This window comes from Ciconia boyciana, chromosome 7, assembly GCF_034638445.1.
Source record: "Ciconia boyciana chromosome 7, ASM3463844v1, whole genome shotgun sequence".
Taxonomy (NCBI): domain Eukaryota; kingdom Metazoa; phylum Chordata; class Aves; order Ciconiiformes; family Ciconiidae; genus Ciconia; species Ciconia boyciana.
Genome location: NC_132940.1, coordinates 30,433,471 through 30,539,256, shown reverse-complemented (window position 1 = coordinate 30,539,256; position 105,786 = coordinate 30,433,471). Strand labels below are relative to the sequence as shown.

Here is a 105,786-nt window from a genome sequence, read left to right as displayed (position 1 = left end):
CTTAGGTAGGCTTCTTTTGTGCTGTTAAGGGAGGGGGAGTGGGAGGCTCAGGCTTGTCCTTGAGCATCACAGTCATAACTGCTTCCTCGATAACAGGAAAAAACAAGCTCATTTCCACAGACGTATGGAGCTTGCTGAGTAACCACGGACAGGCGGGTACGCAGATGGGGAGAGTGAGAGGGACAGGACAGACGCCGTAATGCACAGCAATTCGTCAGCTCTGTCCTGCTGCCCAAGGACTTCTAATCCTCCTGGCGCTGCAGAGGCTGGCGTGGCGGCATCGCAGCAGCATGCTTTTCCTCAGCTGGTTTAAGCAGGGGATGCCAGTCCCCATCAGACTCAGGCTGTTTTGCAGCATCCCAGAGGCAGATGCAAAGCCTGGGAGAAGGGTTTGTGCTCCCCAGGGCAATGCAATGTGCTCCGCTTGCACTGCAGATAGAGCAGAAGGGTGTAATGTTTCCACAGCCCCCCAGATTACACTGCCAGTCCACAGCTAGAATAAATAAGGACCGATATCTGACCGCATGTGCTAGCAGAAGTCGCACTTCTTCATCACAAATTCTCTGCTCGGTCTATGTCGGGAGAAGAGAAGGGGAGGGGATGCGCATCAAAGAAAGCCTGAGCAAAGCGTGGGAAATAATCTGATAAAGGTGGATCTGAATGATAGCTGAAGATGGAAAGAAGAGACTAAAAGCAGGGGAGAGGTTGGAAACTGGAGGGGAAGGACTGAACCAGCAAAACAGAAGGATGAAGAGAAAGAGTTAAACCAGTGTCAGACACTGCACACCAGCGAACCCCAAGGTCTGGTGCAACACGCAGAGAGGTCCATGACAGCCAGCAGGTCCCCCATGCCAAGGTTGGGCTCATGCAGGGTCCTGGAGAGCCGCTCTCCCTGCAATTCCCCAGTCAGTGGCTCTGGATGGGAGCTCACCATGGTGGGGGGAGTGACCCTAAACCCCCCTGCCCACAGCCATCCCAGGGCAAAGGCAAGAGCTGCCATCGCCCCTCCTCATCCTCTTCCTTCCTCCCCACTTGGTCCCTGCTATTACCAGCTCTGCAGTTAGCACACATTTTTCCAGAGCTCAGATTGTCTCCTGCCCTTGCTGCCTGCATTAATCATACGCGGGAAATTGCTGGAGTGTCTTGCCTGTGGGAGATGAGCCTTTGGGGAGCAGAAACACGAGGATATCAGGACGGGACTTTCAGAGGAGCACCAGCCACCCGAGCTCCCTTTAACTGTAATAGGGACTCCTGTCTTTCTCCCACCACTTCAGAAAAGCCACCAAAGTGTCTTGCCCACAGCTGTCCAGAAAAGATGCATCAGGGCTAAAGACCAAACACATGTTTTTAGCTCCTGTCTCAGCTTTAATGACAAGAGCAGCCACTTTCCCAACAGCTCTGTTTTCTTTCACTTGAATAAACAAGTTTAAGGTTTCTTGGTTAGCAGATATTCAGCTACAGATAAATGTTTAGAGCTACAGAAAGCCCTTGTTCACGTCTTCCCTGTGCCTTAAAACCATTATTAGAGCTGTGATCCTTGCTGTGGATTTAAGGAAAGAAGGGGAAGAGTAAGGGAAGTGCTTGGCCACATCAGCCTGATGCTCCACCCCAGCTCACTGCCATGCTGGGAGCACTGGTGTCACAGCAGCAGTGCCATGCTGATGTGGGTATGGGCTCCTGGTACCCACAGGAGAGGCTCATACCTGGTGTTAAGCAGGACTTCATCTGTGTCCTTTTCCCCTTTAAAACTGTGCTCACACATTGCAGCCCATTCTCCCACCTACAAGTTTGCAGTCATAGGATGCTCTGGTGACCCTCCCCAATGTTTGAGGCATCCCCTGAGCAGGTTATGCCAAGAGGAAAACCTCGGATGCTCTGGTGACTCTCCCCGATGTTTGAGGCATCCCCTGAGCAGGTTATGCAAAGAGGAAAACCTCGGATGCTCTGGTGACTCTCCCCGATGTTTGAGGCATCCCCCGAGCAGGTTATGCCAAGAGGAAAACCTCCGTGAGGCTGGGCACAGACACACAGAGCTGGACGGATGACTTCTGGCAGCAAGTCCATGGTCTCTGAGACAGCTGCTGCCCTGGGAGCCACATGCTGCTTGAAACAGCGGGGAAATGTAACTGAATGGCAAAACCACAGCTGGGATGGCAGCAACACGTCCGGGATGGCAGCAACAGCCACAGCCCATGGGAAAGGGGCACAGGCGATGAGAGCCAGAGCAGAGAAACTCCGCACATCTCTGCCCTGGTGTGACAGCCTGCTGAAACCTCCACTTTGCTTCAGCCCCTGTCTCTGTACTGCTTTTCCCCATAGAAATAAAGTACATTGGGCAACTGCATGTGTGGTTTTAGCTTGTACCCTCTGTAGCAGCTTTTGAAGCACTTGGCTCAGGTGAGGCAAAGCTGATGACAAGGCAGAAGTGAGGAAACGCCTGTGGTGGGAACTTGGTCCCTGCAAGCCCCCACAGGAGGGAGAGATCCCTATAAAACCTCAGTGGGAGGGAAAGAGTCAATCAAAGGCTGTATCTTCTTGGGCACCACAGTCACTCAGCCAGAAGCTGCACAAAGCCATAGGAAATCCCACCTGAACCCCTGCCACACTCACGGCAGAGTCCCATGCTTGGGTGTTTGAAACCAGTGCCTGGCTCTGGGACACGGCACAATACCGTACATCCAGGTCTGAGCCCAGGTGCAGGAATGGGATCGGGCTGTTCCAGCAACGTCCTCCCTGCCAAGGCCAGGACAGACCCTCTGCCCACTCTGCTGCGGCTGTCAGCCCCCTGCACAAACCACCAGCCAGCACCTCAGCTCCCTTGGGGCAGCTTTTTTAACTCTCCCCTTCAATGGGGTGAGAGATGATGCCGTTCAAGGATAGGCAGCTCACCAGCGTGGGATGCGGTAGGTGCAATATTTTATAATGTAGAGCTCTTCCGTAGGGTTATGCAATAGCCTCTGAGCCCAGCGATGTATGTGTACTCAGATGTCTGTATGCCCCTCTATATCTAATTTAATTACGTGCTTCCTGTCTCATTTAGCTTAGCAGCCTCCCGCAGCTCCAGCTCGGTTGCCTGTATTATCAGTCCTTGTTTTGGAACACAAAAAACTCATCTGTGTCACAACGCCTGGGGCTGGGCTCCCTTCCCGTAACCGTGCTGCAGCCTTGCTGCCATGAAACCCACCTCCCATCCTTGGGGCTGGCCCTCTTGGGGTTTCATTTCCACCAGGGAGGTCCTGGCAACCCAGGCAGGGTGCGTTGTGCGTACCCTGCATGCTTGGGCTGGGAGATGGCTGGACTGGGGAGGCACCTGTGGTGGGAGAGCTGCATCTGGAGCTGCCCTTTGCCAGCGCAGCACCGGCGTTTGCATGGACACAGCTACCAGCTTCCCCATCAGAAACAAAACACAAAACCTCTCAGCCCCACATATTGCTGCTGTTGTTTCTGGGTTACTATTTGTGAAGTGCCAGCAACCTTGAAAAATAGGAAAATAAGGTTTTCAGCCCCAAAACTACACAAATGAGGTGGGTAACAAGGAAACAAGGAGGGACTGCTGACAGGGTGCAAAACATCCTTGCACACGTGCCCCAAAGCACAGCCAAGCTCTGAGGAGAGTTTCTGGTACCAGGTATTTTGGTACCAGGTATACGGTTTGAGTGGAATTAGAAGGGGAGGATATGGAAATGGATGGGAAGGGGAGCGCAGCATCACTCAGAAGCTGGCGATGGTGCCTGGGAGGAGCAGGGAAGCCACCAAGGCTGCAACAGCAGCGGGGCATTTGCAAAGGGTCCCCAAGGAGCCACATTGCAGCTGGGTCTTGGCCACGGTCACAGCTTATGAGACAGGGACAGTCAGGGGCTGCTGCAGGACGCCACGTCCGTGTGGTTGCAGGTGAGCCTTGCTCCTCTGTGCCCAAGGTAACCCGCACCCCATTGCGGGAGGGGCAGCTGCCCATGCAGGCAGCAGCGCTTGTCCCTTGGCAGCTCCTGTGCAACAACAGTCCCCCAGCGTAACCCATGGGGTGTTAAATTGATTCCCAACAAAAGCGCACTCTGCGTTCACATGAAGCACGAGAGGAAATAGCTGCTCTGGAAATTTGTAGCAGTGCGGAAAGAGATTATTGAAATAAAAAAATTAGAATTACAAATGAGCTTTTCAAGGGGCAGCTGTTATCCACTCTGCTCACGTGCTCACTTTGCACAGCGCCGGAGCACATCTGCGTAGGGAGAGGTATCTGACAGCAGGTATTTTTAATCTTCTCTTTCTGTTCCCAGCACCTGCTCTTTAAAGCCACTGAACAGAAAAAAAAAAAAAAAAAGGCTAAATATATCCTAACTAAGAAGAGAGACAGAGCAGCACTAATGGCAGATCCTTCCTTGGATGCATGTAAATTGTTTTGGCTCAGAGACAGGCTTAGAGGGAAGAAGCAGCAGATGAAAAGGAAAAAAAACAAAAAAGGGAAGGGAATTAGGGCAAAAAAAGGGGGGATAGAAAGAAGACAGAGGGACCGATAAATTCCACTGCACTGACTTCCAGAGAAAAACAAGCTCATTTAATTTTTGTTTTTAAATGCAGCCCTGTGCAGACCACATAGCGAACACTCACCTTTTGGCAGGGATGGTGGGCTGTGCACCAGGCGAGGAGCACCCTCAGTGCACCCAGGGCTGGGCCAGATCCAGGTCACTGCTCTCCCTCACTTGCCAGACCTGCTCAGGAGATGCTCTCCTTGGCATCAGCCCTTCCCCATTGAAGCCCTTTCTCCAGGCAAGCTGCAACCCCCATGAGGTTGCTTCAGCCCCACTCTTCGGCAGACCTTCCACCATGCAATTTTCTGCTAACACCCAAACAACCCCCCAGCTGCCCTTACTCTAGTCTCTGCCCCTGCTAACACCTTCCCTTCCCCCTTTAGTACCCAGGATTGCCCTCACCTGCTGCCCAACCCTTCCCCAGCAAGCCCAGGCTCCTCCAGACTCCCTAAACTGGCCCTTGGGACTTGCCAAGTCACTCTGACTTCTCCAGCTCTCACTACCTGGCTCTAGCTCACACACACCATGGTCCCCAGATGTGCTTTCCCTGCCTGCCGAGCCAACCCTTGCCTTTCCTGTTCCTTACTTGTTCATCCCCGTTCCCGCTGCCAGCCCTCATCCTGGGCTTTGCCAGTGACTCGCCAGCCTAGTCCTGCTCGCCTCTCCCCAGTTTATCCCCCAAGGATGGATCAAGCTGAGACCTCGATGTGAGCTGCCTGCTGGAGCCTGGGGCTGCTTTTTATAGATGAAGAAAGCATTTGTTTGTTCTTCGTGGCCTGATCATGCTTGATCCCTCCACATTGCTCCCTTTCCTGGGAGCACTTGCTCGTGCATCCCCCACTGCTGGTCCTGGTACGGGGAGCAGACCTGGCACTTGTTTTCACACTTGGCAATAAGGCAGCATGACCAAAACGCTGCCAGAGGGGCGGGTGGGAGCCGTGCCACCGGTGGTGTAGGGTCTGCGGGAAAGGCTGATGCCCCAGCTGTGCCACCTTCACCCCGGCCACTTCTGGCTGCATGTCAGTGGGTTTAATGGGCTGATAAAGAGTGTTTGCTGCCCAGCCACGGCTACTTCTCCCTGCAGGATGGCAGGATGTGCACGGAGGAGGTTGGGCTGGATAGAGCCAACCGTCTGGTTCAGCAGCCCCATGTCCCCCTGCCACGCTCCTGGCAGGGAGGGAAGTGCTTGGTTTTCCATTTTCCTGCTGGAGCATGGCTGAACCTGCTGCTGCAGCCCTGGCTTCCTGCTCCAGGAAGGTCCTGCAGATTTATGCATGGTTTTGGAACCCAGTTCAGGGGAGCGGGTAATTTGTCTGCGATGAAGGACTGCTCACACTAGCGGTCTGCACTGGCCACCACCGCTCTCCGTGCTGCCTGCCTCCCTGGGCTGAAGCCAGGGCTCTCGCTCCTGCTCAGCTCCGACCACAGCTACTCCCGGGGCAGACACCAGCAGCCCCTCACTGCAGGGAACATTTGCTGCAGCCTTCTCCAAGAACGGCTGCTCCTGATGCTTCTTGCGCTCAGGTCCTTGGTTTTGGGGTTTGGGGTGGGCAATCCATCACAGGCAGCAGCAGGGTGTACCCAGAAAAGGACAGCAATGCACTGGTGGAAAGCTCTTCAGATTTACCTTCCTTATGGTCTCCTAGACCTTCCTGACAATATTTCTGACTTACCTCCCCAAACTATACCTCCAGGGAGACTGGATCTAAATGGCTTCAACAGAGGAGACTGACTGCTTAGAGTTAACATATCCCTTCTTCGCTGCCCCATCTAGCATGTCTGTACCAGTGAAACCAGTACGCAGAAGGATGAGGGCAGGGTCCAAGAAGATGCAAGCTTCTTCCATCCTTTTTCTCCTCAGCAATTCTGCTAGGAGACACCCCTCCATCCCCAGCCTCACAGTTCCCACTTTCCTCTGCACACAGGAAAATGTGCTCGACTCGCACCTTTTCAGACACTCAGGCACAGAGCAAGTAGTCTCAGGCTGTTTATTACGTGCTTACGGTCTCTGTACAGTACAGGTGAGTAACACTTTACAATGCGGTGACACGACTCGGGGGATATCGTTGCCAGTCGGACATCTGGTTTGGCTGAGGAGCTTCTACAGCCTCGTTAGGGGAAGGTGAGCCTAGCAAATGAGCAGCTAATGCAGAGGGAAGGTCAAACTGAACCCAAGCCCATGCCTTCCCCTGAATGGGAAGGAATCAGACTGAACAGCCCGTGTGTCCTGCCCAAACAGCTACCACTGTTATCTACCAACATCAGCAGCACCCAGACACTGCAGAGGCAGTTACAGCATCAGGATCTAATTAGAACAAAAATATGGCATAGGGAAGGTCTTAAAAGAGCTGGTCTTTCTACCCAGGTACCTGGTGGCTCACTTCTGAACTCACTCGGTACAGTAATACCATCCTAAATCTCTTCTGACCCACTGCAATCGTGTTTCCCAAGGAACAAGGACATCTTAAACTGCACCTTGTTCGGGACTGGTGCTTGGGTTTGGGGTTGGGTCCTGAAGGCCCCTTCCTGCCAGTGGGACACTGCAATCCCACTGAAGATGGAAGTGCCAGAGAGCTTAAAGAAAAAATCTGAACTCTGCGTGTCTGATTTGGGTTGCTTGTAGAGGAGGGGGGAGAAAGGTTATAGGAGGATGAGATACTTCAAAAGTGGTTTTTAAGGAAGGGAATCTACCCCAGGGAGTACTTGCACCCTGCTCTCTTCATTATCAGTAATCCTGCAGAGGACTGCATAAGTAAACACAACACAAGATGCCTCCTTCCCCTCATTGCTTTTTAGCTGGTGACTGCGGGCACTGATAGAGCAACGTGAAGACATTTCTTGTAGGATAACGCCGTTATCTACGCTGTAAATGCAAAGCTGAGCAGCTCCTCATCTGTCATGTTTTAGATCCAGCCTGGGGCATGCAGCACATGATGCAAACTGGGAGTTGTGGGGCCACTGGAGACAAGCGATTCACACTGAGGCTGGTCCCCATACCTCGTGGTACGCCAGGTCCCTCCAGAAGCAGGCACTGCCTTTTCTTCTGTGCCTTTTTGCCAGAAATATTTGTTTTTTTTCCAGTAATAAGCTCATCCCCTTTTGTCACCTCCCTCCCATACCCTCGGTTCCCTGAACTCCAGTTGAGTTTACTGCAGTCTCAAATTAGAGATACAACCCTCCAGTAAAACCAAGAGGAGGCACAGAGCAGAACAACTGACTTTAGTACGCAAATACAACACACACACCTTTATTTACACTCTTTTTTTTTGTATCAGAAAGCCAAGAGGAAGCACAGCTGTGACCCTGCCGAAGCAGCGGCTGCCTCCGCGCAGCACGGCTGCCCTCTCACTTAGCCAGCCCCTGCCACAAGCGCAGCACGTGGAGCGTGGATGGAGGAAGAAGACACAATACTGGGGACAAGCCAAGTCTCTGCAAAGCCCAAGGGGTGCGTGGTAGAGAAAAGCATTCTGGTCTAGCAGCAAAATGTACTTGAATTCCAGTTCTGTGATATAATGCTTTGATGCCGGAGAAAACACAGTACCGAGGAAGAAGACAACTGCAGCAGCCCCAGGAATGAAAGATAATGCAGAAATTATGTGAAGTGTTTTCTTCTTATATAATGGGCAAGGAATAGCTACTAAGAACTTTATAGCGACAGTAGGAGGTACGTAGGAAAGAGATGGCAAGACCAGAGACAAGTGTCTGGGGAAGTAAAAGGCAAAAAAGAGAGGAGGGATAGATGGGGATGGAGGGTATGCAGACAGGAGGGCATGGGAGCAGGTTACGTGAGACCCAGGCTCAGATACACGGGGACAAGCAGTGCTGGTGGAGAGGAAGGTTGGCATTCAGGAGTGCTTCAGGGAGGTAACCGTAAGGAGGAGGAGGAGGGAAGTCCATGCGGACAGGACTGAGAAGGAGAGAAGGGTTTGGAGGGAGAAGCAAGAGGCCCCCAGGGAGGGGAGAGCTTGCACTGATGGGTGACAGGCACTCCAGGACTGGCATGAGGTATGCTTTGCTATTGCTCTGAATGCTGTAAACATTTTGGTTTTGTGTCTATCAGTGAACATTCAGTTCAGTTTGATACATGTGCTCTTAGGGGTAACTGGAAGCCTAGCAGAGTTTTACGTCTTTTATTACTAGTCAAACTTACGAGGCAAACACAACACTGGCTAAAAATCTCATTTTATGTCATTTATGCCTAATTCTCCTATTTTAACATGCACATCTATGTCTCAGAAAAGCTTCTCTAGTAGGAGACATTAAATTACATACACATGAATTCACATGCACTCTCACCCACCCACACCTGCAGACACACACACCTATTTCCCTCCCCTGCTTAGACTAGCAGGACTTTGCCCGTCACACCTTCCCAGTGTGGGGGGCAGGGACCCATAGGTACATTAACAAGTCCAGTATAAGTGACGGAAATCATCCCAAACCTGGATGATGGGCCAAAGCAGGAGAAAGAAACTCAAAGCAGAATTGGGTTCTGCATCTGCTTCTGGAGTTAACAACATCTGAAGCTCATAGAAAAGGCAATTTGTAAACTCTTCTTCCCTTTTGCTGTCAAAGGACTTGGGAGCTAACTAGGTACCTGCCAGCAAACACACAGAATAAAAAGAGGTGAGTGAAATGATTTATTTTCCCCTCTCTTCATGTGATGGCACACTGACATTACTTGAAACAGGAGGAAAATTTTGGAGGTGTGTGCTTGTGGAGAGGGGAAATGTGGTTTGTAATGAATATCCCTTTCACATCAGTAAAAGATGAATCAAAGATAGGATATTTGTCCTTGATGGGGATTAGTCATCACTCAGTGCTTTCTGAAGCTTTGGCTCAGTCATTATTTCCTTAATCAGCCCCTGGTTTAAGGGGAAGATCTATAAGCTGCCTATTTTAATTCACTTCAGACTGACATTTGGCATAAAAGAAGCAGCTGGTGCCAATTTCTTGTTTAAAAAAAAATTACTTTAAATAACGAGTCTGCTTTCCTGCAAGAGAGACAAACTGTAAGAGCAGCAATAAAAATAACCATGATAGACTCACATGCCTCAGACAATACTTTTGCTCCACTCTATGCTCTAGGATGTTTCCCGTGGAGGATATTAACTGGCACCAATTTAACGGGCAAAACAGTTCTCCTACATCAGCCTGCATGAATACAGTTGCTGCTGCAAGTCCAGCAATGGCATCTCTGAGCGTGCCTGCTCAAAGCAATTCCCCAGGTCGATGGAGGAGGGAGGGGAGCTTGGTTTTTACAGGGTGTGGGCTACTTTGAAGTTCTTCGATGAATTCTGACACAAACTGAAAGGATGCCAGAACTGACGCTGGAGGAGCTTGCTGAGAGATACTACCTCCTGGGCTTTCTGGAGTCACGCTCTGAACAGGACGAGCCTTTGTAGCCATCAGGGAAGCCTGGGAATTGTCCTGACTTCTGAGTTTCTGTTCCTCATTCCTCGACAACAACATCTTGGTTCTGCTGTTTCCTCATAGTCGGTTGTCTCTGGGACCCTCACCGCCATGGGTGGCTGCAGGGCACTTTGCTGAAAAGCCTTGTCTGGGATGCGTCAGCTGGCACTAGAGGTCAGCATCATCCAAGCCCACTCAGAATTGTATCCGTGGCTTTAAGAGAAATACCACAAGGCAGTTAACATGGCCTTCTGCCTTCTCTTTAAAAGCAATGACTACATAAGCCTGCTGGTGCTGTCTCTCACATCCAGGGCAGCACTGGGATGCTTTTTGCGTGTACAACAGTCAAGAGGAGACTGAAACAGAGGAAGGCAGGGCAAGACAAGGTGGCCTCCCTTCGTCCCTTGGAGCACAGCTTATTTGATGCCACAGCATTGGGAAGCTGAGCTGCCACGTTGCAGCGGTTGGATCACTGGTCGCTGTGCCGTTTTATGGCCGCAGTGACACTGGGTACAACTGACACAACAGGCCATCTCAGGGGGAACTATTTCAGTCAAAGCAACCCGTGCCCCTGAGAGATCCCAGTCCATCCTGTGTTATGCAGGTGGAGTAGACATAGTGTTTCTTGGAGAGGAGAGTTCTTCCAGCCCCTCCTCACAGTCAGTGGCTTTGCATCCTCCCTTGCAGGTCAAGCATTGAGAGTGTTTCATTGCAACGTGGGATGATTTGCCCTCCTCCTTCCCTTTCACCTATAGCAGGAGGGGGCTGTATAGGTGATGTGACCCTGTTCCACTTGGTATAGCCTGGATAGCACCAGGGACAGCCACTAGATGCATGACTCTATATCCTTTGCTTCTGTCTTTGACTCCTTCCAGAACATTGCAGAAGTTTCCCCAGAGACCTGTCCAACTAGACCTTCTTTGCCAGGTTCCTTGTTTACCATAAAGCTATGGGCCCATGAACAGCTAAACTCATGGCTGGTTGAGCCACTGCATGATGTAGACACCTTGGATGAATCTGGGGCACTTTCCAGTGCCCACCCTTTCACTGATCTTTTCCTACAAAACAACTGGAGAATTCCAGAGCTGACCAACCAGGTACTGAAAAGCAGGTTTCCCTATTGAACATAAATTTTGCACTTGCACTGCATTTAGACTTTAGTGTCTTAGAGACTACAGGAATACACCTCCAAAATAAAACAAACATGCTGACCATCCCTATCTTGATCCTAAACCTATTTGTCCTAATATTTTGCACAGCATCCTTGCAAAAAGCCTCAAAGCCTGCTTCCTACCTAATGCATGGACAGTAACTTTTAATATCCAAGCAGGCTTTTTGTATGTCATTCCAAAGAAGTTATGCTTAGCTTTAGAATTCAGTCTACCTTTAAACTTTACACCAACTTTACTCTACCTGTAAACTTTACACCACATTACACTAAACCTTTATCACCAGCTTTCTGATGTATCAAACCTACCCACCGCCCTCAACTAGAGCAGAGGTTTACAGCCTCTGACCTGTGGGTGGATTGAGAGAAGGGAAAGATCCATAGTGTCACTTTCCAGGCCTTCATAAAACTAAGAAAATAGACCTCTGGCCCGTAGGCTCAAATCCACGGACCGGCTGTCTGCTTCTCTGCTAGAAAATATTGCAAGAATCTGACAGCTGATAATCTGGAACAGCAATGCCATAGAAATGGGGCATTCAGACGGTAAGTATTATTGCACAGCACAGAGGAGGTGCTACACAACTGACATCTGCACAGAGTCTTCTCCTGCAGCTGGCTATCCAGGCTATGGGAATAGCGCCAAAGAACACTTCACACACCACTTCACACCCGGACGCTCGTCCTGCTCACTGCATGCTTCCCTGTGTCCTGTTTTTCAGCAAGCACCATGCAGCAGAGTCTGTGTCTTTAGTAGTTCTTTACATGGCATTGAACCCACAGTGGACAATCGGTAGGTAACAACAACAGTCAATAATCAAAAAATAACAAAAATATAATTGTGATTTTCACGTTACCTCTCCCTGCCATGCGCTAGTCAGGTACTACATGAAAAATGCTATCTGCCATAGCAGGCAGGTCTTGTGCTCTTCTTACATCTCAGCTTGGGGCAGATGGGACATTTCTTCTCTCGACTCTTTCCCGACAGCTGGCAGGTCGTTCCCGAGGAGCCACCAAGCCTGTTAATGTCTCTGGCGGCCAGGAGCCTCTTTGTGTTAGGTTTTGGTACGGTGCCTAGCACAATGAAGCCTGAACAACGGCTGGGATCCTGAGGCTGAACTACAGTACAAATAAATAATATTAATGAAAAACAATCATTCGCACTAGAAGACTTGCCTGACCACGTCTAGCAAGAGCTTTTGGGGTCACCTTCCTCATGAGAAAAACTCAGCTCCTTGACAGTCATATGGAAAATAACTCTTAGTCTCCATCCCTGGAAGATAAGGGGCTGTGACAGAGTAGCAGCTGGTGTCATAAGGTGTGCAGCTAAAATGGAAAGGTGAGCTGAATTCACTGATGGTTTCCACTCCAGGAAGCAGCACGAATCATGTGCCTTTGCTTTCTCTCTCCCTCCCTTCTCTCCCTCCTCACAGTCTCTGGATCCAGACCCCAGCAGCCAGTGTGGGAGACGATGCTTTGGACTAGACTTGGCTTCACAAGTTTCAGAACTGCCCTTTGGGCCCCTCCAAACACAGGGGACAGGTGAGAGCCAGGGAGATGCCTGGAAGGATGGAAAGGTGCAGTGGTGTTATTCACGCACAAACCAACGTAGTAATTTTAAAGGAAACCTGCCTTCCCAACAGATGACCCCATGACTAGAGAGGATTATGGTTTTGTGCTAGAGAGAGGCAACAACTGGAAGATGCTATCGCTAACCAAAAAAAGCACAGAAACTCAGAGAGTCCTAATACCATGTTCTGGATCACGTTCTGGAAGCTTCCTCTTCCCCTTCTCCCTCTTTTCTCATTCCCACTGCTTTTAACACCAATAAAGTTTCACATTTAGACATGGATTTTGGCTGTTGTGGGAAGCACATGGTTTCTGAGGGCCCCATCGCTGCTCTAGCTGAGCCTCCTCTGGGTTTGAGACAGCAGGTCTGTGTAAATTTTGGATCTCAGGAACCTGGGGTAAGAGTCTTTCTCCATCAGGCTGTGCACCTTCCCCTGAGCTTGGTCAAAGCAAGAGAGGGAGGGCTCCTGCATATTTCTTCTTGTCAGCTCCCGTGTCTGGAAGTCTATGTTCACCTGGGAAAAGTAGCAGAAGAGAGTTTGGTACTGAGTGACCAGTTTGCCTTCTTCAAATGGCACATTTTGTCTCAGCTGTGGCTGTAAAGCAGCAGCAGAACCAAGTTCCTACCCTTGTCCATGCCTAAACAGCCCCCCAAATTCTGCGGGGTTTAGCAATGCAGCGTCACAAATCCTGCCCCAAATTTGGAAAAGTTGAACTAGATTTATATTGATTTGAGCACTTCTGAAATCAACTTACTTTTATTCAGGCTCTTAAGCACGGGTTTATGTAGCACATCTTCTAAAAATGCTGACTCAACCTAACCTCTCTCCTGTAGACCAAGGTTCCTCTAGTCCCTTTATTCTTCACTGCATGCCCAATATAAGGGTGAATGAACTTTTAGCTGGGTTTAAACTATTAGTACATTCTTATTAAACGTTTTAAAACTCTGGTGTTATAAAATAAATTGTTTGATTTTTCCCATAACAGCTTCATGTTACAATATCTCGAGCAGGGATTTGACAAAATAAACCACCCTCATGTTATGACTGCCGTTTGTTTGCAAAGCCAACAACGTGAGTTTTCCTATTTTCTTTCCCTAGCAAAGCAGTCAGCGTTTGTTAGGGTTATTATTTAAAACCTGGCTGAAATGATGTTATTTGTTGTTATTAACCCAGTGTCCAAACTTAAAGGAGTCTGGAAAGTAAAGCTGTCTGCCTTAACTCAGATGACAGCAATATAGATTAGCTCTCTGTGTCACTTAAGGGTCATTTCACATTCTAGCATGCCAAAATTATGACAGCAGGACCAAATTTGAGGAAAGATCCCATCCAATCTGCGCTCATGTTTCTAATCCGGATTCAGCCCTGCAGTCCTGAAAATCTCACCCAGCTTCATGAATAACAGCAGGAAGATGCTCACTGAGGGCGATGGGGATTGAAGCGTGCCCCGAGATGCCCCCATCACTTGGTGTAAATCTGGGTGCTTCTCAGTGGCCTCGCAATAGACTTCCTAGTTCAAAGATGAAGTAAAGAGAGCCCTTTTAGGGGGATCCCCTCACAGGCACCTGTATGGTGACAAGCACCCGTGCAATCTCGCAGGAGGACGGCCATGGGAGAGCAGGTGCAGTAAGCACCCTCCTGGTTGCATTATGAATACAATAACACAACCCAACATCACGACGCAGGATCTGACAGTCGCATCAGCCTGTCAGTACTTGAAAGAGGACTTAACGATTCCAGGCTTTGGGTTGTGACTGCACTTTTTGTTCAGCTCTGAGTTATTGCTCGCATCTTTTAGGAGGTCTAATTGAGTTGGGAGTTAGTCAGCAGATAAACACTCCTCCCTGGAGAGTCAACAAGTTAGTCATTCGTGGGATGCTCTTATACAAAATGTCCTGTGAGAAACAAGCCCAATAGCCTGCTCGGGGATTGATAGTAAACGAGAGGAGCAAGGTAAAATACTCCTAGGAAGATCGTAGAAGTTAGGAAATGTAGGTTGCAGTTGCCAGTGAACTCACTGGCTATGACTAATTTGCAAAGTAGTTGCCCTCACCAGGCGATGAGTCACGGCGAGCAGAGGCAGCTGTAGCAGGCAGGATGGCCTTCCTATCCTCCTTATCCATTCCTCACCATCACCTCTGGGAGGGAAGGGAGGGCTCTCCAAGCTCCCGGCACCCCGCAGGTCCCAGCTGGGGAAGATGGACCTGCTCCCTGCACCGGAGGGATGCTCTGCCTGCCCGGGGCGCTACCGAGGCGTACCTACCTCTCGAGGAGCCTGCACATCGATGAACTCCTCGAAGATCCGCTGGGCCTTGGAGGCCAGCTTGGCTGCTGAGCGGGTTTTCTTGAAGTCCTCACAGGCGAGCCAGAACTCCAGGTTTTCCTCGCTGAACTCTGTCTTCAAGAAAGCGCGGAAAGCGGCCAGCCCATCTGCAAGAGAGACGCAGGGAGTTACAACGGGAGGAGAAAGAGGGCAGGGAGCTGTCTCTTTAATTGACATCCTTCCATCCACCCCTGCCTACCAAAGACCATTTGATTTTTCTCCCAAGGGCTGCCATCCCAGGATGTGTCCATAACTTACACCATTGCATCAGCTGGAGTCTTGTGAGCTGCCATGAAGCCAAACATCATTTTGTTGCTCTGAAAAAGCGTTTTGCCAGCTAACATGGCAAAAGGCTTTCTTCGAGATTGGGGCACCTAACCTTTGAAAAGTTCCTCTTGAAAATGTCAAGCTTCAATGATACAGTCTCTTCGTCACAGCATCTTGTGCGTGTTAATGCAGCACTTTCTAATGTCCTATCTGTCATTAAGAAAAACCTTTAATAAAACATAGCGCCTGTGGACTTGTCTCCTATGTTTTCTGTCACTTTGCTTTATTGCCTTGTGACATATTTTTAGTTCTTATTTAAACAGAGGAAGGATCTTGGAGAGTCTAACTGTTACAGCTACAATAAAGGGGAGAGGGAAAGGACGTGGCATAATTACTACTTGTCTAGTCGGTGGTAAAAGTGTTCTTACCACTTGTTAATGCTTAGCAATTGTGACATTTCAGTAATGTAATCTGAGTCAGCCGGGGCAGATTAGAAATATGGAAAGATTTATTAGACAATCTGTGTCCTCTTAAACCCCTGCCTGGGCGTATTTATGGACACAGCTATTGTTTTTTATTTCCTTTCCCTGAATGGCACCAGAAGACTTGAAGTAGCTGAAGGTTTCACACATGCCCTTTCTCCTTCCTTTAGCCCTGGGATAAATTTGGCTCCCAATTTTTTTTTCCAGTAACATGTTTCTAACTTTACCTGGCCTTTTTCTTTAGGGTCTGAATATTTGTAGTTCATGACTGGAAACCTCCTGAGTCAGCACTGGCTACTTCCAAGCAACTGTCTAAAAATATCGACGAATCGGGAATGCACTCGGCAAGGTCAGACTCCCCGAAAGAGTGAGTGAGCAAGTGCATGTTTGTGTGGCAGGGACAGACAAAGGCTGATGACAGTTTGTAGGACCTGAACTCCTGCAATGCTGTGGGCTGGGGGCTCCACCTGCCCCCGTTCTGCTGCGGGAGATCTCGGCAGTGCTGCCTTCCCTCCTTCCTCCCATGGCAGGGGGCGTGGGAGCTGGGATGGAGCCCAAGGGGCGATGCCTGATGCTTGGTGCAGGTCATTTTCACATGTCCACAGCAAGCCCAGGCCCTCGGGGGACAGAGGCTGGCTATGCCAGAGGATCCATCACAAACTCCCTTACAGCTTTGCCCTTGTTTTCTTGCCTGCACCAAGTATGCAAGGAGAAGCAGCAATGTAACACTGCCCTTTTTCTCCCTTGTGTGTCCTAATCTTATTCCTTGTGTGTCCTGATCTTATTCCTGCTTCTCTTGTTTCCTTAGGTAATAACTTAGGATATGGAGATATTTTTCAGTTCTAGGTCCTGAGCCTCAGCCCTAAGAAATGGCCCCAGGTGTTGAACAGCAACTAACAATCCTGTTTCTGGCTGTGCATAAGTCAGTGGAGATGTCTGACTTCTGACTGCCCAGATTCTCAAAGGGAAAGGCAGAAAAGAAATTAGGCCAGACAGGACCAAACTACAGGCTAAACATCTCCACTCTATGTTTCTCAAAGCTCCTTCATTAATGGGCTCTGCACTGCTATCTGCTCCATCAGCACACTGTGCAAAGAGCACAGCAATCGGCAACTAAAACAGGTACGTCCCATCTCAGCTATGCTTGCTTCTTCCTGTCAGCCTCAGGAGGGACAGAAATAGCTGTATCGGACCAACTCATCCTGCCACTTCTTAATTAATGCATTTGTAGGAGAAGATCAGTGTTTCAGACTGCTACTGTGGACAAAACCAGGGCTTTTGTCCATGAGCACTGCAGAGCAATTAACAGTGCAAATTGTGGGTTCAGGACAGGGGCAATAACGTGACATTAGCCCCGGAGAAGCCTGGAGAGCAGAGAGTGCCAAAGGCATCTCCAGGAGCAGGGTACCTGTCAGGATCATGCTGCTCATGGCTGCTTTGAGCCTCTCTGTGGGTAGATAAATATGGTGAACGAGAGAGATATTTTAGGGCTTCTCCCCTTCCTGAAATCTAGGAGACAGAACAATTTTTCAAAACCTGTGTCCCCCTTAATGCCTATAAAATTCACAGGTCCTGTGTGGGAGCAAGTGGAGGACTTGAGAATAGAGCAGGGAGTCTTTGCAGGAGGAAAAGGAGAGGACATAACAGTAGGCTGACAGGTTTCAGAAAGACGAAAGTACAAAAGGGAGAAAGCAGCAGTTCCGTGAGATGTATGTAATTTTATATATCATCAGCTCCTAAGACGTTTGACATTAAATATTCCAGCACCCAAGCACACTGTTATGACTATTCAGTCTCTGCTGAGTGTCCCTGCAGAGGTCTTGCTGCCCTTTCTCTGTCCTGGTCTTTCCCCCCCACCGCCTTCCCTCTACAATAGCCTCAGAGCCCCAGCAGTGACAGAGGATCACTTGCAGAAATAGCAGCTTTGCATGGCAAATAGACTCTCTGCAAAATGTACTATCTTCTAAAAGAAGGAGAATTCTTAATGATTGATGAGGTGAGAAAGGTGTTTGCTTCAGCCCTGCCCCAGAGAGCAGCCGCAGCAGGTCCCTCCTGGGACCAGGAGGTTTCCATATGCTCAGCCTCCTGCTCTCACATCAGTCAGCTCCTTTTTATCTTGAAGTAAGTTTAGATGCAGGATAGATAAATAATAGTGTCTGGCTGTTCTCCACTTCTTTAAATATTCCTGTCGTGCCTTTTTCACAGCCTTTGAGGCTGGAAATGATGAGGCCGGAAATGATGAGGCCGGCCCTGGGAGGACCTTGCAGAGGTGGCCTTGGGTGCAGGAGAGGTCATCCTTGACTCGAGGCTGCCTGGTTCTCCACAGATTTCATCTTTAGCCTTTGACTGCCTGCCAGCATTTACAGCTGTGCCTGGCAGCAGGAGTTCAGAGATGGAAGCCCAGATGACTGCGCAGTAGTAAATCGCTACCCACAACTTCATCATGGAACAATGACAAATCTAATTGAAAGGGCAGGAGGACAATTAGGTATGGGCAGTGTCACCACCTGAGCTAGAATTTGACCTGGATGTTGACTTGTATCTCCTCCTGCACATGAAGGCTATCAAGGAAGCATGAGTCATGAATGATTAGCATTTCAAAGCTTATCCCACCCAACTGGACAGCTTTTTTGCTGGGGCAACCAGCACTGGATTGCAGTGTGATATGTGCAGGAGAGCATCACCTCTCAGTCAGCTTCCTGAAATATCCTGGAACAAGGTTGGAGCACCTGAGAAGTGCGATTCCTGAGAAGTGCGATTCCAAAGGGATGCTTTACAGAAAAAGCACAGAAATGAAAAGCAGGATTAGAAGTCTTCAGATGCAGTGTCAGTCAGCACAAGATATCCATAAAATGTGTAGCCTAAAGGCATAGCCGTTCAAGAAGACAGAGATGTACTGGTATAGGTGCATGGCCCTTCAAGACAACTATTGGACACTTATTCAGGAATTGGACTCAACAGAGTGGTGAGCCTTGCTTGAAGCCAAAGGAGTAAATCAGTACTGATAGAGCAGGTAGGATGAAGACAAAGAAATGGAGCTCTTCTACTGAATGTCAAGAGTCTGAAAGAAGAGCAGAAGACGTTTGCTTTTTACTTTTGCAGTGTAAGCTTCAAAATGCCCTGCTTTCTGTTCAAATAGACCAAGGGAATGCACAAGAGGATTGTCAGGAAGGATTGTGCAAGTATTTGTACATTACCCCATCCCAAGATTTTGCAGTGTACTGTACCGCTATCACCCTGCAGGTCACCTGCGAATTAGACAATTACAAGAATTTGTGTTTTATATATGGGAACTGCCAGGCAGATCAATGACTATGTGAGGATAGGGACTCAGATGCTCCTGACATCCCATTCAAATGTGTCCTTCAGGCCATGGAGAGTGGATCCTTTCCAGCACGAAGGGCTGTGGAGGAAGGGACCGAACTGGCTAGCACAAAACACAACACACCTCTTAACTAAGACAAGCTTCAGCAACATGAGGAAGAGCCAAGATTAGTGGCTTACATCATTCAGGCAGACAACTTAATAACCAAGCATTAGCCACTGTCAGAGTAAGAAAGCGATCAACAGTCATATATTTAATGCATGCATTTCACACCAATGGGGCAATCAGCACTTCGTGTAGGAAATAAAGGTAGAGTCCTTATGGCTGGTAGGTGAATGGATTAGCTCTGTGGAGCATGTTGGGTCCAGGGCTGAAGAGACAAGGCTACAATGCTCTGTACAGCATATGTACATGCTCTCACTGCTGCTTAGCATTGCTTTGGTGAATGTTAGCTGCCTGTCACCAGCACAATGCTAATGCTAATGCTGTTCTCGCTTAGAAAGAACCAGGAGTAGGTTGCGATATTCCTGTGCTGTGTAGGAAGAGGAGCAATGTGTAGACAACAGAAGGAGGAGGAGGACAATAAAGTTTGTACAGAAGAGCAAAGAGATCACAAAACGGGGTGGGGGGGGGGGGAAGGGGGGGCGGAAATCACCCTTGAGATAAAAATGGAAATTCAGTGCAAAGGTTTTCTGTGTTGGATGCTTTGTTGAAAAGTGACTAAGGGTTGAGGACAGACTGTCCTGCTGGATTCTGGACAAATGACAAGCCATGTGTCCAGCCCCGCGAGGGATGCAGAATGAGACATGCCATTGCTTGTATTTCCCCCCAGCAGCCTGTCAAAAGAAATCTCCATCTGGCTGACCAGCCTGTACCTCCTGGACATGGGTACAGAGGGGGTACTCCTCTGTTACTCACATGCATGCACACACACTCTGCGGACCACGCTGAGCTCCACTTCCCTGGGAGCCATTGCTAATCTGCACTGGCACAAAATGGGAAAAGATGCCAAAATCTAGCATGTTAAAACCACTGCTTTTGCTCCCCGAGCATCCAAGGAAGCATGCTACATACGACCTATCTCTTGCTCTCTCAATTCCCTGCTGCAAAGTAGGATCAAACTCTTCTGTCCCGTTGCTTGCTGCGCTCAGAAGCCCTGACCGAAGGGAACACTACTACACTGTGCTTGCGTCTCTTGCAGTGAGCTCAGACAAGGCTCCTGCTGTAAAAAGGGGATCAACTGGCTGACCCTATGGTTTCAAGTTGATTTGCTTCACCCATTAGCAAAAACAAGTAGGATATCATTGCATTTTACCTATTCGTCTGGGGCTGTCAATGAAATGGAGCTGAGCTGCATCCTACCATTCAGCACTGGTTACTCTAAGAGGGCTAGGCTGAGAGATGCTGAAGTCCCAATGCCAGTGCAAAAGGAAGGTGGGGGTGTGACAGAGAGCGCCTTTCTGCCTTTCCTACTCACAGTCTCTTGCTAATGTCAACACAAATTATTCTTTAAATGACTGGGGAATTAATCCAAATCGGACCACTCTATACAGAGGGGCATTGCCCAGCCCTGGAATCTCTGGAGACATGCAACTGCTTCAAAACCCAGGGTTTTTCAATCCTCCCCTCAAGATGCTGCCATAAGTAGCATGTCAGGATCAAACATTACCTACGGAGGTCATTCATTAAAACAATCAGGGGAGAGGGAAGGGGGGTGGGGGGGGCACTCCACAGGGCCAGCACACTTCCAGGGATATTTGACAAAAATCAGCATAATGACACTCTCCATAGAGTCTGTATAATGCATAATACCTGTTCAGGTCACTTCCATCTAGAAACCTCTTGGAGACCCATTAAAATGGGAAGTGGAAGAGTACAAGTTTTTTTGCCTTTCCCATAAAGAGCACCGCAGCCCTGCAAGCCTCCTCCATGTACAAGGGCAGCCTGCTCACCTTGGCACTTCAGAGAGTCTTTTAGGGAGCTCTGATCCACTTTCTTGCTCCTTGGAGCTCTTTTTTTCATCTGCCCAACGCCTTGCAATATTACCCACAAAGACTGCCCCATTTTCAGCTGCTACATCCAGCTCCTGAGTCCTACTTGAGCGCTCTGGGTTTTTTCCCCCCCAAAGAACAGGTTGGCTGGAAGGGACCCAAAACCACTGTAACATCTGACCGCAGCAGAAAGCGCCACTCAACCCCCTGAAATCGGTATCACAATCTCCCTTCCAAAATAGATGAACTGTCCATCTAGCGACGAAAGAGTTTATGACAGATGCGTCAAGCAGAAGCGGTCTACCTGCTGATGCTGTAAGTCTCAGGGGAAATTCTCCCTGAGCCCAGCTGGTGCTTAGCCCATGCCCCCAAGCATGAATTCAAATTTTCCCTGGCTAATATTGTTCACCTGGGCAGTCACAGAGAAATTAGGCTGAGACAGTTCTGTCCTTCTCTTGGCACTAGAAACACAGTATTAGCTGGCAGCTTTACTACAGATAGATGCAGGCAGGCCAGGCACTGCTTTTCTTACTCTGAAATTTTCGTCAGATAAGGCACAAGACTCCCTTACCTAACATCAGCACGTGTTTCTAACAGCAAAAATGCGACTCTTTTTGTTCTGTTTTCATAGCAGATCTTTGGCAATTCTTCTGTGTCTTGGATACAAGTATACATAAGGGAAACCACAATAATTTTACAAGACAATTCCTTTTATGGATGTATGCTCTTCTCTCTTTAGAGCAGTGTAACTGAAATAACACTTCTGTTTCAACAGAGCTTTTTGTATTTGCATCGTTATAACCTTTGACTGCCAGGCTAGCAATTCCAGAAACTTCAGGTGCAGAGCAGTTGTAATATATTCCTCTAGAAAGTAGTTTATTAAACAACAAATTTTTTTGTCACTGATCACCAGGCAATGTCACCATGACTGCTGATAAAAAAAAAGATTAATTTAAATTTTAAACATCACCTTCTGTTGCTATTAGGAACTGAATATCTTTCATTAGGTGCCAGAGAGTTATCAGAATTACTTTCCGTTCTAGAGACAGGAAAAATTCTGATAATTCATTTATCACTCTATAAGGCTAATTTATTAATAAAAACAGACACTCTTGTGGAGGCTGTTGGATGAAATAATTGAACTAAGGTTTGATTTAGCATTCACAGCAGTCAACTGAAGAGGGAACAGTCTGTATAATGTCAGTACATAGATGCGTAAATTCACTGGGTTTTGTAACCAAAGCACTTTTGCTGCAGTCTGTATCTAATAAGGAAGATTTTGACTTTTGCACTGGTGAAGGAGGAACAGGGGCTCGAGTACAGAATTGTAACGCTGATGTGAATATCCTGTCCTTCCCCCTTCCAATCCCCCAGGCACCCTCTAGTCTCTTTGGTGCATTTTCCCCTTCTTGTTTTGAATTTTGACAAAAGAAATGTTCCCTCTTAGCCATACCCATCTACACCATTTTTTTTCCTACTGGCTGCAAGAGCAATGATCTTAACAAGTTACTGCTGCTAAAATTATATATTGCTTTTTCTGCCTTGGACAGCCATCCTGTTTAAAGTTGTCACTTAATTCCCTGCCAAAACTGTTGTCATCTCAGTAGAAATCCAGCAAAATTACACTTTATTTAAAATAATAATATAATTCTACACTTATATTTTAAAATGTAAGTGCAGAAAAACCCTGAATCTCTAAGAAAACCAGACGGTTCCTTATTGCAATAAAATAGTTCACCGCCCACATTAACTTCTCCCCAACCTTAACTCGCTCTTGTTTTATTCTCCTATAGAAACACATTAATGAACCTATACTGTGAACTTTGCTGTCTCGTTTATAATTTCTCAGCATGAAGACGTTGGTGAAGCAGAATGATATTTTCTGAACAAAACTGATACGACTGATCTATTGAATGGAGTGAGGTGTGCTGATTATATGTTTGCATAAGGTTTCCGGAAATTTTCAAGTTTGCATTGGTAACTGTAAATTAGATCTTGCTAAGGGCTACCATGCATGATTTCTCTGCTACAGAGCAAGTTGTTCAAGGTTACTGAACCACATACAATGTTGTGTCGTAGCACTCCCAGCAAAGGCTGCGCTTCAACACGGCGTAGCTGCACAGCAGCTCGGAAGAGCAGCTGGAGGCAGAGGGACACAAGCTGGTGCCGCAGATCCCAGGGGGCTTTAGCAAGCTGAGAACCTGCCGTTTGCTTGTGTGGAAAGACTGGACCCAGGAGCACTTGCCAAGGGACGGTACGCATGGCTACAGCCTTGGGGTCCTGCCCCAGTGCATCCCTAGGAGCTAGAGAAGGCTAGACCTTGGGTTGATGACTTTATCAGTTGTGAGCACCCAGTCAAGAACAAAGCCAGGAAGGGAACCCACAGAAACTCCCTCCCTCACCTTTTAACCAGAGGACAAGTCCTGCCTATAAATGACTGTGACGGTTGCCTAGGGGGTAGTAAGCAGGTACCCAAGGGACCGTTCCTGTGCTATGCAATGCAATGCATACTTTGTTTGCCCTAGCTACAACCAGTATTAAGGGTACGAGGGGGAAAAAAAGGTAGAATTTGATCTCTACTCACATTTATGGGACAAAAGGACATCAAAAGAATCTGCCCATCTTGTTGCTTCTTCTGTTGACAGTCTTCTGTAAAGAAAGGAAGAGGCAAGTTACAGACAACCCATGGCCACTGATCCCCTCTGGGGCTGTTCGACAATGACACTGAGGAAGGCTGGATTCTTCTCACCTAACTTTAGAGGTCTACAATGTAGAGGACTCCAGGTGAGCAAGTCATCCTGGGCTCCCTTTAGAGTCAGTGAGGACTCCACCAACGGACTTGCAGGGACTTGACTCTCTTCACCTTACATCCCCAGGTAGGCAGGTAAAATAGGCCAGATGAATCACACCCGAAAAGGGACAAATTTTTCCTCATTGACTCTAAGCAGAGGCTCAGTGAACAAGTTCAGATGTAGACATTTACATTGTAAATGCCAAAACTTAAGTGAAACGAAATCCACCCCTGCAGAAGTGTTTATTTCTCTCTCCTGACTTTAAGGGGAAGGTTAGACTCTCAGCCTAGATGTAAGCAGTGATTTGTGATCAGATGAATCCCTTCCCACTCATCTCAAATCAGGACTCTGGATTGTCTGAAGCATCTACCTGAAGCGTTACGCAAACTAATACAGGACTTTTTGGTACTGTTTAATAACAAGGCTTAGCTAAGGAGGACTGTGACCTGAAATTGCTGGTCACCTCTTATACTGAGTCAACTGCTCAGACTTTGATTTGTGATGACAGAGGGGTAAATCTCGTCCTCAAATATTTGCAGACATGTCCCACATACAGCAGTGGGAACCATGCGTGTGTCCCGTCTCACGGGAGAACTCATGTCAATGATCCAGGTATTTTCTGAGGCTGTTGCTGCTGTATCAGCGCTGTTTTGTTTTCCCCCTTCCTTGTGGCTAAAAGAACTACTCAAAGCTTATACAAAGTACAATAAAAGGAAGATAATACTAGAGGGGGTGGTGGGCAGGGAGGAGGAGGACAGAAATGGGGTTGGGGTGGGATGCTGCAGCTATACTCACTTCAAAGCCCGGTTGGGCTTGTCCGGAAGAATAGCTGTGAAATCATTATATGAGTCTGATTTGTGAGACAGGCAGCCCAGGCGAGTCCTCATCCCTCTGTTCCTGTGGTCGATGTGGGGGAGCAGGGGTGTGAGCAGGGGAAAACCAAAGAAGATGACAATTATAAGTCTAGCCAGAATGGCAAAAAAAGGAAAAAAAAACAAAACAAAACAAAAGACCTCAGTGGCTCTGTGCCTCATCAGACCTGTGTCCTTGGTTCCCTCATCTGTGGGAGGGACCCTGAAACATCTCCAGTAAGATGCCAAGCAGATGCTAAGGATGAACACAGCACGAGAACAGCTGAAGGCTTACCCACACCAGTCATTCAGCTGCTCTGACTGGCAAAAAGGCTTTTAAAGGCTGTGCTTTGGGATGGTTTTTTGGAAAGACCTGCTCTGGTCAGGTGTGGGAGGACAGCAAAGGGTGGCAATACCAGAAATCAGTCACCACGATCCAGCAGCACCAGAAACAGCACAAATACCAGGGTGTGAGGGCAGGAGGAAGAAGAGAGTGAGCAAGGCACCTGGAAGGTGAGCCTGTGCTGCAGAGCCATGAGAACCCGGCCAGGATCCCAAGCAGCTTCTTTAGACTTAGGGTTACATAAGCAGGCTAAAACTGCCTCTTTTCCTGACAGGCTTACCCAGGCAGAAAATACCTTTATTGCTTTTTTCCTCTAAATTTCAAACCAGCCCCAGAGCCTTTGCTCCTCCGCTGGCCCCTCACATCCTTGCCAGCCCCCTCCTGGGATAGCCGGCGTGTCCGCAGCATCCTTCATTACATAACCCCGGGACGGGGAGGAACACAAGGGAGAGGGAAACACAACACACACATGCACTAGACGGGACTGGCATCGTCTCCTCTCAAAAACATATAGGTGCCAGTTAATGGTTTTACATGGTCTCTAGAAGGGCAGAGCCTGTGATTTGCCTCTCCAGCCCAAGGGCGTCTCTTCTACTAGATTCCCCAGACATCAGACAAGGCCATTCTCTCCTCTGGACCGTGGGAGGAGAATTTAGCGACCCAGTCTCTACTTCTCAGCTGCTGGACCCACTTCTGAGCTGGAGAAAGCCCTTCTCCAAGCCCTGCTACCAAACAGATGCCAGATAGTTTCTGTGACTGCAGAGGGAAGCACAGTATTTTTCCCTTCCATATGTAATTCTTACAGAACACTTCAGCACCAGTGACTGAGCCAATCTGTAGCACGCCTGTTTCCCCCTTCTCCTCCCGCCCTTCGGAGAGTTTCTATTATTGCACATTTTAATGTAATCTTAAAGCAAATTAAATGTTAATTAAATGCAATGAGTGTCTCCCTGGTGCAGCACAGGCAGCTCACAGTGTTTAACAAGCACAAAAACCTGGAGATCTTCAGTTGCAGAAATTGTTGCACAGCCCCAAAAGATGGACCCATGACCAGTGGTCTTGGGATGCTATGCTACATAAACCTCAAACATCAATGCAAAAATACCGTTTGCAAAGTGTGATGTTCCTAGCTGAGCATGTAGGACCTGCTGTGCTCAAACGGACACTGAGTCCACTATAGGATCTTTCTGGTACCTTTCCTGATACCTCCTGCCCCCAACCTTTCTCTCCCCTGCACTGTTTGTTCTAGCAAGCTCACGAATTTCTCAGCAAGAAGTGTGACATGCATTACCGCAATGCTGCTCAGATTTCTCTCTGATGTCTGAGATCAAGGGACTGCAGCAGGGAATCAGAGCGTATGGAGGATAGAGATGCTGCGCCACGAGCAAGGAGCTTGTCTGTCATGGAACACTGATCTCTAGGTGAGGACTTCCAAGACAGGACACAGGCGAAAGAGAGGGAAAGAAACTGGGTCTGGGGGAGATGGAGAGGCAAGGGAAGGGCGGGAGGGAAGAGGGGACACTGCAGTGAGCTGAAAGGCTCGCTGGACGAGGTACACAGTGACAGGATGGGCAGGGGTGAGGGATGCATCATGTCTTTTCAGTTACCTCCGTGGGATCAGTAAGGCAGCCATTCAGGCATCCAGTTATAGTTAACTCTTTAACTGGCTGGCTTGGACAGCAGTCGGGTCTGTTTGCAGGAGGCAGGAATGCAGAAAGGAGGGATTTACTGTTTCATGTCCTGGCACTTAAAAACATATCAAAGAATCCTCTGCAAAAAAAGGAGGGCCAGTTGTTCTCAACCCATTTGATCCTTGCCTCCTAGCATGGAAGGTTGATTTTTCAATGGAAGACGTTCAGAGTTGAGGGATGATCACAGAGGAGAGATAGCATTTCCTTCTAAGACCAGGACCGCGGGTTAAGTCCAGCTTCAGGTCTAAAGGGATTTGAGTTTGGCGTCACAGCTCACCACGGAGCAGCAGGAGTTGGCATTATCGCACTCATCATTCAACACCTCTGAAGGTCTCTCCTCAACAGGCAGAGCTCCGGGCTGACCTCGCTAAGAAGACCAAACTACCTCTTGTCCCTGTCCCTCCAGGTCATGGCTGATGTTACTGGCCAGGCATCATGGAAAAGCCGGCACTGCAAATAAAATAAGAGGAGGACTTCACGCGTCTGCAGATGCTGGTCAAGCACCATCACAGGCTCAAGCACTCACACAAAAATAACTCAAAGCATCTCCTCTTTGGGACGGTGGGAGCCTGCGGGGAGCCACCGAGGAGATGCACAGTCTGCAAAGGGGAGGGAAGGAGGGAGGGAGGGACAGAGGGAATGGCAGGGTCCCTGTGAGTCTTGGCACACAGGCAGCTGGTTGAACAAATCTCACATCAGAGAGTGAAGGTGAGGTCCACCAGCCAGGAGACCGATGGGACAGAGAGCAGGACCGTATAGTGAGCAAAGGGCAAAGTTCTTTTATTTGCCAGGACAGGGCCAAGCTCCAGATAACCTCCGTGTCCTCTTGCCCAGAGGGAACGACTGAGGGGGAGACAAAGGAACTGATGAGAGCAGAGACTGTGTGCAAAGGAGCCAGGACCCTGCTCTGCTGGGGCCTGGGGAGATCCCAAAGCCTGGGCTGCCCAACGCAACATCCCCTTTAAAACCTGATTACATTAAAAACTCACAAAGCCTCTTCCCAACTAAATTAATGGAACTGGGATTGCGCTACATGCCAGTGAGTGCATTTCCTTAATCCCTACCCTGACCGGCTGCTTCGATGCGCTTTAACTGAAATCAATCCTTGTAATTCCTTAAGCCCCTTTAAATTTCCTCATTAACAGCCTCACCCGCATATGGGGCCACAGCACATGATTTCCTAGAGTCCAGCAGCCCCTACTCCTCTTTCCCACTGCTGCTCCAAAGCGACGGCTGGAAGCAGAGACGGGTGCCCTCTCCCTCACAGCCTCCTCTAGCAGCCTGCTTTTTGGGGTACTGTTATGAAACAGCTTTCTGCTCGCCCCCACTCGCCAGCCCCCGCAACAACCACCTGCACAGCTGAGCAGCACCGAACTTCCCTGTGATCCCAAAGTCTGTCTGACTTCATGAACGTCGAGATCTATATTCCCCATGAAGGCAATCCCACTGCTAGGCTGACAATACCCACGGATATTTCCTCTGATTACAAATAAAGCCAGTCAATTATGACTTTAGAAATATAATCTGTGGCATCTGGTAAAGGCATCCTGGCAGGGGTCCATGGTGAGGTTTTTTGCCTGCTGCTCCACCATTCATCCTACCTCCCCCTCCTATGGAAGGACCCTGGTGGTCAAGGAGAATTGCCAGTCTCATCATGGGTGTGTTTTGGGGGTTTCTCCTTGGGAGACAGAAAGGGAGGGGTGTGATTATGACATTCAGGTTATCAAACTACCCCAGGAGATCACCTGAGTAAAGATAAAGAAGCCATCCCAATAGAAAAAATTAGCAGCACAAAGGTTAAAAACAAAAAAAAAACCCACCCAAACCATGAGATCTCAGGGGCTTCAAGAGATTAAGACCATCCATTCACATGCAGAGAAAGCCAGAAAAAACTGAACACAGAGGCACTGCAGACAGACAGACACAGAGAAAAAGATACTCACTGCCTTTGACCTGTCCGCTCTGCCGGTGGGTCTGTGCTGACAGCGTGGTCAGAGAGGATCTGGGGAGAGAGCAGAGCGGTCTTCTTCAGAGACAACCCCCTGCACGGGGTGAAAGTCACACTTGGACACCCCTCCCCTCCCCTCCCCACCTCCCTCCAAGCAGCAGCAGCCCGGCTCAGAGATCGCTCTCGCATCCAGCAAAACCCCATAGCAGCCTCAAGCCAGCAGGCTGGGGCTCTGCTGCGCAGCCGGCTCCCGCCGCTCATCGGCAGCGCTGCCGAGGAGCCCACCCGATCCGCACGTTTCGCTGCATCCCCTCCTCACCCACCTGGCAGCAAAAGCCCAGCGTCTCCCTCCTCGGAGATGGGGGACCGCTCTGCACGGGCGGCGGATGCCAAAGGCTGGCAGGGAGCATCTAGGGGTGGGGGATGCCTGCGAAAGCGCTCACTGTTGTCACCCTCGGTATGTTGGAATAAAGCATCCGCCTGCATCGTTTTAATCGGCTGCTCTGAGGTTTAGGGAAGGTTGCTGCCCTCAGATCACAGATCATCAGGAGTTGCCACAGACAGAAGGGATGGGAGAGTTTAATTAAAGAGCCCAGGTGTCAGCAGGGCCAAATAAAATTGTTAACAGGCAAGGGAGCACCTTATTGCAGGGCATGGGATGACAGAAGAAAAAAATCCACCTGGCAAGTCAGTGATGTGACCCCTTTCATCCATCTCCCCTTCTCTCACCTGTGTGCAGTCCTGCTTGCTCCCCACCCTGCAGCAGGCTCCCTGCAACCTCCCTCAGTGTGCTCGCCTTACAGTATAGGCTCCAGCTCCCTTTTCTCTCCTGCATCCGCACCTCCATCCTCCAGAGGATGTATATGGGATGTCCAGTGCACCCCAGTTACTCTAACAACAACCTAACCCATGGCATCGACATGGTGGGGCTGCAGCTTGGCCCCCCAGCTCTGGGCTTAGCTCAGCCATCAGTAACAACACCTGGGTGTCGCACAGGCACTGATGTGGGTCACTGACTCACTGAGGGCTCAAGCCATGGGATCTCCATTGCTTTTTTGATCCTGACAAAGTTGATGGATTAAAAAAAAAAAAAAAAAAAAAAAGTCCTCTGCAGTTAAACAAGTAATTGCCTTTTTCCTGGAAACTAGTAGTCACCTGCCTCTTCTCTGCTAAAACACTGCTGGGCCTGACATCCTGGTGCTACTAGCAGGAAACATGTCTTGAGACAGCACATTATCACCAGGCAACATCTCTGGGGAAGGACAGAGTCCTGCAAAACTTACTACAAAAACACAGGGCTTAGCACTGCAGCAGTGATCCCAGCTCTCCATCATCTTCGATCCCCTCCTTCACAGCTCAACTTGGCAAGGAAATATTTGCCTTGTTCTCATCCTCCCATTGCAAAGCCCAGGTCATCCAGACTCAGATTAATCTTGTCTCCAGTTATCAGAAGACAAGCACTGAAAAAAATGCCGCAGCTGATAGAATCTCCTCTCAGCCAAGGTCAAAGGTTGAGGTTCATCTTATGCCTCTGGTACAACAGGCCGGTTTGTTCAAGTTAAATAACAGTCAGCTTCAGCCCTTGCCCCGAACCCAAGCCAAATTTCATACATCACCACCAAGGCTTTAACTTCCAACATGTCACTTTTGCTTTAATACATTTCCACACTTCCAGGTTCTCTCTGGGCAGCCGCAGGATGTTGCGAGTGACAACATTTTCATAATACTTCCAGGACATCCCTCAGATCTCATTTACACACAGAGACGTTGTGGGGTGGAGGAGGTCAACAAAATGGTCAATCAACAAAACTCTAGATAATTCTGGTCCATTATTCAGATACCTGATCTTTGCTTCAGTCTCAAACAGATCAAAAACTCTGATCCACTAACTCTGGACGGGACAGATCAGAGGACCACATGAGCACTCCTGCTCCTCCTCCTGCTTTTATGCCAGTTTTATATCTTGCCATTTCATAGCCATCACCAGTATGGATAGAGACCCCAGTCCCTATTTCTCCAGTACGTCAGTACACCCTTTTTGTGACCTCAGTGAGACCCTGGAGCAACCCACAAATGACTCTGAAGATCAACAGTTTTTTCTTCTTGTTTCCTGGGCCAGGTGTGAGTTAATAGAGAACAAAAATAAGTGAACTGTGTTGACACAGGCACTATGGGATATGTAATTAAATTGCAGATAAAGAGAATTATATTTTTACAGGGTAATATTTTAGAAAGCTTCTGTACAGTAGGAGAAGAGGTTTATAGCAAATTCCTTCTCAAATGGCCCTCCTGCTTCTGACTAGTCTGTAGCTTCTATTTAAAAGCTTTTAATAAAATAACTCATTTTGATATTAGGCTTGAATTCCATCCAAAATTTTAAATCTCTCCAAGAAATACTTTAAAGCAATTTCCTCATGACCTGCTAACAGCAAACACACAAGCGGTGAACGCGTGCAGCATTGGGAGTGTTGGCTGTCACTGGACAGCATGGAAGGGAATTTGCCAGCCTGTTCCCAGGACATTAATCTTCTCTCCACCATCTCCAGGGTCCTTTTCACCCTCCCTATTATTTTAGATACCTCCCTGCCTGTTCTGTGTGTTTTGTCCATTGATCATCGTTCAAGTGCTTTTTACCCAAAAACTTCTTCTGGACCCAACACCTCCACCAGTTTCACTTGGTCCCAGTTTCTGCCCACCCAACTGCTAGATAAAATTGCATGGGCTGAAGACATCTGTTCCTTCCAGTACGGTTGCCCTCACATATCCATCCGGACCAGGAAGGCAGCTCTGGCTGGTGGTTGTGTGGCTTTTGCCTCTCTAGATACAGGTATGTTCCTCCCAGGGCTGGCAGCTGGCCACCCTTCTCAGTTTGGAGCTGGAAGATCAGAGGATGCCTACACTGCCTAGCTCATTTGCTTGGCTGACATCTCCAGTGGGTTTGCCTTAAAAAAAACTCCTTCACCTTGACGTTTAAGCAGACTTCTCCCTATCTTCTCACTCTTGCTCTGTGTCCTCGGGTGTCTGCCGCTGCTCTGGGATTCCATTATTTTATGCTTAACGAGCTGTCACGCCAAGCCTGCCGCTGTCGCTTCCACTTCTCATTTCTGACTTTGTGGCCTTGTCATATTTACAGTGATCCGTGCCACAAGGGCTTTGAACTTCTTTGGGGTTGCGTTCACTCTTACTTTGAGACTTCTCCTGGTTCTGTGCCAGCATCTCTCTTTTCTAGTACTGTGCTGCAAGGAGCTTGTTCAAGGGTGTGCTTCATGACTTGCTAGTCCAAGAGGTTTTTCCCTAGTGCCAAGAAAGTGCTTCTTCAGACTGCTCTGATGTTTGGCAGTTACATCGCCACAGCTGAAGTCATTTTTCGGTACATTTTCATGAGATGCTGTTGCCTCTGTGATCTCTCTGGAAGATGCTCGGTGATGTAGGCTCTATGACTGCAAAATGCCAATTACATGGGGCCAGCTGCCTCCCACAGTAGTCACTGCTTTGGGAATTCAGGCGACCTGCATGCTGCAAAGCCTGCCTTTGGCTCAACCACAAGCCTCCAGCCATGGTCCGCTTCTGCTGTGACCCAAGGGAGCTTTGTTTTTTTGCTGGAGTACTGGAAGGAACAACCACCCTTGACCTGGAGTGACAATCCTAGCAAATCTCTCATGACACAAAGTGTCATTTGATCTCCTCCATGGTCATTCAAAATTTATCCAGAATTTGTACCTATGTGGGCCCAACCCCAAGGTCATTCAAATTAGCAATTAATTTATCTCCAGAGCTTGCTGTTCTCCACCACTGTTTGCAATTAAAGCTGGAAGAAAACTGTTAGTAACTGACATCTAACATGCAATGCTTCTGTCTCCCAGCCTGTGCCAGGCTGCCTGCCTGCTTGTTTGAAGGTCCAAAGGAAAACACACTTCATCCAGCACGAGGTGACTGTCTTGGCAGGAGGGAGTTACGACTGACATGGATAGCTTCCTAAACTGCAAAACAAGCCACAGGCTTGTCTTACTTGTGAAGAGAGCCACGAGAACAGCTCCCCTTCTAAAAAGGGAGCTCCAGTAAGATCAGGAAACATCCACAGATTTAGCTCAGAATGTTTTTAAGGGGTTAATTTTTCTATTCACCTTAAACCTCCAATAATTTTCCACATCAGCCCATTTCCAAGCAGGAAATCCTGAAAGGTGAAACAAGGAGAGCTTGAGTTTCAGGGGTAGGTGAGGAAACCAAGCAGCTGATATACTGGATGGGGGGTTGATAAAAGAAGCCACCTCTCATGTGCTGAGACAGGGCAGGAGATAGGAGACACCCACTGAGTTGAACTCCCCTTGAAAATAAAAGACTGTGTTTAAAAATAAAAACGAGTTATATAAAGTGTGATCCAGGGTTCTGTCTCTGGCTTAGCTCGAGAGCATGGCAGCTATTTAAGTTCTTCCCTGTGTCAATGATAAAAGTGTCTCCCGGACATGTTTGCAGCTCTCGGGCATTGCAATTGCTGCAGCAGAACAGATGCCTCCGCTACGAGATGGCTCCTGGCCCCAGCCTGCGTGCTCCCGACTCCCTCCCCAATTCCTCCAGGCAGGTAGGACGCAAAACCAACAGCTAAGCAGTGTGGGAGGCTCGGGGCTGAGAGGGGCAGCGCACGAGACAGGAATCAAGGGGAAGAATTTCTCCTTTAAAGCACTTTATTACGATTTCATAATTGTTCTCTGAGGAAACATGCTGCCATGCCCAGGAGCAGTTACATGTAAAGAAGCGCGTCGGTGCCTCTGCGTGTGCGTTGGAGAGGATGCTGTTAGTGTGGAGCAGGGAGGCAGAAAGGATTGGAGTTGACACAGAGCTGCTCTGTGCAGCCTTGGAGTCGTCCCAGCTTTCAGCATCACTGCTGCTGTCAATATGGCAGTGTCTGTAACGCAGTTGGTGTGTATGGCTGGGAAGCAGAGACAGATCCACCCCGACAGACAGAGCTCCACAAAGATCCCCTACTGCAGATGCTCCGTCCCTTGTATGTTTTGAGATCTGATGCTTGAGACAGGCCAGGGTGTGAGGCTTGCTGACAGACGGGGTTAATTTTCTGCTGAGAGATCATTCAAGGTGCTTGCAAGAAGCCTGCATTTTGCAAGCTGAACACTGCAAACTAGTCATTCACCGAACGTTAGAAATCAGCCCCGAGATCTTGGGGTTGCAGTCACAAATCCATTTATGACTGACAAGGTCTATGCTGCTTTGCTCTTATCACTGTTATTTCAGACTCAGGCTTACAGGGCATCCAGGTCCCACAGCAAGGATTTACTGGGGCTATTAACTGCTATACAGACACACAACATGGCACTGGGAGGTCATTCCCACTGCAGCAAAACACCTGAGCACGTGCTTAACTTTAAACATGTGAGCAGTTGAATGGATGCTTGTACGATGAAATACAAACAGAGTTAACCGCATGGGTGAGCTGGGATTTCTCTTTCATCTCTGGAGGCTGCTCTTCTAGCCTTAATTAAAACATAAATGAAGTGAGTTAGATGGGCTCACCCTCTTTCTCCAGCTGATGGGGGTTATTTCATAAAAATGTCTGCTGCATCCAGCACCAATCTCTCCTCAGGAGACTGGCCTGCAATCACCGCTTGCGTCCTGCCAGTCAGGATAGAGATGCACACCAAGCTCTGCCAACGCCTGCACCGGTCAAGCCCTAAGGACTGGGCAACATCCCCAGAGCCACGTGGAAGCACTGCAGGGCAAGAGGCCAGGCTTGTCTTGCCAGTGCAGACAGTGCTACTTTAGAGGAGCCTGGGGCTGCAGGAACGAGTCTCAGAGAAGGGCAGCACAACAGGACAGCAAAAGCACAGCCCTTTATGCAATGTGTACGCTCCCCAGATGGAGGAATGCAACTGCATTCCTCTGGCATCAGGTGCAGTGATAGTCAGCCACAGAGAGAAGATGCTAGCAAGACCGGTCCCTTCTATTTCTTAGGTGTGCCAAACTAACAGCTTATTCCCCCCACCCGTCAAACAGCAAAGAGATGACCCTTGCCGCTGCAGGGATCCCCATGAGTTACAGCAGCCCCGCAGTCAGGGCTGCAGGAAAACGAGCCCCCTTGGGCTAGTCCCTGGTTCTTCCCCCAAAGAGTGCACACGCTTGTGCCATCTGCAAGTTTTCGCTACAGCCTCTGCTCAATGCAGTTCTCTTGCCTCCAACATGTTCTCCTTTCGCTCCAATTAGTCTTATTTTTAACTAGCTCAGCCCCAGTGTTCAGCCTGGGTGTTAGGCACAATGTCACAGATACCCAAATATTCAAAGGAAATACAATCCACCATTTTAAAATAACAACAATAGTGAAGGCGGGGGGGGGGGGGGGGAATGAAAAGGCGGTGAAGATCTCAGAGCTGCAGGCACCAGCACAGACTGTTGTTTTCTCCCACCATCAAAGGCCCACTGCTAATCCCATTGAAACGGAGATCACCCCAGAACCAGTCCTGCTCCTGTATCAGCGCAGCCAGGGCTGGGCTGGGGTTAACGTAAGACATATGCTGCTCTCTTTCCCCGCCTGCTAATTAGAAGCGGTGTCTATGTCTCTTTGACCATTCCTAAGATGCCACAGGAAGATTAATGCACTGGGAGAAGTGCTGCCGTGACATTAATAGGGGTGACATCTGAGCAGCACCCTTCCCCTCCCACTTTGCCTGCAGAGCCATCCTTCCCCCCAGAAAACTGGGGCAGGAGCAAGTAACAATCCCTCCCCTGGGGCCTCGTAACCAAGCAGAGGACCACAGGGCCTTTCATCACCCACCAAGGCCCTCCTAGCTCTTACCTGTCTTGCAGCTGGCAGCAGGGTGGTGGCTACGTGGCTTTTGGTGCTTAATGGACATGGCTGGTTGGGACCCTGAGGAACAGTGTCTGCAGACTCCCGGTGCATTGGGGAGGGTGAAGGACCCAGCCCAGCCACAGTTCTCTCTGGAGGAACAGCAGCACCGTGCCACTTTTCCTGGCTCCCTAGCCCTGCATCTCGTGAAAAGAACAAGAGCTGGTGGAAGGAGGGGGTGTACAAAAGAGAAGGGGGAGAAGAGAGTGTGCGTGCTCTCACAGATGCACACACGCAGAGCTCGCAGAGGCTTGTATAGGATAGCACTGCCTGACTTGCTCTCATTATTGCCACAGGCTGGCTGCTGCCCATGGAGAACTTGCCAGCATCCACTGCTGGCCAGGGGTATGGTGGGGAAAAGGGACAGGGAAGAGATTAGGACCTCGTGGACCATCAGAGCAAGGAACATTGCTGCCTGGGCACTGGGGGCTTTGTTGTCTTTGTTTGCTTTTACCTGGGAGGGGAAGGGCTGTACTAGAGGGCAGGAAGGGATTGTGGTGAAAGAGTTCAGCTTTTCCTTGATGACTCCTTTTCTCCTTTGAACATAAAAAATAAAAAAATTCCGCAACCCCAGTCCTCCTCAGCTGCGCTGAGGGATGGCGTACGGCTAGCCTGACCCAGAGCTTTTAAAGATGGCATTGCATCAAGACAGACAGAACGTGGGATGTACATACCCAAAGCACCAGCATCATTTAAAGCTCAGCCTCCCCCTCTCATTCCCATTCCCGGGTCGTGCCAATACAGGTCCAAAGGCATGGTGGGGCTGTTGGAGGGTGTGGAAAGGCACTCCAGCCATAACACCTCCCATTTGCATGTTGCACAGAAAGCTGCGTGCAGAGCTGCCTGCAGTCCCTGACACTCTGCTGATCTGCTGCAATGACAGACCCAAAACGCCAGGGATTCAGAGATCTTGCTGTAATCCTCTCCGGAGGGGCACCAATTCCTCATTCCACAGATTTTTACAATGTGCTTTTCTAAAGCATCACATGCTTAGAAGCGCGTGCCCCTTTGGAAGGAAGCAAGAGCTTTGTGCCTCATGCCTTTTTCAGCTTTTTGAAAGATCTCACACCACTTCCCCTCTTCTACCCTAGCGGCTTACCACTCAGAGGGGCTGGGTCTCACCTGGGGTGCTCAGTTTGGCCAGAAGGATTAAAATGAAAGCGAAGTCAGATGCTTAAGGTATTATACCCTCCCCTGAAACCCCCTAGTCACCCCTTTACCACAGCTCCCTACTCTAAGGTTTCCCACTGGTGATTTCAGAGACACATGGATATCTAGCCATAGGGCTGCTGTTAATAAAATTCAATGGGTATGATGCACTGAATTAGAAGTGCAGAAAGTCTCCAAGTCAACACCCTCCACAGCAGCTAACCTGAGAGTACACCATGTTGCCAGGTCTGTCTCTATCTCTAAGTGACTATCTTCAATAATACACCTTCAAGACTCACCTGAGATCACACACACGTGTACAGCAGAACAGGACAGGACCCAGTCCTACTGAGTCAAAATCTGGCACCCCAACCACCTGCCCGCTCAGCTGGCCTCAGGACATTGGTGCCCAGCTCCAGGAAACATCTCCCTCACGGATCACTCTGCCAGGAAATGTCAGAACATATTTCAAGTCACAGCATGCCATCAGTCCTGGAATAGAAAAGGTCTCACTGTGGATCCATAGCTACGAATGGCTTCTATGACCGTAGCAGCAGATACATTGGCCCAGGGGAAGATCATCTGAGGACCTACAACAAGGTATCCTTATTTCCCCTGCAACAGGAGTAAGAAGCCGAGATTTGATGCTATGTCAAGATCCTGGCCATTCCCCCATCATGGAGAGACCACAGCAGCACTGGGGAGCTGGATCCCTTTAGGCTGCTGAAGTAGGGAGTAATATCACTGCAAGGGGGGGTGCAGGCATCTGTTTCCCAGCCCTGTGCATCTGTATTACTTCTATCACTAATAAAGCCGCCCAGAGTCTCAGTGGGTGCAAGTCAGCTTTCTTACACCCTGGGGCTGGGAGATTTCCAAATGACATCCATTCTCTGTAGGGCTGTTTTTAATGCAGATATACTGCAGTGCAATCTCCCAGTACATTCAGGGGGGCGGGGGTGAACCATCTTTGGGGAAAATAATACCCACACCTGTGTCTTCTGGGGAGCGAGGAGCCATCTGCTCTGTGCCCCAAAGCATGCAGCCAACCTTCCAGTCTCCAGGACGCTGTGCAGCGTGCCAGGGAGGCAGACCCTCCAGCATCCTCACAGCCATATGGCTGGGGTCCAGCTTTCCCTGGGGGAAAGGACAAGGCACCTCTGATTGCAATGCAGTGTCCAGGACTCCGCAGGGTCGCGCCACTCGCAAGGGGACACCGTCAGTGCCACTGTTGGTCACCACTGTGAAGGCTTTATACAGGCAGGGATGGCTTCTTCCTGGGTGAGCCAGGATTTCCAGCTGCGTGTGAAAAATCAGAGGGTTTGTTTTGTATGTGTGCGAAAGCCTAAACTCAGCGAGCAAGATGTTAATTTGTGAGGGGAAAATAGGCCACATTTATGTAACTGGGAAAAGCTGCAGTGAAGGCTACAGATCCAGTGGGAGAGGAGTGTATGTTCAGGGCTTAAGACAAACACTACTATTCACTTGGCTTTGTCGAGAGCTCCAGCAACTGCATATTCATCGCCCTGTACCCCAGAGAACGAGCTTTGAGGCTTTCCAGGATAAGAATAGAGGTCTCATTGTGTTTGCTGCTCCACAGCACGGGTTTTGTCCGGGATTAGAGGCACCGGGGGGGTGAAAGCCTGGCTGAAGGAGCGCTGCAAATGGCAGCATCTATGTACGCCTGTGAGCGATGCAGGGCTCTCGGCTCAGCAGGGGTGGAGAGCGCTGAATAAAGGGCAAATTCATTCACAGCCACGCAGGATGGCATTAGTGCTGGCCCTTTGCTCACACAGACATCCCCCCTGGTGTACGGGGCACTCGCAAAACACAACTCCCTTGTGCATAAACAAAACCCAAGCATCTTTCAAAGCAGGCAGCCGGGGCAGTGCCATTACTGAAATTAGCAGCTTGTCCTGGCTGTAAAGTCTGATGGCTTGGATCCACCTCAGGAACCCCGGTCCCTGCAGGGGCAGGCAGCTTCACCGGCAGTCCGCCTGCCCATGACATTTCTCTCCCCTTCCCCTCTCACACACACATTCTGCCCTAGTTAAACCAGGTCGTGAATCCAGCAATAGCCAGCTTTCTAAATATAAACCCCAGAGCTAGTCACTCAGGTGTTTTTCAGATGCCCCACACCCTAAGAGGTCTTTTAGCTCCAGATACCATCACATGGCAGCACTGGCACTGGCGGGAAACAGCACGATACTGCTACTCGTCTGGCTTTGAATTTGTGACGCTGGGACTCTGGTAAAGCCCTTTATTGGCTAAACTGGGTTTGCAAGTGGCAGAAAAGGCAAATTCATTCCCATGGGGAAACCAAGAGAAAAAGCACTGAATTGTGGCTCCTTGTGTAGCCTCTGCTTCCACTAGTCCCTGATCTGGGGCCATGTTCCTGGACACCTATCCAAAAGCAGCGGGGGATGAGACTTCCAGAGAGGACAGTGACCCAGGGCTTTGAATGTCTGTAAGTAGAGTCCAAGCCAGGGGCAGTACTGAACAAAGGCATTGACCTCAGATGGCTGTATCGTAACTTCTGTGTGACTGAAGTCCAGCCTGGGAGGTAAGGGAAACTACCACGTCACAGGGGACCAACAGACCGGAGGCTACAACCGATGTTAAGTGTTGTTTTCAAATAAATGGAGACAGAAATGAGTTTTTTGAAACATACAAGGAAAAGCTCTGCAAAACAGATTAATCTCCCGAGGGAAAGCATAGTCTCTGGAGAAAGTCTTTCTTGCTAAAACATCACATAACAGAGAACTCTTTTGGGAAAGGACTCTTGAGATAACCTCTCTCCTCTGAAGTAAATGCCCCTGGGAGCAACACTCTTGGTAAAGCGTTTCTGGAGAAAAAAAGTCTTAAAAACCCCTGCTATTAATTCTGCATTTACCCTTGCTGCAGCAGCAACACACAGAGCTCAGAGGTGAGCCATCATCTTCCAATGCTCCTTCCTAATCGCAGCTGAGAAGAATATAACAATGTTCCTGCTGCGCTCTCATTTCCTTCGGCTGTAGCTCACCGCTCGCTCAAACTAACCCACTGTGAGCAGCAACTCTGCAAAATGTGTTTTGGAGTTGTATTCTGGCTTTGTGGTGCACAACAACAGGGGACTTCCCATCTGTTGCTGTTTGTTTAGGCCTTGCATTGCTGAGCTAACATCTGGGGAAACTGCTGAGCCTGTGTTGAAAGAGTGGTGCACTTGGAGAGGAGGCATGCATGTCTTTACCCTCTGTGGAAGACGGTGTGACCCAAGTACCATTTGGCAAAGAACAAGAAGCCCAAGAACTAAGTCATCCCTCTCCCCTGCCCAGACTGTTGCATTTAGATGCTCTCATGTCACTACCTAAGATACATAAACACAGTCCAGCCATTTTGACCCTGAGAACTGGCTTGCATACCTGGAAAATCACTCACCAGCTCTGACTAAGCACCTGCAGGTTAATTTGTCTTTCGGATTTCTATCACTGCAGCCCAGAAAAACCTGGAGCCATGCTGTGAGGCAGCAGAAAGTCCCTTCTAAGTAGCCATGAGCTGGGAAGGTCTGTCCCCTAGGAAGGCAGGCAAGGCAGCCCCCAGAATCAACACTGAGATGCAACAGGTGAGACAGGGCTGGCTCTGGTGCTTAATGTTGGCTCTTACCCTTCTCCCTCCCTGCCAGCCTAACCCATCACTTGCCTGACATCAACACTGCTACCTGCTTAGCCTTTGCCAACACTGCCTCCAAGACTGGGGATAGTGTAATCCTCTCTCTGTAACCTTCCATCACCTCTCCAAGGGGTTCAGTATTCAAGGGCCCAACACCTAACTTCAGTGCAGCCCAGCTCCCTAAAATAGGCAGAAGAAATTGCCAAGAAGTGAAAAAGATACAAAACAGAGCTATGTCAGATAAGACAAAGTTACAGGATTCTTGCAGCAGGGAAAGTCAGTGGCTCAAAGATTCAAGGGGAAAAACATCAATATTGAAAATTCTATAGGAAATACTCATGGAGGCAGAAGACAGCAACGGAACACCATTAAGGATCTGCTGCAGCAAGCACTGGAGACCAACCCTTCTGCTCCTGGCAATGCCAACAGCGCCAGCAAAGACTCTTTGGATGTCTTAGGGAGAGGAGGGTGGAAGCATACTAACACTTGGTCTAGCAGCTTGTACTAACGCTTGGTCTAGCAGCTGGTTAAAACCTACCTGCCCTCACTGTGTGCTAAAGCCATAAAGCTATATTTATTAGCCAAGTTGTGCATATCCTTCTTGTAGCCTCCTTATGCATGACTAAAGATGTCCAAACAAGGTGACCCACAGAGAGGGGGTTGTATTTCAGGATTTTCCATCTACTACATCTGCCTTTGCAAAGACACTGTCTGACTGACAGCAGGCAGATGAGATGTCCCCGAGTCCCCACAGCTGCATAGGCAAGTGAGGTTGATCCAGACCCAGATGATCCTGAGCTCAGACTGCCTACAAAGGCAGTGTGGATGCAAGTTCCAGGAGTTCCATGGACTTCAGGCAGCACCCAGAATCTGCAACAAAGGTACGATGTAGACAGCCCCTCCGCTCTTAAAAAAATACAATATTGGGAACATGATCATCTGCTGGGTCTGTAAGCTTAAATCTGAGAGAAATATGCAATGAGATTAAGTAAACAATATGAGAATGGACTTTCACAACTACCTGAATATCAGTATCTCTCCCTCTTGGAAAACATCAACACCTACTAAACAAGACGGAGTGCTCAAATGTAGAACTAACTGTCAAAGCACACCAGCATAACAGGTCAACTCTGCATGGGCCAGGAATCAAGCTTTAGGACAGCATCACACGTGACACCAGAAAGAGAAACCAATTTGTTCACCTGGTCAACTCTCACATCAGTCTCTGCATTCCCTGCTCGCAGACAGGAGGAAGCAGCTTTTCTGTATCAAAGAGAATCATTCGACACCCAAGTCACGAAGCAGCAAGCGAACAGCGCTGCTCTTTGCTGGTCCAGAAGCACAGACTGGGAATTACAGCAGCATGCAGGTTCTCTTCAAGGGCACAGCTCCAAACTCCAAATCAGGTATTGTAGCTGAGACCACACCATGCTGAGTAGAATGAAGAGACGGCAACGTGTGTTTTGCTGTCTGCATTACTGTTTACACCCCAGCATGGTATTTGCTTTTTCACAATAGGACAAGTTTGTTGACTCATATTCAGTTTGTGACCCAGTATAAACACCAGCAGTTTCTGCTGCCAGAACAGCCAGTTGTTTGCTGCTGTCTACAGAGCTGTTTTTTTCTCCTAAATACAGCAACTTGTATTTATCTGTATTGCATGGCGTCCTAGTTTTTCCATGACCATTTCTTCATTTGTCAAGGTTTGAATCCCAGTCGTATCCCTCTCCCAATAGCCTACAGATTCTCCCAGCTACCAAATTTGTACTAGTTTGTTAATAAATATATGAAGCTACATTTTCTATTCACCACCCAAAATGGAAATAAACGTTCCTGGGACAAGAACCTGAAAAATACACATTTAAATGTTTTTTTCCCTGGGTAGCATCATCTAACCATTTTTTACCCAGTTGCATCTAGAGTCACATTAGGTATGACGATGCCAAAAAACCTTGGTATATTGTCACGTACTGCCTCTCCCCTAGCAATAAGACCATGTAATCTTGTCATAGGATAATATTACTTTGGTTTCAGATGACTTTTCGCCAAAAAACCCACAGGGTTTACTTGTCCAACGTCTTCCAGACTGCTTTTTTTTCAGACTTTTTCCTTCTGTAAGTGAAAATTAAACTGACCTGTTAATTACCCAGGTCCTCTTTTTATTCCTTCTAGAGACAGGTACTGCATGACTTTTATGGCAGTCAGGTGCCTCACCTATCAACCATAATTTGTCAAAAATCACCACAAATTATTCTGAAATAACTTCACCTAACTTTTTAATAAGATTCCTGACACCCAGACAGCTTGAGACCACCTGATTTCCCAAGAGCCCTCTTGAATGTATTTTTTTCCCCCTATTCTAAGCAGAGATCTCACTATTTGTCATTATCACCAGCACTGCTAGTCAACACTTCTGTCTCTTGAACTTTTCAACAGTGACTAGCATGAAAAAATAAAGCATTAAACATTTTTAACTTCTTGACATTTTTTCAATAGGTCTTTCTGTTCCCACAATTATCCCACACATACATTAATAGTGTGAGGAGGACCAAGGAAAGCGCTGACCTGCTCATTTGTCGTGCTTACCAGGATTACTGAAAGGAAGGGTTGTCACAATCATAACAAGTATTTTTTACATTAAGGGATCGTGATGAGGCAAAAAGCATTTGTCCTGCAGGCTTAGAGATATAAACTAATCCCACGCATACAAAGGGAGAATTGTGATTATTCATTTAGTAGTGACACTTTAGGTCGCTGTCACCAAAGGCTCGCTCCCTTTGCTCAAGAGGCAAGCTCCGAGTTAGGCAACCTGGAAGAAGCCAAGCTGTAATACTGAAATAGAAACCTGGGGGAAAAAATTAAGTCTCATTTGGCCATGCAAGCTATGCAGCACAATCCAACACACCATCTATCAAATATTACGTTAAATGTGACAAATGCCAACAGTTAAGTGGTAACCATTTGTATAGACTCAGAGTGCCCTGAAGATAGATTTGGATAAGTCCATGGAGTTGCCAGGAGGCATTGCCTCCTGAAGTCTCCGCCTGTGCCTGCAACAGGGACCACAGTGACTAAGGGAATCAGAGGGACTCATCCACAGACAGAGAAGAAATTCGAGACGTTAGCACGAGCAATTGTAGCTCCAGGGAGGGGAAAAAAGAACCAAGACAAACCTACAGCAGTTCAAAAGCAAGGTCAAGTGAAACGGAAGAGCTGCCAAAGAGGTCATAAAAGTATTAAGCTCAATTAGAAACATCCTCCTGTTCAGCAGCATCACGTTCAAGTCCTGACTGTTGAAAGCAAGGCGAGTTAAGCAACTCACCCTCCTGATCACCCTCATTGTTTCTTCTTTTATGACACTGGGGTGGACACAGCCTTCAGCAGACTTTGGTGAGACTTCTCATCCTCGATTTTACTTATCCTCCAGGTATACTTAATAAATAAATGAACACTATAGACCGACTTTCATGTTAAATGCCATTTCCCGTTTATGAATTTGTTCAAATACATAAAAATTTCTATAACTGCACATTATCTGATGTCTGTTCTCCATAGTAAGATGTATAGTATCACAGAAGATATAAACACACACTGTACACCTCCAGCTTTTAGTTCATGCTACTGTGAAAGGCTAAGGAAAAAAATGGCAATCCACTTTGATTTCAAAGGGAACACTAACCCCTAGGAAAGTGTACAAAAATCTGTGTCACTGGCTATTTAAAGAACAGCTTCAGTATTTCCTACTGTTGCGTGATAGATTCCGATTATTTTGACAATTTCCAGTATTTTAAAATCTTTCTAAGCAGGAGCCACAAGATGGCAGCATGAAGTAACTGCACATTATTTTACTTCAAGTCAGCTTAAGCAGTCCTCATTCCTATATTCCCCAAATCTCAGTCACTTATTCCCATTCCTCACCTGTGCTGCAGCAGCTGTTTATGAGGCCATGCAGTGTGCTCGACCCAAAAACTGGTCCTAGTTGAAATAATGACGTGCTGCTCACCAGACGTCCCTCAAACACTTTGATCAGCACTGCCAAGGAAGCAGCAAGGAGCAGAAAGGGGAGATGGAAATGACCTTGACAGGAAAAAAAAGGTCTCCAGGCTCACAACTTAGATTTAAACAGAAGGTTGTTCAGGTAGCATTAATAAAATTATAAACTTGCAGAAATGCCTTTCAGAAAGTATCATTCCAGCTGAATATCATCCTGACTACAAAGTACCTCCTTGTATATTAATTTAGTCAGCCTAGTTATTTAACTGGTGAGTTTACATTTAATGGCTGTTTATATTCATTACTATTTATCTCATCTTCCACGAATGAAATTAGTAACAGCATGCCAGATATTTTCTTCATGTGGCTCCTGCAACTGCATTAAAACTAGCAAGCTATCTCCAAAGGCAATTGTGGGTAGAGCTTGGTCCTGTGTATTTCTGTAGCAGCTGTGCTAAAATTATGCTCCTCCCATTAGAAGAATCATTCCCCTCCCCACCCACCCCCCAAACATTTGCCAGGGATTTGCTGGATCTGTCTATAGTTATACACTATTAACAGTGAAAATATGAAATGAGCATTCATGGCTTTATACGCTTTCACTTTAAATTCTATTTAAAGCATTCTTGGGATTTTTACAAGACATCCTAAATATCCAAATGAAGCTCTTGCCTTCCATAATTGCTTTTTTGAACTTTTACTATGAATATGGCATAGTACTTTTTAAACTCCAGCATTTTTTCCTTGTAAAGAAGCATGGGAGGTTAGAGATGAGTTAGCTTTCTGTGTGAGCTGTTGGAGTATTCCTGGGATGCTCCCCCTGGGACAATACCCTGTGTGACCTTGAGCTAGTCAGCCTGTCATCCACCCACCTCTCCTATTTGTTCTCCGATATGTTTGTACAGTGCTGCAAAAAAAATGGCATTCTACAATTAATGGTGGCTGTATCACCCATGAGAAATATCACACACATTTTGCTCTGGACGCTGTTGTTTTGCCACTCAAAGTGAAGTGATGCTGTTTGAAAGGATTAGTCGCTCAGTACCACCTTACTCAGAGCCCTGGCACTGTAATTGCTGTCAAATTAGTTCTGTTCATGCTACAAGAAAAAAACATTTAAGGCTTTTCTTTTACAGAGCCGTACCGGACATCTTTTTCTTTACACACAAATAAAGATCTAATGACAAGAAAAATCAAATAGATGACAAATGAGGAGCCTGCATTTCAAGGGACACCATCAAAGAGCTGAAGCCTTCAACTACAATTCTCTTCAAATTGCTAAGCAAACAAGTAAAATTCTCAGGACTGAGAGTATTTTAAATCTATCACTCTCCAAACAGAGGATAATATTAAAAAAAGTCCAATAGTACACTGTGATTGTTGTTCCAGAGAAAACTGCCACTGTATATGCCCCTTGTACTAACTGTTCTCAGAAATGTTTCTGTATCATTCACTTCGGTATACACCTGCTGCTTGGGAAAGTGCAAAGTGTTGCCAAAGCTTTCTGCTTTCTTTTTCAGGTACTTCGTGATCTTTCTGATAATTTATATTTTTTTTTATATTAAATGAAGTACATAGTTAATACTAGTTTTTGCACCAAAAAAGTTATCTACTACCTTTACACAATACAGAGCAGAAAGTGAAGGTTGATAAATACAAACAGTAACACATATGGGGAAAAAAAGACTCCAAACAGCCTACAACAGCATCAAATTTTGGCCACTTCAGCTGTCAATGGGTGTACAGAAAGTCACTGCTGGTAGCACGGGAATATACAGTGATTTCCACAGGAAGGCAGGTGAAATTGCCTAAAACTGTACAGCTTAAAACTGATGTGATTGAAAAACAGATGAAGTGATGAGCGGAATGGAAATCACAGAAGACATTTGAGTATTCATTCCTTCTAATACCTCATGAAATGATCAGATGGGAGATTTAAATTAAACAAGAGGAAGCACTTTTTAGAATAACACATAATTTAACAGAACTCATGGCTACAGAAATACAAATATATTTAAAATATGACCAAATTAATGGGAGAACTGTCCGTAATGCTTTTCTTCAACTCTACTTTAGCATTACAGTAAACACAAAGGCTATCAAAACATAACAAGAAAGCTGGAGCCTGATGGATTATTAGAGGCAAATGTGACCAATCCATCTGAATATATCTGTCACGGAGCTCTGTTTGCTGCAAAATTGTGGCTGGCACAGCTGGTGACTGCATGTAATCAACATTTTTTAATTACATAAAACAATGCTTTGAAAAAACCCAACAAACTAGAACACAAGCCTAAAATAAGAGCCCAAACATTTAGAGGTGAAGTCATGTGAAGCTTACACAGGGGATTTCCATCTGGTACCATTTATGTGGCTGTCACCTGTCTATGCCTTTTCTGCTGCTGTTAACACATGGACCAAAGAGTGTACCAAGCATCCTCACGAGATGACTGGTTACATACACTGACAACAGCAAGCAAGTGTGGTCAAAGCAACTAATTGTGCAAGCAACTAAAGGTATAAAGTAAGCAGAGAAAAAAATAGAAACCCTTACATTTGATAGCATAAGCTCTCCTTATCCTTCCGCTCTTACCATTAGAGACTCTTTTTCTGAGGCTGCCTGTATTCACCAGACGCTGGACATCAGTGCAGCATCACCCAAGGCCATACCTGCTCCATTCCTCCCAGTGGGAGAGATGCCAGTGAAATACAGAGCAGCAGAGTCATGCCCTCCTGGGGTTGGAGATTCGCCACACGAAAGTGCAAAGCACCACCTCCTGCTCACATGCAGCAACACTGGCTCTAGCATACAATCTAGCTCCAGGAGTAGCTTTATACACCCAAGTAATGTCCTCTGGCTTCCACCGCACTGAGTGTCCTTTCATTAGGTGTGAGCTAAGGTCCCCACGCTCTCCAAGACAGAAGAAAGTATACACAAATGTCCTTCTGTCAGACTCAGGCTACAGGAGAGTGACGGTACAGAGCAGTAGTTCCCCCCTTTTCCTCATGGGGTAAAATAGTGGGTACAAATCCAGCTGCAAACAGCTGAAACCATTCTTTGAAAATTTCTGCTGACTTGTTACAAATTATAATATTTTCGTATAGCAGTGGTCTGTTTTCAACAGAACTGGGAATTAATCAGCATCTTGAACCTCTGGGTATCTGCAGCATGGGATTACACAAAGCTGCTATGAAGTTATATTGTAATTTAGCTAATGCTAGAGGGATAGATACCAGCACAATATAGGATTAAACTCCAGCTTGAGTTCTGAAAACAGTTCCTGGCTTTATGGCAGTTTGTACAAAACCCTTGCAGCCAAACTCACCCAAGCCATCTGGGATGGCTGAAATCAATTGCTGCAATCTCTCCCCAGCTTGACCCAACCTGAAATATTCTAGATAGGCTTGGAAACTTTTCAGAAAAAAACCCCCACACTTTGGCTGCTGAGAATCCCACCAGCATGCTACATTCCTGTTCTGGAAGGGGAAAAAAATACTGAAACGCACCAGAAACTTATCTCTGATGTTACAAAAGGGTAGTATAAACTTACTAGAGGGTCATTCCAGTCAAATCTATTGAAACATGCACAGAGCCAGTTCCCCTACAGCTAGGGAAGAAACCGTTTCTCCATTTTACCAGTGTTTTGTTCAGATCTAACAGAAGAAAGTCAGCAAGTGGCGGGGTTAAAAGAGTACAGAGGCCTTACATACAACTCTGGCTCCTGCAAGAGCACTCCTTGTACAATCCTATCACCCACCCTGATGTTCACATCCCATGTATGCTAGTCATTAAGTTCTCTGGAGTTGAGAGACCATGTCACAGAACACATTCCACCATCACAAGCTGATCCGTACCAGCAAAAGCCCAAAAGAAATCCTCAGGCAGCACCTGTGTCCAGCTGGTGTTTCTATTCCCAGCAAAGCCAACTGCTCCGGGTAGAGTACCCAGAGGCTGGGCAATTCTCTTGTCCGTCATACACACACACACTGAAAAGAGGTTGAAATAAGAGCAGAGGAGTCACGATGATATGTGGAAATCACTGCAGGAATCTGGAGATAGTAATGATATGGGTTTTGTTACTAATTTCACGTGCAGACATACTGTAGCATAGGAGGCTGCTCTGTGTGCCAGTACCTCCAATGCAGGGAGGAATCTGTATATACTAATTGTATTACTGCTTGCTCTTTGGACAAAAAGGAATAGTACAAAGGCACCTTCAAGGACTTTGGGCTCTCATGAAGTTGATGAACAGATTTATACTGCTAGTTTGGCTTGGGCCTGGAGACTCATGCTGCATGAGGAAGGGAAAAAAAAAATCAACCAACCCAAACCACGCAGCAATATAGATTCACCAACCTTTTCTTACACACCACACCTCTAATAAAATATTACTTAAAGATTAACTCTTAATAGAGGAGTCCAGGACTTTGCATCTTCTAGCATAGCTGACACAGCAACATTTCTCTATAGGTTTGTCTCATACAGGAAAAAGAAGGGTAGAAGCAACAAAGGCTCTGTGAAAGCTTGCGGTTATGCTGTAGCTTATTTTCAGCAGGTGTTTCTGACAGACATTGTCCTGAAGTAGTAGTTTTAACACCTATTTTCAGGATCACAGGCCAGCAGCTTTCCTCCAGCAAACATGAGATATTGGTCTGCAATATGACCACCCCTTATTTCCATGTATTTCTTTGTAATGACTGTCTACTGTTGCTTCTACCAAAATATGCAGCTAAGTATGCCAACTAGATTTTGGTTTAAAAGCAACTTTCTGTAGACCAGGCTTCCACAAGCCCAAGTGAAACCTTACACAATACTCCATAAAAAACCAAAACAATTAGTGTCTTCTCTGTGGCAAATTCACACACTTGAATTGTAAGCCACTTTTATTCACAAATCCAAGCACAGATGGCTCGCATAAATTTGGGATACATCTTTTCCACTGACCTAATTGTGGCAGGACAGCAGCAGCTCAGATAACATGTTTTCTTACATTTTTTTCACTGTAGCTAATCATAGCTGTGTCACACACTTATAACTGCAGTGAGTCCTTAATATAGCAGTGGGTAAACAAACATCACACAAAAAAGCTTGCACAAGAAAGAGGGATGTGTATGCCTGGGAGACAGCTTGCTCACATGTTTTAACAAGCGCTCTCAAGAAGAACGTTCCAGGCAGTGTTACATTTCTGCCTAAGCCTCTTAGAGCAGCAGTTACCCTTTGAACACTTGCTGATAATCCCAATTTAAAGAACTGGGACTCTTCAGATGTAAATAGCATTTGCCTTTACAAACAGTTACTAACCAAATTATATAGTACCCCTTATTCACAATTTAAGAAAAAAAAAGTTCAGCACATTATGTTTACAGTTACTATAAATAAGTCTGGGGGGAGTGAAGAACTTTTCAGAATAACTGTTATTTTCTGTGATTCCATGTCCTCAAACAAGCCTCTGACATCCCTGCTTTAGGAACACAAATGATCCTCAAGAAAATTCCATGCAAATCTTAATCTCACTACCCATAAAGAAACTAAATAACAAAATCCAGCATCCTCTAAAAAAGCAGTCTGAATATAATACATAGCCTTGTTGTGGCTATATTCCATATCACCACTTACAAGTTAAGGGAACAAAAATATCTGGTATAACTCTCACAAGGTGACTCTCCTCCCTGCAAAAACAACCACAAAAAAATTAGAAAACTGTTTTTAACATGGATCTGCTTAGGGATCCAATTTTCAGCTCAGCTTCTCTCTGAAAACTGATCCTCATTCCATTACTGACAGCTTCTACTCAGGAAAAAAAAAATAGTAAAGCAAGGGTGAATTAATTTCAACATAAGAATGAAAAGCTCATACAAGGAAAAAATTAAGGAATTCACAGTGTTTGGCTAGAAGGAACGTGAATACAAATCCAGGATTGTGTTGGGTTTTTTTAAGACAGCATTTAACCATGGTCTGAGTCTGATGATAACCATCATAACATGAGATAAGAAAGGATTAAGTTTTCTTTTACACACATAACTTCCATCTTGCAATTTGCAAAGCAGCAGCAAGTCAGCTCTACTGTTCCTTGTCTATGGATGGTACTTTCAGTCTGTATAAATTACTCAAAAAAAAAAAAAAATCAACCTTAAGGAGAAGAGCCACCTCCCTTACTGTTTCTTATCAACAGGAGAGTCCAGTATTTAGAAAAGTCAACATTGTGCACCACCATGTAATGTCGCCCCACAATGTGGAGACTGAATTAGCTAATAATCCCTAGAGCAGCCCAAAATCTGTTAGAATCTGCAGGATAGGATCTCCTGCAGAAGGCTGGAGTTCCTTAACAGCTCAGACAAGAATTGCAGTATTACTTCTGGCAGATGCCTCCTGCTGCCTTTCCCAGCTGGGACAGAGTAGCTCTCCTTTTTATTCCTCTGCACCATCTTCCTACCTTATTCTTCCCTTCCTTCTCTTTTCCTCAGCTTCTTCACCTTCCTCCTTTCCTCCCACCAGTTCTCTGCTTTCTCCAACCTAAACACAGAGTTAAGAACACCTACTGGAGTGCCTCTGCAGAGGGCCTGCTATACACTACAGAGCAGAGCCAAGTGGCTTGGTCTGGTAGGATGCTGCTAGAGCCCATGTTCTATTCAGTACAGAGTTGCTCCTGCACTGTGGCTGTTCTGGTGTGGGACAGTTACTTGTGAGGAACTTGCTGCTGCATCACTCGCCACTGTAGCAGCAGGTTTGCAGGACCAGGCAGAATTCACAGAAGACTGGCAACCCTACTATGCTGTCACAGATTTCTTGTCATCTCCTGGAGGGATCAGGGGTCATAAAGAAGAACCAGTGGCTCTTTCTTCTTGTAGAGAAAGCCTAAAGCCAAGCTCAGTCAAAACCACATTGCCAGAAAAACTTTATTTACAAACATACAAACTTCAGAATTAGCGTGCTGAAAAGCAGGACCACAGGCCCCAAAGACTGATCATCTCCTGTGTGACAAGTATTATAAGGACCACTGTTGCAAATGATAAACACACTTCTCTCCCAGTCTTTGAAGAGAGGACACAGCTGAGTATGAACTCGCTGGGGCAAGTTCTGGATGATCTTATATCCTCCAGCATGAGACAAGCTGCTGGTTGCACTGACGTTTTGCTGTGAGGTGTCCAGAGCTCTTGGCCCAGCACAGCACTGCTCTACTGTAGCAGTCTGCAGCTAAGATATTCAATGATCATCAGGAATACAGACCATCTGCCAGGAAAGCTGACGCTATCTCCTCCAGATAGGAGGAGAAATAATTTACAAGGGACATGGAAAAAGTGGGGAGTGAAAAAAAATCAGATCCCATCGTCACTCCAGTATGACACCCCAAAGCCACCATTCTCAATATCCTATACTAAAATGATGTTCTTTTATTTTGCTTTTCTACTTCTCCTTCCCATTACCAATCCAAAGGTGAATTCCTATGAGGGAGCCCTTGTATCTATTTCCCATTCAATCCTGAAAATGCCATGGTACAGTGAGGTTGCACTGTCCCCCACCCTCCCATAACGGTTGATGTTTTCTGAACTGAATTCTAGTATTTAGAAGCTGTAACCACCTCTGGTTAAACAGATCAGCTTACATCACTGGCTTTAAGTCAGTTTTGCTTTGCCTCTTTTTCTGCAAGAGGCCAGGAAACCTGGATGTGATATGGCTCTAGTTCTTCTGGAGTGACATAGTCTGGAGCATTGCCCATCAGGTCACGTCCCCTGAAGGATTTAGGAAAAGCAATGACGTCTCTGATACTTGGAGCATCAACGATGAGAGAGATCAGTCTGTCAAGTCCTAGAAGCAGAAAACAAACTGGTGAACCACTTGAGTTATGGCCCTACATTACTTCCTCCAATTCACAAAAATCAGAAAGATGGAGTAAATATTACTGAGCTTGAAGAATAAAACTGAAGCAAGTAAGGGGAAAAAATTAATCTCAGCCAGTAGCAGAGAAACAGACTTGCCTAAAGAGCAGAAATGCCTAGCAAAATAAAGCTTTTCAATATTACAGAAAGTTCTGCAACACACCAAGGACTGCAAGACAGAGACAGTGCCTTTGCAAAGACAACATAACAAAACCAGGGCAGCTAAATGGCAGGAACACTGTCAGGGCTCTGCTTAACTGCTCAAACAAAGCTCTTGATCAACCAGTTCTGAAGGATTACAACTAGGAGGAATTCAAAAAGAACAAGAGCCTCTGGGTGATTGGATGGAGGGAAATAACACTGGAAGACCACAGGTTAAAATTCTACCTTTGTTTTTTTGTAGGGTTTTTTGTTTGTTTTGGTGGGGGGGTGGGTTTTTTTTCTTTTTTTAAAACCACAAACTTGCAAGGTTCTAGGAAAAATACCTGACATCTGAATTAGTGAGCAAAACATAAGGGAGAAGGGAAGTGAGACTGAAGCAGAGGGCAAGGTTGTGGCTGTGACCCATGGCATGAAACAAAGCACCATGCTGTCCCAGGCCTCTGGGCATGCAGTACAGGGATCCTGTTCTGGCTGCACAGGAATGAGAATAAAGATGACCTAATCTTAATGAATACGCTGCTTGTAGAAAAGCATATAAGGATCATCTTTAGAGCCACTAACATGTGATTTGGTCCTTGCATAAGAACTAAATCACACTATGACGCTGGGGAGGAACACCAAAACGTTCTGCACTTGGTGACAAAACCTGTTTCCTTCTACAAAGCAGCTACAAGAGATGGAAGCACTATGTAAACCCACACCATGTTACCATGTTAGTGGTGCCAAATAGCAACACCAAAACAGTCCTCTCTGTCAGGAGGAGACAAGGCTTTTGCTAACAATATGCCAAAAAAAGTCACAAGACACTGGCATCCTGGAGAGCTACAGAGCACTCACCTAAAGCAATTCCTCCGTGAGGTGGAGCTCCAAACTCCAAAGCCTCAAGCAGATGGGAAAGCACCTCAGAATCCTCCTGCAAAATCACACAAGAAGTGTCACTGGACAAACAATGCTCTTCCTACTAGCAACATAAGATGAAGGTATGATGAAGTCATCCATCACTCAGGGCTAGGAGTTATGTTTCTTTATCTGAGAAGCACACAAGTGTTACTTTCAGAATTCAAAATGGATATTTAATTAGTCCTTTAAATCTCCAAGAGAATGTTAGAGACACCTGTAGGTGTTACCTTCAGCACTTTCTCCAGCACAAAACGCTGTTGTTCTGCACTATGAATTCTGATGGAGCCACCTCCAACTTCACTGCCATTCAGCACAAGGTCATAGTGCTGGCTACGGACCTGCAGAAAGAAATGAACAAGCACCTTAGCAAGGCTGGGGCACAACTGCATTTAACACCAACCTGCACACAGACAGCAAAGACACTGGGAATGAAGACATGACATGCTACAACACTGCTCTCAGTGGTACCTTGCAGTTCAGGTACCAGTCCTATCAGAGGCATGGACTGCTGCTGACAGAGGTGGGAACAGTACAAATCCTTTTGCAAAGTTGATCAAAACCTGAAGCAACATGGGATGGGTCAGAATATAAGACTCCTCCCCTCAGCAACTGTTTCTTATAAGCCCCTTTTGTCAGGGGCACACATGGATATTTGCCACTCAGTTACCTGGAAGACATCTCTTCTATGTACATACATACATAGATAAGTACAATGTGCAGTCAGTTCCATGAAACAACATCCCTTTTTACAGTAAAAACAGATGCCGCTTGCCCAGTTTTCCATGACACAGCTGTAAAAGAGCCAACATGGGAGGCATGAAGTTAGTTACCTTTGTGGGATCAGAATAGAGGAGGCTGGTATCTGAAGGATGAGGAGCAGTGAAAGGGTGATGAGCCGATTCCAGTTCAGTGGGATTCTCTTCCTTGGGGAGGAAAAGTGGAAAATCCACCACCCACAGAAAGTGAAAAGTCATAGGATCACGGAGTACCAGCCCAGCTGCCTCAAGGAGGTCAGCACTCTCCAACCGCAGGCTTCCTAACGCAGAGCACTGCAAAAGAGAAGGGAGAGAATGAGACAGGGCAATTTTACTAACAGGGAAGTCACTCAAACACCAACCAAGGAAAGAGTGTTTCATAAAGGTAGTATCAGAGACAGCATCAGTTGTAATGCATTGTTGCCTTAAACACTTTTGCTTTGTCTCCTAAAAGATATCACCTTCCTGCTGAGGCAGCAGCAGCTCCAGGGTTTGACAAAGAAAGGCGAGTAAGGAGCTGGAAAGCTCATTTTCTTCCAAGTGTTCCATCCTCACAGAACTCTCCTAGACTAACCTCAAGCTGTACACAAATGTGGATTAACTGGGGGAGCACAGGTAAGATCTGCACTTTGCAGACAGAGAACTGAAGGCACAGAAAGAGAATATGACAAAATTTTGGCTATCAAGCAAAGCACGACACCTTGTCATAAACCAATGCTTGGAAGACAACGTTTGCTGGCAAGAACACAGAGAAGGGTAGGGACAAAATCTCCCATCACTGCTGCTAATAGGCAGCTGTGCTTCACTCTCATCATCTGCTTACGGGAGACAAAATTACCTAGTTGACCTTGTTTTCCAGTCTCTGATGCTTTAAAAATTAAGTTAAGGTGAGAGAAAAGGAGGCACTGATTTGTTCCTGTTTTATAATTCCAGCCTTTGCTTCAGTTACAAGTTCATCCCAGAATTTGACTGGGGGAAATAAAAGCAATATGTACATTTCATGCATTATTTGCTGTTGCTATAGCTTCAGCTCCAGAGAAACACAGAATTAGATGATGACCTATTTTAATAAGAAGAATTAGACTAAGGTCAGATAACATCAAAGCCATCATCAACAACATTCAACTCACACCACCACCCAAGAAATGCTTCCTACCACTTGCTTGTGTTCACCAGCTGCCAGCAGTACCACATCATCCACCTGCATGTTCAGCACTTGGGTAAGCTCTGACTGCTGCTTCTGACCAAGAAACTTTGTAACCAGAGACTTCAAGCTTCCATTAGGCCTGCAGATAATTTCCATGATTTCCTAAAGAAAGATAAGAGTATGTTCAGTCCAGTGCTGCCCTCTCTTGTCTTGAAGCATCACATGCTCAGACACTGACTCTCAGCTATTAAAATCTGCTCTTCTACCTTCCTCTGCCTGCAAGTGCCTTTACACGCACTTTGTCATTCATTGTTTCCAATACCTCAGCAGTGTTTCTGTCTCACCTGGTTAAACTGGGATTTTGCAGACTCCTTTAATGACTCCAAATCTTTATTTTTAAGATATCTCTGGGGAAAGAGCAAGAGAAGACACATTAAACATCAGCAAAATATATGGAAAGCCCAACCAGGATTCAAATCTACTGACTGAGCTGTTTCCAAACTTCTCAACTTGTTTTGTTTCCAGTACAAGTTCTTATGAGGGCTGCCGAACAGGACAGGGCCCACAGCACTGGGCTGCAGCTGGGTGTCTTCTCCCAAGGGCTCCTTTCAGGAAGAAGCCCCTCTACATTGTACATTTGGCTGCAGTTCTTCTCCCTGCTCACAGATCAGATGTAGCTGGTCAGTAGAGTTAGATTATGCCAACTGCCTCCAGCGTGCAGGAACATGGTTATAACACCACACTGTTGATGGGGAAAGCATAGCTCAATTTGGAGGCACAACAGAGGGAAACCAACTGGACTGACTTTCACATGCAAAGAAATGCAATAAATGAGGACCTGCATCAAGATTTTGATTTTCTTCAGCTACTCTGATGTTTAGAGAGGCTCAAGATTCCACTTTTGTTTTGCTCAAACACACACCTTAGTGCCCTCTTGTGGGAAGCTAGTAACTTGCGTTTTGTGCCAAAATTAAAGGAATCCCAAGAGAAACCATGGACAGAAAGTCCTATTCCCCAAATAAAACTCAGTGTTTAGTGGATTTTTTTTCCATACTGCCCAAGCTGCAAAGATGACCACAGCCAGAATTAAATCTGCTTCCCTGCCAAAATACACGGCTGTGTCAATCTTCTACATCTGTTGTCAGCCTTGGATTTGGTCTGTGACATTCTCATTACGAGACATGAGTTGTGTCCACAAATGCAGCAAAAGCAAACATGAGAAGGGCTTGTAACCACCTGACCTTTCTCTCACTAGTCCAGAACAGAGCTGTGCCATACCTATTTCACTCTCTTGCCACAGGGCACAATTTATTATCAAGATGCACATCAGAAGGCATCCTTGACAAAACCAAGCTGATGCCCCAAGAGGCTTCCCTGTCCTCAAGGGACCTTGCAGCTCTGTTTTCTTCCACCCCTTCCTGAGGATAATATATTCTCCCCTTCACCTGATCATCTCCATTCCCCTCTAACACCACTCAGCCCCACCTGACATCAATCACAACCAATCCCAAGTTCCCTGAAGGGCACTATTCCCTCAGTAATAGCAAGGTACATTTCCACACCAACGAAGGAATTCAAATTGGTATTTTATTTATTTCACATAAACCCTAAGCAGCATGTAAAAGCATCACTTACCACTCCCTGAGGTATACAAATGGCTTTGACAGTGCCGTGTGGGTAACTGAGTGCATTCTGCACAAACTGAATGTCCGATCTTCGTAAAAAGTCACTGATATCCACTATCTGAGAAAGGAGAGATCACAGGAAAAAGCAGCAGTGGTAGAAACATGAAGCAAAAATCCTGCACCTGTGTGCACCATTCAACACCATTCCCTGGGACATCATTTCTTTGTTCACTGAAATCAAATGGTTCACAAAGAAATGAACAGGGCCAAGCTGGAATAACCATTAGGAAGCTGAACACTACAGAAACAGAAATGCAAGACAGCCAGGAAAACCCAAAATTGGGTTTGAGCCAGAAAAACCCAAGGTTGAGATGGTGACATCCTACCACAGTGGAGAAAGTTGCATACTGAAAAAGAAAGAAACCTCCAAAATTAATTCCTGGGGAAATATAAGATGCTTTCATGCTTTTTAGCACTGTTCCTCTTAAGAATATGAACGAATGTATTATTTCATACTTTTGTACTCTTATTTCATATACAAACAGTGTATGCACACAACCGCAGTCTGTTATCTTGAAAATATCTTCAGGCCATTAGAAGGCTGGAGAAGCCTGTCTCATGAAGCATACTCACCAGGAATATTCTTTGGAGTGCAGTAGACAAAAGCACTTACAGTATCTGTGGATGCCTTACGTGCTTCTGTTCCTAAGACAGCCAAGATGCATCGCTTTCTAACATTACATTATCTTTAAAATAAAATTTTCTTAAGACATACATTTTCCCACAGCCAAATAATCAAACCCTCTTTTCCCCAAGAGATGATTACCTGTACAAAGCAGTGACGATGACAGACACCTTGGGTAAATTACAGCATTAAGAACCCCAGGCGATCACATATACATGATCAAAAAAACATTATTAAAACACTAACAGAAAGGAGAAGCTGCAAGTTCCCAATGCACAAACCCTCACCTTCATCCCAAAACGAGTGTCTGGTTTATCAGTCCCATAGTCAGCCAGTGCCGCCTCATATGTCATGGAAGGGAAAGGAGTTGTAATGCAGCCTCTTTCCTCAGGCCAGGAATATTGCAGGAGGCCCTCTATCAATCTCTGGATCCCAGCTTGATCTACAAATGACATCTCTATATCTATCTTAAAATAGAAAACAAGAGGGGAGATTCTGCATTAGCTACAGGTTTTGCCTTTGCACTGCTACTTGCAGAAGCTCTTGACTATAAAGCCAGTATAAAAAGAAACAGTATACTACATTAAATCATAGCATGACCGCATTAGACTGAGGGTGTGCTTATGATCTCCCTACAGCTTGATGACTCAGGACACAATCTGCTCAGAGAACTGAATGAGGTAATGATGACAAGGACAGAAGGAGAAGCCTTGAATGAACCAGGCTAACTCTGCCTGGGATCTCAAGGCTGAGGAATGGGATGCCCGACCCAGCAGGACAGGAAGAGATTGCATCAAGCACAATCACTGCTGCAACACAATTCCCACATCTACTGCACCTAGGACCACGCAATCAGCCAAGGACAGTAACCACTCTGCACATGTCCCATACTAACTTCAAAGGGCTATGCCTGTGAAACATGCAGCAAACAACATTGTACCCCCAAGCAGCACAAGAGCTAGCAGAAACCAAGCCTTCAGAAGGGAACACAGCTACAAGGTGTTTGAGTCAAGGAGGAGGGTGAAAGGCAGGGCAAGCTGGTTACCTGAGTGAATTCAGGCTGCCTGTCAGGCCGCGAACCTTCATCTCGGTAGCAGCGAGCAACCTGAAAGTACCTGCAATAGTCCTTTTACTTAGATAACAATTTAAAGTACCCTAAATTAAATTGTGGCTACAGAATTGATCATAAAAAAAGAGCATGCTCTGTTCCCTTTGCAGCAGATGATCATAGCCCTGGTTATCCCCATCCCCTCAAAAGCATGAAATTCTGAGTGGAAGCAAATGTATCAGCAGCTGTATCCATCTCCAACCATATCTTCCAGAAGCATGTGGAGGCTACCAGGTGACCTGTGTCCCATCCGGGGCCTACACAACCCCTTTTCCCACCTTCCGCTCCAAACCTGGACTCTACTAACCAGCCATGCAAAATTCACTCATGGTCAAGACATGGCCTGCAGTTCACTGCATGAATTGTCTCCCTCTCCTTCAATTTTATTTGGAGAAACAAGCCCAATTAAAAGCTTTGTCCTCAAACACCCTGAGAACATGCTTTCCTTGTCTCAGTCATGCTCAGCTGCCCAGCCTCATCTCAATTAGTTCTATAGGTTACTCTTGGAGAGGCTTTTATCACACACTAGATTTTCTGCCCTTCAGGCAGACTGTGCTTCAGATCAGGTTTCCATTTAAAAAAACAGTGAAGATTTCAACCTTCAAACAGGATACCTTTCCTCTTACTGGGTGTCCTGGTTTCAGCTGGGATAGAGTTAATTTTCTTCGTAGTAGCTAGTATAGTGCCATGTTTTGGATTTAGGATGAGAATAACGTTGATAACACACTGATGTTTTAGTTGTTGCTAAGTAATGTTTACATTAGTCAAGGACTTTTCAGGGTCCCATGCTCTGCCAGGTGCACAAGAAGCTGGGAGGGGGCACAGCCAAGATAGTCGATCCAAACTGGCCAAAGGGCTATCCCATACCATATGATGTCATTCACAGTATATAAACTGGGGGGAGTTGGCTGAGGGCAGCGATTGCTGCTTGAGGACTGGCTGGGCATCGGTCAGCGGGTAGTGAGCGGTTGCATCACTTGTTTGTTTTTCCCTGGGTTTTGTTCCTCTCTCTCGTTATTTTACTTTTCATTACAATTTATTATTATCATTATTATTATTATATTTCAATTATTAAACTGTTTTTATCTCAGCCCACAGGTTTTCTTACTTGTACTTTTCCAATTCCCTCCCCCCTCCCGGTGGGAGGGGGGAGGGTGAGCGAGCAGCTGTGTGGTGCTTAGTTGCCAACTGGGGTGAAACCACAACACTGGGAGGCATTATTGCTGGGGGGCAAAGGGCCTGGCCTTGCTGAAAAGTCCTAAGTATTTAGGGATCTCTCTTCAAAACACAAAACCCTTGGCAGCAAGTTTTTGGGGAAGTATCTAAAACCTCACAGATCAAAGCAAGCAAATCCTGGACAGGACATGCAGAGAACAGGAGTCCAAGAAACTTACCTGTCCAGGCCTCCAACCATGAGCAGCTGCTTGAACTGCTGAGGACTCTGCGGCAGAGAGTAGAACTTGCCTGCTTCTCTTGAGGGCACAAGGAATTCTTTTGCTCCCTAGCATCAGAAAGAAAAGGTTACACAGTTCAGCAAGTAAGTGGCCTCAATTCCTGACAGAGAGCACAGACTAGAAGTGTAAGAGGAAAGGACCTATTTTACCCATTATGAAATCCCACTTGTGAGGAAATGGCTGTTTGACCATCACACTTAAAAAAAAAAAAAAAAAAATCTGTTAACCAACTTGGTCCAAAATATTCCAAAGGAGGATTCTCCACTTTCTACTCTGAGAGACTAATGAATAACAATACACCATCTAAGACAGGGGTTTAAATGCAAGAACTCTATGTGTTAGCTGCATCAACAATTCCTGGGTTACAGCTCTCTTGTCTGTGATTATTTTTGAAATAAAAGAAAGGAATATAAACTCAGAAATTAAAATGACTTGAGTAGTGCCACTGCAGTAACCTACTAGTTAAGAGATAAATGCTGGGGAAACAGTGCTCAGAGAAAGTTTTTTGGTTTTATAATCTGGCTGTCCCAGGACAGGACTTGCATTCAACATGCACTCTACAAGACAGAAGCTTTATTCATCTGAAGATTCAAAATTAAGACACAAGGTATCACCTCCTCCCTTTCACTCCCTCTACTTTTAAAACTATCCATGTATCATATCAGAAATTTGTACGTGAGCTGTTACTTAATGAGGGAACAGCAATGAAGGCCAAGTGGCAATTGACAACAATTCAACCATGAACTGCCTATGCAATCGCAGGAGGCTAAAATGCATTACTAACAGCATACATACCCCTGGGGTTCTTTTAAAGAGTGTTGGAGTTTCTACATCCACGAACCCTGAGGAACAAACACATGCTTCAGACAGAATATGCTGAGAGCAGGGAGAACTAGTATGACACAAAGTAAGCTAGAGTAGGGTTAGTCAGGAAAATAGGTAACCTAGCACACCATGTAGCCTCTCCAAAATCTACAGATTTTGCTGCTTCTAAGAGTAACTTGTGTAATGACAGATTTAAAGGCTCTGAGCTACCCTGATGTCCTCCCCAAACTGTTGATGACAGAGGACTTCATATAGGCTGAAAAATTGTTAATTCTCTATCCATTTTGAGCTAGGCTTTGCTTTTCCAAAAAGGACTTCCTGATTTTAAGATAAGCAAGAGCCCTATAAGAAATGCACCCCTTTGACGTGCTTCAAGTTGGGTGACCAAAAGAGAGAAACTACCTGCAAAAGGCCTTTTCTCACTGGATATAGCTCATTTGAAACAACTGGTTTGTAGCATGCTAAGAGATTTCAACGTACTTTGTTCTTTAGGCCTGCCAACATCCCTCTAAAGACCCCACTGCAAGTAGACATGTCCTCACTAAGTGGGATCAGTTTGGAGTAGCAAGCTGATTGGCAATCTCTCCCAGCAATAGAAAACAGAAGGGAGGGCTAACGTGTTGTTTGCTGCACACTGTTCCTCAAGCACTTTTCTTACCATGGAGGTTACACAGATATTCCCGCATCCTCATCACTATCTGTGATCTCAGCCGCAGGTTATACTGCAACTGGAAGCTACGCAAGTCCAAGTAGCGATACTGCATCCGTAAGGCCTCTGATTTCTGGAGTTAAGAGATAATCAGAATTATGAGACAAAATTCAAATTGCATGTCCAATGAAGTTGCTGCTAAAGCCACAGGACAAAAGGGGGAAGCTAAAAAAGGGTGCTGCTCTATTGCCACAACCCACCCATTACCTGCAACCTACAGACAAACATCAGCCACAGAGTGTTTCCATGCATGACAATTACTTTAAAAAAGTTTTTACTGTGATACGAGCTACCTCAATAAAGCTCAGGATTTCAACCCTCCTTATTCTCAGTCCACTGCAACAGAATGTAGCAATCCTTGGGATTTTTAAGCAGAGGAGTGGTATCAGGCATAGATCTAAAGGAACAACTAAATGGTGATACAACCTCTTAGTACAGACAAGAAAACTATAGTAGTGCAGATGATGGGAATCATCCAGGACCCGTAACACAGAATAAACAGGACCCAGTTCTCCCAATTCCAACACCTATGTATCAGTCACAGTTTCAATGGCACAGAATATCTTCAGTTAACAGCAATGTTACTCCTACACCACAGAGCTTGCACTAAAACTAACCTCTTATAAGACTGCGTGCTTACAGAGGAGGAAAATCCTCTGGCTGACTAGCTACTTGTCCAGATAAGACTAAGCACCCTTGCCTTAAAACACAGCACTGCATTGGCAGGTTCTGTTTCACACTCTCAAAAAAGCTAGCATAGCCTGGTTTCTTTCACTTTTCCCTTTACCATCTGTTCTTAAAGTGATATTTGAAAACCCTGTACACTGGAATCATTCAAGCCTTGTTTTCTCCTTAAGTCTAATTAGAAATACATCCTCACAGCTAACAAGCAGCACCCCTATTTTAAATACCATCCTTCCCCCAAAGCAGAGCTGGGAGAACCAGATGAAGCTCTCAGATGTTTTGCCATCACCCTGGGCAAATTCCTAATTTATTGAAAAGCCACCACTTTGGTAAAAAAAAAAAACAAAACAAAACACAAAAAACCAAACCAAACAAACATGGACACCTTGATAAAATCCTTGATTTCAAAAGGTAGCTTCTTGCAGGAGTTTAGGATCTCTGCAGTCTCCACCTTCACTTCAATATCCCCTGTTGGCATTTTCTGAAGCAAAGAGGCAAGAAAAAAAATTAGATTCAAAACTTAGGGAAAACAAGTGGACAAAGGTATTTCACAGATGGCTGGGGGAAAAAAAGAAACCCATATGATTATCCTCCCTGCCTTCTAACACAGTATAACTCAGAGAACTTCTCTCAAGGACAGATTTCTCCTAGATTTCCCTTCTGTTCAGAAAAACACAAGTCACCTCAGTAAAGACGGCATGTTCTTTCCCAGTAGCATACTGATCTCTACAAGAATTAACTACTTTTCCTTTGCCTTCTCCTTGAAGGACATGCTGAGCACAGAGGAACAGTCAGGCACAGACTCTTCTAGGGCACATGCATTTGGACAAAATACTAGTTCCATTAGCTTCAATGAAACCACACAGTACACATTTTAGTGTGCATTAGCAGCATTACCATCAGTCCTTAATACAAGTCAAAGAAGGCAACTTGTGAGGAACTTCTCAGAAATTCCAGTTCTGAACACCAGTTCTCAGAACTAGTCTTCTTTTTCTTAGATCCCAAGGGAGAACAGACAGCTTCCCCCACTTAGCACTGTGCCACATCAAAGTTCATTTGATCCCACAGAAGTCTTTCTATTTACCAGGGAAAAGTGTATACAACCTTCCAACGAAATGGTAAATTATTAATAAAAGCATTGCTTGAAGCCTGCGTTCTTTATGGACATCTATAAAGTGGTCAGAGCAAAAAAGTTGGTCATAAATCCAGGTTCTCCTTTTAGGCCTGCCAGTGATGGGATACATACAATCCTGACAGATTAATCTACGGCTGCTTACAATGAGAGCTGAGGATTGCATAACATTAAAAAAAATTACTCAACCTCTGTTTCCCATACAATGAGAACAGCAAAATCTATTCTGAGTGAGAAATAGGTCATCACATGCTGTGGAACTTGTGATGACAATACTTATTTTCAAGAAAAAGAAATTCTCAACCACACTTCAAAAGCCTGAAAAAGCTAGCCATTATCCTTTCAAAGAGCTGGAATACAATTTAATTCGTGGGTGTCTAATGCGCTTTGAGGTTCTCCTAAGTTACATGTCATAGCAGTTATTTCACCTCACATTATCTGAGGGATAGGCTGTCACACACCTGGAACCCACGGCAAAGCTCTGACACAAAACCCACCATAATCCTACTATCCAGTGCTCTTTTCCACAAGGAAAAAACCCTGAGAGATCCCAACATCCTCACCGGATTCTCCTGCCCTGGGGGCCGAGGGGACACAATTCCAGTCACTCGCACAACAGACTCCACTGGGGCATTAGACAAGAGTTTCTTCACATGGGAATGTGCCTGCAAGAAGATGACAGTGTCTCACAGAAATTCAAAGAACAGGACAAATGCACCATGCTCAAAGGCCTCATTTCTTAATGGTCCATTTGAATCCAGGACCACTCCTCATAAGCTAAAAGAAACAGCATTAATGTTTCTGTTGCAGTGTCAGATCAGGGCTCTCATAACATTTAAATCTACTTGTGAGTCAGAGCACTCAGTCTGACAAAGTACTTCATTCTAATCTCCATGTCTACTGGATCCAAGCTACCAAAGGAAAAATAAAAAGAACAGATTCATATTTTGGTAGCACTTACCTCATCCTGTGGAATGATGATCTGAGTCAGTCCCTGGAAATCCCTCAAAACCAGAAACAGGCCTTGTCTGATCCATGAAAAACACAAAAGGAAAAACATTTTTTTCAAGAATTCAGTAGTCTTCTGCTTCTTAAGGCAAAGTGCATAGCAACTAGCTACTTTCTGTACCTTGTGACAAATCTCAAAGCACTTCTAAATAATGTATGTACAGATACTTTTCCCATATCTGAATCTAATCTGAACAATTTGTTTCAGATTTTGACCAGCCACAGACAAACAATGTGCAAACAACCAGGAGAGGAATAATTTTAACTTAAATATTAATCCATGTAAAGCAGGGATTCTGAACATGTGCAATTTCCTGCTGGGAAACATAGTTCAGATAAACACATTTAGATGAGCAATAAAACTAAAGTTCACATGGATACAAAAAAAAAAAAATCCAACCACAAAACAAAAAGGAGAACACTGTTCCCACAAAAAGTTTCATGTGAACAATCCACACTCCTAGACCCAGAATCATAACTCTTGATCTCTTCAGCTGCTGTACAGACAGCTACCATTGTACTTAATCCATCAAGAAGCTGTCAAATGGTACACACTCTGGCTGTCTTTGAAAGCAACAGTGCAATGGTCTCATTGCAATAAACCTAACTCTGTTTCCTGGAACTGCACCCACAACTGTTCAAAGATGCGATGCTCAGGACCTCCTAAAAAAAAAAAAAATCCATGCAGACCATCACTGCAGGACAATGCTGGATAAAAACCAGCCTCTCTGGACTGTAAAATGCAAAACACGACTTTTGATACAAATTAATTTCATCAAAGCCACAGGACTTATCTCCATTTTACAAGCACATACCCAGGATCAGAATATTTTGGAGCATTGTCCATGCTGTATGCAGACATGCTTTTCACCCTACATTTACAAAATGTCCAACTCCATTAGGAGTGATTATATCACGCCACCTACAGCAAAATGTTGGAATTAACATTTCATCCTCTGCTTACTACCTTTTCTTAGTATTTCTTTTTTAAGCAAAGCCTGCATCTTTAAAATTGCATCATTAGATGCTGTAGTTGAAAAGACAAACAACGTTGTTTGCTTAAAACTTAAGGACGCTATATAAAATAAATTATTTGCTCACAGCTGTTAGAATTGCTATAAATATGCTATTGTTTGTTTTCTCTCCTATACAATGAGGATAATAATATCTAACTGCTTTACAGTGTTGTAATGAGGATCAATTAACATTTGTATGAAACTCTGAAATTTTAAATACTGATCTGGCACAGTTCTCAACTGTTTTACTCACTTCAGAAGTGACTACTGGAGGATATGAAAAGATAACCTGAAGCACTAAAAAAGCGTTTGAATCTAGGCCTAAAGGATACATTGGATCTGGCAAATAAGCATCTCCATTTTCACCTTGGCTCGCATTTACCTTTGATACTGAATCCATCCATAAAGTGTGACCTCTCGTCCCACATGAGCAGACCGCAGCTCTCCACAAGTATTGGTCCGAGTGACGAAGCTATTGAAGTCTTGAATAAAAATAATAAATTCTTTTCTTGCTTTTGCAGATAAGCAAGACAAAACAGTTACAGAGTTCCCCCCCAACACCAACATAATTTAGACATACACAAAGAAATTATTCTATATATTCACAGTACAGCTGCTGTAAGACATTAGGACATAAATATGACATGAAATTATTCTCAAGAAGTTTAAGAAGTATTATTTTTATGTCTTGGTCAAACTTTCATACAGAAATCTGAACACAGTCTTGCTGCAAACTGTTGCCCTACAAATTTCAGGGGCAAGAGAAGGGAAAGCTGCAGATCAGTCCTGAGGCAGACTGACAATTCCACATGTGAATCTAGAAGACACAGCAGAAAGGGGGCTTGACAAGCCAAGACTGAAACATACTGACATCCACCACGTGGGTGTACATTGAAGAGTTTCCTGCCTGCAACTACTGGTAAAAGGCCTGAACCATTACTACAGAAGACTTTCCACAGACCCCAGCGTGCCTGGCATTATGACTTAGTTTACAGACCATTTACAGAACATGCTAGAGTTTCAGCTTGCAAAGAGAAATCTGAAGGATGCTATTACCTAGACACACATATATATCTGTGTATATGAACTAGTCTCCCTTGCTACCTCCATCACAGCCTGAAGGCTGTAAAGCAGAGGGAAAGAAAGTTTGTTTTCATGGTAGGCATTCAGCTACCCCTGTTGTTTATAGATTGTGTGCTACAGAAGAACGAGGGGGGAAAAAGGCAAAGTAAAAGCTCAGAAAAAAAAAGAAAGTTAGACAAATTGTTTCTGATATACTTTGAATCAGAATTCACTGTGAAATGCCAGAAGTCAAATAAAAACATGATTTGGACAAGACATTTTAAAAAAATGATCCAGGGAAAACAATTTATCATGAGTATGCCTTTAGCCTCCTCTGCAGGCTACCCTGACCTGAGTCCCAGAGAGGAAAAAAACAACCAAAAGCCAGAAGAGGCGGCGGCGGGGATAATCAAACGCTTCTTTCTCACCTGGAACCTCCAGTGCCGGGGCAGGGGCCGCCCGGTGCAGAGCCCGCCCGCAGGCCGGCCGGGCCAGCGCTCCCGCCAGCGGGGGCAGCGCCCGGGGCAGGGCCCTGGGCAACAGCCGCAGCAGGCGGGGAAGGGCCATCTCACAGCCTGCACCTGATCAGAAACAAGAGGGGACCGTCACAAACCTGCGAGTCGTTAAAAATAAAGGCACAGGAGAGAAAGCGCCAGCCCTCGAGCCTAAACCTCTCCCCCTTAGGGGCAGTCCAGCCCCGGAGCCCCATCACCCAGAGGGGCCCGGGGCACCGGCGGGGAGCAGAGCCCCTACAGCCACGACCGGGAGCAGCGGGGAGGCCCCCAGCCACAGCAGGCAGGTCACCTCACAGTGAGGCTCACTCCCCCCGCGCTCATCGGGAGAAGGTCTCCTCACCCTGAGCCGCGGCAGGGCAGCCAGGCCGAAGGACCCCCACCCTACCAGCCAACCGCCGCCGCCGCCACCTCCTCCTCCTTCTCCTTCCCCCGCTTCCGCCCGCCACAACTATGGCGGCCGGGGCGGCGCCCTGCCCAGCGCGCCGCGGGGGCTGACGGGAAGGGGGTTCAAACGGCACCCGGCGGGGAGCAGTGTGGGGGCTGGTGCTGGCCATGGAGTCGGTGGATGGGGCGGTGCGGACGCTGCCCAGCATCGGGCGGCTGTCGCGGGGGCTGCTGTTTGGGCGGCCGCACGGGAAGTTCGGGCTCAGCCCCAGCGGTCGGCTGCTCCCGCCACCGCCGCGCTCCCAGGTAGGGCCGGGGTGGTGGTGGGGCCTACCCGTCCCTTTAGCCGGGCTGCCCGCCGGTGCCGGCCCTCGCCCCTCGGCCGAGCTCGATCCCCTCCGTTTCCCGCCTCCGCGGGACTCGCCGCCGCCTCAGCGCTGCCGCCTCTGCTCGGCACCGCTCCCGCGGCGCTGCTAGGCGGGAAAGCCGCCCCTGCTCGGGCACAGAGCCCGGGCCGCGCGGGCTGGGGGTCCCTTTGCAAGCCCTGAAGGGGTAAGCTATCCTTGTTTGTTGGGTCTTAATACTTCTCTTTTTTGTTTTGTTTTGTTGGTTTGGGTTTTGGGTTTTTTTTTTTAGGAAAACGCAGACCCCCGGAGAACAGCGTTTCTACTACACAAGCAGTGGACCTTATACAGTGTAACCCCGCTGTACAGATTCTCTAACACTCGTCTGAGGGATTATGCTAGACTGCTTAGTGCTTTTATTGCTGCCGAGAAGCAGAAAGGATTGGCAGTGGAAATAGGGGTTGAGCTGGACATCAAAGTGGCTGTCTCCAGCCTTCCAGACCTGAAAGGCAGTGATCAAGACCAGGCTGCGATTCTTGTGCAGGTAAGGGGTCTTCTTAGCAGTTTTGATAATTATAATTGAGGCTTGCATTTTACAAGTTGCTTTTGCTCTGTCTCTTAAAAAAAAAAAAACAAACAACAAACTAAACCCTAGCTGTATAGAATAATTACTGTAGTATCTGTTAAGATTTAATGAAAGTGAGTCCTGTCCATTTTTAACTGGAACAGAACATCTCATAAGTAATGGATATGTTTAATTACAATTTTGAGTTCAACTCTTTGATAAGATCAGAGTAAGACTATAAGGAGCAATCTTTGTCTAATTTTTTAGTTCAGCAGTCAATTTACTGCAAGAACTCAGACACATTATTTAGCTTCCTGGATAAAGTTGGTATAATCCTATCTCCTGGCCATAGCTCAAGTCTAATTAATAATTCTGAAATGCTTTGTCTTAAGTGAAAGATGCTACTGAAATGCCAAGTTCAGTATGGCAATGGTTGTAGGATGTATCATGGATTGGCCCTTTTTAAGCAGCATAAACTCAGGTTTCAGGACTGTTCCTAATGAATTAAAAAGTGGTTTTCCCACTGTTTTCAACAGAATTGCCCACATCTTTTAGGGAGGCAATGGATAGACTGAATCACTGTATGAGCTTTACAGAAAAGAATGTTGGATGTGAGGTCCTGAGAAAAATCTACTAAACACTTGAAATTATAAAACAGAAACCATCTTTGGCTAAAAAAAATCAAACTTGCTCAGTAGCATTCAAATGCTTCTTTTCCCCATCCCAGCTTTCTTTGAGATCACCCGCTTCCTCAAAAAACTCAGAAGAGAAACTGATATGGTTGGGCTGGTTCTGCTGTGTGTCTGGAGATGATCTTTCTGAGAATGTGCCAGAGGACTTCACTTGTTTACCTTTGTTTCTTGCTAACGGGGCGGAGAGTTACACATCCATTGTTGGAAGTTGGTTTCAGAAGACTTTTGACTGCTGCTTCCGCCGTTTAGCCATCAGCCCTCTCAATCTCAGTTGGATGGCAGCTATGTGGACTGGATGCAAAGTGGACAAAACTACATCTGCCATGGAACTAGTTTTCTCTGTCCCCTGTCTGCCCCAGCCTCTGGATATTTCATATGCCATTCATCCAGAGGATGCAAAAGCTCTGTGGGACACAGTCCAAAAAACTCCAGGAGAGATCACTCAAGAAGAGGTGGATGTCTTTATGGACTGCCTTTACTCTCACTTCCACAGACACTTTAAGATCCACTTGTCAGCTACAAAACTGGTGAAAGTTTCTACAGCAATTGCCTCAGCACACTGTGATGGGATTATAAAGGTGAGGCTTTAAGTAGCATGTTGTCCTAACTAATGCTGGACAAATAAAATAGTTGTACCTGACTAGAAATGCCTTAATTTTAAAAATGATGGTTTCATGTTTCTTATGCATTATTTCCCACAAGAAGGTAGTGAAACCCTCAGCTTTTATTAGCCATAATTAGTTCTGGTGTGGGAGCAGCTATCAATACAGTATTTTACTACTGTATTGCAGCAGAAGCTACTAACCCTAGCCTTGGGCCAGAAATAGGTGTATTAGCTGCTGTATGAACAAGAAAGTTTCTTTGCCCAATGGCCAAAACTTAGGCTTAAAAAGATCCCAAACTTGATCAAAAAACTTAAAAAAAAAAAAAGTTCATTAGCTTTCTAGTATGGCAGTTAAGACACAGACAGAAGACAAATATAATTAACCTGCTATGCAGAAATGACTGGTGTGTGGGTGAGCTAAGAGATGGATGATCTTAAAGTGTCAAAACATCTTGCTTAGAACTACTTCACTTGTAACCCTTTTCATAATGGTGCTGGCCTCCCTATAAGAGGTATCAATAATATGCTTTAAAACCAAGGAGGATTAATCCTTCCTGAAGTTTCTTCAAGGAATACAATATGGTCTTCCGAAGTTTCTTCAAGGAATACAATATGGTCTTCTGAGTTAAAGAACAGTTTGTGTAAATGCAATTGCTTAAGTTTAGTGTGTCTGTGATGTGCTGACTTCATTGTTCTGGGTACAGAGGGAATGTTAAAGCCTACAACTGGGACCCCACTCACACACCTCTTTCTTTTATCAAATGAAACAAAATAAGCTTTGCTGTGAAGCATCTCTTATAAATTCTGGCCTTCAGTAGGACAACTGCAAACCACTAAATGTTAGCATTACATTGCCTGTTTTTACCTGTAGTAGTTTAAAAGTGGCTGAAACAACTTTTTATGTTCCAGGTAAGTAAACATAAGAGATACTTCCCAGAAGAGAACTCTTCTTCAGAAAGCCTATTCAGTTGAGTATCTTGTGTAAACTCAGTTATGGCTCTTCCATAATAGGGATAATGAGTTCAAGTCAGACACATTCAATATGGGAAAACATGGATATTCAAGGAAACTGGCATAGTTGTCTTCCTACAGGAGGAGGTAGCCAAAGGATTGGAAGTGCTAGGCTTCTCCCCTTCCAGAAAGCTGGAGTAGGACCAGGGCATTTCTTCAGTACCCTGATTCACATGGGACAGGAGCAGAAGTCAGAGGGGCTCTGAAAGGAGCAGCATGTAGGCATGTATGTTTTCTCCCTATCCAGGGTCAAAATAGCAACAAAGGTACCTTGCAAACAACAACAGAGAAACTGGCTAATCACATGGAACACGTGGTAGTTGGTTTCCAACCATTTAAGGGTGTGGAAATCTGGCAACTGCAATTTTTGTTTTGACATGCTTTTTTCTTTCTTACAGTTTCTACAAAGCCAATACCTAACTGGAATGCTGATGCTACTGACTGAACTAGCAATCTCTCAGATACAGTGAGAGTCATTTCAGCAAATCATCACATTAAAAAGTCTTACTGTTGGAAGATACATGCTGAGAAACTGATTGGAAACTCACTCCTGCAGCATCTTCTTTCCTTTCATGCTGGCTGTCCAAAGTTGGACTCTAACTCCTGCACTCCAACTCCATCACTACCTGTAATTCAATGTCATGCACAGCAAAGACAAGCAGACATTTTGGCCTAAAGAAGGGCTACAGTACAAAGTTCTAATAGCTTATTAAGCACCTTTGTTTTATCATAGTCACTCTGTTCATTTATGTATAGATATCAGCCAGGGGCTAGGAGATAAACTTTGCAAATTCTTGGATGCAACTTATTGAAAGGTATTTCTGTTGTTTCAAATACCAAGTTGGCTTTCACTTAACTAGATAGCCTAAGCTATACAGACCTTAACCTTAGCTAAACTGTGACTACTCTGAGGCCAGTCTAAATGCAAAGTCAAGCACACCTGAGAGGGTGCATGCTCTACAACCCAGGGCAGAAAAGTCTAGGTCTCTTAACTTCCTTTCTAGCTTGCTAAGGACAGTTGGTAATGGTCATAAAAGTATTCATCTGTGTCCCAGTTGGGCTAAGGTGAACAGCATGAGAATGACAACTGCCTTGTGTGTCCAGCCTGTTGGTCCTCTCAGGCAAGTTAATACATAGGAAATTGAGGTCTGCATATTCTGAGATATTCACTATGCTTTGCCTGATGTTTGTCATCTTGGATGTAATCTTGTAGGCCAGAGACCTCTTGGGGTTGGAGCTGTGGGTGCTAAAATTTTATACTAGATCTCTCCCTTCTACAGCAGGTAGGAATTCAGAGAGCTAGTGCACAGTGCCTGGCTATACCTTAGATGAGCAGAAAGGAAGTAGAGTTAGTACATGCTACATGTTATGATTTTTGTATTACAGTACTAAGTAAAGAAAGTATTTGCCATCTTTTGCCAATAGATTGGTCTTGAGCAAAATAAAGACCACCTATGCCTGATTAAATATATACTTTGTGTGGTGCTTATTTCCAACTATAGCTTACCTGATTAAGCTACTATTTATTACCTACTAAATAATTCTGTGAGCAGCAAAATTTGAAATCTAGTTTCCTATATGATTCACATGTAATGGCTTCATACTTGTGCAGCATCTCTAAGGTCTGATGAGTTTGTGCTGTGACCTTCCCCTAGGCAGGGATGAAAGTCTTCCCTTCTTTGCCCAACCACATGATTTTAGGATTTATGTCAGCTGTCACTAAAAACATTCTTCATTCTTCTCCCCAGCAACATTGACATGAACCAGCCATGCAAACATGTAACTGCCTAATATGACATAATTGTGTGCCTAGTTCCTAATCTACTTTTAATAATCTATTTCCAGAATTAGCCAAAGAAACATGCAACTGTATTTAGTTTTTGTTTACTAGTTGAAGAGGGATTATTTTTGCTTGTAAAGGTTCCAGTGGTAGCTCTTACCCTGGTAGAAGCAGCTAAGCAATCTTTTGAAGGTCGTGACAGCTCAGCAGCTATTTAAACTATCACTTCTGGTGCTTTAGTTTCCTTTTATGAAGCATCTTAGACAAAGTTTCCTATCTCAATTCAGAAGAACACTGGGTAAAGCAGGAGTAGGAGGTCTGACATAACTGGCACCTGTGTTTGATTTGACAACTCCGATTTGATTTGGCTTAGTTTTAAATCTAATCCTCAGCTCTTTCCAACAACTTTGCATAAATAATCCCTAAAAAACTAAATGCCATATAGCCTCTCTTAACGTCTTCCTTGCCTTAAGAACATAGACTAATAGCATACAAAACTCCAGTGGAGTATGTATATGAACTACAGCCATACTCAGGTTTCAAGAGTGATGCTTTGCTATGTATGTGTGGTATCTACTACAGCCTAGCTGTAAGGTATTGCTGGAATGAAAAGCTACTTTTTTTTTTTACATGCTTATCTGCAAATTGGGGTATAGCCCTCATTGGTAACTGCAGTTAAGTGAACAGATCTAGATTTAGTCAGATAGTACAAATACTTTATTCCAGAAAAAGCTGGTTCTGAATGACATGCTTCTATGCAATTGAGGGTAACACCAAACAGCAGACTTTTAAGCCAATTTTACTTGGACTGGTATCTGAAAAAAAAAAAACAAAACCAAAAAACCAAAACCCCAAACCCCAGCATCTATGGCCACACAAACTATACAAAATCATAGTCCACTGCTTTCACCCAAAGGAACAAACAAAGAACAGCATAGAAGAAATTTATTAAGATAGCACTATTTATACAAGTTACTCATGCTAGAAAAAAGCATAAATGGTACATGTAAACATTTGTTTACAGAATACTTGTCTTCCTTGTAAAGGTGCAAATGATCTTCATATGTAAACACAAGAATACCAACCTTTAGGGGAAAAGGGACTTTAAAAAATTTTCAATGACCCATTTATTACTGTAGTGTAATTTTTACTATATTCAAGCTCATTAAAATGCTGAGTTACATGAATCAAACTATGAAGTTAAAGAACTTAAGATGTCAGCACTGCCTTTTACATCTCAAGAATTTAGTCCTCTTACTCTTTTAAAATCAGATTTAGTAAGATCCAAAGTTGTATCAGGTGCAAAAGGTTATTCTGTCATACTGAATAGAAATTACAGTACAAACATATCAGAACCTTTGAGTCTAGAGTTCCTCCTTCCTCTCCCCCCACCGCTGGGTGCCTCTGCAGTCACTGAAACATGACAGTTACTCACAGTGCCAGCAAACAGTCCCTCCCCTTCCAAACTCTTTAATGAGCCTCATACCTTTCCCTGCTCTAAACAAACACAGGCAAGGTGCATAAAAATCACTAAAAGGGAGGTTACCATCTCATCATGGTCAGTGTTCTACAACAGGAATTCTAAAGACACAGACAAGAGGCAGGAGGGCAGCTAAGATGATGCTGGTTTAAGCTTTTTTCAGCAGGAGCTGACTGCGGGTCTGCCATTCTAGCCAGAACCTGAGAAGTGAGGGTTGACCTAGGCTAGTCAGAACTAACAGATGATACCTGTGTCCCAGCTTCAGACAGGAACTGCTATCTAGCAGACAACGTGAGAAAAAGGTTTTTATAATTAAGCAACTAGTTGTTTCTAGGTTCATATACAGGGGAGGGGAGAGACGAAAGCTGAACTTTCGTACCATACACTGTACAGTAAAAAGGCATCATTTGAAATCCTTTTCACTCTCACCCTTTTTGGGCACTTCACTGATTCAGTCGATAGATGAGAGTTCCAGTTCTACTTCTTGCCTCCAGCAAGACTGAAAAGATACTCAGGGCACCCATCCTCACAGCTCTCCTGTACTCTAAGAGACCCTAAAACATACCACAAGGGTTGGAACCACAATAGCTGCCAGGACATAGCCCTGCCCTAAACACCAGCTTGTCAAAACTCAAATTGCACACGCACACATACATATATATATATAAAATACATATATATATGCACCCATATATGTAATAAAAAGCTGGAATTATCGCTGTGAACAATACAAAGAAAATACATGATACAAATTAAATGAAAAAATAAATATACTCTGTGCACAGAAAAGCTTCTGTGCAAAGGTGGCACCTTTCAGGTCAAGTACTTTTTTTGAAGCTCTCTGTAAATAAGGCAAAAAGCAATGTTTTCTGTATCACTTTCCTCTTTCGCCCACCACACAGCTGCCACATCCACTGCTCACAGCAGGAGGGAAAGTAGGCAACCCTCCTCCTTGCCAGACTCCCAGCATAGCATGTGGTCTCTACATCAGAATGTTTACGCTACAATAACTTTTACAGTTTGGTTTATTCAAAAGTGTAGACTATTTAGAAAAAATATGGACATAAGCAACACTTCTACTTTTGTCCAGTGGTTCCCTGGAGTCTGTCAACGTGGTCTCCCTTTGGGCACACTCTCACAGAAGTTATTTTTATAATTCCATAGAAAAAGTCACTGGCAAAGAGTTACATTGGATCTAGGCTGTTCATACTAGAGCTGCAAAGAGGTCCAGTGTCAACAAGTCTCTTCAGTTTTTCTAGGAATGAGAACCAAGGGGTCTCCCTCCCTCTTGATGCTTACCATATATGGGATTCACAGTGTGTCATTTTGATAACACCTACTCCTCCTCCCAGCCGCCGATAGTTCATCCCACCATACAACCTGCAAAGACAAGGTTTCAGTGGTCACACTGATTCAGCTCCTTCACGGAGCTACCATGGGAAAGACTGAACCAGCCCTTGTAAACACAATTACACCTCTGCTTAAAGCAAACCATGACAAGTAAGTTGGGTAGCAGTCATTTTATATACTTCCAAGGTAAACAGCTGTATTTGCTCATGCCTTTCTCTCTCAAAACAGAAACTGCTTCTCGTTTTGACACTGCAGTTTTCTGTTACTTGAGTAATCACTTGCTTTCTCCCTGTCTGGTAACGTGCAAGACAGAACAAAACTCTGCAGGCTGTAGCTGACCTTGGGCTACATTTTGGGTAACACAAGAGCAAGGATAGGTTTGCTACTCACAATTCAACTAATTTCTTTTATATTTCTAATACCTTAAATTCAGCTGATCCAACCAAGATATAAAACATCCCAAGCACCATCTGTTTCTCCAAAATACGTTACTGAAATGGTGCCTGCATTTCATATGGAAATCTGCTCCCTATAGACTCCAGCATCCCACTCACTTCAGCTGCATATTCCCCTCTGTGCCACTGAAGTCTGCTGGCAGAAACAGAAGCAAGTTCTTCAAACAACTCCTACGAATGCAATGTGTTAAACCCGAATTGTGTCGGAAGCATTTCTCAGTCAGGTTACACAAATAAAAATATCCTTCATAGAGCAAGAAGTACAGCAAACAAAAGAAAGGAGACCACAGATGTTGATCAGCTATATCAAATTTAGTGGGAGAAAAAACCCACAAGTTAGTACCTTGAACAACCTCCTAAACTTCTGTGAATGCTAGCCCAGGCAGTAACTCCTAATTCTAGACATCTTATTGTTACTGTCACTGGAAGTAGCTGAAACCATTCAGCTACGGAATATGAAGTATGTATTACTCTCTACTCAACTAGTTTTCTCAGCAGTTCAAAAGGCATTGTCCATAACTGAAACAAGGGGAAGTTCCTTCACTGCTTCTTATGATAGCTTATCTCAGCAGGAAAGGGTTAATCTGCTAGTGTTACTAGGCTGGAAGGAATAAGGACATGAATTTCTTTCTATTCCCCACCCCTGCCAGATTACTAAAGCAGCAAGAATAGAGACAGGAGCTTGAAATTTTATACTAATTAGATTTGGGAATAAATATATAGGCAATTGCTTTTAAGTGTAGTTATGAATAGGAAAGAAATAGGAAAAATAGCCTTTCTGCTCAGTACGCATTTTTGGATTGGCAGTTTCATAGTATTTCTCTCAGCTTGTAAATCAGATGAAATTCTTCTAATTGCTGTCTTGCACATTTAAAGGGGAAGAACATCACATGCTCAAAGTGTTCTGTTTCAGCTCCTCCCAAAGGATCTGGAAATCAGAGCCTCAGCTTGAAAGCAAAAAATGAGTAGGCCAAATTCTACATCCCAACTGTGAACCCTTCTGCTAAGGGCAAACTTAGTTTTGTTGGAAAGCTGAAGAGTCTCTGCCCAAAATAAACAGAAGGGGTATATCTCTCTCAATGTGGTCCATTTTTGTTATGTTCAAAAGCAGCACTTAAAAATCAAACTAGGTTTTGGTATGACCTTTTGCTTGCTACCCAACAAGCCTGCTAAATCGTTTATTTTCTCTCGATCTCAATAACCTACCTATACACCATTTTCCTACCTGCAAAAGATGCAATGAGACTTTATTCATTAAGTGTTGGTTAAATCTGTTGGGATACGCAGATGGGAAAGACTATGGAAAACTCACTCCAGTTTAAGTAAAATGGGAGCCAATGGCTGGAATTCAAGCAGAAATCTGCAAGAAAATGTTTCTCAACTGCCTACTACTCCCATAGTCATAGACAAGGGGATGCCATAGGTAAATGGCACATTGGGATTTTTTTTCAAAATATGATTCTCTTTCATAGACTTGTTGGCAAGCCAACAAGCCACAATGTGAACATTATGCTGGCTACCACACCCGAGTTCTTTGTTATGGTGTACCTCACATTTCTACTTTAGCTGGGACAGCTCCAGCTGGGTAGCAGCAGCTACAGCTGGAGATCACTATTTGATTGTTTCACAAACTTAACCGTTACCTCCATGTGTTAGCATCTGGATCAAACACCTCAATGGTCTTCAAGTACGTTGTGCCATCAAAACCGCCCACTGCCATGAGCTGTCCATTCACCACTGCGAGGCCAACCTGCAAAACAACCATCACAGATAGTAGCTATTTAGCTGGGACGTCCTGAAAAGAAGGGTTAACATGAAAATACTAATAAAAGGATTTAATAACCATGTTTGGTGAAAGGCAGTCGAGGGGGAGGGCGGGCAGATGGCAGACAAATAAAATAGCCTAAAAAATAATGAGACATGAAAAGCTAAATATGTATCTCAAAATAGAGAATCTCTTAAAGAACAAGCAGAAGGTTCCCCTTACTACCAGCTACAAGCACTAGAACTGCTTGCATGATAATAGATACATGAGAACCTATGCCTTTATCAGCCAAAACTTATTATGTACTGGACTGAAATTCTTCACCAAGTGCGACACGCATGCACCAGAATATCTACCAGCCTACAGCCTGGAACAGTTGCTTAAACTAGGACAACCATATGTAAGCTCCTGGCCTGCTCCTCTTGGGCTGGGGCTTGGACCATCTGTAAGCACCTTGGCCTCCAGCCTTTCTGTTTTGTCTTCCTGTTGAAGCACAAAATCACTGAAATTTCAAACAGTTCTGTGGTTTAGGAAGATCACTTCCAGTGAAAACATCTCGTGGCATAAAAAAAAAAAAGATGACAAGAACACAATGTAAAATGGTCCTTGTTTTGGCTTTGAGGAAGTTAGAAAACTCAGGAGGGCTTCAGATACAGACGCATCTGTTTAGCAGTTTCTACAGAAAGCAAATACAGAAGCAGCTCATGAAAAGTCAATGCCTAATCAGTAACTAAAAAGGAGAGTGTTGGGATACTGCACGATATGCTTTGAGGATGGAAATAAATACGTATTCTCTGCTTCCAAAACCAGTAGTTGCTCAAATTATGATTCATACTTTCCTCACCAGACAATGAAATACTAACATACAGACAGAATTAATCCACTCTTTACTATATAATCCAGTATCCAACGATAAATATTCATAACATTTGCATCTGCCCAAACACGATGACTACTTAAAACACTATGCTAATCTTTTCTTCACATGTCTACAGAAAGCAGGAAGATTAGCAGTTGATGAGAACATGCTGTCACTCCCCATACTCACAGGATTCGGTGAAGAGAGGTAACACTCTAAGTGAAAGCCCAGAAACCCTGTTCCCACACATCTCAAGGCAATGACAAGACTTTGCTGGAAGTTTGTATCTAAATACATGCTTGCCTAGATTCCCAGCACTTTCTTCTGGGCAAGTAGGTACATTCACCTCCTAATTAATCCAAAGTGCATTGCAGGATGAGACCCAGGTATTCATTTTGATAGTATTCTCTAATAGTATCTCATGCGAAGTATGGCTACTTCACCAAGTAAAAATCTAAAGAACTCCTCTGTTTCAGGCCTAAGTAGTTGACTCTGTATAAGGGATCAAAACTATTAAAAGAGACCCTCAAATGACTCCATTTCCCCATCCTCAGGCATGTTAAACAGCTGTCTATGGCATGACATGACTACCACTTCATTCTCTAGTCTTGCTAAAGAGCTTTGAATTTTTGCAAACCTTTCCCCTCACAGAAGAAAAGTGAAGGTACAGAGGAAGCAAGAGAGAAACCTCCCAATATGACACCACCCTGTGCTCTCACCATGTGATTATGTATAGTATAAGCAAGCAAACCAAGCCAAACTCACTCCACTTCGGCGAGATGTCATGGCTACAACAGGAGACCACTGGTTGGTTCGAGGGTTGTATCTCTCAGCACTACTGAGCTCTGTTGTATCATCTCTGCCTCCCACAGCATATATCATATCTTGGTATACCGCACAGCCCAGGTGCTTCCTCCTCGTCCCCATGGGTGCAATTGTGTGCCAGCGGTTCTCCTGGGGATTGTAGCGTTCCACTGCAGAGGAAATGACACATCTTTGGACAACAGGGTTGGCAGGCAGTGGCGGTAAGCACTTTTGAACCTGCATCCAAAGTACTGCTCAATCTGTAAAGACACTGCAATTTCCACACACCAAAAATATGATGAACCAGTTTGTTACCTCTCACTCTAATGCTTTTCTTCTACAGAAGGCTTGCTATTCTCTCCCCAGTCCTACACAAAGTCAATCACATTCAGCATCTTCACTGAAGAGTGAGCTGGCAATGCTACAAACTGACCTGCATTACTGTCTTGCAGTAGTTCTACCTTTGGCACCCTCCTTCCTACAGCAGAAAGGGGCTACTGCAGGAAAAAAAGATGTGCTTGCAACTGTTATGCAAATGATCAAAGTATTTTATTCAGGACACACTGCCAAATGCAGCATTGAGAAAGAAAAAAAAGACACACAACCACGTAATAGGGGCTCACAAGCCTAGAAAGTGAATTAATGTATGGTAAAAATCACATTTAAAGGAGAAAAAATACAGCAAACTGATGACTATTCAACAGCCATCTGGAGACACTAAGGACAAACAAGACAATGACAAGTGCTGACTGCAATGAGGGACAGCAAAAGGCATACCAGTATTGAGAGGAGAAGTCCCATCAGAGCCTCCCACAGCATAGAGGAAGCCCCCTAGCACAGCCACTGCAACTCCCAGGCGCCTGGTGCTCATGGAAGCCACTCGAGTCCATTTGTTTTCTTTGGGATCATACCTGGCGAAAGAACAAACACCGAAGCTTAGTGAAGTGTTGACATCTTCACAAAGGGGCAGGAAGACTGACCTTACTCCCTCCAAAAAAAAATCCCCATAAGATTTGTACAGTACTTACCTCCCCTCCAGCTCATCTGCACCTTCTCAGAGACCCTCTTTTCCCTGTGCCCCACTTTTTTTTTTTAAATTAAAAAGTACCTTTCCACAATGTTGAGACAAGAGACACCATCCTGGCCACCCACAGCATAGAGGTAGCCCCCAAGAACTGCTACTCCAACACTGGTCCTGCAGGTGCTGGTGGGGGCCACATCACTGCTCCACTGATTGGTCTTTGGATCATACCTAGAAGAACACACCAAACAGCACAAATTGCTTGTCTAGGTATGCTTCAGACTCCCCCGTGCTTGGGAACTACTAAGGCAGTGAAACTTGCCTATCTTGAGCTTAAACTGCAACACAGCTATTTGTAAGTTGGATAAAACCCCTGAAGTGGCATAAAGCATCCAATACATGTTATTCCAGGGACGTTCCAACTGCAGCTTGAGATGATTCAAACTGAAGATCAAAGGTTCAGGTTCACAAGACAGCAGGTTACTAGGGACTGGCTGATGTGGTAACTTGCATCTATGCAAAAAGCAGCAGCCACAGTTACTCTGCTGTATGTTCTCTGCAATTCACACAAGAACTCGCCAGCACTGGGACCTGCACTTCCAGATAAAAGACGAAAGAGCCAGATGGACTTGGGAATCCAGAGACAAGGAAATATGGTGCATAGCAGAAAAGTGCAGGACGTGGGAGATGTAAGGCTAGGGTCATGATTTGGGAAGGTGGGAGTATGCAAGGATATACACGGGAAGAAGGGGAAACTTGAGGAGAAAGAACATATTTGTATAGCTCATTGGATTTGTTATAGGGCCAAGATTTAGAGTACCAGGAGTGCTTGAGTCATGTGGCTTTTAGGCATGAGAATTGCCATATGCAGCTCCCAGAAACAGGAAGCTTGGCAAAGCTGGTTTGACTTACATCTTTCACAGGTCTAGAACTGACCTATTTTCTTTCTTCTGTATAAGTGCCAAGGTTCCTTAATTCTCTAGTTACCACTCCACAATAAAACTCCAGGATCTTTCCTTCAACATCTAAGAAACGCTTACTGTAACCTCACCTTCCTCAACAATGTTAAAAACAAACCAGCAATTGCAAAGAAGGTTAAGCAGGATCATCACTCCTCCCATCAATTATACCCAGACCCATCTCTTACATGTGCCTTATACCAAGGCTACATCTTGTCTCATTAAACTGGGGATAACATGACATAAGCTGTTATGCTTCAAGTCCTAGTTCAGCAGTAAACCAACACAATATTGTGCATACCCACAATTGGGTATGCAAGGGAGGAGGAAATGTAGATAACATGTAATATAGATCTCAGGTTTTCAGCAGAAAAAGAACACAGCTGGCAAAATGAACTCATTTTTAAGAGGCTGCACCCAGGTCTAAACATTCAGAGTTAACATTTTGCATACTGGCCTCATGGAGACCTACCTTTCTACACTGTTAAGATAAGAGGAACCATCATGGCCTCCCACAGCATAGAGGAGATCATCCAGAACACTGACTCCAACACCACAGCGTCTTTTGCTCATGGAAGCCACCATCCGCCACTCATTGGTTTGAGGGTCATAGCGCTCAACACTGGAAATTGCATCCCCGCTACACCAGCCCCCCACTGTAGGAACCAAACACAAGAAATATCATCATAATACTCAGCTCACATACTGTATGTGTGCCTGCTACGAATAATCCCTCTGGACTTTGTCAGCCTTAGCCCAGTAGCCCCATCTCCGAGTTACTCATTCTGAGGTTATAATTAGAAGACAGAATGTGATTTTCAAGAGGATTAGCATAAGTTTGGAAGTACTGTGCCATTCATAGGACCAAAGAAATCACAAGTAAGAAAGTGGAAGTTAACTGAAATCTCCAAATATTAATGCACAGGTCACTTCAGAAATATGTTGTAAAGACTAGTCTTATGGAAGCACTATCACCAGAAGAGCCAGACTTGAATCTCCTGACCTAAGCCAGCAGGAGCTATACATACCTGCAAAGAGCACTTCTCCACAGCGTATGGGTTTGCGTGGTCTAGTTCTTGGTCCTTGCATCAGTGGCCGCTCTTGGGGCAACAGCAGATAGTTTTTAGCTTCATCCACTAGATCCCTGTGCAAGACAGGAAAATATCAATCCCCAAAGTTCACCTGATACCAGTCTCAAGAGAAGGTATGAATCAAAACCAATGGCAAGAGCAGCCAGCACTAGTCATGCACTTCAGGTATTCACAAATCACATAAGTGCATGAACAGGTCTAGTTAAAACATATAATGTCACCTAAATCCTCATCAGTTGTTTACAAGTCATTTATGCAGTGACAGCAGTAGACCAGTATCAATATTTGACCACAGTTAATAATAGATATTGCTTGCTATAAAGACTGATAAAAAACTGTGACAAGAGATTTGTCAGGCTTACTATGCAGAAAAGAAAAACCCAGACTGCCTCAAGCTAAAACTTAACAATTAGTTCTTTTGTCTAGGAACAAATCAGGAGTTGAAATGCACACAAATACATAATACACACACATGACCAATAGATGGAGATAGTACCCTTCTGATGAATATTTTCTCCATCAGCTCTGGCCAGCTCACACTGTCCATCCATTCATGACTTGACACCTGGACTAATCCTAATATTCCAAACCCTTGAACAAAACAAAAAAGAAAAAAAGTCCTCCTTCCCTCTAAAAATGTGGAATTCCCCCACTATGAATGCTAATTCAGGAAGAGAACAGTATAGCCTATCCCTGAACTTTTTTACATTAAGTACAAGAAGAATTGCGTGCTTTATAGATGATACAGAACTCTGTAGAACTAGAAAGGTGAGACTCATACCGTAAGAGAAGGAAATAAACATTTTCCCTCAATTGTGGAAAATAGCTGACTCTAATCCCAGAGTCCAATTCAGTTATCAAAGTGCAGACTTTTTACACAGAAAAACTACTTTAAGTCCTAACAAGATCATGAATGCCATGCAAGCGGTAAGCTGTAATGAAAGACCATGACTAGAGAAACAAAAAAGGTGAAATGGAAAACAATACACTGAAGGGTATTTTACCAACAGTCAAACTGTGCATGCAAAGTTTACTATTTCACTGAAAACTTGAAAGAACAAACACACTTCTAGGGTACACTATTGACTATTATGCAAATAGTAAACACTTTTTCTTGCATCTCTTCTCCTCCCAGTTGCAAAAGAGGAAATTGTGAGCTGTCACCCATTTACCACTGACAAATCAGCACAGTTTTAGCGAACAGATGCAAATAAGGCACCCAAATACAGCAAAATCCAATTCTGTAAACCAACGAGTAGATTTACCGGCATTCCTCATCACTCTTAATAAGCGGATCAGAGCCCACTGTACCCACAAGAAACTTGGGACTCAACAGCGGTAGACGGACATGCTGCAGGACCTAAAACACAAAACAGAACATATATGGTAAACCACATATACCCACAGAGATACAAGAAGCCAAATGGAAAACAATAGTGGCTAACAAGTTTTGATAAAAAGTTAATAATTCCTCTGGCAAACATGCATGGTCATTTACACACCCAAACCCTGGCATTTTAGTTAAATGCAGCTCATCTTACAGCAACTTTGCCTTTTCAATATATCAATTTAGATACCCAGCAGAAAATCAGTCTTTGAAAGGGAACAATCCACTGGATTTATTAACAGCTGAAAACAAGGTCACAATTGAAAACCTTTACAAAATTACAGATGTCAATACATCTGCCTGAAACACTAGTTTAGTTAGAAGTTTTATCAACCATTTAGCTCTCTCAAATGTGACCGGTATTGTGCAGTAAATGAACAATAACATATAACATGCCTTTCACAACGGTTTCGAATTTACAGGCGTAAGCAGGTATAGACAGAGGGGCCTAAAAAGGCACACAGTTATAAGAGCATTAAAAGCTACCTTGAGAACAGCAGGCTTTTCTGGTTTGGTTTGTTTACTTAAAATAATTTTCAAAAGCTTTCCACTTTATGCAAATAAAGTTGCATTTAACATCTATTTCCAAAGCAGAAACACTAAGGCAGGCAGACTCTCACCTCTTTTGATCAGAAAGCCTGAGACTTCAGAGGCTTTCTGGCTGACAGTTTTGTCAGAATGCGTGTTTCTCTGTGAAATGGCTTGGCTTAGATGAAGCATCGTATTTCAACAAAACCATTCTGACAAGCTCCAATATAAGATCATGAGGGCTGAGGCATAAATCAAACAGCAGAGCTTAAAGATACACCACAAATGAAGACAAGTTTTTTCTTATCCACTATGTTTTTCATACAACACTCAAAGCAATGAAAGGCAGGTTTGTCTGGACAGACTACTGGAATGATCTAGTTTGGCAAGTCCTACCTGGAAACAATTCAACAAAGCCCCTACTGAAGGCTCTAGCCACTGCACTTTCCAGCCTAGATTAAGTGAAAGTGCAAGCCACCTAACACAGGTGGAAGTCAGAGAGAATTACTGTGGCTTTGCATGCATTCAGAACTGTGACACTGCTGTGGCACCACCATGTCAGCCCTCATTACTCTTCCAGTGGATAAAGTGGTCTCGAATGTTACTGCACTCAAGATTACCTGTGGCAGCTGGGGTCTTCTTTCCTGAATGCTGTATTTCACCCAGGCCATCACTGCATTGAACACCTGCTCTTCACTGCGAACATTTAACTCATCACTGGATATAATGTCTATGAGCTGATTGGCAGGAAGCAGCATGAACTCCTCACTCTCCATTACCTAGTTAAATGGAAAAGAAAAAAAAGGAAGTAAGGACAGCAGCCAAAGCACCACGGCCATTCACCACTTCAGCGCTAATCTGAAGTGGATAGTCCACTTGAATTAGAGTCTAATGGACTGATCCAGTAAAGTGTCAAATACCCATCACTGTTTTGACATCAATACATGTGAAGGGTTTGCTGCACAGAGCAGAATGCAGTCCCTAGCAACACAACACAGACACATTTAGATGGGGATGCAAGTGAAAGGGAATTTTACACAAAGTTCCTTTGTAGGACACTTTTAAAGGGTTAAACCACAGAACACACTGATCAGATTTCAAAATTTAGGCAAAACAAAGCCCTTCTTTAAAATTAGTCTCCTTGTTTGCCATGTCTAATATATAAAGCAGAAATAAAAATGTTGCATAGGTGATAAATACGTGACTGAAAAGTGGTATCAGAATAGAGAGGGTCTATTCACAAGAAATCCAAAACAGAGCACAAAAATAAGAGTGTCAGAAACAAGTTACCAGAAGCATTGTAGAGAACGTGGAAACTCTTCCTGAATGAAGATTTGTGGCAGACCAGAAAATATTTCAGGAGAAGGTGATGGACTCATTTGATCCTGCCTCTTTCATTTGCTCTACATAGATACATAGAGTTTGAACAAGTCCAGATGCACTTAAGAGGGAATCAGACCCTCCTGAGGCCCTAAGGACTGATCTCTTGTGAAATTCAAGCCACCGACAATCTGCAAACATGCTCATTCCTTCAGTACCCAAGATAGCGACCAAGTTTCTCAGGAGGCTATAGCTGCCACTGGAGGACTGCTCACACAACACACCACAGAGCACATGTAAGTCAGGCTGCGACTGCCTTGAGAGGTTATAGAGCTCATGCACAGCTATGTCTTCTGCACTGATACCACGTAGATGGGAAAGATGTGAGAATCGAAATAAAGAGAACTGCGGAAATGGTTTGACAGATAACTCAGCTTCACTTCCCTACAAGCACTCCCAGTCTGTAGCCTGTAATCTGAGAGGTTCAGTAACAGAAAATAACTGAGTATCAGCTTGCCCTTATCGTTTGCAACCACACTAGAATTCCAGGACTTATTTTATGATGTGCAGCTTAACTGAAAAAAAATGCATTCTTTGACACTATCATCTCAACAGCAGCCAGCTGTGCAGTCCTTTTAATTACCTAAAGAAATTAATTAAGAGCACTGAATGAATATACAAAAATTGCCAAGTACTGACAACAGCAAAAATAGTTAAGAGGAACACAACAGACAGTGAGATCAGTTACCAGACTTTGGTCTACGATCCTGTGGGCTTTCAGGGATAGTAAAAGCCACAGCACAGTTAGCCCACACACTTCCTCAGCCTTAGAGTAAGAACTGGACTGGTCATTAAAGATCTTTACCAGCTTTTTTCCATAGTCTCCCTCCCTTCTACATAGACTAGCTTACGTCTAAACTTTACTCTAACAGTTTGTAAGTGCAGCCTCAGACTCTGAAAACAAAGGCTCTGGAAATTTTTCAGTTAAGGATGGTCATCAAGACCCTCCCTTCCACCTTCAGAAAAGCCAGCTGCATCGATGGCAAACCAAGTTATTACTACTATGCAACTTGTTAGTTTACATAGTAAAACAAATAATTATTTAAAATGCTTTGGCTTATTTTGGCTTAATTATCAGGACACTAATAATTATCTGACTAATATTAATGGTCTATTTGACTGACTTGCTTACTAAACAAGAACTGGATGGGTTTTATTTCCTCTACAGTATTCACGTGCATTACTGCATTTATGAACAGATAGAATAAATATCAGAGTATACAATATGGAGTGCAATTTTTGTCTGTTGATACAAAGTACAAGTTGTTCATCCTTAAGTATATTTTTTCCCTTCACACAGATGTCAGAGACCAAACAAAAAAATACGAAGGCTGCTCTTGTACAGCAGAGTTGTTAATAGAACCATTTCACATTACATGCACAAGATTCACTAGGGGTTTTAGGCAACAAATTAAATTGAGGGGAATGGGAAACTTGAAAAAACATTTTACCGAGAAGTTAATGATGCAATGCAGCAATACACATAAAAATTAATAGAACTCGAGGTTAGCACAGCAGAGGATGTGAAGCAATTCAGGCTGCATTCAAAATAACTGCATGGGTTGGCCTGATGCCTTAGTGCTTAATATTTTACATTGCCATTCAGGAAATTCTCATCTCACATTTCCTTTTGCCACCTTGGAGGAATGATGACCATATAGCCTCTGCAGAGGAGGGCGTGTTTTTTTATCAGTTCTCAACCTCCACAGTGGAGTATGATTAAGTAGCCAAGTTACTGGCTTCTATCAGGGATTACCAATCCACTCTCCAGATGGAAAATAATGGCAGAACAGAATACAATCCCAACAAGCAGCACCAGTAAGACTGTCTTCAGAGAAACAGTGGAAACGAAAGAAGTGATCTTTTGTTTATTGGTGGATGGATGAAGAGCTGCAAAACTCCCAGGGCACTGAAAGGGACACCAAAATCTGCCCAGGCCAAAGAAACAGTGCTCTAATCTAAGCAATTGTTTTCCAGAGGCCATGATTCAGTTAAGTCAATTATAATTTGCCTGATCTTTGAGGAGGAGAGTGTTTTCTTGAGTCCAAAACTTTTGCTTTTGTGTGCTTAACAGGGATAAGGAAGACAGGAAGCTGTCTTCAAGGGACTGCAAAAGAAAAGAACCCCATAGCAGGCAGCTCTTAACAGCCAGCTGCATGTATTAATGCTAGAACGTTTAAAAACAAAATTGTTATGCCGTTAAAAAGTTATTTAGAGGCTTGCAAGCTTGCCCTACTCATGTACTAACGAGAAGAGTACAGATCTAACCATTAAAACGACCAAGCACTGAAAATAAACGACCATCTGGTTACCATCCTGCTCCTCAAAAAAATGCAGAAGAAAAGAAATGCAGAGCAAGCACAGAGCACACGAAATGGCCAGCTAAAACGTAGGGCTTTTGGGAAATCCCCAAGTTCTACAGAAAACAAGCCCTCATCTTAAACAGTAAATTCTATTTTCTATTCTTCATGGTTAGGAAAGACATATTTAATTCCAACTTTTCGAGTAAACTGATGTCATGTGTCTACCGTTAAATACCAAGTATTGTCTTCAATGTGTCCAATAGTCAAGTTCAATTGTGTTTGCTTCTGCTCATAATTTTCTTAAGCACTACCTGACTGAAATTAATACAATTCCAATCTATTTCCTGCAGGGAAAACAAACTCAGCAAGCTGCAATCAATCACAGCACTTGCATACTGCCACTTCTCTGAGGAAACTAAATTAGCATCAGGAGTCAATACTGGAGTTACTCCCTTTGTAAAGGATCTACCTGTGAAGCAGGTGGAAAGAGGAGATTTCTCCATAGCAGGCTACCTGTTCCAAGGGATGGAAGAGTACAGTTTCTGGAAAAGGCAAGAATCTCTCTAGCAGGGGAACAGACCTTCAGGCTGAGCACACTCCTAGAGAACAGCTGCTTCCAAAGCATACACAAATTCTTGCCCTTCCAACCAGGGCTCAAGAAAGACACCACTTAAGTGTTAGGCTCCTTTCTGTATCTGGGTGTAACGGTTCAGTGAAGACCCACTCTTCTCAGACTATTGCTCACAGAATCCTTAATTATTATGCTGATCCTTCCCTGAACCAGTTGCTGGCAATTTTTTTTCCCCCAAAATCATCTAAGCAGAATTAACAAAGGAAAAGAGACTTGGATTTATAAAGGTCAGCTACAAAATTACACATTTGAATTACTTTCAAACAACTTCTGCTGAATAACAGATGCAAACCCCTAGTTCTGCTACAGCAAGGGAGTTGAAGACTCCACTGAGGTAGCTGTATGCTCCCCCATACACCCACATTTCCAATCCCTAAACTCAACACCAATTTTTTTGGTTCTATTGATGCATTGTCCTTACTTTAACATCCATCTCCCCCCCAGTCCTGTAGAATCCAGAACATTTTTGAAAGGGGAGTGGAATGTCATCATGCAGCCATGTCAGATACAATATCAAACTCCAACTATGCCTGCGACCTTGCCTTCCACATAGCACATGCCACACAATTCTAAGAAAATAAATGCTGCAGATCATATACAAACCACCAGTGCAACGCAGTCCTGCAGGTACCTCTTCCCTCTTTTTTCCCCAACTAACGGCTGGCGCCCATCACTATTAGGGCACACAGCAGATGTAAAGGCAGGATTTGGAAAGAAGCACAAAGTGAGAGTTGCCCAAAGCTCTCACAGGACATGTTCATGTGTTTTACACCATGATTCCAGCATACTAGCTTCTTACCTCCTGGAAGTTATGCTGTGTGAACTTGTCAGCAATCCTCAGCAGTTCACGGCATGAGTGAGTATCAGCAAAAGCTCGGATGCCCAGGCAATTGGAAGGGTCCAACTGTCTCTTAAGGAACTCGCAGCAGGCCTCCTGAATCTCAGCCAGCTGGAGAAGGCAAGCAGCTGGCAACAAGGTCTGGACATTTCCCTCTTCCACAGTGATCTGAGAGGTGTACGCAAAGTCAATCAGCAGTTCCATGGCCCTTTCATCAATGTCTCTGATCACTACTTCTGTCTGCCGACTCTCTGCCAGCTCCCCAGTGAACATGGCTCGGAAGTAAGGGCTGCAGGCTGACAGAATCACCCTGTGGGCATAGATCTTCTTTGCACCGACTACTAGCACCACATCGCACAACTCCCGGTGCTTCCGAAGAAGATTGATGACTTCCAAAGTTTGTCGAGGGTGCTTGTCAGAGATGTAGGGCATGCGAGCAGGCTGCGGTACCCCTTCTGGCAGTTTGTTAGGATCTCCGAGTGTGCAACGGCTAGTCACATCCATTCCGGTCTCTCCTGGTCGAGTACTGGTACACCTGCAGCGGAGGAAGCCATAAGACAGGACCATCATCAACTAATCTATCACCAGCTGTCAGCAAAAGCTGTAGGGCTCACACCAATTACAAGTGCAAAACCAGCAGTGCCCATAGCTCCATGCCGGAATGTGGAAACAAACACATGATCACGTGAAAGAGGAATCCATCTCAAACCAAAGCGTACCTAGAAGTAAACAAATGCCAATTTGCAACAGGCTTATATTTATACCTATTTTTATATGCTTTCTATGACACACCACTGTAATATCCAAGTACACATATTTATTAACTGAACCTCATAATAGTCTTGCGTGGTAGAGGAATATTAGCCCCATTTCATAGAGAGTGACTCAAAGTAGAGAAGATTAGCTGACTTGCCCATTGTCACTTGAGTTTTCTTTGACAAAGAAAGGAGATGGATTTCCACTGCAAAGAATTCCAGTTGCATGATTTAACCAAACTTCTCTGTTCTTCTACCTACATTTTTGATAGGGTCACTCATCACTGTGATATCTGAACATACTAAACTGTCACACAGATTTCAGTAACTTAAAATGGCCTGCAGCCTACCACAAGTATCTTTCAGGTTCACAGAATATCCATTTAATCATCACCTCTTCAGTTATTTTTGAATTATGGAGGCTTCTGACTCAATCTATCTTCCCTGACATGTTTCAAAAGAAGGTTAACCTTTCCCAGGAATGGCAGACTAAGAATTGCAGAGAGCAATCAGGATTATCAGACCAATCGGGGAAAAAATCAAAACAATCAAAGTATCCACGACCATCAGCCTACTAAAAAAGAAAGAAAATAAAGATTGTAACTTTAGAGATGAGGAACCACTTGAGAATATATAAACCAAGTTTCTGGCACAGAGTGGGAAAAACATACTATCTTCCCAGCTCTGTGTGCAGCGTTCTAGCTACCTGATGTCCTTCTTTACGAAAGTTCAAGTACCTTTCCTTTATCCCTCACATCGCTGAGCAGATGTCAGCTCTGTCATGGCTTAAGTGCAATACCCCTCTGCACAGCAGCATGACAATGCTGACAGATCACGCTTCACACCATGTATGCTACTAACTCGAGAGAACGGGAAGGCAGTATTGCCCTGAGCCCTTCTGCAGTTCTGCAGGGATGAAGCAAGACGACACATCTCATACCTCACTTTGCAGAGATGTCTGCCTACACCACAGGCTTCACTATCACATTATGACTGAAATCAGTGCTAAACAAGAAGAATTAAACTCAACTCTATTTTCAGCAATCAGACTAAACAAGCAGATCAGTGCACACTAAACACACCACACACGTAACTGAGATGCCATTTTGCATGTTTGGAGCATATTTGAGTTTCTGCCACATATCATATGAACAACTATTAAAAAGATGCATCAGCACCAGTGACATATCAATTACTACAAAAATAAAGAAAATACAGGAAATTGTTGCCTCTTCCCACTTCAAAGGAAAACCATCGCTTAGAGCAATTAAAGCAAGCTGACCAAAATACCAGAATACTGATGGTTATGAATTATCCAGTGAGCGCACTGGCTGTCGGAGATATACTGAAAGACCCAATACATCTTATCCATTACCAGCTTCTCTGGTACACTGGCATTTGTGAGCTGTCACTACCTCACTTTGTTCATACTAAGAGTTAAAAAGAAATCTAACTTTGCTTTGCCATTACTCAATATATTTTGCAGCATGCTTGAAGGAAAGAATTAAAAAAATAACTCACATCTTTTTTCTCTCATTATGTCAAATGCACTTTCTAACCAGGGAAACCAGTCTCTTTGCAGCAGTTCAAATTATTCACTTGCATCTTAGACTGTTTTCCCATTCCCCCCACACCCCCTCCTTGATCACCATATTCAGATGTTTCAGACCATTAACTCTTCCTCTTATCTTAGTTACACAGATCCAGCTGGGTCTCCCCTCTGGGTTTTGCTGCTTGCTCCTGTTTAGCCTCTGCACCTTAAATGCCTTGGTTTTTTTATCCCTACTCCATCTTTTTTATATCCATCACCGTTCTCCTTTTCTGATACCTCTAACAAATCCTTCTACTGTTATACTGCCTCTCACTCTCCTCCACCCACTCTTATCCCTCACAACCCAAATTCACCTTGTGGGGTTTGACAACCATTTTCAAAGCTCTGCCAAGTTCCTCACAAACAATGCAGCTAAGCTCTCCTCACAGCAGCATATGCAAACTAAGTTTAATGGTACCCCTACAAAAACCCCAAGAAACCTTGGCTAAAGATTAATTTACCTAATTGGCTTACTTTCACAGTCCTTAACAGCTAAGGCCAGAGGGTAAGTAATTTAATTCCTCTACCAAGAGACAGAGAAACGTGGTAACAAAAATCCCCCTGTAGAGTCTAGCTCTTGCTAAGCAAGGCAAATGGATTTTATTGTGCATTAGGGGTTTCAAGATATGTCAAACCAACCCCGGGAAAAAAAAAAAGAAAAAAATAAGAGCCCTATTAAGACATATGCTACTGTAATAATTTTGGACAGTTTGTCTTGACCAGGCTGTCAGTCAAAGCATCTAAGCACAGAACAAGCATTCTTCAAATAAAAACCCTTTTCACAGAACTACAGATAACAAGAGATGGCCTATGTCCAGAACAGGACGTCCTTTTGGAAAGCAGAACCCCTCTGTTACACCTGTAGGCTTTCCTCAAAGACACCCCCCCACACACTAAAAACAGCCCTAATGCAGATCTCAAAGAGCTTTTTAGACTAGCACAGATTCTAACTACAAAAGATTAGATTAAGGATATGCCACCACAAGGAATACAGTGTACCTTGTCAATCCCACCACCCAAGACTCTTTGCTGACACAGAGCAACGGGGTGGACCAGCTTATGCCACGTGAATAGCTGACCAAATTTAGGCAGCAGTCCTAGTCCTTCCTAGCCAGCACAGAACAGGATTTTTCTGCCCAAATGAGACTCTGCTGAACATATCTTTAAATTAAGTAACTGAAAAGGAGTCTGGTTAGTAAGAACTGGGAGGCATTCCTGCATTGTTCCCATCAGCATTGTATCCAGCCTCCTTCCTCCAGGACAGAAAACGCTGGTTAATGATTAAAGAAAACTGAATGGATGGAAAAGAGAGTAATAATCAAATTAGCACTCCTGATTCATCGACAACTTATCTCTGGGTAATGCAGAAGCTAGTGATCAATGGGTTTGGGAATTTCCATACTGGATCAAACCAGATGCTTGATGTTAAGCCCTGTGGATTGCTGCTATACACGGGCACAGAAGTGTGAATTAAAAGGACACCGTCTGATGGCACATGTCTCCACGAGGATAATATAACTGCATTGTGTGTGCATTATGCATATATATGCATAGAGAATGAAATGATAAGTCAGTAGCTTAGAGGTGTGAAAGACAGAAGGCAGCATTTGATTCTCACATGGCAGGCTAGCTGCCTCCCCGCCCCCCCCTCCACAAAGCTAAGAGCTGCTCCTGAATACTCAGGGTGATTAAGAAGGGTTGAGGATCGGAGAGGAAATGTGTATGCAAGGATAAAACATTCACACTCAGCTATGCAGATATTCTAGGATTAGCTTCCATCAAAATGCAGGGCTGGGGAAATCAGCAAATACAATGGGATTAAGAAAGGGCTGACAAAGGATCAGTTTTTGTAGCACACTGCTGAAAAGTACAAATGGGAACACAGGCAGTCTGCAACAGTAAGTCAGCTAAATAAATAGGCTGCTCTGGCGCCATTTTATTCAGCTATGCCAGTTCCCAAAACTTTATTCACTAACACAGGCATCTATGAGACATCCATCCTTAGAGCTTATAAAAGCTTCTTCCAAAGTTCAAAAATATCTAATAATACAGAAAGAAAAATACTCTCCAATACTGTCATAGAGCTCCTTAACTTCAAATCAGAGTAGCCTGCATTTTTTGTTTAAAAATAATGTATGTTTTAGCATAAGATTACAAGCAAGCTTTAACACAGTTCAGCAGAAAACAACAGGCTGACCTAAGGCCTACGAAACAGAACAAGTCTCAGGCTGAAAACATCGACTGAAATCCAAAATCATACATTGCTCTAGGGGATTTCAGTAGCAATGGATTTTAGTAGCAAATGAAGAAAACAAACCAAACCAGTAGCCATTTCTGTCAATGCTTTGCTTTGAATTTAATGCATACACAATGAAAATATTTCCTATACTTGTTACAGAACTGTTAGAACAAAGATCTTTGATTTGGCCCAGCCAAAGGTGATACCTTCAGCAACAGAAGTGACCACCACAACACTGCCAACTAAGTAAATGGAAATGTTTAATTGTGGCAATCAATACTCTAGGAATTAGTTAGCTAAAAGTCTAATTACTAGTAAAAATGCCACTGACTCCTTTTCTTACCTAGACAGCAAGGTTTATGTATACATGCTCAATGAGGTTGAGTTATGAAAACAAGCAGATAAACCCAACTGCAATATTATTTTACATTACTCAAAAGGAGAACAGCAAGGATCTGGTGTATATGTCCCTATTTACATTGTTTAGTTTCATTGTCACTGACCAAACCCAGAAAACTCGCTTTCACCAAGAATGAGGATGTCCATATGCAGAAACATGAGGTCATTACTGGAGTCTTCCAAAACCCTCCTAAGCCTTTTGCAGTCTTGGGCAAGAGCTATATCCAAGCAATTGGTTAACTTCCCAAGTGCATGCAACAGCCCCAAGTGCACCATAAGAATCTGCAGCCTCTCCCCCTCAGTGGGGTCTGGCTGCCTGTGCTCAAGCCAGCTCTGATACAGCACTGCTGTAACCTGGGATCAGGCTGCCAAGAAACAGCTGGGTGAGAAAAAGCTGGGAGGGCCTCCCCCACTTTGCTTGAGAGCTCCTCATGCCTGGCCTGGCCTACAGTAAAGGCACACCTATACCTGACCACATACCCCACTGATACTGACCCACTGCATTGGCTTTCCAGCTTGACCTCAGCCCTTCCTCATCACTACAGACTTGCCTGATGAGCACCGGACTCTTGGCTGACCCTAGTAATCAGATCTGCTCTGCCCTCCTTGCTCAGGTACTGTGGGGCTATGCCCTTCACTGGAGAGGTACCCTCTCTACTTTGCTTTTACTTTCAGCAAAACAATGTTCTCTTGCTGCTGCCTGACAGCAAGAAAGAATATCCTGCCCCAACTATCACTTCATTTATAATGCAAAATAAATCCTGTTTGAACATCAATCATTTTCTCTACTGTAGTCTTGACAGGAATAGCTGCAATGCCTTTTCTGTTCAAATTGTACTTCCCATCCTCTGAATGCTGTACACATTTGATACCAACTCACCATGTTTACTAATACAGTACTGATCAAGTCTCACTCCCTTCTTCTGGCAATATCTAACAGGACTCTCGCATGTGGAATTAAATGGCTGCAGAGCCCTGAGTAAAAAGATAAAACGAAGTGCTCTGCCATCTGCTTAGCTGGACTTCATTGGATTTCAGGCTCACAGATCTTCCTATCAGGAACCCTTTATCATTTTATGCTAAGATGCACAGTAGAATAACAAACAGAAATTTTAACACTCCACACAGAGGCCCTTAAAACATGCAAGCATATTCAAGAACTGAAGTCCACAGCTCACAATAGAGCCGTGCTTGTCAGGCTAGACTGCAACAATGCAATACATCTAGGCACAGAGATCAGCTGAAAGGTTAGTTCAAAAGTAAAGCCATGTAAATACGTCAAATGTGTTATCCATGCTCTACCCTGCCCTGGCTTGCCAGAGAGGGAGGGAAAACAAAAGGCACTGAAAGGTCTGGTCTGCATCTATTATAAAAAAAAAAAAAAGCCTGAAGTGCCAGGATCAGCACCACAATAGCAAACCTGTACTTCTTCAGCCCAGTGCTGCTGCCCACCAATAAAACTAGCCAGTCTAAGTGGCAGGCAGAACTTCTGAACTTCTGTGATAGCAAGTCCAAGGCCACAAGCCCACAAAAGGCATACGAACTTCAGCACTTTAATTCTCTGCCTCAATGCGACATGCAGAAAAGAGCAGACATAAAAATAAATTTAGAACTTCAATTTTTCCATTAGGAACACAAAAAATAAAGTAGAGAGAAAACAAGAACACAAGCCAAGCTAGTCACCAATTTTATGTCATTTTGCAAAAACATTTTGATAAATGGAATACAACATAAGAACCTGAAAAGCTGTGGTTTTATGTTGGTTAAGATTTAAACAGTCTCCATTGTGGAAGACTAAGATGGAAGAGAGCTCATCTGCTACTTAACTTGTCTTCAAGAAAAAGGAACTCACTGTAAAAGTCACATAGAGCTCCTCATTGTCTAAATCACATTTCTTATCTTGGCAAAAATATTGAACAATACATAGCCCCAGTGATGTTCATATCACATCCCAAGGTTTACTCATTAGCTTAACGGAAGCAGCAGCAGAGTCTTTTTTTGTTGCACTTGAGGGGTTTGTTTAATTAAACAACATAGTGTCACTCTGCAAGGTTTTAAATGACTATTTATTTCTTACCTCCTTCCACAACACAGAACCCAGGCTAATGGTTTCTGCAAATGCTGTAGCTAGAAATGCTCTACATATTAATCTCTCGTTAAAATTCCTTGCCTTCTCTTACATGACTGTTTTCAGAATTATCCATAATAAAAGTTTCCCTACTTTCAACATCCTAAAGAGTGCAGATAGACTAAGCAATTTGCATGAGTTGTTCTTACTTTATTTAGAGGTGTAGAACTTCAGGAAACTTTGCTTCCACACAGCGTGTATCACATACAGAAATATATCTGCTGTTAAGTTTTGCCATGGGATTGCCATCGGATAGTGAAAAGCAACTAGAACTAGCACACGATCCTGTTTGCCAACCTGTCATCGTGGTGATTTACTGCAACAATTTTTGCTCTATATAACAGATAATGTTTCTGACATAACCACAGCAAGAACTCCACTGAATTAAACTTCAGCTGCATCTTCAGCTCATTAGAACTGAGGCAGCTGGCATCCGTAATTAGAAAAGGAAATCTCCTTTTTACCTAAGACCTTACTCCATCAAAGGGACTAAACTCCTTTAGTTAAGGCAAAAATAATGCCCCTTAGAAATCAAGTTTAAATTTATTCCCAGGCAGTTTACTTCACACAATTTGAATGCATAAGTAATTAAATACTGGATTTAAAATATGATAGTAAATGGGGGGAAGTAGGGAGGGGGGATGAAGAATTATGATAACTTGTCTTCCACAGTCTTCCTAACAGCATATTCATTAAAGACATCTGGTCTTGTAAATACTGTAAACTAAACACATTTAAGTAAGGACTGAAGATGAATGCTTTATATTCTAATTCTCCTAGCCAGGCCTTTAAAAAAACCCAAACCAAACATTTTATGGTCTAGGCACTTATGAAACCAACTCACATGATTTATCATATTTGGATAAAAGAAGGACAACTGTTTCTCACATCTTACCTGCGCATTGGCTTTCCGTCCATGCACCGTGAAGAGAAACTTTCACCCTACGCTTCAAGACCTGATCCAACAGAAAAAGAAAAAAGAAAAAAAGGGTGATATTCTGAAACAAGAGAACCTTCTTTCCTCTCTTCAGTCTGGCTCTAGGACAACAGAACTGACCACATCCAGGCACTAATATGCCTTCAAGCTCTCATCCAGCTATAAAATCCACAGCCTAGATTAACAATGTCTGGATTGCAGAGAATAAAGCAGAAGAAAATATAATCATCATTAAAAGCAATTTCACCACAGCTGCATAATGATTCTTTAGGCAAAAGGAACACACACAACATAGAGTCAGTAAACTGTCTGCCTCCCCAAATCCTGAAAATTGTTCTACCAAAGGAAAAAAATATCTCAAGTAACAGGGTGCTCACGCTCACTCCTTGCTCAGAGCCAGGAGGTATCTCTCCCTCGTACATTTACCAGAGATTTAAGGCAGACTGGCACCTAATAAACAGCACAGCACTGCTCAACAGCTACACTGCAGAGCCAGAATTTGATATAAGATAAGACTTGTGTCTGGAAATTGAAGATAACTATGTGCCGCAGAGGTAAGAGGAATGCTAATAATGGTACTACATCTGCAAAGATTAATGATGCTGCCTGATGCTCACTACACCTCTACTCCAAATACGCACCTTCTGAGAGAAGTAACAGTTGCAAACTGCACAGGCTTTCCATATTCAACCACTAACTTCTAATGTAAATTAACCCTTTTTACAAGGGCATCACTCATTCTGATTTCATTTTTAATGATTATTCAATTAGGAATAAATTTCATTCAATCGTTATTTAAAGCAGTAAGCCTAACTTTTTGTCATGTATTAAAAGAACAGAAAAGTACTCTGGTTCCACACTGATAATCACAGACTTCTTCCCACCCAGAAATGAAGTGAGAAATGGGAAAGCAGTGAAACTATAGGAAAAGCAACAACAAAATGATACTGAATAATTCTTAAAATAAACAGAAGTAGCATTCAAAATAGGAAAAACTTAAATTTCGGAAGAATAAAATCATTTTTGGAAGACTGAGATTACCAGATTGGAGCCCTGCATCCAACAATAACAAAATACTTTTGGCACAATTGAAATTAAACTACAAAATGTTTACAGCTTTATTTAGCTACATGAACAAGCACCTTATTTTATATGCAAAATTCTCCAGGTACATTACCACAGAAACACAAACGGAGCAGTTTGCCAGTTAATGAGGAATAAGCTCAGACTTGCTGTCTTCCACAGCTGCAAATTACGCAGGTTCATACTTTCCTGCAAAGAAAACTAATTCCTCCCAGTTAGGGCATCACATGCCAATTTAAATCCGAGCTATGACTACCCAGCCTCTCCCCGATCAGACTCTGGTATGGCTCCTCTCACCAGCATCGAGGGGCTTCCTGGAAAAGCGAGCCTCACCGCATTCAACTGCGGGGAACACCAGGTGCCCCACTGCAAAGTACCATCTCCACAACTGCCCGTGTGCAGAACACACGCAAAGCCGTTCAGAGCACTTTGTACGTGCTAGGAAAAGTGGACGATACTATTCTTAGACCCCCGATTGCATCAGCTTTAATCCCCTTAAAGACCACGTCAAAAGTCGTGGGAAAAAAAACATTTTGGCCCAGGGTCCTCGATTTAGTGTTCTACGTGGAGCAGCAACTGGGTGAAACGACGGTTTTCCCAGCAAAACGCGGCCTTGGCTCTCGAGCACCCGCAGGCACAAGGAGGTTCTCCGAGGCGTGCGGCTGCTCCTTCGGGACGAACACCCCTCCCCTCCGGCCCCCTTCCCCTGAAGACCCCACGCGGGCAGCCCACGGCACACCGCCAACCGACAGCAAGCGGCGGGCAGAGGCGCGGACCCCCGGCCCGTAAGAGGAGACCAAGCCGAGCCAAAGAGCCGGACACGCTCCCCCAGGCCGCGGCCCCCCCACCAACCCCGGGAGGTTAAGACCCAGGCCGCCCTGGGCGCCGCGCCACGGCGGCCACGCGGGGCAGTGCGACACAAGCGGCAGCCGGCCCTGCCCCGTCACGCCGGCGGCACCCGGGCAGGGCAGCGCGCCCGAGCCGACGCCGCACCGGCGGGGGAAACGCGACCCCCCCGAAACCCCCGCGCTGCAGCAAGCGGGCGGCCGCCCGCAAGCCCGGGAAGCCGCCCCGCTGCCCGACGGCGCAGGACGGCCCGCGCCGCGCTCACTCACGCCGGAAACGGAGTCCGCCGCCGAGCCACGGTCCCGCAGCAGCCGAGCAGAACGGAGCCCACCCCGCGGGCCCCTCCTCAGCGGCAGGAAGCGGTCCGGCCCCGCGCGACGCCCCCGCCAACCGCCGCCGCCGCGCGCCGGGCCGCGCCCGCCCCTTCCGCCCCCGCCCGCCCCGCGCCGCCCTCCCATGGCAACGGCAGCGGCCACGGTTCCGCCAGGGCGCCGCTACGGGCAGAGCCTGCTGCGGCCTACTCCGGCCTGCAGCCTGCCCCAAGACATGGCCCTGCCCCGGGAGGGCCCATGTCAGCTGGGGTGTCCGTGAGGGCCGAGTGCACGTGTCCCCATCAAGCGGCAGTGATGGAGGTTGTCCATGCACTGCCGACGACCCCAGTAGGTAACCATGGCCCATGGGTACACCATGACTAGTGGTGCACCCAGGCCCTGGAGAGCTTCTGAATAGGAGACAATGTCCCAGTGAGATGGCAGTGGCCACTGCATGCCCAGGACCCCGTGGGTCATGTCCCTCCAGGAATAATTGTGGACTCATCACACTCGCCATTCTCAATGGTTAACATGCTTATCAAACCATGCGTGAATTTTTGGCTTTCCTCTTAACATGGGCCGCCACTTTGCCCCCAAGAGGATGTTGAGCGGCACCGTGTCACGGCTGCCCAGCTGGGGCACAGCGCTGAACGCAGCTTGGATGGAGCTCTGGGCACAGCTCCTTCTCGCTGAGAAGTTCAGGGCACAGCCCAAATCACGTGGGGCTCAGTCCCACTCCCCTGCTGGGCTCAGTGTCCGCCGGCGGGCACAGCAGTGGGAGCAGCAGGCTTCAAAATCCGCCTACACAGGTCCTCCCCAGCTCCGCCTCAGCTTTCATCGCCTGCCGGGTGGGCGGGGAAAGGCCTTGTGACATCACAGGGCCTTGCGTGACATCAGCGTGACTTGTCACATCGGCAAGCCTTGCAAGCGCAGGCACACGGGGTGGCCACTCGGTCCTGGTGGTCACTGCCTGAACGCTGCTCAGGGTGACAGCCCGAGCCAGCTCGTGTGTCGAGGCTTTTTTCCTCGGGAGAGACCACAATGAGGCTCAGCCCGGTTCTCTCCCTGACCATGGCTCTCTGCACGGTGTCTCTGTTCCGCGGTGGCCTTGACCGTTACATCTGCCCCAACTGCATCACAGTCAGGACAGAAGTCCTTCCTGAAGACCTGAAGCAAGCGCCCGTTGGCGCAGATAGCGTGGCCTCCCAATGGTCCAGCAGCATTGACCTTCGCAGCCCCTGTGGCTGGGTCAGGGTCAGGATGGACGTTGCTCCTGAGGGCCTGAAGCAAGCGCCCATTGGCGCAGAGAGCGTGGCCTCCGAATGGTCCAGCAGCATTGACCTTCGCAGCCCCTGTGGCTGGGTCAGGGTCAGGATGGATGTCGCTCCTGAGGGCCTGAAGCAAGTGCCCGTTGGCGCAGAGAGCGTGGCCTCCGAATGGTCCAGCAGCATTGGCCTTCGCAGCCCCGTGGCTGGGTGAGGGTCAGGATGGACGTCGCTCCTGAGGGCTTGAAGCAGGCGCCCGTTGGTGCAGAGAGCATGGCCTTTGACCTGCCCTACCCTCTGCGCCAGCTTTGGGACTACCTTGCCCAGGTGGACATGACCTGGCTGCTTTGCAGGGCCTGGCAAACCGTGTGGCTGCTCTGCATGGCTTGGATTGCACTTGGCCTCTGGAGAAATGGGAACAGACCCCAGTGACGGGTGAGCAATCGAGATCAGTCACACGGGAAGGGACCGGGTTGTGGGGAGCAGGGAACCACCATGGCCTTGGCCAAGGCGGCTTGCAATGAAAAAACAAAACCCAGTGCAGGCAAGAAAGCCTCAGCAGGCCCCGAGGGGTCCTCTACCTCTTCCCCAGGGACACGCCAAGCCGCAGGGCAGAAACCCTCCGAGAGCGCCCAGCACCACACGGGGCCTGCCGGAGGTTTCCTCAGCCCAACGTGCTGCCGGAGCAGTCCTGCAAGGCTGGAGTTCTTCCAGAGGAAGCCAAGCCCAGCAGGACACTTCTCGGCCCCCAAGCCCCCACCCGCCTCATTGTGCCCCCGGCCCTCTCATTTCCAGGGAAGGAGACGGACGGCCTCGTCTTCCCTGGGGACAGACTGCTGGGAAAAGGGCACCTTCAGCCATGACCACATGCTCTGCCAGCTGGAGGTCAGCACCGCCCTGCTGGGCAAGTGCCTGAGGCACCTCCACCGCCTCTGCCTCAAAGAGCTCCAGCACCAGAACGCCAAGAAGAAGGTGCAAGAAAAAGGCAAGAAGAGGAGAGCCTTCTCTAGCTCCCCATGCAACTCCAGCTAGAGCGTGCGCCCGGCGCATTGGCCACATGAAAGGCAGCGGTGCAAGTGAGTGCTGCTGTCCATGCGGGGTGGGACCTGAGGCAGGAGAGAACAGGCATCCGTGGCCGTGAGGTGCCCCATGGGTGCCCACATCCCAGGAGGAGGCGCCCACATCCTGGCAGGGTGCCCACGTCCCCGTGAGGTTCCCGGTGGGTGCCCATGTCCCACTGAGGTGCCTGCTGCGTGCCCGTGTCCCGGTGAGGTGTGCGGTGGTTGGTCCCCGTGTCCCTGTCAGGTGGCAGTGGCCAGTGCCTGCCCATGACCCATTGGGTTCCTTAGGCCTTAGGACTTCCAAAGCTGGCGCGAGGGCAAGCGTCACACCAGGAAGAGGGGCAGGTGTTGGGAAGTGGGTGGATAACAATTCCAACTGTAGTATTTTCATCCAGCTAACAGTGAATTCTCTTCAGGGTGACAGCCAGCCGGTGCGTCAGGACATGCCTCAGCCCGCCAAAGGCTCCGGGGGTGAGGGCACCTCCACTGGCTACAACCTCTTCTGCTGGCTGGAGGCCATTATCGCCCCCATGATCATGTTCCTGCGGGGTGGCCGTGGCCAATGGGTGGCCACATCCTGACGGCTTGCCCGTGACCACCCGGCACGACAGCCAGTGGGCATTTGGCAACTCTCTGGTGAGGACCTCTGGGGAGGGTCCCCCTTCCCACCCTCCCAGAGTGCTGCCAGGGCCCACTGGCATCCCAAAGGCCAGGCCTCATCTCCGCCTCCCCAAAGAGCATGCCCGTGGAGCAGAGACATCTGGGAAACGCGGCAAAACTCCTGCTGGGAGCAGCCTACTTCCTCAATCTTCTAGCCCTGTTTGGATCCATAAAGTGTATTGTTGCTGTAGCACGTGTCATTTCGGTACCGAGGGGATGCAGGGAAGCGGCAACATGAAAGGCAGTGGCGCGAGCCAGGCTGCTGTATGCGGGCTTGTGGAGCATGCGCTCCGGGAGAAGCGGCAGAGCTGGGCTGGGAGAGAACGGGCATCCATGGCTGTGAGGTGCCCGACAGGTGCCCGTGTTCCAGGAGGAGGGCCCCGCATCCCGGCAGGGTGCCCATGTCCCGGTGAGGTTCCCAGGGGGTGCCCATGTCCCAGTGAGATGGCAGTGGCCACTGCATGCCCAGGACCCCGTGGGTCATGTCCCTCCAGGAATAATTGTGGACTCATCACACTCGCCATTCTCAATGGTTAACATGCTTATCAAACCATGCGTGAATTTTTGGCTTTCCTCTTAACATGGGCCGCCACTTTGCCCCCAAGAGGATGTTGAGCGGCACCGTGTCACGGCTGCCCAGCTGGGGCACAGCGCTGAACGCAGCTTGGATGGAGCTCTGGGCACAGCTCCTTCTCGCTGAGAAGTTCAGGGCACAGCCCAAATCACGTGGGGCTCAGTCCCGCTCCCTGCTGGGCTCAGTGTCCGCCGGCGGGCACAGCAGTGGGAGCAGCAGGCTTCAAAATCCGCCTACACAGGTCCTCCCCAGCTCCGCCTCAGCTTTCATCGCCTGCCGGGTGGGCGGGGAAAGGCCTTGTGACATCACAGGGCCTTGCGTGACATCAGCGTGACTTGTCACATCGGCAAGCCTTGCAAGCGCAGGCACACGGGGTGGCCACTCGGTCCTGGTGGTCACTGCCTGAACGCTGCTCAGGGTGACAGCCCGAGCCAGCTCGTGTGTCGAGGCTTTTTTCCTCGGGAGAGACCACAATGAGGCTCAGCCCGGTTCTCTCCCTGACCATGGCTCTCTGCACGGTGTCTCTGTTCCGCGGTGGCCTTGACCGTTACATCTGCCCCAACTGCATCACAGTCAGGACAGAAGTCCTTCCTGAAGACCTGAAGCAAGCGCCCGTTGGCGCAGATAGCGTGGCCTCCCAATGGTCCAGCAGCATTGACCTTCGCAGCCCCTGTGGCTGGGTCAGGGTCAGGATGGACGTTGCTCCTGAGGGCCTGAAGCAAGCGCCCATTGGCGCAGAGAGCGTGGCCTCCGAATGGTCCAGCAGCATTGACCTTCGCAGCCCCTGTGGCTGGGTCAGGGTCAGGATGGATGTCGCTCCTGAGGGCCTGGAAGCAAGTGCCCGTTGGCGCAGAGAGCGTGGCCTCCGAATGGTCCAGCAGCATTGGCCTTCGCAGCCCCCGTGGCTGGGTGAGGGTCAGGATGGACGTCGCTCCTGAGGGCTTGAAGCAGGCGCCCGTTGGTGCAGAGAGCATGGCCTTTGACCTGCCCTACCCTCTGCGCCAGCTTTGGGACTACCTTGCCCAGGTGGACATGACCTGGCTGCTTTGCAGGGCCTGGCAAACCGTGTGGCTGCTCTGCATGGCTTGGATTGCACTTGGCCTCTGGAGAAATGGGAACAGACCCCAGTGACGGGTGAGCAATCGAGATCAGTCACACGGGAAGGGACCGGGTTGTGGGGAGCAGGGAACCACCATGGCCTTGGCCAAGGCGGCTTGCAATGAAAAACAAAACCCAGTGCAGGCAAGAAAGCCTCAGCAGGCCCCGAGGGGTCCTCTACCTCTTCCCCAGGGACACGCCAAGCCGCAGGGCAGAAACCCTCCGAGAGCGCCCAGCACCACACGGGGCCTGCCGGAGGTTTCCTCAGCCCAACGTGCTGCCGGAGCAGTCCTGCAAGGCTGGAGTTCTTCCAGAGGAAGCCAAGCCCAGCAGGACACTTCTCGGCCCCCAAGCCCCCACCCGCCTCATTGTGCCCCCGGCCCTCTCATTTCCAGGGAAGGAGACGGACGGCCTCGTCTTCCTGGGGACAGACTGCTGGGAAAAGGGCACCTTCAGCCATGACCACATGCTCTGCCAGCTGGAGGTCAGCACCGCCCTGCTGGGCAAGTGCCTGAGGCACCTCCACCGCCTCTGCCTCAAAGAGCTCCAGCACCAGAACGCCAAGAAGAAGGTGCAAGAAAAAGGCAAGAAGAGGAGAGCCTTCTCTAGCTCCCCATGCAACTCCAGCTAGAGCGTGCGCCCGGCGCATTGGCCACATGAAAGGCAGCGGTGCAAGTGAGTGCTGCTGTCCATGCGGGGTGGGACCTGAGGCAGGAGAGAACAGGCATCCGTGGCCGTGAGGTGCCCCATGGGTGCCCACATCCCAGGAGGAGGCGCCCACATCCTGGCAGGGTGCCCACGTCCCCGTGAGGTTCCCGGTGGGTGCCCATGTCCCACTGAGGTGCCTGCTGCGTGCCCGTGTCCCGGTGAGGTGTGCGGTGGTTGGTCCCCGTGTCCCTGTCAGGTGGCAGTGGCCAGTGCCTGCCCATGACCCATTGGGTTCCTTAGGCCTTAGGACTTCCAAAGCTGGCGCGAGGGCAAGCGTCACACCAGGAAGAGGGGCAGGTGTTGGGAAGTGGGTGGATAACAATTCCAACTGTAGTATTTTCATCCAGCTAACAGTGAATTCTCTTCAGGGTGACAGCCAGCCGGTGCGTCAGGACATGCCTCAGCCCGCCAAAGGCTCCGGGGCTGAGGGCACCTCCACTGGCTACAACCTCTTCTGCTGGCTGGAGGCCATTATCGCCCCCATGATCATGTTCCTGCGGGGTGGCCGTGGCCAATGGGTGGCCACATCCTGACGGCTTGCCCGTGACCACCCGGCACGACAGCCAGTGGGCATTTGGCAACTCTCTGGTGAGGACCTCTGGGGAGGGTCCCCCTTCCCACCCTCCCAGAGTGCTGCCAGGGCCCACTGGCATCCCAAAGGCCAGGCCTCATCTCCGCCTCCCCAAAGAGCATGCCCGTGGAGCAGAGACATCTGGGAAACGCGGCAAAACTCCTGCTGGGAGCAGCCTACTTCCTCAATCTTCTAGCCCTGTTTGGATCCATAAAGTGTATTGTTGCTGTAGCACGTGTCATTTCGGTACCGAGGGGATGCAGGGAAGCGGCAACATGAAAGGCAGTGGCGCGAGCCAGGCTGCTGTATGCGGGCTTGTGGAGCATGCGCTCCGGGAGAA

The 105,786-nt window shown here is 46.0% G+C and overlaps 4 protein-coding genes across 13 annotated transcripts; 1 reads left to right on the top strand and 3 right to left on the bottom strand.

Moving 5' to 3' along the window:
- Positions 1 to 13,004: 13,004 nt before the first annotated feature.
- Positions 13,005 to 35,591, bottom strand: RGS8 (regulator of G protein signaling 8). 2 transcript variants are annotated; one of them, XM_072867415.1, is made up of 6 exons: positions 35,487 to 35,591; positions 28,680 to 28,738; positions 24,647 to 24,748; positions 23,644 to 23,708; positions 14,935 to 15,101; positions 13,005 to 13,187 (listed from the first exon to the last, which is right to left on the bottom strand). In XM_072867415.1, the coding sequence occupies exons 1-6, from the start codon at positions 35,589 to 35,591 to the stop codon at positions 13,005 to 13,007; spliced, it is 681 nt and encodes a 226-aa protein (XP_072723516.1). The 2 variants fall into 2 exon arrangements, with proteins under 2 accessions (XP_072723516.1, XP_072723517.1); XM_072867416.1 differs by lacking the exons at positions 28,680 to 28,738; positions 35,487 to 35,591 and adding an exon at positions 26,653 to 26,678.
- A 15,121-nt stretch (positions 35,592 to 50,712) lies between these two features.
- DARS2 (aspartyl-tRNA synthetase 2, mitochondrial) lies at positions 50,713 to 67,551 on the bottom strand. Of its 2 annotated transcripts, none has more exons than XM_072866347.1 (18): positions 67,330 to 67,551; positions 66,903 to 67,055; positions 65,795 to 65,894; positions 64,350 to 64,416; positions 63,952 to 64,053; positions 62,642 to 62,737; positions 61,522 to 61,645; positions 60,834 to 60,880; positions 59,979 to 60,085; positions 58,522 to 58,591; positions 57,764 to 57,943; positions 56,802 to 56,909; positions 55,511 to 55,573; positions 55,176 to 55,328; positions 54,095 to 54,313; positions 53,492 to 53,602; positions 53,202 to 53,277; positions 50,713 to 52,131 (listed from the first exon to the last, which is right to left on the bottom strand). In XM_072866347.1, exons 1-18 carry the CDS (start codon positions 67,541 to 67,543, stop codon positions 51,944 to 51,946), a joined length of 2,178 nt encoding a protein of 725 aa, XP_072722448.1. In that variant the 5' UTR covers positions 67,544 to 67,551; the 3' UTR covers positions 50,713 to 51,943. The 2 variants fall into 2 exon arrangements, with proteins under 2 accessions (XP_072722448.1, XP_072722450.1); XM_072866349.1 differs by having other exon boundaries at positions 67,375 to 67,551.
- KLHL20 (kelch like family member 20) lies at positions 66,932 to 99,608 on the bottom strand. Of its 8 annotated transcripts, none has more exons than XM_072866355.1 (14): positions 99,468 to 99,608; positions 98,412 to 98,553; positions 97,228 to 97,288; positions 89,182 to 89,755; positions 84,689 to 84,847; positions 83,419 to 83,513; positions 82,091 to 82,206; positions 81,535 to 81,718; positions 80,191 to 80,334; positions 79,860 to 79,993; positions 79,044 to 79,252; positions 77,298 to 77,404; positions 75,149 to 75,229; positions 66,932 to 67,055 (listed from the first exon to the last, which is right to left on the bottom strand). In XM_072866355.1, the coding sequence occupies exons 3-14, from the start codon at positions 97,248 to 97,250 to the stop codon at positions 67,043 to 67,045; spliced, it is 1,839 nt and encodes a 612-aa protein (XP_072722456.1). In that variant the 5' UTR covers positions 97,251 to 97,288; positions 98,412 to 98,553; positions 99,468 to 99,608; the 3' UTR covers positions 66,932 to 67,042. The 8 variants fall into 8 exon arrangements, with proteins under 8 accessions (XP_072722456.1, XP_072722454.1, XP_072722452.1 ...); XM_072866353.1 differs by having other exon boundaries at positions 98,447 to 98,553; XM_072866351.1 differs by lacking the exon at positions 98,412 to 98,553 and having other exon boundaries at positions 99,468 to 99,598.
- CENPL (centromere protein L) lies at positions 67,504 to 72,046 on the top strand. Its single transcript, XM_072866359.1, has 4 exons — positions 67,504 to 67,679; positions 68,010 to 68,261; positions 69,010 to 69,552; positions 70,988 to 72,046. The coding sequence occupies exons 1-4, from the start codon at positions 67,542 to 67,544 to the stop codon at positions 71,057 to 71,059; spliced, it is 1,005 nt and encodes a 334-aa protein (XP_072722460.1). The 5' UTR covers positions 67,504 to 67,541; the 3' UTR covers positions 71,060 to 72,046.
- Positions 99,609 to 105,786: the final 6,178 nt, after the last annotated feature.

Bases quoted from the DNA above. Each gene is read 5' to 3' on its own strand.
- CENPL (XM_072866359.1), top strand. From the start codon at position 67,542: ATGGAGTCGGTGGATGGGGCGGTGCGGACGCTGCCCAGCATCGGGCGG. The intron at 68,262-69,009 runs GTAAGGGGTCTT...TCCCCATCCCAG, and splicing joins AGGCTGCGATTCTTGTGCAG to CTTTCTTTGAGATCACCCGC. The intron at 69,553-70,987 runs GTGAGGCTTTAA...TCTTTCTTACAG, and splicing joins ACTGTGATGGGATTATAAAG to TTTCTACAAAGCCAATACCT.
- RGS8 (XM_072867415.1), bottom strand. From the start codon at position 35,591: ATGCACCGGGAGTCTGCAGACACTGTTCCTCAGGGTCCCAACCAGCCA. The intron at 15,102-23,643 runs GTGAGTAGAGAT...TCTCTCTTGCAG, and splicing joins TGTCCTTTTGTCCCATAAAT to ATGGGCTGGCCGCTTTCCGC. The intron at 13,188-14,934 runs GTAGGTACGCCT...TACTTTTCCCAG, and splicing joins ATGTGCAGGCTCCTCGAGAG to GTGAACATAGACTTCCAGAC.
- KLHL20 (XM_072866350.1), bottom strand. From the start codon at position 89,787: ATGGTCCTGTCTTATGGCTTCCTCCGCTGCAGGTGTACCAGTACTCGA. The intron at 80,335-81,534 runs GTAGGTCTCCAT...GTGTTCTTCTAG, and splicing joins TATCTTAACAGTGTAGAAAG to GTATGATCCAAAGACCAATC. The intron at 79,994-80,190 runs GTACTTTTTAAT...TTCTTTCGCCAG, and splicing joins TGTCTCAACATTGTGGAAAG to GTATGATCCCAAAGAAAACA.
- DARS2 (XM_072866347.1), bottom strand. From the start codon at position 67,543: ATGGCCAGCACCAGCCCCCACACTGCTCCCCGCCGGGTGCCGTTTGAA. The intron at 60,881-61,521 runs GTAAGAAAAGTG...TTTGTTCCTCAG, and splicing joins ATATCTGTGTAACCTCCATG to GGTTCGTGGATGTAGAAACT. The intron at 58,592-59,978 runs GTAAGTTTCTTG...GGACTATTGCAG, and splicing joins ATGGTTGGAGGCCTGGACAG to GTACTTTCAGGTTGCTCGCT.